We start from the raw sequence: 144,179 nt of genomic DNA on the forward strand, positions 1-144,179 counted from the left end.
ACCAGTACATGACATATCATGTGAATATATATATCTATATATCTATTATATATAGTTTAAGTAGTTTGATATACCATTGATATATATTTAATAGCAATAGCAATAATAATAATAATAAATTACAATAACTTTTACTAGTAGTAGTAGTGGTATAAATTTATATTTTATATAATATATATAATAATAATAAATTTTAAAGGAAAAGTTTTTTTTCAATCAATTATGTAGTAGTAGTAGTTGTTGTTGTATTTAATAATATTAAAGAAAAAAGGGAACATAAAAAAAATTATTTTAATTTTTTTTTCATTCAAAATCATATCATAATACTAATTTGGTATATCATATATACTGTATATATATATATTATATATATTATACAAGTAAAATACTATTGAAAAATTAATAGTGTCATTAAAAAATAATAATAATATAAACGTAAAAATAAAATAAAAATATATATAAAAAATGATAATTATTATGGAGTGTATATTTTAGTCGCCAGTTAGACGCCCTTCTAATAAAGCAATAGTTAGAGTTTGTATATTAATATATATATAAATTATTGTATATATATAAATATATATATATTGTAATAGTCTAATGACTGGCATTTTATATATACATGTATATATATGTATATTAATTATATATATATATATAAATATGTATATGTATATACATGTAAACATATATATATATATATATATATATTAAGCACTTGTTTATTAGCACTTAATTTTTTTTTTAAATAAGTTATTTCACTCTATTTCTCTGTATACGTAATAACATATTTATATACAGTATATATGAAATTATCAGAGAGTTTGTGTGATTTTCATATAAGTAACAAACAAAATAAAAACAAACAAAAAATTATGTATAAATAATATCATCTGAAAGTCTCCTTCAAATGAAAAGAGAAACAAAAATTTTTTATTTAGTTTTTTTTCACTAAATATTTTCTGTGATATCAGATGTTTTCTGGAGTCACGAGAATATCTCTCTCTCTCTCTCTCTCTCTCTCTCTCTCTCTCTCTCTCTCTCTCTCTCTCTCTCTCTATCTATCTATCTATCTATCTATCTATGTTTCTTAGTCCTTGAATATTGAAAAATTATTACTTAAAAAAATAATTATAATAATAATACGTTAAAATAATAATAATAATAATATAAAATTTATATATTTTAACCAAACACAATTGATATTTAATATTTATTATTATTATTATAATATGAATACGTCATTTATAAAGCATTTAACTAACAATATATTTATATATATTATGATATTATTATTTTATACAAAACTTTTTTAACGACTTTACTTACAATTTAATAATTATTTTTTTTCTGCTATTTATATATATATATATATATATATATATATATATATACAGTATATTATGTAGAAAAAAATAGTACATTAGTTACTACTAAATAATAATATAATATATTTTTTTATATTAATAGCATTTGTCCAATTATGTCATAGCATAATAATTGTGTTATTATTATTTTATTATTAATAGATAGATAGATAGATACTTAGTTAGTTATTTTTAACCATTTTATATTAAATTAGATTATATAAACTTTAACATAACTATTACTTTTATGTATACAGTTATATACAGTGTATACTGAATGTCATTAAATATCAATATCAATATATATATATAATATATATTAATAATAATATAAAACCTTATATAACAATAGTAAAAAATTTTTGTCATTTGTAATATAATTTTATTATTTGTATTATAACTTAGAATAAATGCAAAATAGAAAAAAACATCCATGATAATTTTATTTACCAGAATCGACACGTTTAGGTAATAAAATAAAATATATAAATAATTGGACCAATGATTCATTTATGATAATTATAGGTTAACTGACACATAAATAATAATTAATTAAACATAATAATAATAATATTTTGTTTGCTTAATACTTGGAAATTAATTTTATATCATCATAAATATTATGTATATTAATTCAGTACATATATAACAAATTAATTATTATATAATAAAATTATCAATTGTTTAATATGAATGTCGTTGTTGTTGTTATTAATCAAATAAAAATAACTCGTGGAGTAATAAAAAAAAAAATATTTTGAATATTATAAATACTTATTATTATTATTTCAAGTATATTATAAATACTTATTATTATTATTATTATTATTATTATTATTATTATTATTATTATTATTATTATTATTATTATTATTATTATTATTATTATTATTATTATTATTATTATTATTATATTTCTCATAAATAGATAAGAGATAAACACGTGTACTATACTTATACTGTATATATATACACTGTATCTTAATATATGTTTATCATTATATCATATGATATATATATATAAAATATTTATTAAGAAAAAAAAGTGTGAATAATTAGAGAGAGAGAGAGAGAGAGAGAGAGAGAGAGAGAGAGAGAGAGAGAGAGAGAGAGAGAGAGAGAGAGAGAGAGAGAGAGAGAGATTACTTAAATATTTTTTTGTTTTGCTAGTAAACAATGTAATGAATTGCATATTAATGATAGCAATAATTAGTTTGATATGATAACGCATGGTTGCAGATTTGTTTTTAAAAAAATTTGTTTTTAAGTTTTTTAATTTTAGTCATAAAAATAGATCATTTTAAAAAAAAACAGTTCAAAGAATTTTGTTTATATATATATATAATATAATTATTATTTATCTACTGCTAGAGACAGTATTAATTACCGGTAGTTTTTTTTATATATAACTGTTTTAACTAATAAGTTACTTAATTTTTTTTAAAAAACTAAATAACAAAAAATGCGATAAATATGATCTAACAGTTAATACAACAAAAAATACTGTATAAAAAAATATTGATATAATAATAATACAGTAAATGATGATTGTTTTTAATTAGCCTCAGAGAAAATGTATTAACACATTAATGTCGTTAAATAAAAATATTTTTTAAAAAATAATTATATAGTGAAACATATATGATATAGTAATACAGTTATATTTTAATATATTAAAAAGGGTTTACATTATTATTATTATTATTATTTAAAGGTCGGATAGATAGCCAAAAACGCCTGCTAATAATTATTAATTACATCACAACATTATGATATTATTATTATTATATATCATATATTATTTATATGATATTTAGCTAATATTTACTGTATTATTAATAAATATATATATATATACATAAATATATCTCCAATGAATTGATAAATTTTGTTTTATTATTATATTTATTTCTCTAAGCATTTCATATGTATTTCATTTATATGTATTCATTACATGTATATATCTAAAAAAACTGTATATTACTAACAAGTAATTCATAGCACACAGAAAAAAAACAAATAAATAAAAAACAATTATATAGAGGTTTTTTTTGGATGCATTTCAATTCAATAATAATAATAATAATACGATTATATTAGTAGACACTGACGTAAATTTGTGACAAAACAAATATTTGAACAAAAAAAAAACAATATTATTATTATTATTATTATTATTATTCAACAGAATAAACATACATATTTCTATTTTTATAATAAATTAAATATCAATTTTTTTTATAAATACGTTTAACCTATACCTGCTGTATATTATTAATATATATATATATCAAATAATAGATACCCTGGGTATTACATATTTATTAATATACATATAATTATAATTTTAAATGTAATTGATAATAATAATAATGTTTTTATTTTGTTGTTTTTAAATACGAGTAAATGTATTTTTTAACTAATTATATATTGATATATCTAATGCTGGAATTAATTATAAGTTAGATTTAGTTATTTTATTGTTTAATATATTATATTATATATATATATATATATTATTTTATAATTGTTTAGCATTAAAACTAATTACAATAATTGATTTACGATCATTTAGTTTTTTTTATATTATCATTATACTATTGATTTTTTTCATAATGACTTGAATAGTAAATTAAATTAAGCGACTAAACACTATACTATAAAATAAAAGATAAATTAATATTAATGATTACTTAAAAAAACAGAAAACAAAACAAAAAAATTAATTAATTATTCAATAATAATAATAATAATAATAATAATACTGTAATTATTTTTAATAGTTTAATGTGTTAGTAGTGCGACAACTATTCAAATGTCGCGACATTTTGTCGCTTAATATTAATTTATATTTAAATATATATATTTTTATTTTCTCTTAATTGAAATAAAAATAAAAGAGAGAGAGAGAGAGAAAAAAACAAATAAGAGATTCAATGTTTTAGATTACAAACTATTTCAAAATATTTATAATACGATAGTTAGTTAGTTAGGAAAATAAGTAATAATAATACTAATACTAATATAATATTTAATATTTAAATATACACTATTTTTGTTGTTATTTAACCTTTACCTTAATAATATTATCAAATATATTTATATTTTTGTTTTATTTTTTTTTTATATTCAATAATAAATAATTAATTAATTTATAATTTAAAACATTATTATTATCATTTAAAAAAAATTAAATTATTACTGTATATATTATAATAATAGAATTATATATATATATATCACTATTTTTACCAAGGGTATTTAATTTTTAAATTCATATTACAATAATTTCAATATATATATATATATATATATATATATAATTTATAATAAAATATAAACAAATATTATTAATTTTTTTTAATAACTTACAGTACAAGTATGATACTATTACTAGTAAAAAAATAAATTGTATAATAGGATGTATGATATTACACATGTATATTATTACTATTTTTAAAAAAATAAAATAAAAATTATATAGATTTTTTTTTTAAAAAAAAGTGTAATAATAGCATAGATACTGAATATAATTATTAAACTAATAATAACAATAACAATAAAGTAAACGATATAATTTTAATGTATACAATAAATTAAATTTGCACAATATATATACAATATAAAAGTATCAATAATTATATAAACAGTATAATAATGTACATAATTTAGTTATTAATTTAATACTGTATAAATATATAATACATTGTATTAATAATTTATGTTGAAATAAATAAATTATATTTTATAAATATATATTTATATAATAAAATATATTAAATTACAATTATTGCATAATTGAATTACAAGAATATTGTTTTACTAATAATTTTATATATTGTTTTATTTTTGTGATTTTCATTTAGAAATATAATAGATATATAATATAATACAGTATTTTTTAGTTTTTATAATAATTATTTGGAAATTAAAAAAAATTAATATAAAATACATTATATTGAATATTCAATAGTATTATTATTATTATTATTATTATTATTATTATTATTATTATTATTATTATTATTATTATTATTATTATTGGTACTGTATTTTGATATCCAACAAATATAATACTTTACTTTAAAAAACTAAGCAAATTATTATTTTTTTTTTTTAAAAACCCAATAATATTGTAAACAATTTATAAAAATTAATTACCAAAAAATAAATAAATTTAACTGTTTATTAATATCTAATACAACAGTATTCAAGAATTTAATTAAACATTTAGTAAATATGTATTTAAAAAAGTTTAAAGTAAAAATAATTTCAATCAATTTTCATTCAAAAATTTTTTTTATAGACAAATACCTAATTAATTATTAATAACTTAATTAATAACTAATTAAACTTAGTATTTATATATTAAATCAGAAATAATATGACATTTTAATAGTTTGCTACTAAAAATTTGTTTTTAATCATATAGTATATACCAAATACTTATCAAATGGTGAAACATCCAAACATTATATTATAATAAAGTAAATAATAAAGTACAAATATACTCATGTTTTATAAAAAAAATAAATAATATTAATTACAAAATATTAAGTATTAATAATTTTTTTTAAATATTTATATATATACAGTATATAAGTAATTAAAATAATTGATAAACTTTATATATCTATTAATTATATATATATCTGATAATCTATTAATTATACTACTAATTATTTGAAAGTAATAATCTTAAAACTTGTTGATTGGATTCCTAAATATTAATATAAAAATCAAAATCAATGATTAAGCCATATATACAAAAAATATAATAATAGCCTAAACTCGTGCTTAACAACAATTAATAATTATTTATTTATTAATATTATTAATAGATTACTATTCGTTTAAAATTATAGTTATCTAAAAAAATTTTCTAATTTTATAACTAATTTGTTGTTGTTTTGTGTCTTAAATATTTTGATTAAAAAAAATAAAATAAAAGACAAAACACTTTTTTAAGTGATTTATTATTATTTATTTATTTATTTAATTTTTTTTTTTGATTAAAAATGTTTGCAATTAATGACTACCAATTAGCTAATAATAATAGACAATTGACTAGTACTCCCATTAATAATAAATGTTACGATACCACTGATGACGATAATAATACTACTACTAATAATGTTGTTGTTGTCAATAATCAGTATCAGTTGGTCGATCAGTTATGGGATGGCCTAACCATAACCTTGATGTCTATCCATCAACAGCGACAGCAAACACATGATATCTATAGACAAAAACTGGTTCTTCGGCAGAAACTCTATCGGCTATTATCAACAAAATTGATGAAATCGGAAAAGATTGACTTATATCTAATTGGTTCATCCATTACGGGTATGGGTACCAAATCAAGTGATACGGATTTTTGTCTGATTTTATACGATTCGCGAAACCCGAACAAAATCGATGAAAACTATCTGCTAAAAGATCGGGCAGTCGTCAAACTGGATCAACTGAAACAGATAATCGATGACAGCGGCCTATCCAGACATACCCAAGTGATACCAGCACTGGTACCCATATTAAAGTTTGTCGACAGCAGTTCCGGACTCGAAGTCAATATCAATTTGAACCGAACGGTTACCATTAAGAACAGCCACTTGTTGTCGCTGTACAACCAAATGGACGGACGTGTCGGACCACTAATACTGGCACTGAAACTCTGGGCCCGCAGTCGTAACATAAACTCCGGTTTCAATAATACCCTAACATCCTATAGTATATCATTGATGGCCATATTTTTCATGCAATCGGTTTGCCGGCCGCCAGTCCTGCCGAGTCTTCAGCAAGACTTTCCCCATTTGTTTGTCGACGACGTAACCAAACTCCAGCTAAACGATTACCGACGGATAGTGTTTCGGTCGCAAAATTTGCAATCATTGGGCCAATTGTTTCATAACTTTTTCAAATACTATTGTCTGTTTGACTATCGGAAGGTTATCAGTGTCCGCAAGGCCCGACTCATCGATCGCGATTCACTGGTCACACCGGCCAATCTGTACGACAAGAAGCTGAGGAATGGCAAACATTGGCCACACATTTGTATTGAGGAACCGTTTGATAGGACCAACACATCCCATGCTGTCTACGATTGCCAAATGTTTCAGCAAATCTATGATACTCTGTGCCAAACCTATCAACAATTATTGGCCACTAATGTCTATACTATAGATATGTTTGTTTAATATAATATATATATATAAAGTATATTAATATATAATTTAATTCAATTTAATATTTTCAAATAAATAAATAATTAGATATAATAATATACAATATAGTAGTGATCTATATATAAATATAAATATAATATATAATTATAATTAGATTTAGATAAAAAATGATTGATTAGGGATTTAAAAATAAATTTATGTTTAATTGCATTAATTAATTCATTAGTTTTTTTTATATACTGTATATAAAAATGAGTATTTAATTCAATTAATGAATCTAATTGTCTAATCATTGGAAAAGAACTCCGTCTTTATATCGTTTGTAATAATGTCGGCAAATACGGCAAAAAGCTGTCCGAAACTGTTTGTTGGCCAACCCGTAGACCAGCGGATTGAGACCGGCCGACAGGCAAGACATGGTGTGCGCACAGTATTGCCATTCATAGATAGACTCGTAGATATGGGACATCGGTTTACCAGTAATTAGCAACAGTTTTTCAATCAATACCAGCAGCGGATACGGTAACCAAATGATGGTAAACGTAATGATAACAAACAGCGACCGTTTGGCTGTCTGTGCCTCAACGCGACGTCTGCCCAGCGATCGGTTTTTGCTATTCATTACACATATTTCCCCGTAAATCGATGGCATCATCATTGGCTGTTCAGATACCGGTGTCTGGCCGGTAGTGGACGACTGGTCGGCGATTGCTACCGCCGCCGCTGCCGGTGCCGTTGACGTTACAACCAGCGGCGGTCCGGCATTTCTTAGGATTGTATCAGCTGTTGTCTTGCAGTGTCGTCTAACTAACCAAACGATTCTTGTATAGAAAAATCCGATGATTACCAAACATAGGATACCGAACGGTGCTATTATAAAGGACATGGCCTCGTGTTTGGTATAATTAGTCGATAGCATACAAAACTCGTAGGTTATTGTGTCGGGTACTTCATATATAATCAAAATAATAATTTTAAAAAAAAAATTTAGTTAAAATATAGTTTAATGAAAAAAATAAACAATGAATGATATTTCAACAGCAAAAATATTTTTTATCATATAATACCTAATAATAGTATAATCAATGACATGAATAGCGAGATAAGCCACGAACAGGCTATGGATATACTTGTTATATGATTAGCCTTTTCCTTATCAAACGGTTTGCATATTGTATGATATCTTTCATAACCTAAGTGATGGTAGGGATTAGTATATGATATACACACACAAAAAAAACAATTTTTTAAAAAATATAATAAAATAAACTTTTTTTGTTGTAAATTTTTCACATTGCTAACAAAAAAATATGTATATCAAAAATATTTATTTATATATATATTAACAATAATTTTTATTACCGACGGTAACAAAAGCAACAGCCTGGCCACAAGTGGCCAATGAGTTGATAAATATTTGCCATTTGCACAGCCAATCCAATGGTGACGATGACGATGATTGATAACTACTAGTACTTCGGCCGTAATTTAGCTCCAGTATTGTCCACATAAGCGGTATGTCTATCCAAGTACTCAACAAATCATTGACACACAGATTAACAATCAATATATTGACAGCTTTCGATCGGAGGACAGGTGTTTTCATTACAACCAGTATGACCAGTATGTTGCCAGGTATGGCCAACAGTGAGGCCAAACTTAATATGACTGTCATAATCACGTATGTCAGCTCCGATATGTAAAACAAATTTTTAACACCATTATCACTATCATCATCATTAAGATGATGATCCATTATAATATTTGATATCATTATATATTTGATAAATATTTAAAAAAAAATTAATAAAAAATAATCTTTATTATTATTATTATTATTATTATAGATTAAAAATTAGATTAAAAAAATAAATATTTATTTTATTTATTAAATTCATAATTTAATAATATTACTTAATGACAACTTAGTGACACACAAAAATTATTTTTTAAAAAAATAAATATATATATATAAAATAAAACACTCATCAAAAAAAATAAATAAATAAAAAGTTTTCTGTAGTCAAGTGTGGTTTTAATATTTTTTTGGAGGACTAAACCAATTAATATAAAGTTTAAGTCCATACCAACCACACCAACCAACACACCTGTCAACTACTAAACTAACTCAAAGTCTATTATACAAAATGTTATGTTTGTTTTATAAATAAATATCACACACACACACACACACACACACACACACACACACACACACACACACACACACACACACACACACACACACACACACACACACACACACACATACACACACATTGTGTATTGTGTGTGCAATAATAATAATAATAGTTTATTAGTTTTTGTTTTACTCCTATAAATAATAATAATACGTTTAAATATTTAATGTATAATATTTTTATACAGTACAGGTATATATATATATATATATATATATATATATATAAGTTGATATTTATTTATCAACTATACTATAATATACAATCTATGAGTAAATTTAATATGTTTTAACGGTTTTGTATATATATATATATATGCCTCATAGTGTATGAGTTTTTAATCGATTATATACTGTACTCATATATATATGATATATGATCTTATATTTTAAATATCATATTTATCTAATAATATATATTTATTTGTTAGTGGGTTACCATCATAAACCATATATAGTATAATAAAAACATATTTATATATATATATATACTGTATAAAGTATATTATTAATAGTAAGTATTATTTCCTAATTATATTAGTGTTTTTAATATTATATAATAATTGCCAATTAATTCAATTACTTTATTATATATTTACTACTTGTACATCACCATAATATATAATTTATATATAATTTATATATAGATAAATAAAAAGTAATTATAGTTAATAAAAAACAAAGTTTTTATATAATTCTAAAATTAATCTATCAATTAATTAATTAATTAGTAAATTAGTTATAATTTGAAATATCATCTAAAATAAAATTTTCAAAAATATATATTTATATTATTATATTATCATTATTGATATGATATGAAATATATAGTATTTCAATTATACATTAAACTTAATATTAAAAAAATCTACAATAATATTATACATACATTATATTAATAAGATAATTAAAAAAAACTAATAAATAATAAAAATCAAACTTTTTTAAAAAATTAATTAATTTGATTTATATATCAATATATATATATATATATATATATATATAAATTATATGACAACTACACTTGTGTTGAGCCATAATTATTATTATTATTAGTATTAGAAGAAGTAGTTTGATTTGTGGCACCACTAGTATCATCGGCTGATGGTTTCGGTGATGATGTCGACTCATCGCCCGGTGCTGGTAAGTCCATCTGTAGACACTGAGGTACCAGATAGTTCCAGTAGGCAATGGCCTCCGATCGGAAATCCTTATTGAAATGACAATAGATAAAGGCATTGTAGAAACAGCTACTGATACCCAGCCAATAGCATAGCATATAAAATGTAGTTGAATTGCATTTGTTGTATGATTTTTGGACAGGTATGACACTGGTATAGAATTTAAGATAATGCATGAGTTGTGTGGGAAACCAGGCCAACCCAAACATGACCACAACCGTCATCAACATCTTAATCGTACGTTTTTTATTGGCATTAAACGACTTTTTCTTTGTCTGGTCGACACCTCCTACACCTCCGGTGGCGCCCACCCGTTCCCTTTGCCATACCGTATAGATGACCATACCGTAGAAATAGCCGGTTAGTGACAACGGGATCAAGTATTGGGTGATAATAACAAGCATTACTCGCCATTTTCTTAACAGCAGACTTATGTCCGACGGAAATATTACACGACAACCGATAAGTCCCTAATAAGATAGAGAGAGAGAGAGAGAGAGTTATAATTGATTTTTTAAAAAATGTTTGTCCCAATCGATTGATTACCTGAATCGGCGAAAAATATTCCGATACTCGCATCGAAAAAAATGTGGTCGCCGTAAATACGGCACCCAATATCCAGGTGCTTAGTATGGGTATCAACGGTTGCATACGCGGTGCCAGCGGTCTACATATAAGCCGATACCGGTCTATGGCTATTACGGTCATTGAATATGTTGATACATAGTAGGACAGTATCTGCAACGACTTGGACAGTCCGCATAGTCGATGATTGAAGGAACCGTTGTCCAGTAAATATGTCGAACAAAACAGCCACTGGCCGGGTATGACAATACCGCCGATAATGTCGGAAATGGCCATATTTACGATCAGCTTATAGGTGGTTGATCTTAATTTTTTCTTATTATAGATGACCAGACAGATGAAAATGTTGCCAATAAGTGCCAACAGAAATGTTAAGAAATACATCGACAATATAATCCAATCTCTGATCTCATCGGATGTCGTATATGTAAGTAAATCACTGGTGAGGACACCATTAGTCGTTGATGACGAAGAATTTAATGTCTCGTTTGATGCCATTATTACTATTAAGTAGTAGTAATAATAATAACTATTATTATTACTACTTAAAAACCTATTATTTATTTTTCAATAAATTATGATTATTACTATTCCGCATATTTAATATATATATAATAGAAAATTATATAAAAAAAAATTTTCAGAAAAAAAAACTTTAATATCATTTCCTTTTTTAAAAACACCGGAAAATCTAAACTAGGATTTTACGAAAATCCGATTGTTTTTTATTTATTTTAGTTAAAAACTATTTATTCATATATACATAGAGTAGTAAAATATAACTATTTTTAAATGTCATATAAATATATTCAAAAATAGATAAAACTAATCAATTATTTTTGGCAATAAAACAAAAATAATTATCATATTATATACTGTGTATATATACATAATATGATAATTATTTTAAAAATTTATATACATATGTACGTACAGTATATATTATTATTATTATATAATAAACTAAAAACTTTTAGTTTGGTAGTAAATATTGAATAAAAATTATTTATTTTATGTAATAATTTTGACAATAAGTATGTTTAGCCTTGAATACAATTATATATATATATATAAAAATATTGTTAACAAAATTTTTTTAAAAAAAAGTTGGGTTTTCACACATTTAGCAAATAAATGTTTAAAAAGTTATTGTTGTTAATTAAATGTAAATATTGTCTTATTATTATTATTATACTATATATAAATTTATATACATTATATTGAATGGATATGACAAACAAACTATCATATAAAAAAAAGTTAACAATTCAACAATAATACATAATAAAAAAAAATTTTAGTACTGAATATATTTGATAATACACTTGTGAATTGCTATTTAAAGTGTCAATAAATTAACAGAAAATAAACATACGTTTTCAAAACTTTAAGATAATTTTTTTTATTAAAAAAATCTCTAGTGAATTACATTACACTTTGTATAATACAGTTTTATTTTGATAATAATAATAATGTTATAAAATATAATATAATGTGTAATAAAATAAAATGTTTTTTGTTTGGTGTGATTAATTCATGTATAAAAAAATTTTTGATACAATTATAAAGATAAACATTTAATATTATTATAATAATAATAACTACTTATATATATAAATAGTAACATTACTTATTAATATTGTAATACAGTATTATTATTAATATAACATTGAACTTTTCATTTATATAAAATAAATAAAATAAATTAGTAATTAATTAATTTTTTTCATCAATGAAATTGTTAAAAAAATTATAAATAAACTGTTATTTGATGAATAATACCCCTTTATTGATATAAATATATATATATATGATATATACAGTATAAATACACCAAAAAAAATTATTAATCAATATTTACTCCCACAATACAAATTGTTGCTTTCAATATATTTTATTATATCTATTAATTGATGTCCAACACGATTATGGTTTCATATATATATAATATATAAGTGATTAATAATATAGAGTCAGATATTTATCATTTGATTTATCATTATTTAGACCAAATGTCATATACGAGTCAATAGATTTAAACTGTCAATAGATTGGACTATAAATATCCCGTTTTATTATAGATTGAGATAAAATTTTGTCTCATTTAAAAAAATATATTTTTTTATTATTTAATAGGATATCATCCAAAGTGATTATCTTTAATATATGTTAAAAAAAATTAATTTTAGTAATCATTATAATAATAATAATAGACTTTTTTTAACATAAGATTTTAAAGTTTATAGTTATTCTGAAAATTTTCTTATACTTTATTTTATTTAATATTATTATTATAAATCATTTATACTGTATTATAATATTAATAGTCAAAGAGTAAACTAAAAAAAATTAATCTATTATCAAAAAAAATTAAATCAATTAGCAATATATCAGAAAATAGTAAATTAAATAATAGTTTATTAATTTTCATATATTATTTTACAAGATTATTAATATTTCTTACTATAAATAACTATAAACAAAATTTTCATTCATATTTTTTTCTAAAAATAATTGATAATAATTACAATTAAAAGTAAAGTTTAAATATATCAAAACTAATTATGAGTTTTTTTAATCAATTATTTTTAATATGATATTTATATGATAGTACTTTGAGAGCTATCATAAACCATATAAACATTTATATATATATATCAAATAAATTAGTTTTATTGTATAATTTTTTAATAACTTTTTCTAATTATATTTTTTTGTAGTGGAAAACTATATATACATATAATATTTATATTTAATATAATAATTGCCAATTAATTCAATTACTTTATTATACACTTACATTATATGTTATACTTACAATATATACAGTATATATTGATATATATTTGGACAAATAAAATGTAATATATTGTTGTAAATCATATAAAACTAACTACTAATTCATTAAATTAAATTAATTTGAAATATTATATAAAATTAAATTATAGTTTTACTTAATAATTTTAGTATTAATAATTGTATTTTTTTATATTTATAAAAACAAATCCAATGTTTATATTATAATGTATTAGATATTGTAATATATTATTATAAAGTAACATATTTGTTAAACAATTTTGTTTTTTTTTGAATTGATATCTATTAATATAAATATAAATTAGTAGATAATTGATTGACACAAAAAAAATACTAATAATATCTGAATAAATTTAATATAAATATTAATAAAAACTGTTTTCAAGTACTATATATAATATATCACATTATTATTAAATATACATATTTTATTTAATGTACATGTACATGTAATAATTACACAAATAATTGAATAAATAATTAAATTTAGGAAAAATCCATACTTTTTTAAAAAATAAATAATAAATAAATAATAACTTAACTTTTATTTAATTAAATTGAAATGACAACACGGCTAGTGTTGAATCATAAGTATTATTATTATTATTATTATTATTATTATTATTATTATTATTATTACTATTACTATTATTATTATTATTATTATTATTATTATTATTATTATTATTATTATTATTATTATTATTATATACTAATAGTTGTCTTATTTATGACATCACTGGGTATTATCCGATGATGACTTTATATATAATAGTACCATGGTGCTATAAATATAATATATATAATAATTATAAAGAAAAACATTAATAAATTATAAAAAACACACAAACTTTTAATTTAATTTGGTTGTAGTTATTGGTATAATAATATGATATATATATACAGTTAGTATATATACTGTATATATGAAAACTACTGTATAGTTGATCCATAAGTTTTAGTAGTAGTAGTAGTAAAAGTTTGAATAGTTGAATGATTTATGGTACCACTGGTTTTGATGGTATCATCGGTTGATGGTTTGGATGTTGTAGACAATTCATCACCCGGTGCTGGCAAATACAACATTTGAAGACAACAACAACAACCTTGAGGTACCATACAGTTCCAGTAGCGGATGGCCTCCGATCGGAAATCATGATTAAAATGACAATAGATGAACACATTGTAGAAACAACTGCTAGATTTTAGCCAATAGCTAAACATATGAAATGTCGATGTATTGCATTGGTTGGTAGTGATGGTGGTGGTTGTCGTGGTGGTCGTCGACTTGTGGACAGGTATGACATTTAGGACAAACGTTAGAAAGTATTCGAGATGTGTGGGAAACCAGGACACAGCAAATACCACTACAACAGTCATCAACATCTTTATCGTACGTTTTTTATTGGCATTAAACAACTTTGTCTTTGTCTTGTCGACTAATCCGGCGGTGGCTGTGTTGGCTGCGCCCACCCGTTCCCTTTGCCATACCGTATACATGACCATACTGTAGTAGTAGCCGATTAGGGACAGTGGTATCAAGTACTGGGTAATAGTGACCAATACTATACGTATAGTAATCAATTGGAAACCTTTATCGGATACAAATAGCATACGACAGCCGATTAGTCCCTAATAAATGAGAGAAAGAGAGAGAGAGAGAGAGAGAGAGAGAGAGAGAGAGATTAAAAAGTATAATTGATTTGTTTTATTATATTTTTTATAATAATTTTTTTTAATTAATATATAATTTAATTGATTAATTGATTGATTACCTGAATCGGCGAAAAATATTCCGAGACACGTAACGAGTATAAGGTGGTCGCCGTGAATACAGTACCCGCTATCCAGATGGACACTATCGGTTTTAGAGGTTGCATACGCGGCAATAATGGCCTACATATAAGCCGATATCGGTCTATGGCTATGACTGTCATCGAAAATGTCGACACATAATAGGACAGTGTCTGCGATGACTTAACTAGACTGCAGACTCGTTGACTACCAGTGCCCATGTCTAGCATATATGTCGAACAAAATAGCCACTGACCGGGTATGACAATACCGCCGATAATGTCCGAAATGGCCATATTTACGATCAACGTATAGGTAGTTGATCTTAACTTTATCTTATTATAGACGACCAGACAGATGAAAATGTTGCCAATAAGTGCCAACAAAAATGTTAAGAAATACATCGACAATATAATCCAATCTCTGATCTCATCGGATGTCGTATATGTGATACTACTCGTGAGGACATCAATAGTCGCTGATGACGAAGAATTTAATGTCTCATTTGATGCCATTATTATTATTATTATTATTATTCAATAGTATTACTTAGAAATTAGTTTTTTTTCAACAAAAATAAAATATATTTTAGTTAAAAATTTATACACAATATTCACTATAATTATAATATAATTTATAATTATTATAAGATAAACAAAATTATAATAATAATTATAAATAATTTAAATTTAAAAACTTACTTTCAGTTTCAAACATTTATCGATATTAATCGTACACTACTTTTAACTGACTTTAATGATTATAAAATAAAATTTCAATTAAAGTAAGTTTTATGACTAAAAATTATTTAATATGTGTTCAAAACAACTGCAAAGTGCCTAATAGTTAAATAGTTAAAAGTTAATATACAGTAAAAATAATAATAATAATATAAATTATTGCTAGTAATAAAAATTTTATTTAAATATTTGTTTTTTGTTTGTTTTATATATTAAATTATTATTGAAATTTTAAAAAAAATTAATATTATATATATTTTTGTTGATATTTTAAATGTCAATTTCATTATTATCATTATTATTACACTAATTATATAATACTTTTATTAAATTATATTTTTTTATACATATACTAAATTATTAGTAAACTTATTAATAATTTAATATATTAGATATTTTATATTATTATTTTTTTAATTTTTGTTGATATGATCTACTTTTTAATTAATTAATGCAAAGTTTTTATTTGATTTTTTTAAAATTTGATTTTTTTTAGAAGTAAATACACGTGTTTTTATTATAAAAAAAATCATCAAAATTAGACATTTAAGTGTAATTCAATTTAAACAAATCTTTATTTATTGTTTTTTTATTACTGTATTTGTTTAGTATTGAAAAATTATATTATAAGTTAATTTATAACATACAATGTGTTAGTGTATTCATTTAAAAATAATAACATTATTATTAATCGATATCATTAATCAATAAAATAATTATAATACATAATTTGCTAAAATTTTTTATATAAATAAATAAGATTTTTAATTATTAAATAAAAACAAAAGTAATATTAATATAAGTCATGTATTAAATCTAATTTATTATATAAAAAAAATTTAATGTCAATTGTATATAGTTTTTTACAGTTAAATATTGTATTTGGAGTTATTTTAAAGACAAAATAGTCTTATTTATTGATGAGAGAGAAAGAAAGAAAGAAAGAAAGAAAGAGAGAGAGTATAATATAATTTATTTTTTGATTTCTATGATTTTTATTATACCTTTTATATTACAGTATTATGAATCATAATATATTATAATATGATATCTTGTATAATCTTAATATGATATTTTAGTTGGATAACTATACTTGTGTTGAACAATAAAAATTATTATTATTATTATTAGATGTAGTATTTGTGGCACCACTGTTGTTGGTATTATCCGATGATGACGACGACTCAGCACCCGGTGCTGGTAAAGCCATCTGAAGACAATAACAACCCTTAGGTATCATACAATTCCAGTATCGGATGGCTTCCGATCGGAAATCATGATTGAAATAACAATAGATGAACACATTATAGAAACAACTGCTAATTTCTAGCCAATTGAATATCATATAAAATATGGATTTGCATTCGTCGATAGTGGCGGTGGTTGTCATCGACTGGTTGTGGACAGGTATGTCATTAATGAAAACCGTTAGAAATAATTCGAGATGTGTGGGAAACCACGAGACAGCAAATACCACCACAACAGTCATCAACATCTTTATCGTACGTTTTTTATTCCGGTTAAACAACTTTTGTTTACTACTGTTTCTGTTCAACCCTTCCCGTCCACCATTGCTGCCCAACACCCGTTCCCTTTTCCATACTGTATACATGACCATACCGTAGAAATAGCCGATTAGGGACAGTGGTATCAAATATTGGCTGAAAGTGCTGACTACTGCCTGCAATCTAAGTAATTGATAGTTTATATTGGATGCAGATAGCATACGACAACCCATTAGTCCCTAACAGTGATTGAAATAAGTTTTAATTGATTTTTAAAAAAACATTTACTATTATATATTTTTAGTTCACATTTTAAATGTCAATTTCATTATTATTACTATTATAATAATTATATAATATTAATTATATTTAGTGTACATATACTAAATTATTAGTAAACTTATTAATTATTTTATATTATTATTATTTTAATTTTTGTTGATATTATCTACTTTTCAATTTATTAATACAAAGTTTTTATTAAATATTTTTTTTCTAAATTTTATTTTGTTTAAAGTAAATACACGTGTAGTTTTTATTATAAAAAAAATAAATCATCAAAATTAGACATTTAAGTGTAATTCAATTTAAATAGTTTTTTTAGTTATTTATTGTTTTTTATTACTGTATTTGTTTAGTATTGAAAATTATATTATAATATATAATGTGTTAGTGAATTAATTTTATAATAATAATATTATTAATCGATATTTTTATTCAATAAAATAATTATAATACATAATCTTGATTTGAAACATAAATTTAATTATATAAAAAAATTATATAAATAAATACGGTTTTTAATTAAATATAAACAAAAGTAATATTTACATAAGTCATGTATTAAATAAAATCTATTATTATTATTATTATAAAATTGTAATGTCAATTGGTATACAGTTTTTACAATTAAATATTGTATTTGGAGTTGAGAAAAAAAATAGTCTTATTTATTGATGAGAGAGAGAGAGAGAGAGAGAGAGAGAGAGAGAGAGAGAGAGAGAGAGAGAGAGAGAGAGAGAGAGAGAGAGAGAGAGATGACAATCCAGTAATAGATGTAATAAACTTTTATTTTTTAATATAATTTATTTTTCAATTGATTTTTTTTAGTGATTTATTTAATTTCTGCTGAATTTTATTATATACTGATTATTTTATATACAGTATTATAATAGTTGATAACTATGTTTGTGTTAAACAATTATTATTATTATTATTATTATTATTATTATTATTACTATTTAGTAGTATTTGTGGCACCACTGTTGGTATTATCCGATGATGACGACAAAGAATCAGCACCCGGTGCTGGTAAAGCCATCTGAAAACAATAACAACCCTTATGTATCATACAATTCCAGTATCGGATGGCTTCCGATCGGAAATCATGATTAAAATAACAATAGATGAACACATTGTAGAAACAACTGCTAATTTCTAGCCAATTGCATAGTATATAAACTATGGATACTTTGCATTGATTGGTTGTCATCGACATGTTGTGGACAGTTATGTCATTAATGACAAACGTTAGAAAGTATTCGAGATGTGTGGGAAACCACGAGACAGCAAATACCACCACAACAGTCATCAACATCTTTATCATACGTTTTTTATTCCGGTTAAACAACTTTTGTTTACCACTGTTTCTGTTTGTGTTCAACCCTTCCCGTCCACCATTGCTGCCCAACACCCGTTCCCTTTTCCATACTGTATACATGACCATACCGTAGAAATAGCCGATTAGGGACAGTGGTATCAAATATTGGCTGAAAGTTTATATTGGATGCAAATAATAGACGACAACCGATTGGCCCCTAACAGTGATTGAAATAATTTTTAATTTAAATTATTATTTTTGTGGCAATTGTTTGATTACCTGAATCGGCGAAAAATATTCCGAAACACGTATCGAGTATAAGGTGGTCGCCGTGAATATGGAGCCCAATATCCAAGTGATTAGTATCGGTATTAGCGGTTCCATACGCGCTACCGATGGCTTACATATAAGCCGATATCGGTCTATGGCTATGACTATCGACACATAATAGGATAGTATCTGCAATGACTTAACTAGAGTGCAGACTCTTTGACTACCAGTGCCCATGTCGAATAAAATAGCCACTGACTGGTTATGACAATACCGCCTATGAGATCCGAAATGGCTATATTTACTATCAATAGATAAGTGGTTGATCTTAACTTTATCTTATTATAGACGACCAGACAGATGAAAATGTTGCCAATAAGTGCCAACAAAAATGTTAAGAAAGACATCAATAATATAATCCAATCTCTGATCTCATCGGATGGCGTATATGTGAGGACATCACTCGTGAGTACAACAGTAGTCTTTGATGGCGAAGAATTTAATGTCTTATTTGATGCCATTATTATTATTATTCAATAGTATTACTTAGAAACTAGTTTTTTTCAACAATAAAAAAATATATTTTAGTTGAAATTTATACACAATATTCTAATTCTAATTTAAATTTATAATTTTTAAAAAATTTCTAATTATTATAAGATAAACATATTAATAATAATAATAATAATAATTATAAAATATATATTTATACACAATATTCACTATAATTCTAATATAAATTTATAATTTCTAAAATTTTCTAATTATTATAAGATAAACATAATAATAATTATAATTATAATAATAAATAATTTAAATTAATAAAACTTACTTTAATTGCAAACACTTATCGATATCAATAATTGTACACTAATTCACTAAACTTTAATAATTATAAAATAAAATTTCAATTAAAGAAAGTTTTATGACTAAAAATTATTTAATATGTTTTCAAAACAACTGCAAAGTGCCTAATAGTTAAACTTAAAAGTTAATATATAGTAAAATAATAATAATAATATAAATTATTGTTAGTAATAAAAATTGTATTTAAATATTTGTTTTTTGTTTGTTTTATATATTAAATTATTATTGAAATTATTTTTTTAAAAAAATTTAATATTATATATATATATTTGTTAATATTTTAAATATCAATTTCATTATCATTATTATTATTATTGTTACACTAATTATATAACACTTTTATTAAATTATATTTAATATACATATACTAAATTATTAGTAAACTAATTAATTTTTTAATATATTAGATATTTTTTTTTGATATCTACTTTTCAATTTATTAATGGAAAGTTTTTATTTGATTTTTTAAAAATTTTAATTTTGTTTAAACACGTGTTGTTTTTATTATAAAAAATAAATCATCAAAATTAGACATTTAAGTGTAATTCAATTTAAACAAATCTTTATTTATTGTTTTTTTATTACTATATTTTTTTAGTATTTAAAATTATATTATAACTATGTGTTAGTGAATTCATTTTAAAATACTAATATTATTATTCAATAAAATAATTATAATAAATAATTTGCTAAAAAAATTTTATATAAATAAATAAGTTTTTTAATTATTAAATAAAAACAAAAGTAATATTAACATAAGTCATGTATTAAATAAAATCTATTATAAAATCTAATATCAATTGTATATAGTTTTTATAGTTAAATATTTTATTTGGAGTTGAGATAGTTTTTTTAAAAAAAAACAAAATAGTCTTATTTATTGATGAGAGTGAGTGAGTGAGTGAGTGAGAGAAAGAGAAAGAAAGAAAGAGAGAGAGAGAGAGAGAGAGAGAGAGAGAGAGTAATTATAATATAATTTATTTGTCACTTGATTTTTTAGGGATAATTTAATTTCTATGATTTTTATTAATATTATACCGTGACTATGATATTACAGTAATATGAATCATAATATATTATAATACATTAGTTGGATAACTATGTTTGTGTTGTACAATAATTATTATTACTATTACTACTATTAGATGTATTATTTGTGACACCACTGTTGGTATTATCCGACGATGACGACGACGACTCAGGACCCGGTGCTGGTAAAGCCATCTGAAGACAATAACAACCCTTAGGTATCATACAATTCCAGTATCGGATGGCTTCCGATCGGAAATCATGATTGAAATAACAATAGATGAACACATTGTAGAAACAACTGCTAATTTCTAGCCAATTGAATATCATATAAAATATGGATTTGCATTCGTCGATAGTGTCGGTGGTTGTCATCGACTGGTTGTGGACAGGTATGTCATAAATGAAAGCCGTTAGAAATAATTCGAGATGTGTGGGAAACCACGAGACAGCAAATACCAACACAACAGTCATCAACATCTTTATCGTACGTTTTTTATTCCGGTTAAACAACTTTTGTTTACCACTGTTTGTGTTCAACCCTTCCCGTCCACCACTGCTGCCCAACACCCGTTCCCTTTTCCACACTGTATACATGACCATACCGTAGAAATAGCCGATTAGGGACAGTGGTATCAAATATTGGCTTAAAGTGCCGACTACTGCCTGCAATCTAAGTAATTGATAGTTTATATTGGATGCAGATAGCATACGACAACCCATTAGTCCCTAACAGTGATTGAAATAATTTTTAATTGATTTTTTAAATTTAAAAATTTTTGTGACAATTGATTGATTACCTGAATTGGCGAAAAATATTCCGAAACACGTATTGAGTATAAGGTGGTCGTCGAGAATATAGAGCCCAATATCCAAGTGATTAGTACCGGTATTAGTGGTTTCATACGCGCTACCGATGGCTTACATATAAGCCGATACCGGTCTATGGCTATGACTGTCATCGAAAATGTCGACACATAATAGGACAGTATCTGCAATGATCTGACCAGAATGCAGACTCGTTGACTACCAGTGCCCATGTCTAGCATATATGTCGAACAAAATAGCCACTGACTGGGTATGACAATACCGCCGATTAGGTCCGAAATGGCTATATTTACTATCAGTATATAAGTGGTTGATCTTAACTTTTTCTTATTATAGACGACCAGACAGATGAAAATGTTGCCAATAAATGCCAACAAAAATGTTAAGAAATCCAACGATAATCCAATCCAATCTTTGATCTCATCGGATGTCGTAAATGTGATATTACTCGTGAGGACATCAATAGTCGTTGATGACGAAGAATTTAATGTCTCATTTGATATCATTATTATTATTATTATACTGTAATTATTATTATTTTATTATTCAGTATTATTATTATTTTTACTTAGAAGTGATAATTTAATTTTGCAAATTAAAAATGATATTTTAGTCAGAATTTATACATAGATTAGTTATTATATATATATATACTATCTCTCTCTCTCTCTCTCTCTCTCTCTCTCTCTCTCTCTCTCTCTCTCTCTCTCTCTCTCTCTCTCTTTTAATCATATATTTAAAAAAAAAGTTTATTCATTTCCTTTTTTAAAACTTCATCACCAAAACAGCCGGAAAATCAATAATATATTAGGATTTACGACAATCCGATAGTTTTTCTTTTTAAAAGTAAAACTATTATTTTATATATATATATATTAAGATTATCATTTAAAAATTATTATAAGATAAACATAATTATAATAATAATAATAATGAATAATTTAAATTAAAAAACTTACTTTAATTGAAAACATTTATCGATATCAATCGTACACTAATTTTAACTGACTTTAATGATTATAAAATATAAATTCAATTAAAGTAAGTTTTATGACTAAAAATTATTTAATATGCGTTCAAAACAACTGCAAAGTGTTTAATAGTTAAATTCAAAATTAATATACAGTAGTAATAATACTAATATAAATTGTTAGTAATAAAAATGGTATATAAATTTTAGTTTTTATGTTTTATTTATTAAATTATTATTTAAATTATTTTTTAAAAAAATTTACTATTTATATTATATATTTTTAGTTCACATTTAAAATGTCAATTTCATTATTATTATTACTATTATACTAATTATATAATACTTTTATTAAATTATATTTAGTGTACATATACTAAATTATTAGTAAACTTATTAATTATTTTATATTATTATTATTTTAATTTTTGTTGATATTATCTACTTTTCAATTTATTAATATCAAAGTTTTTATTTAATTTTTTTCTAAATTTTATTTTGTTTAAAGTAAATACACGTGTTGTTTTTATTATAAAAAATAAATCATCAAAATTAGACATTTAAGTGTAATTCAATTTTAAAAATTTATTTTTATAGTTATTTATTGTTTTTATTACTGTATTTGTTTAGTATTGTGAATTATATTATAATATAACATAATTAATCGATATCATTATTTAATAAAAATTTGATTTTAAAAAATATATATATATAAATAAATACGATTTTTACAGTAAATAAAAACAAAAGTAATATTAACATAGGTCATGTATTAAATCAAATCTATTATTATTATTATTATTATAAAATGCAATGGCAATTGGTATACAATTTTAGCAAATAAATATTATATTTGGAGTTGAGATAGTTTTTTAAGAAAAAAATAGTCTTATTTATTGATGAGAGAGAGAGAGAGAGAGAGCTATACAATCCGGTAATAGATGTAATAAACTTTTATTTTTAATATAATTTATTTTTCACTTGATTTTCTTTAGTGCTTTATTTAATTTCTGCTGATTTTTATTATATCGATATTATTTGATAATACAGTAGTATTATAATAGTTGATAACTATGTTTGTGTTAAACAACTATTATTATTACTACTACTACTACTACTATTAGATGTAGTATTTGTGGCACCACTGTTGGTATTATCCGACGAAGACGACGACTCAGCACCCGGTGCTGGTAAAGCCATCTGAAAACAATAACAGCCCTTAGGTATCATACAATTCCAGTATCGGATGGCTTCCGATCGGAAATCATGATTGAAATAACAATAGATGAACACATTGTAGAAACAACTGCTAATTTCTAGCCAATTGCATAGTATATAAACTATGGATACTTTGCACTGGTTGGTAGTGGTGGTGGTTGTAATGGTGGTGGAGGTTGTCATCGGCTTGTTGTGGACAGTTATGTCATTAATGACAAATGTTAGAAAGTATTCGAGATGTGTGGGTAACCAGGACACAGCAAATACCACCACAACAGTCATCAACATCTTTATCGTACGTTTTTTATTCCGGTTAAACAACTTTTGTTTACCACTGTTTCTGTTCACCCGTTCACCTACACCATTGCTGCCCAACACCCGTTCCCTTTTCCACACTGTATACATGACCATACCGTAGAAATAGCCGATTAGGGACAGTGGTATCAAGTATTGGCTGAAAGTGATGACTATTACCCTTAACCTAATTAATTGATAGTTTATATTGGATGCAAATACTAGACGACAACCGATTAGTCCCTAACAGTGATTGAATGATAATTTTTAATTGATTTTTATTTTGTTTTTTTATAATAATTATTTAATTAATATATAATTTAATTGATTGATTGATTGATTACCTGAATCGGCGAAAAATATTCCGAAACACGTATCGAGTATAACGTGGTTGTCGTGAATATGGAGCCCAATATCCAAGTGATTAGTATCGGTATTAGAGGTGTCATACGCGCTACCGATGGCTTACATATAAGCCGATATCGGTCTATGGCTATGACTGTCATCGAAAATGTCGACACATAATAGGATAGTATCTGCGATGACTTAACTAGAGTGCAGACTCGTTGACTACCTGTGCCCATGTCTAGCATATATGTCGAACAAAATAGCCACTGACCGGGTATGACAATACCGCCGATGAGATCCGAAATGGCTATATTTACTATCAATATATAAGTGTTTGATCTTAACTTTTTCTTATTATAGACGACCAGACAGATGAAAATGTTGCCAATAAATGCCAACAAAAATGTTAACAAATGTATCGATAATACAATCCAATCCCTGATCTCATCGGATGTCGTATATGTGATACTACTCGTGAGGACAACAGTAGTCGTTGATGACGAAGAATTTAATGTCTCATTTGATGCCATTATTATTATTATTCAATAGTATTACTTAGAAATTAGTTTTTATTTATTATATTATTATTATAATTATACAGAAATTATTATTTTTTTAAATTTTATTATTCAATATTATTATTATTTTTACTTAGAAATGATAATTTAATTTTGCAAATAAAAATGATATTTTAGTCAGAATTTATACAAAGATTAGTTATTATATATATATAATATATATATACAATATGTATAATACTATATATATATATATATTCATATGTAAAGTTATATATAGTTTTTTTTTCGCAAACTTTAATAAACTATTTCCTTTCAAAACTATTATTTAAAAAAACAACGGAAAGTCAAAATTACTGAGATTTACAAGAATCCGATTATTTATTTTAAAAAAAAATATTTATCCTAATCTATGCTAAACAGACTAACAATGGCCTTCAATCTGATCTGGTCATCGTTGGTCATCACCGCCGCCGACGATATCGTCATCTACTGTATTTACGGCTATATTTACGGATCAACCATATAGATGGTAATTGATCTTAACTAATAAGTCCGTTATTATAGACAAACTAGATATTGATGATGAAAATGTTGGCTATCACTGAATGCTAACCAAAAAAAATAAATAAACAATAATATAATCCCATCCCTGACCTCATCGGATGGTCGTATATACTGTCAGTATATGATGTGTGACATTCATGAGGACACCAATAGATGACCGAAAAAAAATATAATGTTTGATATATTTGATAACATTATTTTTATTAAAAAAAATATTTAAGTTTTCGCAATTTTATACACTATTATGTAATTAATATTAAAATCATATATATTTTTGTTTTAAAAAAAAAGTTTATTAATTTCCTTTTTTTTTGAAAAAAACTTCATCACAAAAACAACCGGAAAATCAATAATATATTAGGATTTACGACAATCCGATTGTTTTTCTTATTAAAAGTAAAACTATTATTTTATCTATAAATTTCTATTTAAACAAAATATTTTTAGTATAAAAGATAAATATCTAAAGTTTTTTGCAAACATTTTTTCTATTTTAAAAAAATTCATAAAAATGTTTTTATTATGTTTTATATATATAATTATATTTACTATTACAACGATAATTCTATAATAATAATAATAACAATAATAGAATATTATTGAAATTAAATTGTATTAATATTTCATTTATAATAAATAGTAATCAATTAAAAAAAAAATATTTATTAATTGTAAAAAAAACTAAAAACGATTTTCTTTTTTTTTGATAATTTATTGATAATTAAATAATAAAAAAATATTTTTATTACACTTAATACCCTGTAATGGCTATATAAATTTGTCAATAGTTAATATACAGTATGTTATCTATTAATATATATATATATTAATTGATGACCAATACAATTATGGTTTCATCTATCTATGCTATTTAGATGTAATAGATATTTATTAATAGTTATTAATATAAGTGATAATTTATTATTATTAGATCCAATGTCAATAGTATAATACCAGTAGATATTATACTTAAATATCATACTGTTTATACAGTAGTTTTTATTTTTTAAAGCCCAAAATAGTCTCATTTATTGATGAGAGAGGACAGACATCCCAGTTGTTATTAAACGTAAGATATTTGTTATTAAATTTTTATTTATATATTTTTAAAAAATAATAATTTCACTTGATTTTAGTGATTATTTTTTTTAAAAAATACAATAATTTATTTTTATTAAATAGACTAACACTACTACTACTACTACTAGTTCACTATAAAACTAAAAACTAAAAAATTAAAAAAATACTAATTATATCACTAAATAATATCAGTATCTAATAGTTAATAATATAATAGTCAATCATTGATTTAAAAAATTAATAATAATAATACTGTATTTTTTCATAATTTAACTTTTAGATTTATTTTAAACTATTTCAATTTTTTTTTGCCAAATAAATGTGTTTTATAATTAATATTAGTAGTTATAATTAAAGTAAATTTAATAAATAAATATTAACTATACAACAGAATTTCTATTATATTTTTTTTAATATAACTTATTATTATTGTTATTATTAGAAACAGAAATTTAAAAAAAAACATTTGTAATTATAGTGTAAAATATTTTACAATTAATTAATTAATTAATAAAAAATTGTGTCTAAACATAAAAATATTTTAGTATAATTAATTAGTTTAAATAAATTACTATCAAAGTAGAAATCATATTTATATTAGATATTAAATTCATTTACAAAAAAACAATTAGTTTGTATTTTTTTTTAATAATCCAATTAATTAATTAATTAATAATCATATAATAATAACATTATATATAATATATATAATAGATAAAACAATAATATTTAACTAATAATTTTTTTTATACAATTAAAATTAAAATTGGTGAGCATTTTTGTTGGGCTCAATCAATCAAAAGTTATTTTTATAGTTTAATTTATTGTATATTTTTTAATTATGTATATTACGTGTATAATAATAATAAGTTATATATATATTTAATTAAATATTTTTATTATTATATGTTACTAAATTTTTTCTCTTATTATTAAATAATCCAAATAAACTCTCTAAATATATATATAAAACGATAATTTGGAATTAAAAGTGTGTAATAAATATTAAATATATCATAATATATATATATATATATTATTTTTTGGTTTGTTTTTTATTTTAAAATTTGTTTGTTTTAATTACTGGAAGACAAGTTTACATCATTTTTATTTTTGCATTTTTGTTTCAATGAAATGTTCAATTAATGTGTGTAACCATATGTGTAATGTGTTTGTGAACCACAAATGATTATATAATATAATAATAATAATAATATATTGTAAATGAGTTAACAATCAGGCATTAAAAGCTTTTTTTGTTTTAATTTCTTTATATAATCACAATTTGGTTTTTGTCTCAAATGTTTTATTTAGTTTATTGGGAAAACAGTATATATATATATAAGTAAAGATTTATTATTATTAGTATTTTTAAATATTATATTATTAGTGATCGTAAAAATTTAGTCAATAATAATAATAATAATAAAATTAAAATTGATTATAGAGTATGTAATATCTAATTAATATTTAAATTAAATAAAATTATTGACAAATATTGATAACTTATTTAAATTTCTAAATTTCTAAATTTCTATTAATAAATGTAAAAATAAATATTAATTAAAATAAAAATTAATTAATTTAATTGTAATTTTTATTTGATAAATAAAAACTTTAATCAATTTTTTTTTGGTAATAAATTCCTTATATAATAAACATTTTTTAAAAGTATATAAAGTTTGGCTTATAATACGATCACTAATAACTCAATAATTAAAATTTTTTAATAATAAAAACAATTGAATGAGCATTATATGTATTTTTTTTAATTTAAAAAAAATTATCTAAAACTAATAATAATAATTAAACATAGAAAAAAAAATTGTAATATATAATTGTTGTACAATATATGTTTTTTGGTAATGTTTTTTTTCTGTATTATCAATATTTATAATAATTAATTCAAAAATTATCATTTATTTTATTTTATTTATTTATTTATTTGGAAGCCCTATTCAATCAACAACTTTATTGTTTTAAAAACACTTTGTTTAGTCTCAATTAAAATTAATTAAAAATTAATAAATGGATTTTTTTTTAAAATTTAATAACTAATTTTTTTTGTTTGTTTTTAGCTTTTAGTTTAAAATGGTATATCAATGTTTTTTTAAGTTAAAAACTATAATTTTCAATTAGTAAATTGATAATTATTATCATTAATTAATTAATTAATATATATTATTCATATAATAATAATATTTATATTATTCATTATTATTATTATTATTTTTCTTACTAACTTATCCTCGAATTATTTAATTATTAATTTTTATTTTATAATTTATGTTTTTTTTGTAAGACTCAACTCCAGAAAAAGGCAATTATTATAATGATTTATATATAGTTATGTATATATATATATATATATATAATTTTTATGTATAATAATAACAATAGATAATAACTTAAATGATTAAAATAAAAAACAAAAAAAACAAAAAATATTTTGTTTTTTTTATATATAAGCTAATGATCTTTGTTTTTGGTATTGAATTATTAAATATGGAAGACATAGGTTTACATTATATATCTATATATATATATATATATATATATATATTGTGATATATAATATATATAACAATAGTTTCTCTCAAATAATATTAGTTTAGTAAATCAATTGCCACTTATTTTTTTTAAATAAAAAAACTGTTTTAAATATTTTCAAGTTTTTAGTTTATGGCCATATATTAAACAAATTTGTTTTGAACGACTCGTTTCACTTAATTATTATTTTATTTTTTTTTGATCGACAAGTGATTGTGATATAACTATTATATATGATATGTCCAATTGATTTGTCAAAACAAAAAAAATATCTAACCATAAAGTTAAGTGAGTTATTAATTATTATTATTATTAGTAGTAGTATTTTTTTTTGGTAACTAACCGATTGATGTGTTTTGTTGTTGTTATTGTCCCGAAAAAAACCAATTTAATTAATTAATTTTTTTTAAAATTATCAATTCATACCCCCATTGTTTGTGTTATCATTAATCGATGTTAATTTTGTTGTCCGAAAATAACACCCACCCCTCCTCCATAGTTAAGTAAATATCTAACTGGTGATATGTTATATGGTATGGTATATGTTTGTATATATATGTTTTTTTTACAATAATATACTGTATAATAATAATAATAATAAAAGGGGTTCAGTCATCGTTAAACTGGTGTTACAGTTGTCAAACCGGCATCTTTTAGTGCCCGCTGTCTGATCTCGGCCTCGATCTCACTGATATCGGGTCTGAATAATGCTTTCATTTTCTACGGTAATGTTAAACAAACAATTAATTAATTAATTAGTAAATTAGAAAATTATTATTAATATACTTCGGCAAAATCTCCCGGTGTATTGAAATAAATATAGACAGCATAGCCAGGTATACATAGCATAGAGGACAGGGCTAAAAACCACCCAATGAGCTCGCCCCACCATGGATAGTCGTAGTCCATGTAGGTTAACGGCTGATACTGGACCAGACTAAACATGAATACACCCTAAAAATAAACAAACAAATTGATTGATTGATATACTATACCGGTATATATATATAGATATATATTACTTTTTTCAACAAACAAAAATTGCAAACAAACAAAATCAAAAAATATTTCTAAATATATATATATATATATATCAATAATTATTTTATATGGTGATGGACGAGCCAATCATATATATTATCGTATATATATAATGTATAAAAATTTTTTTTTATTATTATTATTATTATTGATACATACAAAGCAAATGGTAGGCGTAAAGACAAACCAACAGCACTTCCACCATATACACAGATTCCCGCCTATCATGTCCTCAAGATTAGCATAATATCGATTAACGCCTTATTTTTGTTGTTGTTGTTGTTGTAACAAAAAATATGTATATAAAGAAAGAGAGAGAGAAAGAGAGACAACCATATGATAACATAAGCAAATATTAGTGAGAGAGAGAGAGATATGGTTTTTTTAATATATAAATAAATAATATATTATTTAGGAGCTAACCGTAAGACCAGGAAATGGCGATAACTTCAAAGAAGACCAGATATAACAGTGCAAAACCAGAAGCTGCATATGTATTGAATAACTCAAACCAATATATGCCGCCCTTTATATATATATATACATATATTGAATATACCGTATATATATGTGTGTATGTATAGAAAAAAGTATTAATATATTACATTATATAAATATGATATATATATATATGTATAACAAACAAATCATATATAACAACAAGTATTTACAAATAAAAAAATTATTTTCCTATTTATTTTTATAATTATTAGGGAAAGATAGAGAGATAGATAGATAGACAGACAGACACTTACGTCGACCACAAAGACCAGTCCAATCAAATAGGAGACAACACTGACAAACAAAATGAACAATTCTTTGTGCGGCCGAAGAAGTCGTGGAAACTCGTCGATGACGGCCGTGAAGAAGCCCTCCATTGTGCAGAACTGGATGGTTAATGGATAGACAGATAGATTGATAGATAGATAGATAAATAAAGAGAGAGAGAGAGAGAGAGAGATCAGTCATATGAAAATTAAGTTAAAAACATTATATAATTTTTTAGTTTATAATAATATTAATAATAATAATAATTTTGAATATAATATACACTAAACATAAGGATTTTATAATATCCATCAAAAAAAATATTTTTGTTTTTTATTTTTGTCAAAACTAAAACTAAATAATAACTATTAAGTATTATTTATATAACAATTTACTGAATAATATATATAGTGAGTGAAAGAATATTCTGTACAATATTTATATATATATATATATTACAGTAGTTTTATATATATAGAGAATATGTACAGAATATTCTTTCACTCACTCTTTACTCTATTGTTTTAAGACATTACTGATAACAGAGTTATCTTTATAAGATGTTTGTGTGTTTTTATTGTATTATTGATAACTGGGAGTAGTTTTTATGTTTAGTTGTGTTAGACATACTTTACTACTAATACAACTACATTACTATATATATATATATAGTGTCAAACCCAACAACAACAAAAAATAAATAAGAAAGTATATATATATACTTACTTGACTGTCCATACCTAACATTATAATCATTAGGAAAAACAGTATCGCCCAGAGAGGTGCTACGGGAAGCTGTAGTGTCGCTGAAGGATAGGCCAAAAAAACCAAACCAGAACCTATGTATGAATCATATGTATGAATGAATCAATGAATTGATTGAATGAATGAATGAATGAATGAATGAATGAATGAATGAATGAATGAATGAATGAATGAATGTATCAATCACTGAATGTATGTATCAATCAATGAATGTATGTATGTATGTATGTATGGATGATTGGATGACATATATAGTGTATATAAAATATTATATTGGATTACATGCTTAACAGTAAAATTTTTATTTTCTATTAAATCTAATTTTTGTTGAATATTTAGGGTATAAAAATATTTTTAACTTGTATATACTGTATGTGGTGCTTTTTAGTATTGTTTGATTTAGTTAGTTAGTTAGTTAGTTAGTTAGTTACATATTATTGCAGTACAGTACATTTATTTTTAAATAAAAACATATATTTTTCATAATTATAATGCATATTCATTTGCATTTAAAAGTAATTACTGTTTATATAGTCGTATATATAAAGTTACTTTAATTTAGATATACAATATATAGTACAGTGTTTAAAAACTAATTGGTTTAATGTTTATGACTATAAGAATTTTAGGAATATATATATATATATATATATATATATATATATATTATATGTATATATGTATATATGTATCTATATGTGTATGTATGCATGCATGTATGTATGTATATGTGTATGCATGTATGTAAGTATGTATATGTGTATGCATGCATGTATGTATGTATATGTGTATGCATGTATGTAAGTATGTATATGTGTATGCATGCATGTATGTATATATATGTATGTGTTGCACAGTATGTTTTTATGGCATAATATGGATATATATATAATTGTATGACATACCAGAGACAGCCACCTGGTCTATGGGTTTATTCTGCTCTTTAGCCATAAAACCAACAATACTGAAGACAACAAATCCGGCAAACATTGAGGTACCGCTGTTTATGCACGATATGATAAGCGCGTCTCTGATTTTTTTTTAATTAATAATAAAAAGACAATTAAATTTATAAAATTTATTTATATTTTTTTGTTGTTGACAAACAAAAAACCTGTGAACGTTGTTATTATATTTATTATAACTTCCTAAAGCAATCCAAGCGCCTAATCCCAAGCCATAGGAGAAAAATATTTGTGTGGCCGCATCACTCCATACCTGTCCCCCAATAATAATAACAATAATTAGTAGTAGTAGTAGTAGTATTAGTATTTTCAATTTATAAATAAAAAAAATGTTATATACTATTTACAGTAGAATTTTTTGTATAATATATATATATTGTTTTTTTTAAAAAATTATTATAATATACCTGTGAATCGCCTAAACGATCGAGTTTTGGTGTTATGTAATACATTATGCCATCCCAAGCACCGGGAAGTGTTATACCGCGAAATAATAATATAATCAGACAAACGTATGGAAATATTGCTGTAACATATACAATCTGTATAACAAAAATATATATTAAATTTTTTAAATTATTATTTTTTTTTAAATAAATAAATATTATTTATTGATTAATTTGTTTAGTTGGTATTAAATTATTATTATTTTTATTTTTTTTGAAAAAAATTATGTATAAAATTTTCTAAAAATTTTGTTGATAAATCTAATTTTCTGTATATCAATAATAAATAATGATATAGCATTTTTAAAAGATTGTTAAATAATAATTAAATTTGCATATTAGGAATATTCTGTAAATATGTAGTGTAAACATAAATATATATATTATAAAATATATTATATTATATATATAAATTGAAAAACATTGAAATATTTATGTATAATCTAAATCAATAACCTAGCCATGCAAATATCAAAAATTGCAATATATATATATTTAATTTGTCAGTAATTATTTTTTTTTTTAAAATGTTTAAACTTTAACTTAATATATAATATATATATGATTATATAATATGGTTATATAATAATAATTACTAATAGGAAAACTAAATAACTATAAAGAAAACTAAACTATAATTATACCCATAATTTTTTTAAAAAAAAATAAAATTTTAACATACATAAATTAGTGTTATTTAAAAAAAAATAAAATTATAATTTCTAAAAATAACAAATATTATTGATAAGTAATAGTATAATATAATTGTTATTGTTGTTGTTGTTATAATAATATCAATAATAAATGACTACTAACTTTGCCAGTCCATTTGACCCCTTTCCAAATGGCAAAATAACAGGCCACCCAAGCAATCAACAGTGTAAAGGCCAGTGGCCAACGTATACTACCAAAATCGCCCATTGATTGAGTGGACTGGAGGACATTTCGCCTGAAAATAAAATATAATAATTAATAAATAAATTTTTGTTTCAATGCAATCATCATTTCAATGCAATATTAAGATATGTTATTTATTTATTTATTATGATATAATTTTTTTAATATGTTTATTATCACTATTACTACTACTACAACAACAACTACTACTACAACAACAACTACTACTATACTATATCTAATATTATTACAAATTATTATTTTCAAATTATTTAAAAAATTAATATAATTAATAATTTTTTTAAATATGTTTATTATCACTATTACTACTACTACTATATCTAATATTATTAAAAATTATTATTTTCAAATTAATTATTTTATTAAATAACAAACAAACAGAAAACAAAACAATTTTTTTTTTAATAATCAGAATCAGACACTTACTCCCAGAACTCTTTGACAGGACTGGTAAAGTATGACGAGTTGGCCTTACAGACGGCCGCATTGACGCCGATTCTGGCCAGACATTCGCGTTCCGATTTGGCCAAATCGTATTCGGACTTGCATTTGACCGAATTCCACCAGTTATCACAGCCCCTCCACGGTACGTCCGAGGCCAGCGAATAGTACAGATAGTACAGTGTCCAGGCCAGTACTACTATGTAGTAGACGTTCAGCCAAAATGCCATCACCGCTGCTGCATAGCCCACACCTGTATATGTGTAGGTGTAGGTGTAGGTGTAGGTGTAGGTGTAGGTGTGATCGGACACGACAAATGTATAGGAAATAGATTTTTATATTATATATAAGATATATATTTATAATTAGGTTTTTTGTTGTCTAATTAATATGATTAATAATTGGTGTTATTATTATTAGGATTATATACAGATAATGCCAATTAAAAGTTCAAATTTGAGTAATATCATGTATACAGTTAACTTTACGCTTAGCAAGATAACTTAGTATAAAGTTACCTTATATTAGGTAAGTTATATAAAGTACCCTGGCTAAAGCATTACATAATATTACTCAAATTTAAACTTTTAAGTGACATAAACTGTATATATATAATTATCAATTGATATATAATTAGTTATTTAAAAAATAATACTATATATATATATATATATACTGTGATATATATGACTGTGACACAGTATATACAGTATTTATTGTTTATATACTGTATACACAGTAAATATATATATATAGTATTTTTTAATAACTAAATAACAATTTTATTTACTGTACTGTATATATATACAGTACATATATATAAGGAATTGATTCACTACTACTACTACTACTACTACTACTACTACTAGGAAATGACATATAACCGAAACACACTGTTATAACAGTGAGAGTGGTATTACAGGAGAGGAAATTGCTGTCTTATCTATCGATATGTCTTTGTAGTCACAATATGTCGCTTTTTGAAGATTAGTTTCTCTCTCTCTCTCTCTCTCTCTCAGATATATTACAATAAGTCATTGAATAATAAGAGAGAGAGAGAGAGAGAGAGAGAGAGAGAGAGAGAGAGAGAGAGAGAGAGAAAGAGAGTTATAAGGAGTCATACCTTTGAAAATTGGACAGATTTTCCAAACACTGACGCCTCCGATGCCGAGCCATTGGCCCAGAGATGCCTCCAAAAAGAATGTGGGAATTCCAGCAAATAATAGACACAAAATATATGGCACTAGGAATGCACCTGGATCATTTTTTTGGGAGGGGGGGGGTAGATAGAAAAAACAAATCAAAAATTATATTCAATTATTATTGTAATTTTTATTAATTTATTTTTATTCTGAGTGTTTAAATAATATAAATAATTCATATATTTTTCTATTATTATTTTTTTTTGATAGTAATAATAATTATGTATATTATTGTTTGTCTCTACTGTTACTTAAAAAAAAATTTGTTACAATAATTTAAAGGTTCATTTAATATGATTATGCATTTGTGTGGTTTACTACTGATAAAAACCTAATGAATGTATTTTATTATTATAAAAAATAATGTATGTGTGTGTGTGTGTGTGTACAGTATGTATGTATGTATGCATGCGTGTATGTATGTGTGTGTATGTATATATGTATGTGTATGTTGGTGTGTATGTATGTATGTGTATGTATGTATGTTTGTGTGTGTATGAGTGTGTATGTGTACCTAAATAATTGGAGAGAGAGAGAGAGAGAGAGAGAGAGAGAGAGAGATCCTAATGATATGAGAAAAACAAGTGTCTGTGATATGATAAGTACTGTATTAATATATAATAATAATAATAATACTAATAATATGAAACACCAAATGACATAAAATGTTGATTCTTTGCCACTGAAAGGCTATCATATCTCTTAATATCAATTGTTTGGGCGTTTTTATGGCAAAAGCCAAATATATTACCGGGAAATATATATATATATATGGCATATAAAAAACCCCTCAATATATATATATATATATATATATATATGAGATATCATATTAAAAGCAATAAGAAACCTATTACTGGAGGAGAGAAATCAGAGCTCATAATTCATATCCAAACAGCCAGAAAAAAATATATAACTAACGGTTCACACAAATTATTTTCATCCCATATCTCTGGACAACACATATAATATATATATATTATTATATATATGATATAATAGTGTGTATATATTAGTGTCTCTGTCTGTCTGTTTGTCTATCAGTCTCTCTCTCTCTCTCTCTCTCTATATATATATATATATATATATATATATATATATATATATAAAGAATATTCTGGTATATTGTGTTGTTGTATAGTATGTATACAGATATATCATATTTTAAAAAAAAATAAAATAAAAATATTGAGGTTTTGTGTGCAACTATAATACTAAAATACTACTACTACTACTACTACTACTACTAATAATAATAATATAAGCAAGCAACAAAATTATATATGATATATACTGTATTCATGCAATTGTTTTCTAATATTTTTAGTAAATCATTATATGAAAAAAAAATAAATTTCATAATAAATTTAATTTATTAGATTATTACCTAAAAAATTAATGTTTCAATTTTAACAGTATTTTATATATACAACTATACTAAATATTTTCAACAACAACAACAAAATAACTTTAATAATCATCTATTATCGTCTAATAATAAATTATGTATTATTATTATTTTCTATTAAGTATTGTCTAAAAAAATATTAATTTGTATCTATAATACAGTATATAAATTTATATATTGTATAATACTTGACCTACTTATTATATATTATGAAAAATCAACTATATACTTTATTTTTATACAAAATTTTTAAATATATATATATAGCCAAACAAAATATTGAGTAAAATATATTTGGTTCATAAAATTTAATATATTTAAAAATTCATCGCTTGATTTGTTTTATTATATATATATAAAATAAAAATAATAATAAAAACATATTAAAAATATGTTTTAATATCTAATAATATTTGGCTTAAATATAATAATAATAATAATAATAATAATAATAATAAGCAAAAGTAAAAGTAATATAATATTTCCACAAAATGACCGCATCATATATAAAATGGACAAATCAATTGTTTTAAAATATATATAATACAGTATATATATATATATATATATATTATATATTTTATTATAAATATTTATTTTTCAAAAACATATATATATATATATATATATACTATATATATAATCTATTATCCAATTAATATGTTTTGCAAAATTAATTTCAATTAAATTACTCAATCAATGATTAATTTGGAATTTAAGCAGTTTATAGTAATATAAAAAACATTAAATATAAATTATTTAAATATAATTATTATTACTAAAAAATATTTAATGTATTTTTTATAATAATAATGTAAATACTGTAAATTCATAGTGAATAACAATAATTAATAGAAATAATAATAATAATTAATACTATTATTATTAATAATATTAAATAAAAAAAATTGTTTCACAAATAAATACAAATAAAAACCACACAATTAAATGAAAATAATATTTTTTTAAGTAATTTTTTTAATGACATAAATTTTCCATTTTCTTTGTGTAACTTTATTTTGAGAGATATATATATATGATATAAAACGGAGAAAATATTTTTGGATTCAATTCAATTCAATGGCAATGTTTTTACAAATTTCTCTACAAATTGCTATATATTTTATATATATATATATTGAGAGTTGAAAGTAAAGGAAATATTTGAAATCAATAAAAGGCTTAAAAATGAGAGAATATATTGAGAGAGAAAAAAACACTGAATGGCTCTTATGTTACGGCAAATCAATTACAGACTGGCTTTTCATTTGCATTCAAAATATATTACATTAAAATTCAATTTTATTATTATATATAATATATATATATATATATATATTTTACTTTTTAAATTATTCTTTAAAAATCTGGCTTTTCATTGACTTTATATAGTTTTTACAATTTTTTTTCTCTCAGTATATATATATATATATATATATATATATATAGTATATATTACTTTATATATATAAAAAAAATATTATTTATGTTATACAATATAAATATTATATCTCTCTCTCTCCCTATTTATGTTATAGTTAAAGTAAACTATCATTGAATAATAAAAAAATAAATAAATACTGGTAGTAATAGTATCAATATATATATATACTGTATATAAAGTCATTTTTTATAGTGTGTAATATATATTTACATTTATAAAAATTTGTAGTCATTGTATTATTATTATTATTATATTTATGTAAAAATGTTAAAATATTATTTTTTAATAATCTTGTTTTTTGTTGGTGTTATATAACAACAACAACAACAACAATAACAAAATCTGACTAAACAAGCAAATATTTACAATAATAATAATAATATACAATAAATATTATAGTAGTGTGCATGTGCATGTTCAATTTTTATATTATATAATTTATATATATATATATTATTCTTTAACTTTATATTGAATTCAAACATCAAACAGCAAAGCATTGAGAAACACATTGAAAGAGAGAGAGAGAGAGAGAGAGAAATATGATGTGAATTATTGATTTTTGTTGTGTGCGATGTGTGCTGTTTTGGATATGAAAGAGAGAAGAGAGAGAGAGAGAGAGAGAGAGAGAGAGAGAGAGAGAGAGAGAAGCTATAAGTTCACAGTCTTAACGGTTGAATTATTTGCAAAACTATACCCCAAAAACACTACTGTTTACTATACCAACGATATTATATACAATATTCTGTATATATCTATCTATATATATACAGTACATATATATATATACCACTACAGAAAACCACTTTTTGCCCGAATAAGTGTCAAACAATTCCGTTTGTATTGTTGTAGTGTTTGGCTAAGTAGTAGTAAATGTTTAATACTTTAACACAAACTTTGATTTTGTTATTTTATGTTATTATTGTCGATCTCTCTCTCTCTCTCTCTCTCTCTCTCTCTCTCTCTCTCTCTCTCTCTCTCTCTTTCACTCACTCTTTCAAAACATAACTGTTATCTAAAGGGATTAACGCCTTATATAAAACATTAAATGCAAGATTTATTTTGAATATTTTGAACCCCAAATACATTTGTAATGTGAACTCATCTCTCAAATTTTATTTCCACTATATATATAAATTTATATATATATATATAGTAATCACTAATATACTGCATATATATATATATATATATATATTTATATATAGCATTATTTGTAGAGACATTGTTTTTGTTCATACATTAACTCATTTAAAACTCATTAACAAACACACAAAAAAAACAAACCAACAAAAAAATGTTTACTAATTAAATGATTTGCTTGAAAAACAAAAATGTTATTTTTTTAATAAAAAAAACAAACAACAATAACAACAAATAAATTTGTGTATATTTTTATTTTATTTATTTTAATAATAATAATATTTATAAAATATATTTATGAATATTTTTTAGATGCTGATGAATGCAAATATAAATATATAATATATTCTATAAAATATTAATATATTCTATAAATTTATTATTTATATAATAGGGAATATCATATATACTATATATAATATTCTATCAGCACTAGTAGTAAGTAGAGTAAGTTAAGCTGAGCTCCTGGAGTATGCGGAAGGGTAGACCCTAACTCCTGTCACATACACACACACACATTGTTTACTATAAACCCGGTGCATACACACACACACGGTTTTATCTTTCAATCTATCAGTTCAGGGGGTAATGTGGGGTTACCCACCCACCCCCACATTTACCGTCAAAATTATTTTATTGGGGACATAATATATATATATATAATGAGTTTATTTACACACATATACACATATACACACATTTGTTTAACCCATAAATAAATACACCCACCACTACCACCATCATCAGACAAATTGAGGTAAATTGATTGCACTATTAACTAACTGGCAATCATTACATAAAAAACACACCAACACCACCATCACCACCACCAACAACAACAAGAAAATAGATATGCATTGCCCTATTGGGAGATCAGGTACTACCAAATATACGGTAGTACCCATATAATCGTAATTGATGTGTACTACTACTGGTAGTAGTAGTAGTAGTAGTAGTAGTATAATAGTAGTAGTCTTTAAACACACTGAGATTCTTGATTCTGTATGAAATACATATATATTCTGTATTCTGTATATATATATATATATATATATATAGTGTGTGTGTGTGTGTTATGCATACACATATCAGTACTACCGTTCCCCCGATGCCATACACACATACATACACACACACAGCAGCATCCAGTGAATTGTGGTGATGGCATCCATAAGCGTAAGCATCATCTGATGATGGCCTTCAACTATGGCAACGTTGTGTGTAATGCCAGTTGTGTGCCAATCGATTTTGAATGGCATCAAAAAAGGCACACAAATATATATATATATGTTATAAAGCATAGCAAATACATTGCAATACTCTCTCTCTCTCTCTCTCTCTCTCTCTCTCTCTCTCTCTCTCTCTCTCTCTCTCTCTCTCCATCCTCTCATTGCTTCATTAAAAGCGTTTTGGATACAGGTTTTCATAGTAGTAGTAGTTTTTTGAAAAGCATATCAATTGAATTGAATGCTCACATTTTGATTGATTTTCACTCATCATTTAGTCAAATATACTGTATATACTATTATATATATCATATATCATACACTGTATATATATATATATGTTTTGAATGATAGAGCAAATAGCCTACACTTTCCTTCTCTATTGACTACACTTTATATATATATATATTTTTATTGCCAACAAATTGCTATTAATTTATCGAATTTTTCAAATATATATACAATATATATATAGTATATAAAGAATTTACTGAATAGTTTGCATTTAGATAAGAGAGACTCAATTCAAATGAATTGATAGAAAATGCTATTATAAGCAAAAATAAAAACTATTTTGTTTATATTATATAACCAGTATATATATATATATATATATATATATAGATAACGGTATATATATATTATTATAATAACCACTATTTGTTATTTTAGCTAAAAATAAATTATTAGTATTATTGTTATTTCTATTTTTACAATTTAATTATATGATAATAGCCTGTAAATACATAAAATATATGAATAATAAATTGAATTTAAATTAAAATTGAATTTATTTATTTATTTTTATAGACTATTCACGAATAAGGCTAATATATATAATAAATAATAATTTTTCAAAACAAAAAATTTATTATTTTTAATTGCAATCAATAAATTTACTATAATTTACAGGAATAAAAATTTCAAAAACAAAAAAATTGTTTTTAAATTTAATTTGTTTAATCAATTTCTATTTGCTATTGAATTTTTCATTTGTGTGTTTTTATGCTTTTATAGAAAATAATAATTAATTAGATAAATATATATATATATATATATATATATTATATTAAACATTATATTATTAAACTAAACTAATTTGTATTAATTAAATAAAATGTTGTTTTAATGTCTCTCTCTCTCTCTCTCTCTCTCTCTCTATTAGCTTTGTTTTTTTTAAAAAATAGAAAATCTATTAACTAATAAATTTTGTGTTTAAAAATTTGTTAGAAAACTAAAAAATTTATAACCTAAAAATTTGCTTAATAGTAGCTAATATATCACTAAATAATGTTTAGGCATTTTTATTTTGATGTTAAAAAGATTTAAGAAACACTATATTAAACCCCATAAATACAGTGTATATACAATATATATATATACAGTATTAATATATATATATAACATATATATATAATAGCATTTACTATATGTTAAAATTAATTGCATAGAATCGGATTTCCTCGTAAAATACTATACAATACTGTATATATATATACTGTATATACAAATAATAGCAAATAATATTATATGAAAAATATGATTTATAATTATTAAATAAGAAAAAAAACTGATTTTTATATATAAAAAATGTTTTACAAAAAAAATTATTGAATGCTTGGTTTGATTTTTCTAGAAACGTGTTTTTTATATATCATACTAAAAAACAGTTTAAATAAATTAAATGGACAAAAAATATTGCCCCAAAAATTTAATAATATATATATATATATATAAAATAATAATTGATTTTTGGTTTATCATTGTGTGTGTGGTTTACATAAAACAGAAAACATAACATAAGAAACACCATTTTATAAAATTAAATTTTCAAACAAACAATTTTTTTTTAATAAAAATAAAATCATAAACTGATGATAGTTTTAATCATTAGTAATTTTTTTTATTATATTATATACAATATAAGTTGCAAGAAAATTTATTATTTAGAAAAAATAAATAAATGATAAATAATATCAAATAAATGTAATTTTTGTTTTGTTTTTATCGAAATATATATATTTATCATTATTTTATTTTTTTTTAAATAATATAAACTATAAATTTGTTTTAGTAGAATATATATCTTAATTTTTTTTATGAATATATAAATTTAATATGTTTTTAAATAAATTTATAACAAATTATTAATAAAATTATTTATAACAATAATAATATCAATGAATTATAATTATTATATTATTAATAATTTTTTTTTAAATTTTCAGCTAGCTAATATTTGAAAACTACTATTATTTTAATAATAATAATAATTTTTATTAAAAAATTAAATATCAAAATAATTTTGCAAACCTCCACCATTTTTATAGCAAAGATAAGGAAACCTCCAGACATTGCCTAAGCCGATGGCGTAGCCGACACACGACATCAGAAAGTCCATCTTTCCCGACCACTGTCCTCTATCAGGTATATCTCCATCGACTAGTTTCACTTCAGTAGGCACAGCACCGCCACCGACACCGCCAACACCGCCTGAATTGGCTGAGGAGGCAGTATTGTTGGCATTTGGCTGATACCGTTCCCCAGCAGAAGCACCAGTTCCACCGAAACTATTTAATTCTAATTTATTTTTTTCGGACATTTTTTTTTGGTTGTTTGGTTGTTAATAATCGGTTAATAATTATTTATTTTCTGGTTATTATTATTATTATAATTTTTTTGTTTAAAATTTGAGAGAAAATTCCACAACAACAAAAAATATGCAAAAAAACAATTATTTTTAAAAATCCAAGAATCAGATGATAATGATATGATGATTATGTATTGGTGATGATGACGATGATGATGATGATAGAGGATCAGTTGCAGCAGCAGCAGCGATGATGATGACTATGATGAATGATTGGCACCAAAAAAAAACAAACAATCAAAACTAATAACAAACAAAAAATCAACAATTTTTTTTAATTTTTATTTAGGCGGGGGGCTTAATAATTTTTTGGTTTAATATATATTTTTGCAGCACTGGTAGTATTAGATATATGTGTGTATACTGTATATATTTGGGTAGTACTGGCCTCTCAACCCGTTGTCTCTTCTTCTCACTCTTTACTCAACAACAACAACGACAACAAACAACAACATTCACAGGAGAGTATCGACCGAAAAAAAAATGAACTGTTCTGTTGAAAGAGAGAGAGAGAGAGAGAGAGAGAGAGAGAGAGAGAGAGAGAGAGAGAGAGAGAGAGAGAGAGAGAGAGAGAGAGAGAGAGAGAGAGAGAGATATTGATGTAGTTTTAGTTTTTCGGGCCAAAAATCACATGACTATGACTATACCAATGGTAAAGTGTTGGTTAGAGTTTTCAGAAAAGTATAGATGAAATGACTGTTTCAGTAGTTCAGAGCCAGAAATGTCTTCACCGCGCAGTCACACCTCCAGAAGCTCTCTCTCTCTCTTTCAGCTCTCTCTCTCTCTCTCTCTCTCTCTCTCTAAGTTTCAAATTAGGTTAATCAATTTCAATTTCTCTCAGCAATGGTTACTATTATCTATTAATTAATTGATAATTTGTTATATTAGATAATATATCAATATATATATATCCTATATATACTGTATTTAACTAACAATTTGTTTGTTTATACAAATAAATTTCATATCAAATCTGAGAATTTGATTTTGAAATGTTTAGTCTCAAAAAAAAAATCAGTATATATTATTGGTATACTGTATATACAGTACAATATATATATATATAATAATATTATATAGTAATTCCTAAATAATTGATTATATAATGTTATGATACAGTTATGATACACTGCACAGTGCACTATATATAATGTTTTTAAACGTTACTTTCCAGGTATATATATATATATATGTGTGTGTGTGTGTGTGTTAATGTGTGTTAGTGTGTAATTTTAAAATCGCATCAATTTTGAGTAAAGTTATGCAAAAATATTAATACTATAATAACTAAAAATATTTTTCATGTAAAAATTAATTTACCATAAATTTAAAAAACAATTACATACATAATATATATATATATAGTATATATAAATCAATATACAGTAGATTATAATTTTTATAAAAAATTAATATTATAAATAATTTTTATTTTTCAGATTTTAATATTTTAAATAATAAATGTTTTTTTTATACAAATCAAAAAAATATTAGCATTTAGTAATTATTCATCAATTTTTTTTAATAAAAAAATTAGACTACAAATCATAAAAATTATTAAAACTAATTATCATTTTAATTGTTTTCGTTTTTTTTTTAAATAATAATAGTTAAATCCAAATTAAATATACATATAAATTGAGAAAAAAAAGTATTATTATTATACACAGTATCTCTCTCTTTCGTAATAATTATTAATTAATTTTTGATTAATTAATAATATAATTATTTATATATCGAAATTATTATTATTTATTATTATTATTATTATTAATTATTATTATTAATTATTAATAATTATTATTCAATTTGAAAAATATAAAATTTTTTTTTGTTTGTTTTACTATTTAAATCACAGGCTTTTTAAGACGTTTAATATATATATATAATAACATATAATAATAAATATTAATTAATTAATTAATTAATTAATTAATATTTTTGTTTTTTTTTAATTAAACAAAACATGAATAAGTTATCGGTTTTTGTGATCAATTGTTTTCTTTAGGCAAAACCGAATCCTTCAGAGCACTCTTGAATCGCTTTGAGTAACATTAGTCTTAGTTTGTCGTATGTCTCATAGGCTGGCAGATCCAGTTGGTTAAAGCTAACGGTGCAACAAACAAAACAATCAATCAATTAATACCACAATCACTAACTATATATATGAATACATACCACGTATGTGCAGATGGCAGCCGATCGGTGGACCGGTCGTCCCGGTGTATCTGAAACTTTTGCGAACCGTTCATACCTTCCAGCGCACCGAAACCCTGGAGCGGTACTTTCGACGTGCCGGTAACAAACTGTAGAAACTTGGCCCGATCGGCCTGGTCAAAGCTGCGCAACGCCCGCCAAAACCATTGAATTTGTAGCGAATTTTGCTGATATTTATGATATTCGCTGTTCGCTTTCAGATCGTCAATGTCGACATTAGGCAAACCAGATATCAGTAGTTCCAGTTCTTGTTCGTTGAATATCGATATAAAACGTTTCGGTATAATTTCGTAGAAACCTTCGAGAAAGGCGTTCAACTGTTTCTTAATAGATCCGGTCATCTTTTCCTGGCAAACCAGATGAACGTATTCGTGTTTGACTTCTTCGGTAACCGGTATGTTGCGACCATTTGGTTTCAGATCGCGTACTTCGGTAACACCGAACTCTTGGATTTCGATACTGTAGGTCAGTTCGTAGCCGAGATCTTGGACTTCGTGTTCCAATAGAAAGACCAAACCCTGATAGAAGGCATAGTCTTCGCTTTCCATATCAGTGTATCTGTTAATCAGTGATTAAACAATAGATTATTAAAAAACAATTGTCACCAATAATATTGGATCAATTGATTGATCGATGACTACAATACATACTTAACAAGTTTTCCCAGTATATGCTTATAGAAGGAACGGGTGAAATAGCATTCGAGTAGTTTGTTGTCGTAGATGGCCTTAGCAATGACTCGGCCGACAAATTTAAAATAACTCAAATGATTTGAATTACAATGACTGGCACTGTTGATCATATAGGTTACCCGATCGCCCGGCGATGTGGTAAACAAGGCGTACATCGGATTGAATATTTCGCGCGATATAATGGTATACCATTCCCGTAGTAGACCGCCAGCGTCCTGGCCTTCTTCGCCTTCGAACACAATATAGAAACGATTTTTCCATTCTTCGGCACCGCGACGATGCAGTTCGCGAAACGAATCTTCGAAAACGTGTTCCCGTCGGACATGAACGGCAAGATCTTCACGTCGGGCGCCGTCATCGGTTCGTTCCAATTCTTGGCGAAAATAGCGCCGCTTGACATCGAAATCAAGTACACGGGTGTGATCGACCAGTACGGCAAACGGTCCTTCGGCCAGCGGTGTAGACGATTGGCGTAGAATTTGATTCAAAACAACGCGATGCGTTTCGGCAAATGTCAAAAATTTTTGTGTATCCGGCGGCAAATTGGTAACCGTCGAGTTCGGATCGCCAGTCAACGAATCGCCTGGCGCTGCCGGCGACAGTGGTGCCACTTCCCGATTAATGTGAGCCAATTGTTGGTCACGAGTTTCGTGTTTGTTGTCGCGGCGTTTGGTCGGATCTTTTTCGGTCGCGTGAACCAAAAAGAATGCCTCGACGGCCGGCTGCAGTACAAGTACGGCGTGATGATCGGGTGTGTCGGCCAATTCGAGCAAACAGGCACTCAGTGCTGCCCACAGATCTTCCAGATGTAGTTCACCACTGAGACTGTCGTCCTGACCGTCCACTTCCATAGCAATGTTGTTATCTGTTGTTGTTGTTGTCGGTGGTGTTGTCTTCTTAGTCTTTTGATGTCTAATAGTTTCCCGCAATTGGATTATCACTTTCAGTATTCTTAGAAAAAACGATTGACTCGAGGCTTTCGATGTCAGGGCGGACATCGACGGTAGCTGTACCTCACGGGCCGTTATATTATGTTTGACATTAGACGGCGCCGTAATGACAACCAAAGTGTTGGTAAAGCGGTCCTGAAACAGACCTTTGCCCATCTTTTCGGGACTCTGACTGTCCGGGTCGTTGGCAATCGATTCGGAAATGTTGGCATTCAGTGCCTTCAGTTCTTGTACTAGACTGTCGATGTGTTGGCAGACAACTGAACCCAGTTCTTGTGCGCCACGAAGTAATAGGCGAAGTACTGCACCCCGAGTGGTACCGCAGCTGCGCGACAGTCGCAACAGTAGAGCAGTGGCATCTTCGAGGCCTTCTTCCGAACACGACTTAGATGTCAGTACATCGACGGCCAGTTTGAGTTGTTCTTCAGACGCTATAATCTTTTCGATTTTCGTTTCCAGTGATGACGTGGACGAAGATGTGTCGCCGATAGAAATGTTGCTCTTTTTATCGTTTAATACATTATCGCTATTCGTATCGTTGGACAGTTCGTTAGTATCGGCAGCGGCATTGGCGGCGACTCTCGAATCAACTGTCATCTCAGTGTTAGCTGTGGTCACTACTACTGGTGCTGAAGCAGCAGCTGTTGATGTAGAGGTAGATGGTATCAATGGCTGCGATTGGCGTAAAGTAGTTTCATTTGCCGGCAATGCCAACGATATTAGTGCCAACAGACGCAACAACCGATCGGTAAGCATTGAACTTCGTTTGATTACCGAATGCGATAGCAAACAGATTATGTTAGACATTGGAGACGGTTCGACATTGCATTGGCTCGCGTCCGGATCGGTGGTCTGGGATGTGTTTAGACCGGACATACCTATAATAAGCAAATAATTAATTAATTATTATTATTATTATGATTACCATAATATACATACACATACTTTGACTTTTCAATACACTCTTTCCTTTACGACTATTACTACTGGAATCCAGTTTAACCAATACGTCCCAGAAATCGGTAACACCTTTTGATGATGAAGAAGAAGACGAGGAAGGAGTAGTCGGAACAGCAGCAGCAGAAGCAGCAGAGGAGTCGTCAGTCTTGGCAGTGACGACGCCGGCAGACATTTGATGAGCGTCGGGCAGAAAATGATTGGGAAACGATTTGGCCAAAGCTATCAGTGTGTCCAATACGTGCCGGCAGACCAACGGCGCTGCCTGCGGATGAATGGTAATAGTGCTTACACTTGGGCCGCAAGAACTGCCACTCTTTTTAGCGCTGGATGACGACGACGACGAGGCCGACGACGAACCGCCGGTTCTCTGGACTTGAAATACGTTTGTTCGACAGCCGAGTGCGGCGTCTAAGCTGATGGACAGCCACGAAGAGTTCGAATGAATGGCACTTCTGGTGTGATGTTAAACAAACAAACAAACAAATAGATAAAATTAAAAATTAGAAATCAATTATCAGATCCAATAGATTTAGTTTCAACTATAGATTCTTAATGGCCCTCATCTCTCATAATCTACATCCAGAAGAGCCATAAGTTCTCTCAGAAAACTATTGGATATTATTAATTAAAGTCGAAGTTTTTCGATGAAAAAAAACAACGACTCTAACAAACAACACCAACACTGTTCTCCTACAGAACCCCTCTCTCAGTGTTTGCTTCTAATCATTGGGCCGTTTAGTTTAGTAATCAATCAATCAATCAATAAAAAACATCAAAGACTTATTTGATCCCATACTTATGGTTCTGTGTCGACGAACTGGCATTACTTCCTTTGCGCGGACGAGTCGATTCGCTGGTCAGCTCTTTGAGCTCTTTTGTCTTCTCCATAATGGCCAACAGCGAATGTATGACCCACTGTCGAGTGGGTATATGATAGCATAGATTACGTAGAACACGATGCAGACGAATGGTATTGAGTTTGGGTTCTTCGACAAACAATAGGATCAGCAGACAGGATAGGGCTTCGTTATCGAGCAATTGTCGGCCTTTGAAACGACTGCTTGTAAATGTCGGCCGATGAGCGTTAACACTGGAACTGGCATTCAGATTACTACCGCCGGCACCCGATCGGCCAATATTCCATGGCCACTGGCCAGGCGGTACTGTATGTATAGTATATCGGGTACCACCCATTCGACCTGTAGCTAACCAAAAATCAAGTTCATTAGTTTTATCGGGTAATTACGGTATATTTTTTTAAAAATATCGGTAATTATTGTTATTAAATGTCGTTACCTGCTGTACGAAGAATACGAGACAAAGCAGTTCCGGCGTGACTCGAGAAGAAGCGCTCCTGCATTTGCCTGTGTCTGGCCTCCAACTCCTGGCGCAGTGCTTGAGCTTCGGTGGCCACATCGGGCGGCAACAGTGCCAGTTGACTGTCGTCCATATCGGCCAAAACTTGGCGCCGCAAACTCGGCGGCAATGTACCAATAAAACTACCGGCGTCTACCGGTGTGTCCGGATTGGCCGTTTGTTGAGCAATACGCTGTTGTTCGGCCCGCTGCTGGGCCAACACCTCTTCCTGTATATTGGGCGGCAAAGCGGCTAAAAATTCGGGATTAACTTCGGTAAATGTGTTGCTACTCTGGGCACTGCTCGAGGCCTGAGTGGTTGTAATGTTGGCGGCAGTGGTCCGCTGTTGTTGCAGACGCTGGAGACGCAAATGTTCGGCAATAACTTCTTGGCGAATATTTTCGGGCAAAGCTGCCAAAAATGATGGATCAACACCTTCGGGAATATCTGGTTCTGGGGGGTGGGGGAGGCGAGACAAAAATAAAAAATCAATTACCGATACATTTACGGTTATGTAATTTTAAATTACACAATCAATTACCTGTATTTATATTGTTTGGCGCATTAATTGTTGCACTCAATAGATCGTCAACAGGTTGTTGTAGTTGTTGGGCAAGTAGTGCTTCGCCAATAGTCTGGATTTGTTGGGGTGGCGGCTGCGTCGGTGCTATTATAGTCGGTGTCAGCGATGGTACAATCGATTCGATAGAAGTAGTCGATGTAGTATGTGTTTGGCTCTCATCGCCGATGGCTACCATATTGTTGTTCAAACCTTCGCTACTTGTATTGGTCATCGTTGATAGATCTTCAGGTGTAATAGCATTGCCGACATCGCTGTCCTGTTCGTAGTGGACAGGCGGCGGCGGTCTATCGGGTGGGTTAGTCGTATTAGTGTGTTGTTGTTGTGTATCAATTGGTTGCAATAATGGATTCAGTGATGGCATAATTGGCTGCTGATGTTGTTGTTCACTAAGTGACGATTGATTTGTTTCGTCGTCATCATCATCATCAACACCATCGTCGACATCATCGTCGTCGTCATCGACATCATTATCGTTATTGATATCCATTTCGATTCGGTCGTTGATAACCATTTGGATTCGTTGGTCAAAAGCGTTCATCTCAGGCATATCGGGTATTACTTGAGTTTCAGTGCACACCATTTCGGTAACTTCGTTGTCATTTTGAATGCTACTAAAGTCTCCGTTTGTCGACGCAGTTTCGGTTACTTCCATTGAAACGGCTGGCGAAACTTCGGCAACATCGTCGTCGGCCAGACCAGCCGTTCGGTTATTGGCGGCGGCGGCAGACGAACTCTGGTAAGCCGGTCCGAGTACTTGTTCGACCAGCGAAGCGGCCAACTTCTCGGTACTCATGTTTACCTGTTCGCTATCAGGTTTCACCGATTCATTTGATTTGGACTTTTCTTCGGCTAATCGTTTTTCTTCGTCTTCTTTCTTCTTCTTTTCTCTTCTATCATTGAGTTCGTCGTCGCGATGTTTCTCCAGACAGTCGATGATTTCTTTCTTAATCAACGAAACACAATCATGCAATGAATCGCCGTCTAAGACACGCGATTCTTCTGTCCACCGGAGCATTGCCGACGGCACAGAGCCTAATGTCGAACTCGAATTTCCCGAAACAAATGAATTAGGATTTTGCAATTCAAACAGTTCGTCATCGGTGGCCAATATATGCAGATCATTGCTCGTTAGGATTACTTGAGCCGATGTCGAACCGGCACCCAAACCCGACGAACTGGTCAACTGTAGTATATCTTGAGCCGTATTTGGACCCAACAGACGTTGGAGTATTGCTGGCGGATTCGGATGTCTGGTGGTAGGCAAATGCCAACTATGATGATTGGCAGCACTGGTACCCAACGATGGTCTATAGATTCGCTGACGATTGGCTCTATGCGATCGGTTGGTCAGTATTCCGGCAGTGCCGGCATTGGTATTGGCGCTGTGAGACAGTACGGAAGCCCCGGCATTGTCGCCGTGGCGGACAAGAAGCGGATGAGATATGGATACGTTTCCCGGTGCCGGCGGTACTGTTGGCTGTGTTGCATCGGTTCCATTGGTTTGTTCGTCACCAATGATCGGCAGAAGTGTCGATAGACGATCGCCAACGTGTAGTACCGAAGCCGGAAACATTTCTTCCAAATCAAACACCAGACCATCGTCTCGATCGTGATAACGGAATACATGTTCGCCAATATCGTCGGGTTCGACATAAGCCGATACTTCATCATCTTCCTCGGGATCTTCATCGTCGTCGTCGTCATCAATGTGTTCATCATCTTCGTCGTCATCGTCATCATCATCGTCGTCACGTTCTTCATCGGCAGCGCTGCCATCTTCATCATCGTCGTCGTCATCACTTTGCGAGTCGTCTCCACTTTCGCTTTCGGCACCATTCGAATTGATTACATTGTCGTGATGTTCGGAGTGGTGTTCGGCATTGTCTTCGTGTTCAATATCGTCGTTATGTTGATCTTCTTCATCGTCATCCGTACGAATACCGTCCGAAGTAAAGGTTCCGCTACGCGGATGAACTGAATCATTAAATTCGCAAAGACTGTCCAGAACATAGGCTTCTTGTTCCTGTTCGACAGTATCGTCGACTTCAGCCACTTCGGTGGCCACAAAATTGCCGCCAATATCGTCGCCGACATTATTCGATTCATTTTGATTATCGGCAAACGAGTTACCGTTCGGTAGTAGTACACCAGTAGTTTCATTGTTGTTCGGTTGATGATTGACTTCCGACGATAATGTCTGTGTGGAAAATGTAGCCGTTTGTGAATTGTTCAGATTGGTGGCCACAACAACATCTTCTTCCATGGCCTCAGCGTTTGTATTGTTTTGTTCTGATTTGAACATAGATTTGCCACCGCTTTTCAGTGCAATTTGTGGCGGAATGTTGACAATCCGTGACAGTGTTTCCAACGGTTTCAGAGTTGCATTCACTGTTTGGGCCATATTCGGTGATGACAAGTCCAGTGAATGGGTAACGCGGGCCAAATCGGTAACCAGTCCGCGGCGTAATAGATTTTTGACGATACCGTTCATCAGACTGGTCTGACTGCGCAACGAATTCTGGATATTCTGTTGCGACGATGACGACGAAGCAGTTGTCGGTGCCGGACACGACTCGATCATTGTACTGATCAGCGAAGTCAGCGCCTGAATCTTAGCGTGTTTTTCGTTGGATTCGTTCAGAATAAGAGTCCGATGTAGTGCCGACTTGACTTCGTTGACTAAACTTTGCTGAACTTCGGGTGTATGAGTGGCCGATGCCAGGGCAGCAAATAGTACACGTGATAGTGCGGAACAATCGCGATCGCCGATTGTCTGTGTCGGCGGTAACAGATGATCCAATATGAACGACAGTGCAGTGCATTCTTCGGTTATGAGCTCTGATTGACCTTAAAAACAAAAGAAGTAGAAAAACAATTAATCAATCAATAAATTAACAATCAATTCAAACAACAATAAACTTCGGATGAAAATACAAACCACTTGTATAGATGTGATCGCAGATAGCTTTGGCAACAATATTGTAAGATCGGGTCAATTCGGCTAATAGTCTCAATATCAGCGACTGTGTCAACAGTATACGACTTTTCTTATTGTTAGCCTCTTCATCGGCAGTCAGAACATTGAGAACTGTAGCAGTTTTCAACTGTTGTTCCGCTGGCGGAGTGGTCGTAGTGGACGAGGCGACATCGTTATCGTTGGATATTTCGTCCGTATCGTCGGCTTGTATCATATCGGCACTGGCGTCACGATTGATAATCTGGCTGACAGTGGTACTGACGGCACTGTTTATTTGAGTGTTAACAACCGCTGTTTCGTTGTCGGCTGAATTGTTGGCCGATTTTACGGTCAGTGCATTCAATAGATCGCATATAACTTCGCGACTAATGTTTGATGTGTTGGTGACTGAGGATGAAGTGCTGGTATTCATCTGTTCGTTAACTGACAGTTTTCCCGGTAATACTTTGAGAAATTGTGTCGAATTAGAGTTCAATGCTCGGGGATCTTCTTCTTCACGTTTGGTCAGTGGTATCAGATTGATTCGCAGTACAGATTTGGCCATTTCGATGAACAGTTTGTCGTCACGACAGGCGGCCGGACCCAACACACGCATAATGTAATGCATTTCACGGCAAGCGAGCGGCGAATGATGTGTTTGCATACGAATCACTTTTTCCATTGTCTGTCGTAAAGTATAGGGGTCTTCGAGTACGTGTCTGATTATGAGTGTGGCCAGTGATGTAAAACCGGTGAAAGCCGACGCCTGAGTCAACTGTAGGACAGCCCGAACGCCTCCCTGTTCGGCAAACAAGGCCGCAGTTTCGTTATTACGTGTTAGACGAAGACACAGTCGCATAACGGCGTGCAAAGTATCGGCTTCGACAGGTATGTTGATAAAGCCGACCAAAGTCGTAATCAACGACTGACAGTGTCTGGATTCGATAACTGGTGTCAGTTTTTCGGTATCCGATTGTTGGCCACCACTTTTTGTGAGGTCACTACTGTTATTATCATCATTTGATTGTTTAGCTGACTCGTCCACAACAAACATAATCGGTCGCCAATTGCCAGTTTCTTCGTTAATCTGAACCATTGTCGACAATTGAACAGTATATCGACGACGACCGGCCGAAAATCGGATAACTTGTTCGCCATTTTTATAGGCTTCGTCAATAGCTTTGTTATTTGCGGCTACATAGGCTGACCAGCGACCAGTACGGTCGTCAAACCATTTCCACAATCGTTTCGTAGCCTTCAATAAGGGTGTCCTCCGGGACGAGGCAATGGCCGCTTTATCATACAAATCAATTAACAGTATCAACGGTGCCAACCATTTAGGTGTTATCACATTGTTTTTGTTATTGTTGGCCACCAGACTCATCAAATGGTGAGCCTTTTCGAGTAGTATTACCATATCGTCGATGATATTGGCTTTGGAAAAGTTGAACGCACATTGATGTCGTAGTTCTTCAAATAACAGGGTAAACAAATGGATCCGTGCGGCCGCTTTCGACGCTTCGGGTATCTGAGCCACTTGTGAGGCCCATTCGGTAACCGATCGTTTATCGGCGTCGCGCATATAACCGGTACTTTCGATTAGTTTCGTTACATTCAGACTGATTTCGCTCAACAAATGCGATATCATTTGCGAACACCATTTATCACCGTTGCGTTGGGCAACAGCCAGTAACAGATCGCATATTCGGTAAACAGTATCGGGCAGTGTATCCAACAATCGTAGACAACCGGATAGTATATCACCGGTAAACGAATCCAGTAGTTCTTTGTTTATCGGTTCTTCGTTAACCAATTTGATTTCGACGGACTGGTCGCCGCTAGTCGTTGCAGTGTCACCTTCTTCGTCGTTGACGGTAATGTTTTCGCCCAACGACATGGCAATGGCTCTCATCATCTGATCCTCTTCGGACATATCCCAGTCAGTTGGCAATCCCTTTAAAAATAATTATTTATTTTTTTATAGATTAAATGTGTGATAAATTTTAACAATCGATTAAACAAAAAAATTCAATTAATTGATTCTCAATATCTTTATATAATTTTACACATTTTTGGATCTCAACTATCGTATGGATAATTAATGGCAGATAATTGGCCTCTGATATGTGTAGAGTAGTGGGGAAATTACACAATTGGGTGAAAAAATTACATACCGGTGTCGATCTAAGCGGTCCCGGATGACTGAGCAGATAATCGGTTGCCTGTTCCAGACTATTGGTTTGCATCAGTGCATCGATTGCCAATTCCCGGGCGAAACCCATATCGACCAGTTGTTGAAGATTTTCGGAATTAATACCCTGATCGTCGATTTCATTGATACGACCTGTCGGGCGATTGGGGGCACCGGTACCAACAGGTGCCAGATTAGGAGCTGCTGCTGCTGCAGCTACAGGATTGGCAGCGGCGGCCGCAGCAGCCGCTGCGGCTGCATTAGCACTGGTAGTTGTTGTCGTATTGGTTGAACTAGTAGTGGTAGCATTATTAGCACTGCTGGTGGTAGTAGTGGTAACAGTAGGTGTCGTAGTCGATGATGATGTCGTTGTCGTCTCCTTTTCTTTGGCCAATTTTTCTTGAATAATAGCCTCTCCTTTAAGAATATGACACAGAATTGCTAGAATCGATTCGGACATTCGTTCGCCGTGTACTTTCAGCGGCTTTTTGTCCCATAGATGACATATACATTCAAAGGCCCGCTAGAAATATCGTAACAAATGATAATAAAAAAAAGTTTTAATATTATAGCTAACCCTACCATATAAATATCCGGCATTAGCTACCGGTACTACTATTACTACTACTAACCCGATGGGTTCGTATAAGATACTGAACGGCATTGAACGGTTCAAAATCGCCCGACTGTGGCGTTTTGGTGGCCGGCATTGTATGGGGAGATTCCAATACCATACGCGGATTGACCATCTTTTCCAATAGCATTAGCCACGAGTCGAGAAACTCGCCGGCACCTTCCGGTAGGTCCGGGTGCTCGAGACCCTGGACCGGAGGCACTAGACCGTCTTGGGTGATGGCCCATTTAAATGTACTAAAATAAATATATATAATTATTATTAATAGCCGGTAATTAATTACCCGTTCAATTGTTTGTTAATAATTACTTAAAAAAGGCGTCCTGACCGCCACACATAACAAACTTCTGGAGCATCAGATGATAGGGATGTTTTCGATCGTCAAACAACATGGGAGACGTAAAACCAACCGAACATATATAAAATGTTAATCTAATTAATTGATTAAAATAATAAAAAATTAATTAATAATTAAATTTATAAGTAATATATATATATATAATTAATTAAATTAATTATAATTAAAAAAAAATTATCGCATTATACGAATTCCAGCTTAAGTTTCAATTAAAATATTAAAAAACTTAAGCAACGATGCTATGAATGCTATTTATTATAGGCATTGATTACGACCACCAAAACAATTAGGTTTGTAATTGGGGAGATACCTAATGCCAAAAATATATGGGGGTAATTTTACCACCCAACCCCCCCTCCTACACACACCCACCACTAAAAAAACTCACCTAAACTTTGGAATAGGTGACGTTGAGGGAGGTTGCCATGAAAGACCACTAGCAAGAAGTTTTGTTAACGATTTAGCGACATTGCGGGCCGAAACCGAAGGCACTGACGGCTGATTTTGAACGTTATGATGACTACGACGATGTCTTATAGGAGATCCAACACATAGCTATCCACGACAACAACAACAAAAATGATATAATTTAAATACAAACACTTTTACCTCTCAAAAAAAACTATCTATAAATAACATACTTTGACGAGAAGGCCAAATAGTTCGGCCAATGCCCGGCCAAGTCGCGAGGCACTGGTCAACAATGGTTTAATCTGTTTTTGTTGAGCTGTCATTTTTGATGATTGAGTACTACTACTACTGTTCGGACTCTTAGTCTTATTTTTCTTAATTGCTTCGGCAGCGGCAGCCGAGGAGGCGGTGGTGGGCGTCATGTCATTGGTATCGTCGACTTCCATGTTAGTAGCGGTCGAAGTGGTGGCCGATGAAAGGGCAGCACCGGCGCCGCCATTCGCATCCGTATCACTGATTTCGACGGCAACAATAACATCTGTATCGTTCAGATTCAGAGCACTGGTAAGCCGTTCCAGTTGGTGTCGACCAAACTGCCAGTTAGCATTGGCCGAAGATTCGGAACAGAGAGCCAACAGTACAGTACTTTCCCAAACGAGTGACGTGTAGAGTCGGCTGAGTCCTTGGAGGACAGTTAGGCCCAGTTTGGAGCCCCAGTGGGTAATCGATAGATTACGTATATCACTTTGGCCGGTACGGCATACGTGCACAAACATCAGTATGTAGGCGTGGGCGGCCGACATGGCGTGCAATAGCGGTGTTAGCGATGATGTCTGAAAAGGATCGCTATTGATGTTACCCGAAGCCAGAACCAGTTCTTCTAGTAGTACACTACCGCCGGGTGGATCGAGTGGCCGATGTAGTAGATCTAACTTTTCGAGCACTTGATTGAGTGCGTTTAAGCCAAGGGTTAGTACTTGTCGTTCGTGTGCCAAATTCAATATGGATTTGCAAACACTGGCCACCGATAGACAGGCCGGTGACATTGAAAAATCAATGGGAAGATTAGGTAATTGAAGAATATTCAGCAACGGTGTCAATCCGTTTTGTTTGACAAATTCCCGGCAATGATCGTCAGTTGAATTATTGCTTAGAATGGCGTCAACAAAACGCATCTGAAGATTGAGAACAATTGAAAACAATAATTAAATTCAAAAGCAATTAACAATTAAATAATTTTCAATTAAAATTCAAACATTACTACTACTACTACTACTAACCACATTCAATATATAGTCAACGAGTGGAACTGGCGTTTTGGCGTCACTACTAGTGCCGCCGTTGCCATTGGTTTTCAATGTCAAAGCAGTGGCAGCATTGGTCGCGTCGTCGTCTTCCTCTTCTTCTTCATCTGAAGAACCGACTTCGTTACCGACTGGTGTGTTATTATTACGTACGACATCGTTGTTGTTGGCGCCGCCGACGCCACTGCCGTTCGTATCGTTTGATTTTGCTGTCGGCTTAGAGCAGACATAATTGGGATCAGTTCCCAATAGGCAGAGCTCTTCGAGTAACTAATTTTTTTTGAATCAATACAATAATTAAATACAAATTATAACATTAAATATATCAGACAAACAATACTTTGATTATAGCAGACGTTGCATCTGTCCTCAGACTTGGCTGATGTCTCATCAGTTCGTCCATAGCATTGCCTAAGTTTGAAGCGGTATCACCCATTGGATCACTACTTCTGCGGCGACGCATTGCTGGCAAATAATCGGCCGACAGAAGCACTTTGAATAGACGCTCGAATGGCTTGCAGGCGACAAACGCCTCGAGACCGCGACTGTTCAGACATAGGGCACTGAATACGTTCGGTAAAGAGGCCAACACTTCGCGAGTCGCGGGAACTTCTTTGACAAGTAATGCGTGTAGGACTACATCGGTTAGACCGTTCTCCTGAAGCGATGACAGCAGTGATGGTTCTTGAAAGACATAGACAGTGACGACATCGGTGGCTAAAAGGAATAGCGACGGACCGTAGTATTCGGCGTTACTGATGATGTGTCGCAAAGATCGCGGAAGATTGCCGTACATTACTAATAATGAAATAAATAACGAAATTAATTATCGGTAAATATTTTTCAAACAATTTACTAATTAATTAAGTAATTACAGTGTCGTATAGTATCAGCAAATGCCGGATCCTGAATGGCTTTCTTCAAAAAGTTGAGCATCGATTTCAGTAATGCCGCTCTTTGTGGATAACATTGTATATCTTTGATGGGCTGATCTATTACTATTGATGTCGTTCCAGAAGTACTTGGATTACCGCTAATATCATCGACATTATGACTACTACTACTACCACCACCAGCACCAGTCGAATCGACTTCCATGGGTATATCACCGCAATTGGTGGACATTAGCGATTCATTTAGTAGGGCTTCGGTTGATTCGCGTCTAGTGGCGGCCACTTCAATGACAAACGGTTGTTCAATTCGGCAAATGTCAACCTCGTACTGAAAATTAATAAATAAATAAATAGATATTTATTTTACCGATAATTTAACTAAAAAAATTTTTTAATCCAAACCTCCAATCGTTGAACAAACGCATTGAGACCAGAATGAGACTGAAAGGCAGTCATATCGAGGTTTGTTATGAGATCTATAACTCTGACGGCTCGAGTCACGAACTATCGGTAAATAATAAACACAACAAAAAAACCCGTTATTATAGAAGTCAAACAATTTTAGATAAAAAAAACAAATCGGTAAACATTTTTTTTCGTTTCTCTCTCTCTCTCTCTTTCTATCGGTAATTATGGTAACAAATAATTACCGTAATGTGTTCCGATTCGGTACCCTTCCAGTTGATCACTTTAAGCAATGACTCCATCATTCCGCACTGGACTAAAGCTTCGCCTCCTAAAAATACAATAAATTTTTTTAATGACAACCCGATTCAAACCACCAGTGCTTATATACACATACCGTTTTCATAACTGGCCAAATGATATAGAAATGAAAATAATGCCGTTGCAAATGGCAGTGGAAATAGATCGGTGTTACCATCGATGAGCGCCTGAATACAACTGCGTACCAGTGCCGGCAAAAAGCCGTGATAAGAGGCGGCTCCCGTTACGTCAATAATCGTATTTAATCTATAATTGTTGGGACAATAATTTGAATCAATTATTATTCAAAATTTACTAATAAACTCAACAACAATAAAATCTATACAAACTTTGAATTTCTATCTAAATGTATAATAGATGTTAACGTCCTTAAAGAGGCGGCTTTTATCTCCTAATAGATTCACAAACAAAATATAAATTTAATTATTGAGTTAAAAAAACTATAATTAAACAATTAATATAATATAATTAAAAAAAAAATACAATTAAATTGTTGTCTTTTAATTCCAATACGTCTACTAATTCTTCAATTAGTCCATTATAGAGAAGTGATGCCGCATTGTCTTGTAATGACATCGCTTGACAGTAAACTATATACAGAAAAAAATATATACAAATATGAAAATATCATCAAAAAAATAAATAATGGATCAAATCAGGTGAACAACAACAACAACAATAACATACCAATTATGGATAAGGCCTGTAGTCTCGCCTGAACGCACTGAAGACGTTGCTTATAATTTGAAAAACTTTTCGCTAGTCTTAGATGTGTAAACAATAGCATCTGTTTGTCGACAGGAATCTTATACGAGTCGTCCATCTCTTCCATAATCTGTGCCAATGTTTTGTCCAATTGATCGATACTATCAATATGAATGACATTCAATGATGAAGTATTTTTCTTCGTATTTGTCGGATCCGAATCACTAAAGTATTCAAAATGAAGTGTCGTAGCACTGGATGGAAATGCAGACATCGGTAGGTTTTGACAGCATTCGGCTAAACCGAAACCGTTTTCTTTTCCGCCCCAATTCTGGTATATTTAAAAAAAACAAACAAATCATATGTTAGAGTAAGTTTCAGTCGGAAATAAAGACATTCAAATGATCTCTACATCTGTGCCAAACTCTATAGACAACTACTAATTTACGGCACTGTTTTAAACAATTGAATTAATGGTTTTAATTTCATTAATCAACTAACTCTTATAGTGCCGCCGAAAAAAAGTGATCAGTTAAGTGATAGACAATAGACAATAACAAACAAACAAAAAATAAGACAAACCTCTGCCAGATATGTCAATCGTATGAGTAATGCCTGTCGTTTTTCGGTACTTATTCGTGATATAAAATTAGATCTCTTGCTGAAGACATAGAGTAGATTTAATACGGCTAAGACTATTTGCATGTCTCGCGATGACAATAGTGTTATTAAATGCTATTTTTAAAAATTTCAAAAAACAAACAAACAATACATCAACAACAAAAAAATCAATTGATCCAATTGGTATTAAAACAAATCAAAAATTTTAGTCCATTTAGTCATCCAAACAATCAAACAAACCTCCATTGAATTGTACAGATGTCTCGAAAATGAGTGTTCAATTAGTAGAGCCGTAAACATAATTATGTTCATTAGGAGCTCTTTCTTCTAGTAGATGAAAAAACAAACAAATTGAAAGATAATTATCATCAGTTCAATGGGTTATATTGACTATTGAATTGATATTTACAGTTTCATTGTTGGCCTCATCGACCGGCAGTGACCATTGGCTTTCGTTTTGACGAAAACAACACGACTCGAGTATCGAGTCAAAGATGTCGAGTACATCAATCCAATGGTAGAGTTCACACTAAAAGTGACAAAAAAAAAATAAGATAATATATAACCGATTAAAAGACAACCATTGCTTATAAGATATCATTACTTTTCCACAATTCCATGACTTAATATTCTTCAGTTCGACCAATAACTCGGTTTCTGTACACGCCTTCAGCCTATCGATGAGTGCCTTACAGTCGGCCGGCTTTGAAAAACAATTAATGAATTAATTAATTAAATGAATCAATTGATTGACGACAACAACAATAACAATACTAATCATTACCACTTCGGACGAACTCTTCTTTGATTTGCTTCTGTCGATCTTCATGTCGGTTGTTGTCGTGGTCGTCGTGACTGACGATTTGTTAAACGACTTTTTTTTTAATGATTATGATGACAACAACGATAATCTGTTTGAATAATAATTCAAGACATTGGGGATCAGTTATCATCCATATTGTCACATCAATTGATATCATAAAATACATACAATGAAATCATGGCTTTTCTTCTTCTTCTACTTGTTCTTCAATAACCAGTCGGTTGTTGTTGTCATCAAAATGTGCTGATAGTAGTCGTCGTTAAGATATGATGTGTCCACACATACACACCTCACGAGTGATTGATTTTTTTGTATTATTTATTATCTTATTTTCAATTAACAACTATTGAATTCAATTCAATTGATTGCTATTTAAATTGCAATTAAAAAAAACTACTAAAACTATTGTGTGTTTCAATGTTTTCAATCCATTTATAATATTAATATTAATATAAAAAACCATTCATTCATTCAATTGAATGATACATACATTTCATTTGTGTGTTGAGATTGTAATACAACAAAATGACTTCGCATTTTAAAAACAACGTTTAATATACAGTATATATATATAAATACATTATATATATATATATAGTTGTATTGGAAATACATTGGAAAATGTGTTTTCTCTCTCTCTCTCTCTCTCTTTCTATACCCCTAGTAATAGTGTAGTAAAATACCAGTTATTTATTAATACATTATTTAACATCAATGACGGCAATCCTATATCAATGATGATAAAGCATTTAAATCAACAAAAAAGCATTGTTTGATTGAATACCACAGTAGAGACCCTCTAAAAAAAAAAACAATACAATTAATATACTGTATATATAGTATATTAAACTTTAGGTATGGACACCCACTTACCCGCCCACTCTCAACTAACCTCCCTATCTGTATATAGTGACAATGATTTTTTTTTTGTGTTAAATATGTGGCTATAATGTTGCCTATAGATAACATTAGGTGGCGTACCCCACCCCCCCCCCACCAGTCAATTTAAAAGTTAGCTATAGTCACAAAATTAGCATGCTTAAAATTTTTTAATAATAATAATTTTTTTGATAATTATATGGATTTAATAGTTATTAAAAAATTTTATGTTTTTGTTTTTTTTTATAATTTTTTCTTTATTGGAAAAAATTTATATTTATACTATTTTTATTATTTTAATAGCAAATAATTTTTCTATGTTTTAATATTTATGGTTAATATTTTATTTATATTATAATTATAAAAAAAAATTATGTTTATATTATTATTAAATATTTGCAATTTATATATGTTATAGTATTTAGTATTTTAAAATAGCTTTTTAAAATCCCCAGATTATCATTTAAATATATATATGATATACTAAATATATTTATAAATATTTATTTTTATATTATTATAATGTATGTGTAATTTATTTTATTTATAAAAATGTTATCAAATTATTATTATTATTGACTACTAGTTATTTTCCAATGTTTTTACTACAATTGGTAGATAATGTTTCAAAAAGTTTTTTTTCTTTAAAAATCTAATATTAATATAAGTTATAATTTATAACTAACTATAAATGTTTTAATAAAATTGTTTTTAAATTTTTATTTTTTATCGCTAGTACTATCATATATCATGATATACTTAGAAAATATTTAATTAATTAAAATCTACATAAAATTCATTTACAATCAATTAATTATAATAATCTAATAAAGCTATAATTAATTATTAAATATATATTAAATATATAAAAGTTTTATATTTAAGTAATTGTTTGACGATTTTTGTTGTTGTTGTTAATTGTTGTTAATTATGTAATTATTAATTTGTTTAAATTAAACCCTAATTTTTATTGTTCAATGTTTTATTAAAATATTATATAAACTTTTAAAAAAAACTTGAATTTAATTTTTTTTTATATATAAAATGATTTTAAAGGTGAAGGGCTTCTCATCTAAACATTGACTTTAGTCGACAAAAGAGAGCTATTTTTATAACCAAAAACTGGTTTACTCTCTCTCTCTCTCTCTCTCTCTCTCTCTCTCTCTCTCTCTCTCTCTCTCTCTTTCTTTCTTTCTGTATATATCATCACATTTGTTGTTATTATTATTATTAAAATACCAGACATTTCACATAATAAGAGATTAGTAAAAACATATTATGGATACTTAAAAAATAAATAAATAAAGTACAGGTATTCATGTAATTTTGTTTTTTTTTAAATATTTGACAGTATATTATTGTCAACATTTTTTTCATGTTGTTGTTGAACTCACAATTATTTAATACAATTTAATACAATAATAAATACTGAATTTTCAAATATATATATATATATTATTAAATAAGTTTAATACATAAAAATTTTTATCAAATCAATAAAAAACATATATATCTGTTATCATCAAAAAAAAAGTTTTTTGATTTATTGCTAACGCATTTCGTTTATTAATTTTGCGATATATTGAATATATATAAATATATATATAAATTGTGTTAATAAAAAAATTAATAATTTCTAAAATATGTGATATTACGATAAATATATATAAAAATTTATTTATATATAATAATAATATTATTGATAATATTAATAATAAAAATTTTATTTGTGTATATTTAATTAAATAATTATAAGTATATATAAAGTTAAAATTGTTATAATTAACAACAACAACAAAAATGTTATTAAAATTAAAAGTATTAAATATTTTGGACAACAATTATCTAAATATTAGTTGTAGTAAAAAAATTGATGAAAAGAAAAAACAAAAAATTTCTAATAAATTAAAACAATTACAACAATTGATGATCAATTGGCGTTTAATAACTATTGAATGGTTTGATAATAATAATTGTCTGGTAATTGTCTTCAGCAATGGCATCATTGGGACCATCTATTTTGATCAGCAATCCTATTGTATAATCAATATAGTAATCGATAAATATTTAACAAATAAATTATTATTATTAACTAGCGATAACCATATGGTTAATATAATTTTAAATGAAAATTATATGGTTATATCGTATACACAATCCAAGTTGACATTAGTAGCTATTAATAGATCATCGGTTGGCGGCGGCGGCGGCATCGGTAGCGGTAGCCGTGGCGGCAACGATAAGACCAAGAAGTCAAAGCAAAAGTCGAAGATGAAGATGAAGACCGCGACAGCGACAACAACAACAAAGTTTAGACTAACCAACAAAAACACTGAGATATCGACCATTGATCTCGAGTGTGGCGTTGGTGGTGGTAGTAGTAATGGTGGTGCCAACAGTCGGCGTGTCGACCGTAATCTAATAGTCAGCCAAAGTGGCCATCAGTTAATTGTTTGGTGGCAATCGGCCATCAATTGTGTTGGTCCATGGTCGGCACCCAGAGCCAATACCCGCCAATTGGCTAACGTACTCGTCTATAGTGTATCATTGGATACAACTACTACCCGTAAACTTAATTACATATCCTATGCTTATATTTCTGGTCATATATTTCAGGTATTTAATTATTTTTTGTTTAAATGAAAATTTTAACTAAATTTATAATTAATATATATATATATAACTTATATATCATAATACTGTTTATATGTTAAATATCATTCAAATATATATATAATACTTAATATTTTCTATATATTATTGACCACAAAGTATTAAATTATATTTAGATAAAGAGTTAAATTAAAATTATGATAAATAATTTATTTATTTATATAATTATGTGAACTTATTTAATTTTTATAATTGATCGAAAACAATTACACTAAATGATAATTTATTGTATTTTATGAAATAAATACAATATATTATCATATATTAATTTTCTATCGTATATTCAATAATATATAGAAAATATTAAGTATTGTATATATTTGAATGATATTTAACATATAAACAGTATTATTATGATATATAAGTTATAGTAAATAGTTATATTTTAATTGACATTTGATATATACTGTATTTATATATATTGTGATATTTTAATATATCAAATAATATACATAATATTATATATTAATATATATATATAGCCATATAAGTGACATATATGTAACTTATAATAGATATAAAAAAATTAATGTATTGTTTGTGTATTTTTTTATCTCTCTCTCTCTCTCTTTCTCTCTATAATTAGATATTGTTGTCGACAATGGATGAAAATCAAGTGATACTTCTACAGCAATCATCTCATAGCCAAACAGTTGTCAATTACAGTCTATACGAAATAAATGAATCGATTGAATGTCTTCAGCAAATCTATTCAATACGTATACCACTATTGAAATGTTGCCTAAAAGCTCAACTAACCCAAGCATTAGATAAGGTAGTGATGCTTTTGGATGACGAGTCGATAGCTGTTTTCAATATACAACACAATGCTCTCTATTCAATGCATTCATCCCAGAAATCATTTGATTATACATTGAATCCATTGGATGCCATATTTACAGTTACCGATCAATTAGGAAAAATATCTGTCTATGACTATGCCTTTAATACAATTGCCATCAATTATGATAATCAACATCATCATCAGCAAACAATTAATGATAATAATATCCATAGTTTAACTTATATTAAATATATCAATCATTCACTATTATCGATGGTATTTCTAGATGAAAATAGTTTACCAAATATACGATTAATTAGATTTCCAATACTAATGGATAGTAAAGGACTAACTAATTACTATCTAAAAGATTCAGATAAATCAGATGAAGCAATTGCCAGCTTACAGACAATACCCTGGAACCGATACAGTGATATTGCCTACTATTGCCTAAACTATATATTCAATTATCTAATCAAACAGCCGTTTAATGGTAAACGTGAAGCACAATTGGAGACAACATTGGCTACATTTTTATCGCCAATTGTATCAATTGATGATAACGTATTGAAACAATATAACTATGAAATACATTTGTTAGCCAAACGATATTTTTATCATTTAGTACGCAATGATAGCTTAGATAAGGCCTATCTGTTAGCTGTTGATTTAGATATTAAATATTTGTATCATTTATTATATAAAATTGCCGATAAACGTAATAATCAACGTATAGCTAGTGCGGCACTTAATAAAACCCATAGTTTTGATACTTTTAACAATGAATTTCATAAAGTGCAGACAGCTTTTATGCTACAAATTTGAATATATATATATAATATTTATATATTGAATAATATATATATATTTTTTTTTAAAAGTCAAAACTATTTATAATTTTTATTATCATATAATTTTTTTTGTGGTTCAATTGCAATATCATATTATAAGTTTAATATCATAATATAATAATAATAATAATTGTCATTATATTAATAAATATAAATATATATACAAAATAAATATATATACTGTGTTTGTAATTTTTTTCTATTGTTGGTATATTAATTTATTTTTTTCAATTTTTCAGGCTGTATATTTTATATACATATATATTATATTTAATTAATTATTAATATTTTATAAATCATATTTATATAGCTTAGATTATAATAAAATAGATATACTGTAATAGTAAATATATACAGTAAAAAAAAGTTTATGTAAATTATATTATAAATTTTTATATACATTAATACTCTATTATAATTGTAAGAATTTAGACAACAATTATTAAATTATATATAATTATATTATATATATATATATAATGTATTTTATTATTATTATTGATAAAATTAAGTCAAAAAAAAAATCATAATTAGAGTAAAGTATTATCAAACAAACAGTATAGTTATCCAATTGTTCAACAGGTTTACTACCCATACACTGTATAATACTCTATTGGATGCACTGTTAGCCCAGTGTTGCGCTACTGCACTGCACAACACATAATATGACTATACATATACAATACTACTGACACCTATTACTAATTGTAAATTTCTATATATGTCTGATATAAATACAGAGTACTGTATAATAAACACATAGCCCATTAAAGCATACGCACAGTTAGGTGTCGCTCATGTAGTCTCTCTCTCTCTCTCTCTCTCTCTCTAAGTTTATACTAGAGAGCGAAAAGTTTCGGACCCGTACCTGACCCGTACCTGATCTGATACCTAAAATCTCGGACTCGGACCTGACCTAACATAGGGTACAAATTTACCGGACCTGACCTGACCTGACTATGTCTGTCCGAAAATAATTTTATCAAAAAACAATTTTATTCATACTATACCCGCAACACATTTGTCTAAATTAACTTTAATTATTCGGTATTAACGATAACTGATTGTAGATCTAACTTAGATTCTAATAAAGTTAATATGTTATTATTTATTAGATCAAAACCATCATCTTTTGTAATATTTTATCTTTAATTTATACAAATATTTCATAAATAATAATTTAATAAATTTTGTGTTTGATTGTCATATTTTGTAATAATTGTCGTTTAAATAATGAATAAAAAATTTTCGGACCTGACCTGACCTGACCAAAAAATTTTGGTGTTCGGACCCGTACCTGACCTGACCTGAGCCCTAACTTTTACCTGACCTGACCTGACCTGAAAAATCAGGTCAGTTTTCATTCTCTAGTTTATACAGTGTAATAAAGACCACAAAACTATATATAAATTGATTGAATGCCTGTATAAGCTGTTGACTGTCCCTTTTGGTTCGCTTTTTCTGTACTATTACTGTGCAGTGCTGTTAAAGGGCTTAAAGTACAGTAGTATTACTTATAGTGAAAGAGAGAGAGAGAGAGTTTGAGGATTCAATTGATTCAATTAGTTATCGATATATTATTATTATATATAATAAATGAATAGTCAGTTATAATTATATTATATTAATAACAGTGATATTAAAAAAACGTTTGTATAATTTTTTTGTTGGTTATATATATTAAATAAATAAAACTTTTAGTTAGTATTTTTGTGTGTGTTATAACAAATTATTTAAAAAAAAATAATAATTGTGTATTTTATTTATTGTTATATTTTATTGTTGGTGTAATTTTTTCCACTAATATATCTACAATTTAATCATATTTTACTAAAATAAACAAACAAACAAAAAGGTATGTATAAATTTATCTAAATATTTTTATTTATAAATTAAAATTAATATATTATTTTTCCAAAAAAAAAATAAATAAACTTGGTTAAATTTTTAACTATATAAAAATCAGTTATGAATATGTAATATATAACTTAAAAATGTTTATTATACTGTATTTTTAAAAATTATTATATATTTTTAAAAAATTTTATTTATAATGATGATCTAAATAGTTTATAATTAAAAAATAAATCTAGATTTTTAAAAATTTTATATTTATTATTATTAATTTTTTATAGAAAATTATTAGAAAACAATTTTGTATAATTTTTATTGTTGTTGAAAATCATGTTTAAAACGAAAATTTAATAATTATGTAAAAATCGGTATTTATAATTTTTTTCAAAAAATTAAATAAAAAATAAAACACAACTATTTTTACTACTAAATAAAACAACAAAAACATATATAATTATACAAAACATTGTATATTAAAATTAATATTATCATATATCATAAACTAAATAGAAAAATCGTGTTCAAAAATATATTATTTATTTATTTCTATATTAATTACTAAGTAAATAATGTTATTGTTATTAAATTATATATATATAAATGTTTTACATTGTTTTTTTTGAAAAATAAATTATTTTTATGTGCTTATGTATAAACAGAGTAATATAAAACTATTTGATAATTTACTAACAATTATTATTTTATTACTTTGTTAACTGTTAATTATATATATATATATATAGTACAGTATATACCGTATATATATAACTTAAATATACAGTACATTGAGAATCGCATTAATCATATACTGTATAATATGTATTAGTTTACAACTAAATTCAACAGATTGTTGTAACAGTATATTATAGTATATAATTATATTCAATACATTTAATTATAAAGTCTAAACTTTTTCAAATATTTATGATCTATCAATATATATACATAATATATACCATATTTATATCTAATTTAATATATTAATACTAATAAATGTATTATTTTTTTCTCTAAATAAGTTTTATTAAAAAATAAATAAATAACAAAGTTTTTATATAATTCTACTAATACTATATATTTATATATATATTTATAGAATCGTTTAGTAATATAAACTTTATTTATAGAATTTATTTATTAAATTTATATATATATATATTATATATAGTATATTATTGAATATTAGATGGAAAAAATAGTTGATTACTTGTTGTAACCTTATATATATAATACAATATATACAGTATATATATATATATGTATATACAGTATATCACATGTAAATACATATGTGTGTTAAGTATCTAACTATTGATGGATTTTTATAGACGAATAATTTAATGGCACAAAAGTCTTATCTCATGTTTGAAAATTGACTTCATTTTTGCTTCAAATTATTGATTTTATTTGTCGTGATTTTCTCTCTCTCTCTCTCTCTCTCTCTCTCTCTCTCTCTCTCTCTCTCTCTCTCTCTCTCTCTCTCTCTCTCTCTCTCTCTCTCTCTCTCTCTCTCTCTCTCTATTATTCTCATCGCTCATATATTAAAGTCGTTTATTATTATTATTATTATGAATTTTTATCGTATATATTAAGTTGTGTTCAGAATTCCCTACAACTTTGACTCTCATTTACGACATCGACGACGACTACTACGACAACAACACCAACAACAACGGAATGTCATCTCTCTCTCTCTCTCTCTCTCTCTCTCTCTCTCTCTCTCTCTCTCTCTCTCTCTTATTTTTACCTCCAAAACCTATAGTCTACACACACACACACATTATAACTACTGGTTTCCCTTGACTTTTTGCTTCATAGAGATCAAGAGAGGCATTTGACTTAAAAATATAGGCATATATTTAATATATATACATAAATATATATATATATATATATATATCATCTAATATATTCTGTATGGTATATCATGATATACTAACCATATATTCTATATATATATATATACAGAATATATACATATACTTAAAATGTCAGCATCTCGTTGTCGTTGTTGTTGTCTCTCTCTCTCTCTCTCTCTCATAAACACTACATCCAAGAGCTTATGTACCACTATAGCGGTTGGTTGACTATACTGTATATATATATATATATAATAAGAGCAATACTACACAACTATTATTATTATTATTATTATCATTATTATCATTATATAGTTCTTCTTTATGTCGACGTCTTTACGTCTTTTCAGTCAATAGATTGCTTTCATTTTTATATATCCGAGACCTCATTAACTTCCAGAAAATACCAGTCCTTTTTTGGTGACATTATATATATGTGTGTTAGCATTCATTTTTCATCCTCTTTTTATATATATATCACATATACTCTGTATATATCATATAATATATATATATAGACTACACTCAACTTTATTATAACACAAAACATATATATATTATGCACTTATATAATAGTCTACTATTATTATTATCACCCATTGATATACCGGTATATATATACCCATCAAATTATTAGATATATATATTTTTTACATTGATTATTATTATTATTATTATTATTTAATAAATACCGCACTTATTTATTGTATGTGTCACCCATTGTTGAGGCCATTTGGCAATTAAATATGGTATATATATATATATATATAAAGTTTTTTTTAAATCTAAACTTTTTTTTTCATTGATAACTTCAATCAATATAATCAATACAGTAGATTAAGTTTACTACTATTGAAAATTTTTTAAAAAATAGTAATAATTTATCCAAAAAAATCAACAGGTTATGTATATATATATATATATATATATATATATATATATATATATATATATATTTTTTAAATTACTGTATAGTTATGTGAATATTGAGATAATATGTTTGTTTTATTTGTACAGTATATTGAATTTTTGATTTAATTTTTAACAATATTGAAATTTAAAAAAAACAAATTAATTAATATACATAAATCAAATTATTGAAATTATTTGATTATTTATTTATTTTAAAAAATATAATTTAACATAAAAATATATATAGATATACAATATATATTCAATATTTTTATTTATCAAAAATAACAATAATAATAATAATAATAATCAAACAAAATTGTTTAGTTTGTAAATCTTTATCTTTTATAAATATTTTTTTTAAATATAAAAAAAATTCTAATTTTTACTAAAAGCTTACATTTATGATTGCAATCTAAAAAAAATAAAATCTAAAAAATCTAAAATACTGTATTATATACCGTTTTTTTTAATAAAAAAAGTATTATTTATGGATTTAGCTAAATACATAGGGGGCACACAAAATAAATAAATAAAACTAAAAATACTTTTTTAAGTTAAAGTTTAAGATTAAAATAATATATAATTATCAACAAAAAAACTTATGTTTTATTTAAATGGATGATAAAATATGTGGTTTTATTAATAGTAATAATTACGATTAAAATAAAAAATTATGTCAATATTACACATATAGATATCTAATATGTGTAAATATATGTTTACTCATCTATGACTTATTAAATGTTTAAAATATACTAATAGTATTTGAATACATATAAAATAACTAACTATTTATTTATTTATTTGTTGTTTTAATTAATTGCTTAGTTAGGTTGTTTTTGGATAGTACTCTTGTGGCCAATAGATAAACAATATGACTACCACATCAAATTTGGCCGCGGATGTCGAAAAAAAGGTATACGACCTGATGCTGTCATGTAAGGGCTCCCGGCGCTTGGTTTTACTGATTGTGGCCATCGGTCTACTACTGGATAATATGTTGCTCACCTCAGTTGGTAATATTAATAATAAAATTTATATATTATTTATATATATATAAAAAAAACCAAATTAACATAATATGATGATATTATACTATTACAAAAAAAATTATTATTATTAATATTTTCAGCAAAAAGTTGATGACTTTTGACATAAATGCCACTTAAAAAAATATAATAAAAATAAAAGAAAAAGATTCACTAATTTTTTTTTTCGTTGAAATTTATTATTTGTGTTTTTAATTTCTGTTATATAACTCTTTGTTTTGTTAATTATTATCTGATTTAGTCGTTAAATATCTCACACACACACACACACACAATAAATAGCATCAAAAAATAATATTATTTTTGTTGTTGTTTTAAACTACAAGTATTATTATTATTAATAGATGTGTGTATTTTTTCAATTATTTTAATTATAATTTAATTTTTTTTAAGGTCACAATTTTTCACGCATTTAGCACACATACATATACAGTACATATACAACAATATTAACAGTACATATGATATAACAACCTGTAATACATAATAACTTTCCAAAAAAAAAATAAATTAAATATAATTAAGCATAATAAATGAGTTTTAATAATAATACTAATAACTTAATAATAATAAATTTAATAAATTAAGTGTCTCTTTTGTCTAAATGAAAATGTTTTTTTTTCAAATTAATATTTTTTTTAAGAAAAACTAACACTTAGATATATATTAAAAACAAATATTTATTTTATAAGGTTTTTAACTTTTTTTTTAAAAAAAACAAATAGTAATCAACAAAATTTTTCAAAATCAAAAAATAGACAAAATATAATTTATTTTATTATTATTATTTTAAAGCTTGATTTATATATATATACTGTATATATATATATACGGTATTGTATTTTTTTTAAGGGAATAAAAGTGAAAGAAAAAAAATAAAGATTAGTTTTATTGTCTAAATACTTATATATATATGTGATTAACTCCAGTAGACAATAACTACCTGAGCGCTGTGCTTCTCCTATTGTTGTTTTATATAAACGCTTTTATATCTATTAATGCGTTAAACTTCATCAATTACACACATGAATGAACTTATAGTTAATGCTATTTATATATACGGTATATATATATATATATCAAAAAATATATATACAGTAAGTGAAAACATAAGTGGATTAATTATATCCACTATATATATATATATATATATATATATATATATATATATACAGTGGATATAAATAGCAATTTTTTTATTAATTATTTTAATTATATAATCTCTAATAATAACTGGGATAGAAAAAGCAATGACATTTAAAATAATTTTTATTTAATTTAAATACAGTGTTGTTTTTTTTTTTGGTTAATTAACTTACTCTCACTATGAAAAAAACAAATAAATTAAAAAAATAATTTATTTGAAAAAATTGACATTAAGTATTATTTATTTTATTTTTTTTAAAAAAATTAAGTAATTTTAAAATGTATTTGGTTGGGCTAGAAATAAATTTAAATATTTTATATACACTCAAAAAATATTATTATTATTATTTAAATACACAATAGGTTTTATTGACTTAAAATTGTTTCAATATTATAACAAAATCTTAAATTATTATTATTAGTAATAATATTTAATAATCATAATCAGCAATAAAACTATAAAAAAAAATTATAAGATTATTTTGTTTTTTTTTAAAGTAAATATATATACACAATATTTTATGGTATTATTATAGCATTATTGCATACAATGTTTTATTTTTAATATGCTTGTAGTACCCCATTGTTTGCATAAATAATTTATTCAATAATAATAATAATAATAATAATAATAATATGTATATGTAATAAATGGATAAATAAATAGAAAAATAAATTTATGTCACAAAAAAATTTTAGATAAATTAATGTCATATTTACCGTAATATTTACCGTAATATTATATTTAATTTCAGTGCCAATAATACCAGCGTTTCTCTATGAACTTCACCATCAAAAAGATATGGTTGTATTGAACGAAACGTTGAGGACATCGAGTCCATCGCCGGCCCAACAATACAATAGACAACTGGATCAGCGTCTTAAGGAAACAGCAAACCTGTTGCCACATATTTTATCGGCAAAAAGTAGACAACAATCGGCAACAAACAGTCGGACTGATTGCAATCAAAATGATGAAGTAATAGTTAAAAAGTTTTTATTTAGTATTAATACTTAATATATATACATATATATATCATATATACGACAACAAAACATATAGGAAATGATGTCTACGACAACCCAGCAGATGATTACCGAACCAATGACCACACCGGAGACATCGGCCGAGGATCAGCTCAGGCATGAAGAGTTGGTCAACGAGAATGTCGAGGTCGGCATAATGTTTGCCTCGAAACCTATAGTCCAGGCCATTACCAATCCGTTTATCGGCCCACTCACCAACAAGTATTGTTGTTATCATTATTATAATTATTATTATTATCACTATTATTTAAATTTAAATATATATATTTTTTGTGTGAATAAATTTAATAGTATATAATTATATTATACTATACTTTTATACAAAAAATATAAATACTATAATATTATATATAGCTTAATATTCATCATTTGACATTTTATTATGCGCTAAATTACATATATTTTATGCTAGATTTTTTTGTTTTGTTTTGTTGTTATAATATGATAATAATAGCTATTTTTAAAATAAAGTTTATTTTATGCCTATTGTATTATATATATATAAATTTGTTTGCTTTTTTCATTTCTCGACTTAAATCTATTGCTAAACAGATTTTTATTTTATTTTATTTATTACTGTATTATTATTATTATTATCATTACTTACCGTAACATTAACTCATACATCAAACAAAACAAAACTTTTTATAGTTAAAAGCAATTTTGATAACTGAATCAAAAATATTGAGGCAATACATCAACAAAAAAAATTTTTTTTTGTTAAATTTAATTTTTTTACAATCCATGAAAGTGTGAAAATAATAGTAATAATAATAATAAAATTTATTTTTTTTAATATTGTTTTGTTTGATGTTTTAGTTTTTTCCCAAAGATAACTGTAATCTGTTTTATTTAAACGTAAATGGATTGACTTTTATTATTATTATTATTATTATTAACTGAAATAGATTTAGTATATATATATATATATAGAGTTTACTAAAATAAATAAATTTAATGATTGTTTATATATATATAATATTTTTACTAAATTAATTTTTTATATATACTCTATATAAACTTGAAAGTTTAAAACAAAATTTATTATAATATAATTTTGTTTGTTTGACATTGAAATCTGATTATTAAAATTAAAATGTTTTTTCTTGTTTTTGTTGTTTTTGTTGTTAATTATTATTATCTACTTTTTTTTAGGATAGGCTATAGTTGGCCACTATTTTTTGGATTAATACTACTTTTCTTTTCCACAATGAGTATGGGTTTTAATTTTTAAATTTTTTGTTGTTATTTTGTTTAGCTATCAAATTTGAAATTTTTTTAAAAAAAAACTTCAAATTATTATTTTATTATATAATTAATTAATTAATTTAATTAAACAGTATTTGCAATTGGATCCACTTTTCCGACACTATTTCTGGCCCGATCTATGCAGGGCATTGGCTCGGCGTTTACAAGTGTGGCCGGTATGGGAATGTTGGCCGAAAAATATCCGGACGATCGGGAAAGAGGTTTTATATTAAAATAAAAAACTAAAAAAATTAGTTACTTTTTAATTTTTTTTTCTTAAAAAAATAGTGATATATTTTTTTAATACTTGAATAAACTTATTATTTAATAGTAATTCTCTATTATTATGTAAATATAATTAAATAATATATTGATCATCTAATTTGATAAAACATGTTTGTTTGTCTGTTTTTTTTATTTAAAAAAAAAATAATAATAAAGGCAATAGTATGGCCATAGCACTGGGTGGTCTGGCACTGGGCGTCCTTATAGGACCACCGTTTGGCGGCATTATGTATGAATTTGTTGGCAAAAGTTCACCATTCGTAGTACTGGCAATGCTAGCACTGTTAGATGGATGTAATAATAATAATAATACTGATAATTCAATTGATATGATAATAATAATACCAATTGTTATATTTTATGATTATCTAGGCTTACAATTGCTAGTATTGCAGCCACAGGTTACCAAAGAGGAACAGGAGGGCGCATCCTTGATGACACTGATCAAAGATCCTTATATACTAGTAGCTGCCGGTGCCATAACGTTTGCCAATCTGGGCATAGCCGTACTGGAGCCATCGCTACCATTGTTTATGATGGACACCATGAAGTCATCAAATTGGGAACAGGGAGCCGCTTTCCTACCAGCTAGCATATCATATCTAGTGGGGACAAACATATTTGGACCATTGGGACACCGTATGGGCCGGTTAGTTAAAAATTTTTGTATAATAACTTAATTATATGATCATATAATTATTTTTGTTTTTCATATATAATATGCCAATTAATTAATAGGTGGTTGGCATCAATGCTTGGCTTAGTTTTAATTGGATTGGCATTACTATATGTATGTAAATATATATAATAAATATAGTATATATGTGTGTGTATATATATATATACTATATTTATGGATGTATTAGAAATACATATATTTTAATTCATAAATTAAATAATTCATCAATTTTTATTCAAGTGTTATTGACTTACTTTTGATTTATTTATTTATTTTAATTATTTCATATATATATTTTTTTTGCATTTCACAGATACCTATGATATCGAGTTTAAACCAATTAATTATTCCCAATGCAATGATTGGATTTGCAATTGGTATTTATAAAAAAATTATTTAAAATATACTATTTAATTAATTAATTAAAAATGAAATTAAAAAAATTAATTTACATTATATTAAATATATATAGATAATTATATACAGTGAAATTATAAGAAAATTTTAAATTTAAAATTGTTTTCCTAATTTATATATATGAAATATTCATTATGTTATAAATATAGTATGCTTTTAATATTAATATAAAATTAAATAATATTTAAATTGATTTTTATTTATATATTTATATATAATTTTTTATTTTATCTAAAGGAATGGTAGATAGTTCAATGATGCCAATGCTCGGTAGGTTTGGTTTTTATTTTATTTTTTTTTTAAATAATAATATTTATTTGAATGATTAAATTAGAAATAAAATTACGATAAATATTGAACTCAAAAAATTTTTAAAACAAAAATATATACTGATATAAGTTAGCCATATATATACACTATACTGTATATGACTTTTTAAATTTTTTTTAATTATTTACATGTTTAGGTTACTTAGTTGATATACGGCACACATCAATATATGGTAAATATATTATGATAATAATAATAATAAAATAAATAAATAATTTATTTAATTTAATTTACATAAAAATTTGTGTTAATATCAATAAATGCAAAACAATAATAATAATAATAATACTGTAAATAATAGGCAGTGTCTATGCCATCGGAGACGTTGCCTTTTGTCTAGGCTTTGCCATAGGACCGGCACTATCGGGAACGTTAGGTATGTGTGTGTGTGTGTGTGTGTGTGTGTGTGTGTGTGTGTGTTTATATACCTGTATATGCCATATATATATCTACCTCTATATATACTGTATTATACAATAGTATTAACAACTATAGATATTAACACTGTTTGGTTTTTTTAGTTATTAACATTGTTTTAGATGTGATAATGATTTTTTTGTTAAATATACATATAGTATATTAACTTAAATATATTTAAAATAACCCCGTCACCCCCTCCTACTCACCCACACCCCCCATACTCTCACACACCAATTTAGTTCGTTGGTTTGGTTTTAGTGGTCTGTGTACTACAACAGCACTGGTATGCTTTATGTTTGCACCGTTTATGTATATATTGAAAAAACCGCCGGGTCGTCTGGAAAATCAGACACTACTTAATAACGAATCTGCGGTCAGGTATGTGAACTATACTAATGACGACTCGCCCGACGATGACACCACCGCCACCACCACAACCAATGTCTGTATGAAAACCAAGCCTATCCATCAACAGCCACCACCAGCTATTCATTATCAGCAACAACAACAACAACAGTGGGTTCCCTAATTAGGTGTTACCATAACATATCAATTAACTTATTCAAAAAAAAACTGTATTTTATTTAAATGCAAAAATAAAAAATAATTTTATTAAATGTCTTATAACTGTTATAAATGTATTGAATAAAAATAAGTCATTTAATGTAATAATCTATATCTCTAATTGTTTGCTCATTGTTTATAATTAATAATTAATAATATTTATTGTAATTATGTTATTATTATTATTATAAAAAACTAAATTATTAAATATATTATATGATGTTATTTTGTGGTAGTTTTAGAGAAAAAAATACATTATATATATCACATATTGTTAAACAAAACAAAACAAAAACAAGTATATATAATATATAATATTAACCATATTATCTGTCATACAATAATAATAATAATAATACTAATAATAAAACTTATTATTAATGCAAAAAATTTTATTATTAAATATTTATAAGAAATGTCATCGAATTTTACGTTTAACTAAAATTATATAAATAAATAATGTATTTATTTGTTGAAATAAAAATAGTTTATCAATTTTAAATAGTTAGTTGCTATTTTTATTAATAATTTGAATAAATATATTAATAATAATAATAATATTTGAAATTCAAATATTCTTTATGTATGGAATCTAAACTAATAAATGATAAACTAATAAATGTTAATAAATTATTAAAAAAAATAGTTGAAGAATATTTGAATATTAGCGCAATCTAAACACATATATACCGTATATATATTGAATAAGTTATATATAGGTTATATAATATGAAAATTACAGTTAAATATATAAGACAACGAACTACAGGTGCTCTCTCTCTCTCTCTCTCTCTCTCTCTCTCTCTCTTCCAATGAACAGAAAAAAACTTCTATTAGTTTTATAAATAGTTTCATAAGTTTTTTTGTACAGAAGAAACAAAAAAAAATACTTTCTGTATATTGAGTGGAAAAAGTGTGTGAAAAATGTTGTTTTGAATATTGAAAACGACTTCTCTCTCTCTCTCTTCACTATTGGTGCCGAAAACCTAAACAAAACCTGTTGTCTCTCAGTCCTGATCCTCTCTCTCTCTCTCTCTCTCTCTCTCTCTCTCTCTCTCTCTCTCTCTCTCTCTCTCTCCTAAATAAGACTACCTTTCCTCTCGTATGTGTGTCTGTTTCCCTTAATATGTATGTGCCTTCAATGATGCTTCTCTATTACAGTTATACGGCATCTCTCAATGTGTTCACACATATGCTATAGATATTGAATGAGTGCTTAGTTTTTAGTTTTGTTTGTTTGTTTGAAAAATCACTTTTTTATTTATTTAATTTTGTTAAACGCGATCAATGTGTCAAAAATGACTTAAAACACATTATAATAATAAGTTAAATATAATAATAATTTTAAAGACTTTTCTTCAATTAATTTGATATGAATTTTTAAAATAATAATTAATTTTTAAATCGCTTAAAACAACTTATATATGATTATTTGTTTAAAGTTTTTTTTGTGTGTGTGTTATTAATTTGTTAATAATTATTATTTTTTTTTACCAATGGATTCATTAATAATAAAGGTAAGCAAAAAATAAATAAAGAGATTTATATATTTGATTTTAATATATATATAACATTTAAAATATTAATTGTTTAAAAAATATATATAAATATTTTAAATGTATAACAAATAGCATAACATATTTTTTTTTAAAAAAGTTATTTAGTTATATAAATATTAAAGTTATATATATTATGTATATTTATCTAACAAGTAATATATTTCCCAAAAATTTTTTAATATTTGTATCGTTTAATTGTTTATTTGTGTTTTTTTTGTTTGAAATATTATTTTTGTCGTCTGAACTTAAAAAATTTTTTTTTCAAAGTGTCTGTAAATTAACTGGAAATATTTATTTTATTTTTTTTTTCGGTAAATTTGCTTATAATTTATTTTCAAACAAAAAATTTGCTTATTTTTTAAGGCAGAGGTTAACAAATCACTGGTTAACCATTTTTTGACAAAATACTTGAATTATTTTTTATTTTTTTTTTGTTTTTGTTTGTTGGATGTGCTTGAAAATTTAATTGCTTCAAAATTTTATTGAAATTAATTTTTTATTATAGCAACTATTAAATATATATATATTTATCTATATATTGTTTTTTTATTATATATATATTTTTCTAAAGATCCTTAATTTGTTTTTTTTCATTTTCTCAAAAAACCGGTCAATAAAAAAAATTCAATCCGTTTTTTTAGAGCAATGTATTCATCGATTTGCACTACAAATAGCCAGTAATATAAATGAGATGCTATTATATATATTAAATATAATGTATATATATATATATATTATAAAAATAGATAGTAACTTAAATAATCATCATTTAATAATTATATATATATTTTTATTTTTTATCATTTGATTCACTTTTTTGACATTTTAAAAAAAATTATTATAAATCTATTTTTATTTTTCCAAATCAATTAAAGTGTAATTTAGGAGAAAATTTTTAGAAATTGATATTTTAAAAATTTTCGATATTATTTATTAATTTAATCCAATCATTAAATTTATAGTTTAATGTATCGAAATATTTATGATATTTATATTTTTTATTTTTAAAAATATGACATATATTTAAATATATTATATTAATATAAAGTATACTAGAGTTTTAAATATTATTATTATTAAAAATATGAATAAATTTTAAATAATTGAATCTCATATAAATAAAATTGTTAATTTATAAATAAATTTACACATAAAAAAGTCATGTAAAATATTATATTATTTTTAAATATGAGTTTAAAGTTTAATATTAATCCAAATATTTTTTTTTAGGTTTATAGTTATATAGAAATTTATCAATAAACGGATATATATTGACATTCAATATATATATATATATACTTACCAATTAAAACATAAAAAAATTATACTAATTGTAATGTTAGGTAAATTAAAAATTGAATAATTGACAACAAAAATTTATACTAATTGTTATATTATGTAAAATACCATTTGAGTCAAAAACGTTTATCATTTTTATATATAATAAACATCTCATTTATTAATATGTTTTGAACATTATGTACACTCACAGTATAATATTAATTATTTAATAATAACAACAAAAATAATATGTTTTATATATATATATAGGTTATTTAATTTTTTTTTCTATATCCATAGGATCTAATTATGAGAGAACGAGTTTAAATAAATTAAATCAGACACAAAAAAAATAACTAATAATAATACAGACATACCTAAGCTGTTTAAGTATTATTATTAATAATAATAATAATATTATATAACAGCTACTCCTTAATATGATATATACTTATTTAGTATATACACTGTATATATATATCTATATAAAAAAAATAAATGTTTGAATCATTGCCTCGAAACCTATCATAACCTCCAAAAAAAAAACTAATAACTAAATACTATTAACTGATTTTATTTATTTAGTATTTTATCAGATATTTTAAATATATATATATATATATATATATAAAATTCCGATATAATGACAGACACAAAATAAGCGATGATTAGACAGACATGAATTGTGCTAGATAATTTTTTTTAAATATAAATTATATTTAACAATATTACAATGATATATATATATATATATATATATATATATATAATTTTTTTTATTAATAGTATATATCGTTTATATATATATAGTTATATTTAGACATTTTTTTTGTTGGATGTCAAGGATCTAATAAATAGCAAAATTAGTAATAATGACATAATTTTTGATGGATTACACATGAAGTTTAATTAAAACCGTTTGAAATTAGACATTAATATATATATATATATATAAATTTATATAATATCATAATTTTCACGTCATATTAACTCATTCAGAAACTATAAATATATATAAAAATAAATTTAATTAAATTTAGGTATTTATAAATAATAATAATGATAATAATAATAATTAATTGCTAAGTGCTATCAACAACAAAAAAATATTATGTTATCAAATAAAACATAAAGTAGTCATATAATAATTTATCAATTATGAATGTATTATTATTATTATTATTTAATATTATTATTGAATTAAATGGATTTATAAAAATAACTTTCAATAAAATAATTGCTGTCAATAAACAAACAAACAAAAAATCTAAAAACAAAAAATCTAAAATTAAAAACAATTATTGTCATTATTATTAGCCATAAAACAATTATCACTTTTATTTTAACCCATCTAATAGTTTAGAGTCTACTATTGTGTGTCTATTAATTGTACAGTAAAAGTCAGTGACAAAGTTCAATGATTTCAATTGAAATAAATTTTTTTTTTAAAAATGTTTTTAAGAAATTAATGTCATTTTTAATAAAAATGATTTATATATTCAACAATTAATATACAGTACAGTAAATATATTATGTATATATGAATATATAAATTATATAATATATTTAATTTTGTTTTTTATATATAAATAATTTGTTATTTATAATATATAAACAAATAAAATATTTAATTTAGTAAATTAATGTCATAAGTTATATATATATATATAAAAGTATAGATAAATATTAATAAATAAATTATAATATATTAAATTTTATTATATATATATAAATTTACATTAAACCCATTTATTTATCCTATTTATTATTTTATTTGCAAAATCATATATATATATAAAAAATTTATTTTATTTATTTATATTTATTTACTAATATTTGAATATGTTAATAATATTTAATACAGTAATAATCCTTATAATCATAATAATACAATATTATTATTAATACTACAATATATTAATAATAATAATACAATACAATAAAGATTACCCCAAAAAATTAATTATTTATGTTTACATCACTTCAACAACAAAAAAATGTTAAAAATAAAATTTTATTGTATTAACATTTCTTTTCTGATTTTTTTTTTAATAAAAATAAAATAAAATAACAAATTAATAAAAACGTTTGTATGCATAATGAGTAAAGTAATAAAAAATGCATATAAATATATTATAATAAAACAACTTATGAGCAAAAACAACAAATTATCACTAAAATATACAGCAATACTATTAATATATATATATATATATATATACCTGTATATATATACACAATATATTATATAATATATACAGTATATATATATAATATGATAAATAAATAAAAGTGTGTTTCTTGTTTGCAGTTTCATTGTTGCGTAAAATACAAAAAACATTTATAGCTATTACTTAATATTATATTCACTTTAGTTATAACTGTATTTACAATCTATTCGTCTCTCTCTCTCTCTCTCTCTCTCTCTCTCTCTCTCTCTCTCTCTCTTTCTATATATATATATATATATTACTGTCTCTCTCTGTCTCTCTTTCTTTCTGTACGATAGTGTCTGCGAGAGTATAGAGAGTACAGCGAGTATTGACCCAAAAAATAAAAAGTTTATTTATTTACCCAAAAAAAAAAATCCTACAATTGTCTACAACAAGTATAGAAAAAAATGAGAAATTTTTGTTGTTGTTGTTATCTCCAAACAATATGTTTAAATATATAAATATCATTACTATATATTTACTATAAATTTTTTGTTGTGTTGTTGTTGTTGTTGAGATATTAGATAATCATTTATTATTATTATTTTGTTGATGACTTTGACAGTATATTCAAAATTATATTATAGCATCAGTTTTTTGTTGTTGTAAAAAATAAGTTATGATATATTTATATCATATTAGTTTTTATTACAATAGCAATAAAAAAATTTAGGATTATATCTTTATAGTTTATATATTTTTAAAATATGCAATTTTCATAACTATTTATATCAAAAAACAATTAGTTTTTTTATAGTTTTCATTAATGTTATACTTTTAATGGTATTTAAAAACTATTAAATAATTTATCTACCATTATGATTATTATTAAAGTAATATTTTATTTTTATTATTAATAGTATTATTAGTATTATTACAATTGTTATATATTTTCAAATATATATTTATAACATATTATAATTCAATATATATGTTACAAAAAAAATATCGATGTACTAAATTTTTTGTTTTATCATTTTTAATAGGCAAATAATATTATTATAATAGATAAATTGAAAGAAAAATTTTATTATAATGCAATCAATCTATTAATATATACAGTAGATACTAAATATATCATAAAATTTTATTTTTATTTTCAAACCAATTGATATGTGAATAAAAATTGATTAACAATTTTTTTTGTTGTCGATTCATATTTTTTCAATTGTGTTTTAGTTGTATTATATAATTTGTTACTATTACTACTACTACTACTACTATTACTACTACTACTAGCGTCACGCATATATTATTAAATTATATTATATTATTAAATATTAATAAACAATCATAAGAGAGAGAGAGAGAGAGAAAATGTAAAATTTAAAACTAATATAAATAATAAATAGTGATTGAAATGTTTTTTATTTTTTTGAATAAAGGCATACCGTTAAAAATCACAGTTATATGTTATACGGTATTACTGTATATACAATATACCTGTATATAACAGTATATATATATATATATATATATATATATATATATAGTAAATGTATTGATAGTGATCTCAAATGTGGATCAGGTCTTTGCCTGAAGCGATAATAATTTCAAGTTTTTATTATTATTATTATTATTATTTGTAGTTATATTTTTCCAAACAGGGGTTAAGTAAACTTGAAATTTTTTTCAAAACAATTTTTCAATCACTATTACTAACTACTACTACTACTAACTGCTATTTATAAATTTGTTTATTATCATCATTATTATTATTAGTATTATTATTATTATTATGACATTTTTACGTTCACTGAACTTACACTTGTCTTTCACTGACATTAAAATAAAACTTAGCATTTTTTTTGTATACACTTTAAAAAATTATTAAACTTTTTTTTTTGAACGATTTATTATTAGTTTTTTTCTCTGCTACTAATATTATAAAAATAGTATACCTGTATATACCGGTATAGATATAACATTGAATATACTAAATATATGATATGATATTTGTTTTGTTTTATTATTTGTTTTACTTGTTATCAATTATTTGCATGAGTTCATCAAATAATAATATATATTATTTAGTATACATATATTATATATATATATATATATATATATATTAATATTTAGTTTAATTTATTATTTTGAAAATATTAGGCGAAAAAAAATTAGAGGAAAAAACCACAAATAAATGATTTCATTTGATTTCATTAAACAAAAATTGAATAATTATTATTATATTACTTAAAAATTTGAATAATTATTTTTTTTAAATTTTACATCTAATTTGAATAAATTTTTTTTATTTCAATTTTTTAAAAAAACAATTCAAACAAACAAACAAAATAAAACAAAAAATAGATTATCCATTGGTTGCCATCATTTAAGACATTTAAGACATCACCAACTCATCAACAATTGCCACAACAATTATTTTACATACTATTACTAATACAATCGCTATTATTAGTGACCACCAATTGTGCCGAAACAATAACCAATGACCAGATTATTATTAGCAATAATAATAATAATAATCATCAATTAGTTGCCAAATCAATCAATGAATCAATTATAGAGAGGCGATCATCATCTAGTAGTGGTGGTGGTGGTGGTAATGATGTCGCTGCCGGTGCCGGTGCTAACAGTCAAACACTACCAGTGCTTGAAAAACGATCAGATGATGGTGACGATGATAATGATGGTCCTATCAAAAGGTCACTTCTACCACTGGATCAAGGTTTTCTAGGATCAAGGACACCGATTAGGTCGTCGCCGATTAAGAAACTATTTAAGACACTATTCAAAAGTCCATTATCATCGTCATTATCATCAGCTGATGAAGACGATGATAACTATAGGGCCACCTATTTTGTATCCCCGAAAAAGAGTCGCAATATCATCAACGATGTTACATCGGGTCTTCAAATGGCCGGATCTATTGCTCAACCATCGTATGTTCAAAGTATTGCCCCAAAGTCACTACCACCGCCAGCATCAGGCTATGATCCGCAATACAATTCATATGATACTAATTATCCGAAAACCTATGTAAACGGTTATTCGCAACAAAAATCAGTTGCCCCGAAACCGTCATCATCATCATCATCAGGTGGTTGGGCACCAAAGTATCAAAGCTATCAACAGTCAAATGATAATTATAATCATCAGCCAAACAGTTATCACTCATCGCAAAGTAGTAGTCATTATCAACAGCCGCCACAACAACAACAACAACCGTTAGGTTTCAGTTTTGGTGATCCGGATAATGGCAGAGGAGTGACAATGAATGTCGAAGATAATACCAATGAATACTATTCATCGCAAAATTCACAACAAAATAATAACGGTTACTATCAGAGTAGTGGTAATAGTGGTTACGATAATTCTGGAGGAGGTGGAGATAGTGGTGGTTATGGAGGAGGAGGTTCCGGGTTTACAATTGGCGGCGGGAATGGCGGCAGCGGTATGTCCTTCTCGTTTGGTAGTAACGGCATGAATGTTAACTTAGGCGGCGGTGGTGGCGGCGGCGGCGGCGGTTATCAACAGTCCAGTGGTAGCGGTTCCGATGGCGGTTACAGTAATTATGATACTGGTTCTAGTAATTACAACAAACAACAAGGTTATGGAGGTGGAGGAGGAGGATATGGTTATGATAATAAAAACTATTATTACGAAGAAAAACCTCAACTGAGTCTATCATTGCCGTCGATGGGCAAAATGGTAGCCGAAATGAACGTACGGCCGCCGACTTTGAAAATGAAAATCAATGCCAGTCCCAAAATGAAGGTCATTACCGGCACTACTGATCCATTGGAAAAGCCGTCGCTAGAAGAGGAGCCAATTCTGGACGATATATTTGGACCGCCGCAACCATTTGAACGGCCGCCGCCACGAATGAACGATACGGCTACTGCCGGTGCCGGTGGTGTCAATGGTACTGCCAATGGTACACACCCGTATCCTTACCCATATCCGTATCCGTACCCCTATCCATATCCGTATCCCAATCAAAACTATGGTGGCTATCAATATCCATATTCATACTATCAGTATCCTTACCATCAATATTATGCACAATACTATCAACAATACCAACAACAACAACAACAACAGGGCAGCAAACCCTATACACCTCAATCATCACCAACCTATTCCTCTTATCCATCATCGTATGCAGCACCAGCACCACAACCCTATTATCCTCAAACTAGTAGTAGTAGTGGTAGTAGTAGTAGTAGTTATAATCAACAACAATATCCGCAACACAACTACCAGGCAAGCGGTTCCCATCAAATTAAAAGTTATCATCAAAATAGTGTCGCCGGTGGTTATCAACAACAGTCGCCGCCGTCATCGCCACACAAATCAGGTGTCGCTGAATCGCGCAGACAAAACGTTTACGTTAGGCCATCATCAGTGGCGGGCAGTTTGCCGCACATACCTACCCGACGAAATCAATATGTGGTGCCACCAGTTGCTCAAGATATCGGTTCCTATGGTGGAAAGGGCGCCGCTGCCAATAATTATTACAACTATTATCAAACGGTACAGCCAGCGGCGGCAGCAGTGCCGGTGCCGGGAGCAGCAGCAGCTGCGGCAGCTTATAACCCAAACTACTATCAGTATCAATACTATCCATACAACGCTAGTGCCGGCGCTTATCCTAATTACTACAATCATCAGTCACACTATGGCCAGGCCTACGATTATAAACCGGATCAAAATCAGGGTACAGGTGCCGGTTATCGTTACTATAATACGACAATGTTTAGCAATCCAAACAATACTCAACAACAAAACTATGAAAACTATCGCAAATACTACTATAACTACTATAAAAACTATTATAAAAACTATTATAACGATTACTATAATTACTATAAAAATAAAAGCAAATACAGTATCAGTGGCTACCATGAAGATCACTTAGACTATGAACAAAGCAAAACTTTCGGTAAATCATTGGACAAATACCCGGGCGGTAGTACTAAGGAGGAGAAATCACAGGTAGTACTGGATATCCGGCCGCGGGTAACCTTCAAAATGCATAACCGATCCCTGCCGATGGACAAACACCATAAGGATCCGTTTTTCAAGACCAAGTTTATGGTCATAATGGAAACAACGACAACCAAAGCACCCGATTATTATGGCTACGGCTACGGTTACGGTGTGGATGACGACGACGACCATACGACAACTACTGCACGACCGCCGACATCGACAACAACCAGACGTACGACAACTACTGAGGCTCCCGAAGATGATGATAATGGTAATGGTGGCGATGATGATGACAATGGCGACGATAATGGAAATGGCGATGACAATGGCAATGGTGATGATGAGGATAATAATGATGAAGTTGTCTCAACTCCCAGTACTACAACATCAACGACCACTACCACTACAACAACCACTACTACAGAAGCTCCGACTGATCAAGAAGTAGAAGATATTGCCTCATCAGAAGCTCCGGAAGACAATGATCAGGAAAATAATGATGACGAAGAAGGAGAAGAACAACAACAAAATGGATCCACTAATGGTGATGAAGACGACGCACAACAGGACAATGATAGTGATTCCGGGGTGAAAACTGATGGCGAAAACGGTAGCGATTTTGACAGCAGCAGCAATCTTGACTCAAATATTAAAGATAATATTGGATCCAATGATAAAAGCAATTGTCGAAAGAAAAGAATTTGTGGTAAAAAACCGAATAATAATAATAACGATTCAGAGGATACAGATAATGACGACAACGATAAGGCAAAACCAGATAACGAAACACCAAATCAGGTAACAGTTCCGCCAGAACTGGTGTCAGCTATGGTCAGAGCACTTCAGGAAGCATTAGGCAAAGTGAGTCCTCCGGCGGCGGCGGCAGTGAACGATGGTGTCGGCGATAGTAATGATAATACTAATAATAATGATTTTGATGACGAAGAAGATGAAGATGAAGTAAGTACACCATCAACTACTACGAGGACGACAACAACAATACCTGTACGACCACCAAAACCATCATCAGTTGATAACAAAGGTAACAAATCAAGTAAGACATCCAACAACAACAACAACAAGGACTCGCCGGCGGACTCATTGAACACAATTAATAACAATAGGAGGCGTAAACTCATACCAACTATCATATCGACATTTGTTACAAATACTACTTCACTGAGACTAAAGTCTCCAGTTTTGAGTGTATTGTCGCGAACCACACCCATGGCATCGCTGTCGCCGACGACAACCACTTTGCGACCGCCAACTAAAGGTGGTGTCGGCACTAAAATTCAACAAAAAAATATTGTTCAACAAAAACTAGATGAAGAAGAAGCAGACGTTGATGAAGACAATGATAATATCAACGACGAAGATGTTGACGACAATGTCAGTGATAGGTCGCCTTCTTCTTCGGCGGTACTGAAAAGTGCTAAACTAATTGGTTCAACATTGAAGCCGTTTGTCGATAGAAATCAGTTCAAAGAAATTAGTTTCAAATTTAGCAAAACTAATATAACAAATAGCGATCGGAAATTGTCGTCATTTACGTCGCTGAAGACGTCGTCGTCGAATAGCAAGAATAGCAACGGTTTCGATATCAACGACTTGACCGACGATGAACGCAAAGATATGCTAATGAATATATTCAATGCAATCAAAACCAAAAACGACAATAAATTAGATCAGACAACAGTGACAAACAGTTCAGCTGCTGCTGATGATGTCGGTGGTGTAGAAGATAATGGTGAAGAAGTAGAGGATGGAGACAATGCTGAAGATTTAGAAGAAGAAGAAGAAGAAGAATTATTAGATGACAAAGAATCGACAAAAACTAATGAAAAAGAAGTGAATGGTTCGGAAAGTGCGCCAAATTTACGATTTGTTTCATCAATAGATGAACTACCGAAAGGACCAGTCGATGGATCCAAGAATCAACCTATTTATGTGGTCCTATTGCCCGATAATAAAACTAATAATAAGACTAATAATAAAACTAATAATAATAAAAATAATAATAATAATAATAATAAACAATTAACGAAAAAACAACAATAACCTAGGTTATATATATATATATATATATATAACTCAATTAGCAATCTATCTATTTTTTATGTAACTTTATTTTTATTATTTAATTGTTATTATTATTGTAAAGTAGTAATTGTAGTTAAGGAAAAAAAATTAATAATTTAATTAATTTTTTAGTAAATTGTAGTCAAATTTTTTTTATATAAATATAAATTATATATATTTTTTAATTATATATATAATTTTTATACACATATACTAAGTGCCAGTCGACTGAATCAATCAACTCATCATTAAAAATCATTTTCTCATTTTTTGTTTGTTTTTTTTTGTTTTGTTTCATCAAATCATTAATTAAATAATTAATTAATTAATTAATTAAAAACATTGTTTTTTATTGCTTTTATTTTTTTTATTGTGAAATTATAAACTATATATATTGATATCTAGTTATAATAATTGGTTTTTTAAATATTTTTATTTTATTTTTATTAATATAATATTTTGTGATTTATTTTTTTTCTTATATATTATTAATTTGTTGTTGTAATGTAATAATTGTTTTAGTGAAATAATATTAATATTGATTATTATTATTATTAATTATTAATTATTGTACATTTAGAGAACCAAAAAATATATATATATTAATTGTTTGCAATAAAAATCAATATTATTTTTCTATAAAAAAAATATTATTTTAATTATATTAATACTGGTATAACATTTACATAAAAAAAGTTTTATCCTATTTGTTATTAGTAGTTAAAAATCTACTGTAATTTAATTTTTACTAAATTTATTTTTTAAAAAAATATGTGTTTAAATTTTTCGCATAATAATGTGTGCAGTATAATATTCAATATAATAATAATTAATAAATATAATACTTATTAATTTAATTTTTATATTTACTATTAATATCTAGTAATGTATAGTAAATCCTAATCAAAAAATATTTTAAGGTATGATTTAAAATATTATTATTATTACCGATAATTGTTTTATATATTTTACGGTATATAAGCTGAGACCTGATTAAAAGATTTCCATAAACAGTAATATTAAGTTAATTTATAATATTAAATGATTATAATTAAATAAATTGATTCATCAATAATTTTATTCAAATGGTTTTTAATTCATATTTTAATTCATTTTTATATTACATTTAAAAATTTTCTGATTTTTGTCAATAGATTTAGAAAATTTATTAAATCATATATATATATATATATTTAAATTAAATTATTATATATACAGTATTTTTTTAATATATATATATAAAATAAAATTATAAATAATAATAATAATAATAATATAAATATATAGTATTTTATGTTTGGTTTGTTTTGTTCACTTCATGAGAAATGTGTATTCAATACAAGAAGTTTATCCAAACTATTCATATCCAGCGACTGACGTCTTTTGGATAATTGTTCGCCATTTGGACAATAATGACAACATCTGGTCACTACCGGCGGTATTGTTAGTATGGTTTGGGCCAACAGCCGCAGTCGCGGCAATCGCGACGAATGGTCAGTCGTCCAGAATTCTAGCGGCTGTGTCTGTTGGCCGACATCTAAGTCCAGATATCTTTGTAATTCATCTTTTTCTTCTTCGTTTGTCTCATCCAGATATTCGGTAAACGTTTCGTGAAATGCTTTCAACTTTTTTCTATTATTATTACGACTACTTCTTTCCTGATCTTCTTCTTGATCTTCTTGATCTTCCTCTTCAGTATCGCCACCAGAAGTACAACAGCTGTCATCATATGTTGATTGTCTTAATAATTGTTGCGATAATAATAACTTTTGCTTCGCCGACGATGATAATGACGACGAAGAAAACTGCTGCTGAAGTTGTTTGCGAATCATTGTATAAGTTCGGTCTCTTTGATCCTGTGATAGCATTTTCAGTTTCTTGAATCGCGGATCAAAACATACGGCCATCAAATAGCGGCAATGATTTAGTCGACTCCGACGGATGGCTTCGCCGAGCTTTTGTTTCATCGATTTGATGACCACACCGTCCGATTGATGACATTTACAATGATTTTCCAGTTTGACTTTCCAGAGTACTATCAAATTGATGGATGTAGTGGTGGTAGTGATGATGGTATCAACAACAGACTTGTCATTATTTGTTGTCGTAGTTGTTTCGCTATGAAAATAGTTGAGCGCTTCCATGAATGGCGACAAAAAGTCGACTATTTCTCCGAACAATTGTTTACCGATATATTGAAATTCGTGTCCATTATTATTATTATTACCGTTAAATAGATTGTTAATATTTGGCAATTCTTTCAATAGTTTCATTAAATTCAATATTTGAAACCAATTATCAAAACCGGAAATACTTTGTGCAATAAATTTCAGACAAAACGATGATTCAACAGATGATGACTGTATTATTAGATTATTGACAACAACTTTGATTTCGTTCAGTAGTTCCCGAAACTCTTCGATTGAATGTAATTCGTCTAATATTGTACTTAATTGATGGCTAACGCAAAACATTATATTATTATTATGATTATTATTATCATTGACTTCGTCATCATTATCATTATCATCATCATCGGCGACGACAACATTATAATCGCTAAACTGATTGTCAAACAGATAGACATAATCGGCATTCGGATCGCAAACTTCTTTGCGTATTGAATCCAATTGTTTAATCAATTGCTGGCCATTTGTTGTCGATGTTGTTGTTGTCGATGTTGGCGTCAGATGTGTTATATCTTTGGTAACATATATTCTACAATGATTTTGTTGTGTCCAATGAATCCATACAGTCATAAACCTACGATTGGTAACCTCTTGTGTCCACAAGTCGACAACAAACGTTACAAACGATAACTGTTTGATTAGACTTTTGAAATCAAATTGTAAGGTATCGTAGGTTTTCGCGAATAAACTTTTAATCGGAAATCTTTTAAAACTAAGCGAACCATTGATTGCACCGAAACTAATCAATTGTTCGGCTAATCGGATAAACGATGGCTTTTCTAATACATCCAGAGGTATCAGTTCTGTTGAAAACAATTTGATTATATTCAGTGCAATCAGTTCTTCATTGGTACCATTGATTGTCATCGTTGTCATTGTCTTGTTGTTGTTATTGTTGTCTTCGTTGTCTAATTGATGATTATTATCGGTAATTGAAGTTTTCAATTGTTGGCTACGATTTGTTTGATTTATACTATTATTATTATTATTCTTCGACGAAGACTTTATGGATAAATCTTCAGCTATAAGACAGTTGTTTTGTGTTAAATTCTGGACCAACTCTAAGGCGGCCAACGAGTTGAGCGGCGGTAACGGCTTTAAGTCTTGACTAATGTTGTTTGAAAACAACGACAACGCCGACGATGTCGAAGCAATAGTAAAATCGGTAATATTTTTTGTCGAAATAAATGCCGATTGACTGGAAAAGGACGACGAGTTTTGCGAAGACGGACGAGCTTTTGACGACCGATTGGTTAGCGTACTGAACGGTATGCCGGCAGCGATAGCCGCGGCAATGGCGTGCTTTGAACACGGATGACGGTGTAGGCCACCGGTACCTTCGCGGGCCTTATAGCTGACCGGTTTCATACATCGGATGCATACGGCGTACGGCAGTGTTATGCCGTCCAAACAGACCAGCCGAAAGAAGTGCCAGATGTCGGCCCGGGCGTCGGCAAACTCTATTAGCCGAACTCTGGGCGAGTTTTCCCGAATCAATTGGGCAATCATTGTCTTGTCGTCCACTATTGTCGACAGTTTTGTGATACGACTGTCCATTATTTTCCTATGAATTTTTTCACCGCTGATGAAAACTTTTTTCTTCTTCTAAAAAATAAAAATAAAAAACTTTTTTTTTTAGTTAAAAAACTTTTTTTAATTTCTTCGAAGAAAAGTCCGTCGATTTTAATGATAATAAAATAATGGCAAACAATAAACACATAATCACTGGTTGTCTCTATCTCTATATGCTATGAAAAAGGGAATGGCTTTTCACACACACTGTATTACCATTGCCTACCAGTGCTCACTCACACACACACTCACTCACTCACTCACACACAATCACACATACATATAGACATATAGACAAACATACAGAGCACTCACGTACGTCACGCACAACATAACACACACACACACACACACACACACACACACACACACACACACACACACTCACACAACTAGACTTTATGTGGTAAACCGTTACCCGTTTTTTCCAACTTTTTAATTTTTCTACCCGGACATTTATTTATTTCTTTATTTATTAATTATTATTAATAATTTTTTATTTGTTTTAATTACAATTAATTTTTTTAATTAATTAATTATTTTCGTTATTATTATTATTAATAATTTTTAAAAATTTATTTTAATTACAATTAATTTTTTAATTAATTATATTTAAATTTAATAAATTTAATTATTTATTTATGTTATTATTATTATTAATAATTTTTTATTTTTAATTAATTAATTAATTATTATTATTATTATAAATTAAAAAAAAAAATTTAATACAATATTAGTTATAAATTATAACTTATAATAATAGTTAATGGGTTTAACCCCCCCCCCTACACACACACAAAATCATATTAATATAATATACGGTATATATATATATATATATATAGAGAGAGAGAGAGAGAGAGAGAGAGAGAGAGTACTATCTATTGCATTACAAAATTATTGTTGCCTAACAACTATTAATACTACACTGTATTTACATTGTGTTTACAATACTTGAAATTAATGTAAATTTATTATTTGATATCAAAAAAATAAAAAGTTTGTATACAAATAACAAACAGTAATAAAATAATATTAAAAAAAAAAAATAAAATAATATAATTTAATATTACTGTTAAATACTGTAAATATTCAGTCATTAAAACAAAACACATGTTTTTGTTATTAAATTAATAGTTGTCTTAATTTAATAGTTAATATATGATGTGTTAAACTTGTTTATAAACTGTTTGATCATTTCTATACAGTATATCATAGTCACCATTTGGATCAATTAAATAATGGAGGTAAGAGTTTGATCCATTGAAGTTTTTTTTGTTAATTATTAAAAAATTAAATCCAATTGAATGACCAAATCATTATATAATGATTAACAACAACCAGAAAACACCGATTAGTCGACTACAAGAAATCTGTGCCCACAATGGCCTCCAACCCGAGTATCAACTGTTATCAGTCGAGGGTGTAGTTCATGCGCCGACTTTCATCTATCGGGTTCAGGCCGGAGGTAATTATCATATCACATATATATATATATATATGATATATCAACTAATAATTGTCCATCAATTGTCTTATTATGGTTATAACCACACTAATGGTTATCCATTATCATCAATACCCGCGAACACATGCGTATACAGAGGTGACGGCAACGGCCACCGGTCAGAGCAAGAAAAAGGCTAAACACGCGGTCGCCCGAAGAGCTATCGAAATGATTATTACCGAAAGTGACTATCAGGTGGAAGAAGCGGATACTATACTGGAGATAATGAAAGAACTGAGTCTTAAGTAAAAAAAAAGTGTTTTTTGTTATAATAATAATTATTTTGATCACTAAAAAAATCTAATCGTTTTTTTAGTGATAGCAATGAGACAGATCCCGATGCCGGTGTAGTTGGCGGCGGTGGCAGCAGCAGTGGCGACGGCAACGGCGGTTGTGGTGGTGGTGGTGGTGGTGATGATAGTACCGGTAGTTATAGTCTCGATAATGACACCACTGACGATAGCAATCCGGTCGGTAAACTGCAGGAAATATGTATGAAAAGACATTGGCGGCCACCGCTGTACGAAACGATCAGCGAAGAAGGACTGCCACACGAAAGAGTGTTCAAAATGAAGTGCATTATCGAGAATATGGACTTCAGTGAGACAGGAGTGGCCAAATCGAAACGGCTGGCCAAACGAAAAGCAGCACTACTTATGATCAAACGATTGAAAGACGAAAATTTAGCCGACGATGACATTAACGTATGTATTGGTGGTTTGGCTTTTTTGATCCATTACTTAATCAAACAATTATTTGTTTTTCAGGACAAAAATGGTCAACAATTTGAATCAACATTTATAGATAATTTTATTGAATCGAAAACAAGTGGTCAAGTAATACCAGCCAAAGTCAAATTGGATAACTTTTTGAAGTTGGATCAGTTCACCGAAGACGTACACGAAAATATTAACAAATTGATTGCCGACTGTCTGGATGACGACAATAATATAACAACTATGGGTCTACAATACGATACCGACTATTTGACTAAACTGTTAGAATTGACCAAACAATTGGACTGTCAGTTCAAAGTGCTAACTGTGCCTCAGCTAAGCTACTCGAATACCTACCAGTGTATGATTCATGTCATACCCAATGATATTACCTACACTGACCTACCGGTACTGACTTCCTGGGGTACATCCGAACAACTAGAAGATGCCAAACAAACGGCTGCCGGCAATGCCATCAAATTGTTTAGTTTGTTAAAAGAAAAGCATGTGATCAACAAACTATCGGTTAACAAAAATACCGTAAAATCCGTCCAATTGGCCGAAATTGTTGCCTAAATATTTAAAGCGGTAATACTGTAGTTAAGCGATGAGTTTGAGTTTCATCTACAACAACAACAATTAGGATCTAATTAATTAATTTATTCATTTTGATGATTGCATCTTTTTTTTAAAAAAATTTATAATCATTTAAATACCGGTAATAATAATTTTTTTTATGCTTAAGTTTCATATCATTATAAAAAACATATACATAATGTTTGAGAAAAATAATAGTCACATAAAAATGTATTAATAATTTTTTTTGTTGATAATTGATTACAAAAGAGAAAAAACAATAATAATAAATATATCAATGATTTTCAAGTATACAAACAGGATTGTCGTAAACCATTTGTAGATCAACTTTATGACCGCATAGATCACGGATGTTATCGATACCGTACTTAATCATTGTCGGCCGTTCCAGACCCAGACCCCAACCCAATACGTTGACATTGGGCGGCAAACCCATTGGCAGCAGCATTTCGGGTCGGAAAACACCCGAATTACCGATTTCTACCCATTTTTTCAGTCCGTCGTGATAGCTGTACACTTCCATCGATGGTTCAGTGTACGGATTATAGGTCGGTTTGAAACGTAACCGTTTGATACCCAACTTAAGAAAAAACTCCTGAATCAGACCCATGAGGTCGCCTAACGTAACGCCAACATCGGCAACAACACCTTCGATCTGATGAAATTCGGCCAAATGTGTGGCGTCTAGTGTTTCGTTACGAAAAACCCGATCAATGCTAAACAATTTGGCCGCTTTGAACGGCTTTCCGTCCCGTTGGCATTCCTGAGCCAATTGGTAGAGCATTCGGGCGCTAACAGCGGTCGTATGCGTACGCAATACATTCTTCTGGGTTTCTTCGGTCTTCCAGTCGTACTGATAGCCTTGGGAACCAAAATCGCCCGAACTATGAACTGATCTAACTTTTTCCATATATTCGACGGGTAATTGTGTACAGTTTGCCGGATCTGCCAGAAAAAAGGTGTCCTGAAGATCGCGAGCCGGATGTTTTTGCGGTACAAACAGGGCGTCAAAGTTCCAGAAAGAACTTTCGACAAACCGATTGGTCGGCATCTCCGAGAAGCCCATCTCCAAGAATATCTGTCGAAATTGTTCCCTAACTTTTAACAATGGATGCAAGTGTCCCCTATCGGGTGCTATACCCATGGCGTCGAAGTTATAATCTTTGAATTGTTTGTCTTTCCATGTATTCTTCGAAATCATTTCAGCCGTCAAATCTGTTTCTTGTTTGACAATATTCAGCGTAAAGTTATCTCCTTTTTCGATGTCATAGCTTTTGACCACTACTTCCTGAATCAGTTTTCGTTTCTTTAGATCTTGTTTTTGCTGATCACTAACCTGTAATTGATAATCAAAACAAATTATTTGGTCAAAAGTCTTGGGACAGTAGTATTGGATAGTTTAGGGACAACAAACCTCATCGATAGTCAAAGAACCGATCTTTTTCAACAACACTTGTACTTCATCTTCAATCGACTGGACATTTCGTTTGACAATCGATTTGTTGGAACTCTTGTCGATAGCGATCCACTTCTGCGACATGGCTTTACTGAAGCCAAGTTTGGCCACTGACGGGTTGCCGATTATCTTCATCAGCAGCGACTGTTCAATGCCGCCATCATCGCCGGCTGGAACAGCATTGAAAACAATAGCTTCGTGGCTGCCATTGTCGGCAATATGTCGGCCTTCTTGAGTCAGATCCAGACGTTTGGTTTCTGTTTGCTGACATCGGATCAGTTCGCCTATGGATTGTAACGACTTGATAGCGCCGACCAACCGCTGATGATCAATAGACAGCTCATTCGATAGACTCAGTGAATTCAATTTCTGTCTTTTGTCCAACAGTTTCAATATGTCTTCGGCTAAACTGTTGTCTGCAGACATCACTAGTACTGTAATAACGCGGTTATAATAATTAAGTATCTCTTTGGACACGGATTTAGATGGAGAAGGAGGCAAACAAAACCCAAAAAATCAAGTTCTTATTATAAATTATTATTATTGTCTTCCAACCAATTGATCCAATGGTATAATGGTTTTTAAAATGATGTCATCGATGGTCACAAAAATATTACATCACTCAACGTGTTGTTCACAACAATATGTGTATAACTTTTATATACATTGAATTGTATTATTAAATACTGTATTATAAAAGTATTGTAAACAATGTGTGTATGTGTTTGACATACAATACAAGTGTTGCCATCAATGAGTTAGTTATACGTTATATTAGATTTAAATTTAAAAAAAAAAAAAAGTTTTTATTAATTATGAAAATATTTTCGTTAATATACTTTTAATAGTAATTATTAATTATTTTAAAGTTTTTTTTTGTTTTAGTTATTATATAGATATATATTTAGATTACAAATAATACTAATACTACTAATAATAATTAAAACTATAAATATCTTGTATAACTAAAAAACTAATTTAGATTTATTTTTGAAAAGTTTTTATTAATTAAGAAAATTTACTTTTTTAATATACTTTTAATTAATTATTTTTAAATTTTTCTGTTTTAGTTATTATATAGATATATATTTAGATTACAGATATTACTAATAATAATTAAAACTATAAATATCTTGTGTAACTAAAAAAAACTTAATTTACATTTAATTTTTGAAAAGTTTTTATTATTAAGTAATTATATAAATGAAATACACAATCATTTTTTAAATATGAATTATAAATTAATTATTAATTATCAAAAAAAAAAATGTTTTTTAAAGGTCTAGTTTGTGCTGTTCTTGTTGTTGTTGTCTCAGCTGTTGAGTCGTAAATCTCCGATTAGGTCTTAGCTGATGAAGTCGATTATCATCGGGATCTTCGTCACTGTCTTGGGCTACAAATCCGCGACAATAGCTGACTGTCTTATAGATGGCCAAAATTGCATACAATAGGGCCAACAATAGTGTTATGAAGCCAACAATACCGACGGACAGGTCGAAAAAGGTGATGGCAATGGTTAGGCCAACAAACTGGACGGACCAGACAATTGTTTTGATTGATTCAAACGTTAGCCATTTGAACGATGGAAATGCTTCGACAATATGAAATGAATAGCAAATCAATAGCAAAGTTTCGGCTATTATGGACACCAAACAAACGAATAGTAGATAATATTTGCCACAAGTTTCTGATTTCGTTGTCAACGGATGTCGGCGTTTGACAACTGTTTCGTTGTAAGCAATTTCACTGATAGTCAATCCGTGATGTGATGATGACTGCTGTTGTTGTGGATGATTGTGTTGTTCATCGGAAATCAAATCAAACACTATAATGATAACAATCAGTAGACATAGGGTTAGGATCATAAACCTCAGGTATGATAGACAACCATTGAGTTCATTGAAATCAAATCGGATTTGTTTGCACCGATTCGTTGATCGTCTATTGTTTTTCGGTAAATTTTGGCGAAAATTTTTCGGTACATATTCGGCAACCACTTTCGTCGGTGACGACGATGATGACGATGCCATAGATTTTTCTTCCTCATCATTGTTCTGTCCATCCAATTGTCTGTTAGGTTGTTGTTGTCGATGATCACCAAATGGACTGTTAATAGTTATATAAGATTTTTGTAGACATTTATCAGATTTTTTATCATCAATTATGGTTTCATTGATCTTAGTATTCATATTCATATTATTATTATCATTACAATTATGATTACAATTATTTTTAATATTCATTATCCAAACAAACAAACAATTTCTAATAAATTATAATGGCCTATACGGAGTTTACGCACATTAGAAAAAATTGATTTTTTTCAACAGGAATTAGTTAATTGGTAACTAATAAACATATATCCTTCAAAATTATTGCGCGGAAACACCTAAAACCCAACTAAAATCTAATTTAAATACCTGAACTCTCATAACATAATTATAAATTAATTATAAAAAAGTTAATATTAGTCTATTGTTAAGCGCGAGAACTATATAAACATTTATAATAACTCTTAAAAAATAATATTGTTGTCAATGACTATCAAGATAATACTTTAAGATAATATTCTCTGGATTTTTGTATATATGTCTGACACATTTTCCCAAAAACAATATTTTAATTCAAACCCAAAAAAATTATTGATATATTTTCAATTTTAATTTATAGCAATGTTATTTTTATTTTCAACCTAACCTAACCTAACCTAACCTAACCTAACCTAACCTAACCTAACCTAACCTAACCTAACCTAACCTAACCTAACCTAACCTAACCTAACCTAACCTAACCTAACCTAACCTAACCTAACCTAACCTAACCTAACCTAACCTAACCTAACCTAACCTAACCTAACCTAACCTAACCTAACCTAACCTAACCTAACCTAACCTAACCTAACCTAACCTAACCTAACCTAACCTAACCTAACCTAACCTAACCTAACCTAACTTAACCTAACCTAACCTAACCTAACCTAACCTAACCTAACCTAACCTAACCTATACAGTACTGGGGTTACCGAATCAGTGTTTGTCGCGTTACCTAACCTGGTGTTCGATCCGCAACCTAACCTAATTTTCAATAGTAACCTAACCTAATATATGCAGTACTTGGGTTACCGAATCAGTGTTTGTCGCGTTACCTAACCTGGAGTTCGATCCGCAACCTAACCTAATTTTAATAGTAACCTAACCTAATCTATGCAGTACTGGGGTTACTGAATCAATGTTTGTTCGTTACTTAACCTAACCTAACCTATATTTATAATAATAAATAAGTATTTAATTTTGATTTATAATTATTAATAAATAAATAATTATCTATAATACTGTTTAATACAATAAATATATTTTGTTTACTAATAAATTACAAATAAATTTACTATAATATATAGATATTTATTAGTATTAAAAATAAACTAGAAAACAAATGCCTCCTCTTCCGGCTCATGGATGTAATGTTAATTTTCCAATCAAATTGATAGCTATAATATTATTGTTAAGTATTAACAACAATATATTTATATTAAAGTTGTTATAAATGTTTATTATTATCACGCTCTTAATGATTGTTTAATATTAATTTTTTATATTATTTAATAATAAGTGTATAATTATGTTATGAGAGCTCAGGTATTTAAATTAGATTTTAGTTTGGTTTTAGGTGTTTCCGCGCAATAATTTTGATGGATATATGTTTTTTAGATCATAATTAACTATTCTCTGTTAAAAAAAATCAATTTTTTCTAATGTGCGTAAAGTCCGAATTAGCCATTATAATTAATTAATTAATTAGTTTGACATTTAAAATTTATTTAAATACAGTATTTTAAAACACTTATTATTATTTTTTTTAATAAAAATATTTTTATAATAGTTTAAATGTATGTTTTTTTTATTTGTCTCAAACAGTTTATATTTAATATAATTTTTTATTTATAATATTACCGACAAAAAATTGATATTCAAATTTAAAAAAAACAAAAATACTTATTCGCAAGATATCTAAAATATATTTATTTTTTTTTAAATTGTTGGAAAAGAATTATTATTATTATATTATTATAATTTTATACAACTATGAGATACTATTATACTTTATTGATACACTAGTATATCAATTAATTTATAACCAAAAAATTAAATTAAATTAAATTAAATTAACTTCAAATCAAATATCATATTAATATATTTGGAAAAAAAAATTTACAATAAATTTGTAGTATTGAATCAATAAATTTATATTAAAGTTTTTTTGGCCAATAATTTTTTTTTGGTGTTCAAATCATACCGTGTAGTTATAGAAATAAATAATTAAATTCAAAAAATAATAATGAATAATTTATTGATTTTTAATAATAATAATAATTATTGGATATTTGTTTTTTTTAAAAAAGATTGAATTGATTGACCCCCAAAAAAACTGAACGATTGAAGACAACTACTACTACCACTTGGGTGTTGCTGTGGTGGTGATGGTATGAATGAAGATAAAACAGTTTGCGGTTGTTTAGGCGGGGGTTGGGGTGGAGTGGGGGCGCCGTCCGTCCGTTTTTTTTAAGGCCCGCCGGCAGCGCCGGCCTGTTGTGCCTGTTGTGCCTGAGTGGCAGCCCTGCGGGCGGCCTCTGTTCGGAGCAAATCTTTTTTCAACTGTTTGCGGGCAATGTATTGCTTGAGGACATTGGTTTTTGGCGGATGTGTCAGCGCTTGGTGTCTGCCTCTTATATACATTGGCAATGCCACAATTTGTTGATAATTGAACCGATTTTGTAAGGCAGCTATCATAACATTGATCATCTGTTTGGGCTCATCCATGTTGGACCTGTATTTATATAGTTTTTTAAATACAGTAACAAACAAACAATTGGTTGATATTTTATAATATAATAATATGTGTTATTAATGGGTTAGGGATCCCTTACCATTCGGGATTTGCATACTCAAAGTCAACGGCACTGATCTTTGCAAGCATATCCGGATTGGAGGTCTCCCAGAACGGTGCATAACCGGCCAACATTTGGTATAGTATGACACCACAACTACAGTATATATATATATATATATATCAATAATTTTCAATAAGTTTAACAACAACTACAACAACTAACTAACTAACTAACAAACCTCCAGATATCAAAATCGGTATCATAGGGATTATGATTGATAGCTTCGGGCGGCTGATACATAACAGTACCGGCACGGCCATGATTGTGCCGTACATAGGCCAGGCCTTGCAGTAGTCGGCGACAGCTGAGACCAAAGTCGGCAATCTTGTAGATCTGTACGCCCTTGTACTGGACGAGTACGTTGTGCGGCTTGAGATCCCGATGCAAATAGCCTCTATCGTGCATATGATTGACACCATCGAGTATCTGGCAGATAGCAATGGCCGCCTCATCGATATTCAGATACTCTTTACGAGTAATCTCTTGCATCAGATCGCCGCCAGTGGCCAATTCGTACATATTGTAGACAACATCGCCTTCGGTAATCGAATCGAACAGATTGACCAGATTTAGATGGCCGTGAGCCGACAATGCCATACAGATATCGCGTTCGTCCTCCTGGGCACGCTTTTTGTCGGCCGCGTTGTTGATCTTAGCGGCCAATTCCAGATTCCTTCCCTTATGTATACAACGGGTGACTATACCGAACCCGCCTTTGCCTAACTCTTCTTTCTGTGTGTATTCGTTCTGATATTTTCGGGTATCGTCTCCCGGATTAGCCACCGAAAAGTTTGGATTCATTTCCCAAAGATAATTCTGCTGATAGTTACTACTACTACTACTGGACGACATGTTTTGTTTATCTTCTTCTTCTTATTCTTCTTATTCTTCTAAGTCTATAATTTTTTGATGATTTTTATTGTTGTTTGATTTAATAACTGATTTTTTTAATTTGTTGATTTGTTTTAATTAATTTAAATATTTTATTCATTTGTTTTTTTTAATTATAATTAATTATTATTATGTATTAATTCACGCGCTGTCGCGTATCGCGCGTCGCGCGCGCGACTTATTATTACTATTATTGTCTACTAATTTAGTATTAATTATTATATATGTTATTATTATATTAATATATTATTAATAGAAATTGCAATTCAATAGAATTTTTTTCCATTGAATACTATATTAGAGAAACTATAGATTTATTTATTTTATTTTTTTGTTATGAAAGTTAATAATAATAATAACACAATTTATTGAATTTAAATTAATTAATTTGTTTTATTGAATTGTGTGTCAACTGTTGTATCAATAGTATCACTAATATATATATCAATTGTATATATATATTTAAAAAAAAAGTTTGTCCACAAAAATAATACTAAATCAACAAAAAATAAATAATAAAATTTTAAAAAATGTTGGAAACATTTGCCGCTTTAAGCAAACTTTTGCGTTACCGTAGACTACATATTGACGGTACGGTATTTCGTCTACATTGTACACTAACAGTGATAATATTGATGACATTTTGTCTAATAAATTCAACAAAACTATTGGTTGGCGAACCCATTGATTGCGAATCTAGTGGCGAAACAGTAGATAAATCTACGCTAAATATGTACTGTTTTATTGGTTCAACCTATTCAATAGATCCCGATCTCTACGCCGCCGATACCGATGTCGGTATCTACAGAGGACTGGGTACACATCAATCACGGCAACTGATCTACCATTACTACTATCAATGGGTTTGGTTTATGTTGTTTATGCAATCAATCTTTTTCTACTTTCCTCGTTGGCTATGGAAGTGCTTCGAACAGAATAAGATGTCGGCACTGGTATCTGATTTGAATTATTTTTCATCCGATAGTCAAGCAATCGATAGGAAAGTCGACCTAATTGTCGAATATCTATATAAAACCAATGGTATTAACGATTGGTATGCCATGAAGTACTGGTTCTGTGAGATCCTATCCCTATTGAATGTAATCCTTCAGATTGTTGTCAACGATATGTTTTTGTGCCATCAGTTCAACGATTATGGTTTCCGTTTGTTTCGCCATTTGACTGGCGATCCTACTGTCAAAGTGGATCCCATGACTAAAGTTAGTAAATAATTATTAAAATTGTTTTATAATTTATAAATTATTTTTTTTTAAAACTAAATAATTATATTTATTTATAACAGATATTTCCGATTCTAAGCAAATGTGAATTCAAACGATTCGGGGCTACGGGTAGTGTGGAAACCATTGATGCCTTATGTGTCCTATCCGTCAATATATTCAACCAAAAGATCTATCTGTTCCTATGGTTTTGGTACTACTTCTTGGCGATTGTAACCAGTTTTGTGGTAGCATTTCGTCTGGTAATCATTTGTTGTCCACAATTTCGTTATTATGTTTGTCGCCATCGGTTCGAGTTATGTCTGGATAATAGTGACAATCAAATCAATCTTCTGATTTCACGTCTATATCTCGGAAATTGGTTTATATTATATCTGGTATTTAAAAAAAAACTTTTTTTTTGTTTGAATTTATATATATATTTTTAAAAAAATATTTAAATTATTTTTTTAATTAATTTATTTTTTTAGTTAACTCACAATATTGAACCCATAGTTTCGGCTAAACTTCTGGAAAAGTTATGTCGAAAATTTCAATTAAATGTCGATTCAAATAGCAGTATAGTTGATATCGATAATAATAATAATAATAATAATAACAAAATAGTAGTTGATATCAATAACAATCAAACATCCGTTTAAACAATTTTCATAATTAATTAATAATATTTTTTTTTTAATGTATAATATTATTCAATTGAATTGTACTGTACATGTATTTAATATTTATTATATAATATTGAATTAATTATTATTATTAATATATATTTTTATATTTACTGTATATAACATTTACAGTATTATAACTTTATATTATAGTTTATTTATTTTATGTGTGTATAAAAAATTAAATATATTTATAATAACTAATTAAAAATTAATTTAATTTTTATGTAAATGTTTATCAATGATATCTTTAGCGATAATGACTTTCATTATTTCATTGGTTCCCTCAAGAATCCGATGAACTCTTGTATCTCTTAATAACTGTTCAATTGGATAGTCTTTCAAATAGCCATAACCTATTGAAATAAAAAAAAAAGTTAATTAATTTTTGTATAATTAGTCAATTATGACAAACAAAACAAAAACCAAACCTCCAAACAATTGAAGACATCTATCGATAATATTGTGACACTTTTCGGTGGCCAACAGTTTAGACATTGCGCACAAAGTGCTGACCGGTATTTGTGTTGAATTTTCATCGGAAATATCACTTGTATTTGTTGTCAATTGTTTATCATCGATAGCTTTGGCAGCCATTCGGACGGATAGCCTGGAGGCCAACAATTCGGCTGACATCGAGGCTAACTCGAAACGACTATTTTGAAAGTCGGCAATCGCCTGGCCAAACTGTTTACGATCGCACGTATACTTCAATGTATCTTCCAGTGCCCACTGGGCGCCTCCCAGCGAACACGATGCTATATTAACTCGGCCGCCATTGATGCCGCTCATGGCTATATTAAAACCGTAACCTTCTTTGCCTAACAGATTGCTAGCCGAAACCCGACAGTCCTCGAGTATTACTTGACGAGTCGGTTGACTATTCCAACCGAGTTTCGACTCTTTAATACCGAAACTCAATCCGGGACTACCTTTTTCAACAATAAAACACGATATACCCTTAGAACCGGTACCGCCGGTTCGGGCCATTACTAGAAATATATCACTTTCGCCGCCACCGCTTATAAAACTTTTAGTGCCGTTTACTAAACAAAACAAAAAATAATAATATAATTATTATTATTATAAAAATTATTGTATTAATTAAATAATTATAAAAAATTTTTTAGTACATATATAGTAGTCGTTTGATTTATCGGCTTTTGTTTGCAGATTTGCCGCATCGGAACCGGCATTTGGTTCGGTTAGACAATACGAACCCAATTTGTTCATTGAGACCAAATCGGGTACATATGACCCGACTTGACGGTCGTCACCAAATTGGGCTATCATTGCGCAGACCATATTGTGTATGGATAACAAAGCCGTTGTCGACACACATCCCTGGGCCAGTGCCTCGATAACGATTGATGTGTCCAATCGTGTCAGTCCTGTACCTCCTTTTTCGGCCGGCGTATAGATTCCGCCGAAACCCAATCGGGCAGCTTTACGTAGCTTATCGATGGCCAGATATTCATTTTGATCCCATTCCTTCATATGCGGCCGAAACTCGTTGACAGCAAACTGATAGGCCATCGACTGTAGTTCCCTTTGTTCTTCATTCAGACCGATTGACGGATCAATTAACGAATTGTGTGAATATTCATTGAATTCTCTGCTAATTATTATTTTAATGTTTTTACTTAAATGTTTCACAGAATTTGGTTTGAATTTTATTAATACTGAAAACATATTTATTTATTATTATTTTTTTGTTAATTTATTTATTCACTATTACTACTAATATAGTCTATTAGTAATAAAATAATAATAATAATAATAATAATTTGCTTATAAGTTATTAGTAAGTATAATACACTAATCAAAACAATTAGTTAACACATTTTTTTTTATAAGTTTAAACTATAATATTAATTTTATTAGATAAACATTGTGTTTGTAAATACACAGTTAAATAAAATTATTTAATAAACTACAATATGTTTAATGAAATATGAAATTTTAATAATAATAATAAATTAATTTTTTAAAAAACAAATTAATTGTAGCAAAAAAATATACTGTACGTGTGTATGTATGAAAAATTGTCAATTATATTATTATTATTATTATTATTATTATTTGTTAAATGAGTATTATATACCAGTAAATATCCTTGACAATTTTTCAATTTATTTTTTTGTTGAAAAATACCTCACAGTTAGTCTATAGTCGATACTATCATAACCTTGATTATTATATATATATATGATTAAACTTGTTTGCCATAATTTATTTAGTGTATTATCTTTGAATTGTAGATTTTCATCTTATATATATATGATACAAAAATTGTTCAAGGTGATTTTAGACTTTAAATTTGGTCATTTAATAATTAAACTATATAAATTAGTTATTTATTTATAAAAAAAAATTAATTTATTGACTATGAATTAAGTTAAGTGAATGAACTTAATAACAATAAAAATTTATTAATTAAAAATTTTTTATTTTAATAGTTTTCCATATGTTTTGTATTATGTAAATGCAAATTTTGATTGATAAATAATATATGTAATAAAATTATTTGATTTTTTAAAATTCAAAATATATCAAATACTTATAAAATATATATATATAATTGTGATATATATATTTTTTAATAATTAGTACCAAAAAAAGTTAACAAAAATATTAAATCATAACTAATTTGTGATTTTTGTTTGTTTGTTATCAATGATTTTTTTTAATAAATATTATATGATAATTAATTATAAAAATATATCATAATTTGAGTTCAATATTACATAACTGTATAACCATTTTAAGTGTTACTACTCTAACTAATATACAGTATATATTGTATTTATAAATATTAATAAACATTAATTATAGAAATACCAAACAATTTCAAAATATTTAAATTAAATAAAATCAATAAATAATTTTTATTATTTACTAATTTTTTTTAAATTGTATATTTAAATATAAAAGTTGCAAAATTAAAAAAATAATAATAATACTTAATTATACTGCAATTAATTATATTATTTAGAAAATAATAATAAATAAGATATTTTTTATACTTTTAATTATTATTATTTGTATAATTTAAAATAAAACTCGTAAAATAAAATTTTTTAAAATTGATAATAAAGATACTTTTAATAAAATACTTGAAAATAATTTATATTTAGATATATACTGTATTTCACTTAAATAAGTAATAATTTAATTATCAAAAAATAGACTTAAATTCTTAAACATTTTTTTGGTGCCATTTTATACAAAAAATATTCTCACTTTCTATAAGTTTTTAATTTACTTATCAATTAATTGCCGACTATTTTATGGGTCAATATTTTATTGACTTAAATCCCTATACAGTATAGATAGCACTGACCATAGCTTTAATGCCTATTACAGTACAACATATAAACTCTAATATTAATTTACAAATGTATAATAAAAATCTCAATAATTAAAAATAAAATATTTTTGAAAAATTACAATAATTTTTTGTTGTTGATGTATTGGTACGCCTAATAAATAATTAGGCCGTAAAAAAACTCAAACTTATATTTATTACATAATATTTAATAATAAATAATTTTTTTTAATAACTTATTAATTAATATATCAAAACTTATTACACATATTAAGAAAACTTTTTTTTTTTAAACAAAAATACCAATACATGTATTATAAATACATTGTACAAGCATTTTGATTGGCTATTCGATTGTGCGACTCTAAGCCAATCAGCGATTGAATTGGAAAATCAATTTTTATTTTGAAATCACATTTTATTTTTATATACAAACAAAAAACATTGCAATACGTTATGAGATATTTATTATGTTTGTGTGTGTTATCACCGATTGTCACCATTTAGTTGATCCCAAACACTTTAAACACGTATAACTAAGACACACACACACACATTGATAACAATGCAAAATAATGGCCAAATGCGGTCACGACTACCGCTACCAAAGTCGACATTCAAGGCTTGTTCGTCGTCGTCATCGGCATCTGTTTTGGTGTCCACTTCATCGTCAGTACATCCGCTAAGACCACATCCCTATGTATGTACACCAATGAGACCGACACTTATGAAATTGGATCCGATGGGATCAGCTCTGCGACCGACGCTAATGCAATTGGATCCGATGGGATCAGTTCCGCGACCTCTCACGACAACAACTCACACCCTAAACGATTCACAACTGGAAGAATATAGACTTCGTTGTCAACAACTAGAGGCCGAAAACCAAAGACTTAAGACTACACTAAATGATGACAACAACAACAACAACAAACTTGTAGATGAATATCGACAACAAATTAGACAACTAGAGGATCAATTGGCACACCAGAAGACTGTGAAGGCATCGCTGGAGGAGAAGACATTGAAAGACAGCCAAAAGTCGAAAATCACATCAAAACCTGATGACAATGACATCAATAACTATCGTATCATACATTTGAAACAAAATCCATTGTCGATGACAATCGCTGAACGTAACGAAGAGTTCAGACGATTGGTCGACGAAAATGAAAGACTTGAACAACGATTGCAACTGTTAGAGTCGGGATCCGATGCCGACATTACTCGACAGATAGACGAAGGTATCAAATATAGTCAAGAGTTGGACAAACTGAAGAAACAGTTGACAAGCGCTGAGAAACGTCAGCAGAATATTATCGATGCGTTCAAGAAAACTAGTAAAGAGTTTCGTGAGGTTTGCTATCGGCTGACGGGATTCAAGATCGGTATTATTATTATTTTGTTGTCTTTTAATATTCAACTAATTTCGGGATCTATTTCTTTATCTCTCTCTCTCTCTTTTATTTTTGATGATAATTTGAAGATATGTTGAAACAAAATAAATACCGATTGACACATATGTACGCCGACTCGCCCGATGATGAACTACTGTTCGAGTGCGATACCGATCGTACCATTAAAATCATGGAAAATCAATACTCGGATAAACTACAGGAATCGGTTAATACCTATTTGACGGCTCACGACAGTTATCCGGCATTTTTGGCTTCACTGACACTCGACTTGTTTCATAAACAAACTATTGTTTGATTTTTATACAAAAAAAAAATAATTTCATTAATTCATTCAATTTATTCAAATATATAGATTAGATATTTATTTATAAAAAATGAAAGATTTAGTAATTAAAAACAATTTATTTCCAAATTATATTATTATTATTATTAGTAGTATTGTTGGGATCAATTGGTAGTGATCTCCGATGATTTTTGCAATCCTTTTTGCAATAGTTCTATAAGAATAGGATAAACGGATGCAAACGATTTGCCATCTGATTGACGGATAGTCTTGATGTACGACTCCAATGAATTCCTTAATTAATTGAAATAATAATAATAATAATCATTAAAACTATATTATCGATCAAAAAATCCTATTATTATTACTTAATTAATGTCAATCTTTCCATATCATCCGTGTGCTGATCCAACCATTTGTTATATCTGGTTAGTGACCAATTCATATAATGATGGGCACTCTTGATCTCATTGGGCGCATAGTTAGAGATCAGAAACTGTATGATCAGCGGATAGGCTATCAGATCGCCGATAGCGCACGATTTGGCTATTGATTCGGGTGTCTGAATCAACAACGGTTTGAACGACCGGAGGACACGATATTGGCGTCCGAGTCGTGATATCGGCTGACAAAGCGGTGTCAGAGCCATCTCTAACTGTGCAAAATCGGCAGCTATTATCATACGACCTCTACGGGACAGTGGCCTAACCAATGAGATATGTCTGAGAAATAGTTCGATCGTACGATTGGCCACTCGTTCGACGCTACGGTAATCACCCGCAAAAAAATACCGATAATTAAAAAATAAAATAATATTAATGACAATATTGTTGATTGTTTTTTACCATTTGTTAGTGACATCGCAATCGGGAAATTGGGACAAATAATCACTGGAAATACGGGCAATAAATGTCTGCAATTCTTTCATGTATTGCGAAGGTTTGACTTCATTATCATTGATGCCTGAATTGTCATCACTTTGTTGTTGTTTTTTTTTGTCCAAATAATTACCGGTAAATTACAAACAAACAAAAAATTAATTAATTAATTGTAATTAAATTATAATTTTAATTTTAAAAAACTTTTTTATCATTACTCGCTATAGTTTTCCGAATGCATTGTCAATAGAATAGCTTCGATGGCATCGCTTATACTATCAAACATCGGATTCAATGTATTGTACATTAGATTATCGATTGATGTCAACGATTGTTCAATTAATTTCAGATAATCGGGTGGACAGTTGGTTGTGGCCAATAGATTGGTAATTTTCAAGCGAAACATTTGCAATCTGTCGACAATTGTCGAGTTTAGCCGCTGACTGGCCGTAAACGAACCGATTACTTGTGTAGAATTACCGTCGGTCGATGACAATTGTTCCGATTTCAATACAAATAAGTTGATAGTTTTCGATACATTTTTGGCCACCGATTGACACAGTAGACTATCGCCACTGCTGGCCAGGAGTTCACCGCTAATATGTCGGACAATAAGTTTGATGTCTTTATCCGAGGGAACCGTTTGCAAGTATGCAGTGTTTGAGTCACTTGAAGTAGTAGTAGTGTTTGATCCGCTGTTGCCGTAAGACGATTCTTTGGCGTCGGCAAACACTTTGTTTACCGAATCAAATAGCAGTGACAGCGATCGTGATAGGTATGCACTTTCGAAAGCCTGAACCGATGACCGTAATATTCGTTCGGCATTTATTTCCCGATTCTCACGACCAATACGTTGCCATAGATTGCCGAGCGATTGGAGATAATTAGGAAATTCAGTTTCCAGTGCCTGACGTACTGCTTGCGATTCGTTAGCCGCTTTGCATAACTGTTCCGACAATGATTTTGTTGCGTATGTCCAGAAACTGTTCAGTCCATCAATGTTTCTATCAGTCAACTGATCCACAAGACTACTGTTGGTTAGCGAATCTCTTCCATCGTTAAGCAATTTGTATACCAAATTGATTTGACAAAACATATCAAATATCTTATCGATAAGTGTATCCAAGTTTTGTCTCAAAGTCGACCGCAATGTACTGCTCTGAGCGATGGTCATCGGTATGAAAACCCGGCCCGGCGTCGAACTCTTTGATTGGCTCAGTGCCGACGTATCCATTGCAGTGGCAATTGCTTTGCGTATTTGATTTTGTTTTTGATCGACAAGTTGTCCAACTTTTTCGTCCAAAACATTCAGATTATAGTATACTTGTAGTGCAGCAGCCAATTGCCCGTTCTCTCGATCGTCCAATGATTTGCTCATCAACTGATCCGTACGATCAATGAGTCTTAGCTTAAGTCCTCCAATAGATTTCAAATCCTGTTTGATAACATCAATCCTATGGAGACATCCATTGGTGTCTTGAGCTACAATATCTTCAATTTGACACAAATACTGACCAGCTTTGGTCAACTGTCGGGCCAATAGCGACGGTTCGGTTTCGACATCGAATGGACAATCGCGAAGACTTTTCAACAAATGTATAATACGTATCGATTGTCTTAACAGATCGCAGGTAACCTGCAGTCTATTCAGTACAGCAATCTGTCGGCAAATTGTATCGTACGGATCAACCAGTTTCGATCGGATCTTCTGGATCTGTGTCAATAGTAACTGGATTTTCATTTGCATCTGTTTGAGTACATCTTGCAATGTATCGACTTTGCACGACTGTACCAATAGATCGTCGTATTTGTTGGCAACTAACTGCTGAACACATTTGTTAAGGACATCTATGCCCGCCATTATCTTAATTATCTGTTCATTGATGGACATTGAATGAGCCGCACCTGTGGTGATAGTCTTTGAACTATCGTCAAAGCTATCGTCTAAAAACTGTTTATATAAGTCATCGCTAATCAATTGTCTGACCAATGGATCAGTTGTACTCAATGTCTGTACAATTGTCTTAACACTAGTAGTAGTAGTAGTAGTAGTAGTAGTGGTTTCGGCACTCATTTTTCACACACAAAAAATGTCTTATTTTTTTTAATGATAAATCACTTTATAGTTTAATATTAGTTTCAAATGATTAATTCAATTACACTCACAAATGATAATTAATTTTTTTTTTTTAAATAGTACAAGAAATACAAGAGTTTTTGGATCAACAAATCAATGAACACTTTTAATTAGTGGATCTGATGGGCGGTGAGACCAGAATGATGGCATCGCCTCTGACGAAGAGCATCGAAATGTGTCGTTTGTCAGTCTTATATACTTCTTCATAGGTTTCTTCATCGATTTCAACAGTGGTAACACTTTCTTCCACATCACTCAATACCATATTCAAGTGCTGATCGTAGGCGTGAAGACGACCGCGAAGTTCCCGTTCGTTTCGCATCTTAACGTAAATCCTTTCATCTAGACTCAGACGAATCAAATCCAACGGTTCTTCAACTGTTGCCGGAACTGACTGTTTGGTTGGTTGGTTGAAGACAGACCGGGTGTTCCCAAAACAAAATAAGAAGTGAAGACAAATAGTTATTATCACTTATTAATGAAGTCTTTTAAATGAATGAAAAACCAATCAATCGTCAAAATACCGGTTCATTTTCATCGGCCATCACGTGTGTTGAGATCAAACCAATTGAAGAAAGTTGACGATGACTTCAGGTGGTGACAATCAATGGACGTATAATCTTCGTGTATATATATCTTTCAATGAAATTAATTAATTTAAATCCAGATTTGTTTGAATCAATTGAATCAGATATGACAGACACACCAGTGATGTGGCGAACAATGCATTCAAAAACTAAATAAACATTTTATTGCATTTGTATTAACATTACGTACAAAATAATATTGTACTGTATTTTCATATATCATAAACACTATAGACATCTATAGGTTAAACAATAATAATAATTATATTAAAATACTGTAATTAAATAAGTATTTGAATGTAATTAATATTAAAGTTAATATTAATTTATATTAATTATAATTAAGTCAACAAAAAATTTAATAATATATATAGTTTTTTTTAAATATAAATTTTTATTTATTATATTACGATTATATACCGGTATATATGGGTGTAATGTAAACTTTAAAAATTTATTTATCATATAATTACGGTAATTGAAAGGCACTAAATAGTATTATAAAGTATTGTAAATTACGGGTAATTTAATTACCGGTAAATAATATATAATTAGCTAATCAATCGATGTCTATAAACATCTATAAATTAAATTGAATTAAATTGAAAAAAAAATTAATGATTATATATATATATATATATGAATGGTTTGGTTGGTGATGGCCACCAATTGGTTCATCAAATCGGCTTTTATTTTGATGGCCTGTCTTTGTCTGTATGTCTGGTGACCTAACTGTGACCCGTAGTCACTGACGACGCATAGCCACCCAATTGGCTCTTTTTTTCCAAGTCTTTGATTTCGATGATATCGCTTTTGAGTTTCAATTTCAAAATAATACGCTGAATATCGTCCCGATGGCCATTGTCGGCGATACCCATACGTTCGAGTGTCGAATCAGTCATACGGACCAACGATCGGCCAGTAATTTCGTTCTCGAGAAAGGCATTACCGTAGAGACCGTAGTACTGTTCGCAGTGACGTTTCATCCATTTCATAACGTCGGCATTGTTCCAGAAGAATACCGGTTTTGGTCGCTTTTCAGCCGAATTGGTGCCACAATTAGACCAATTGGTGATTGTTGTCGGCCGGCTAAGACTATTGGTATTGTTGTTGTTGTTCATTGTTGTCGCCGCTGCCGCCGTCGTCGGTCTATTAAGACTATTGGTCATTGAATTGGCCGCCGACGACTGCCGGCTAAGACTATTGGTCATCGAGTTAGCCGATGCCGCCGACAATTGTCTGTTACGGCTATTGGCCATTGCGTTTGTCGGAATGCCCGTCGGCTTCTTGTTTATCATTGATTTGTTGTTGTTGTTTAGCTGTCGCCAATTGTTTGACCAGTTTTTCCCGTTCCGATTCAATTAGCCGATCGATACTCTGATAGACCATCAAAACAAACAAAATCATGAATTAATTAAATGTCTTAAAAAATATATCAATCAATCAAACTAGTGGTACATCTAATGGTTTGTAAAAGTGATGAACAGTTTGCGATCCCAATAACATGGATAGCATAGCGCTAGTCATGTATGCTATATATTGAGACCATCGCAGACCATATGGCATATCCTATATGATAATCAATTGGGGGGATTGGATCTGATTGGGTGATCACTAATAACACACTATATTATATAAGATTTTATCAAAAAAGACTTGGATGAGAAACAAGACATGAAGACAACAACAACAACTATATTATAAAAGCCTATAAAAAAAACGATAACAAAAACTACAGTAATATTTAAGGCCTAATAATAACACAAAAAAGTGGCGACACTTGTCGATCACTTGTATAGATCTACTTATTCAAAGATGTCTATACTATAGGGTAGTAGAGGGTCTTAAGTGGTGAAGAGGAGGTCAAATTGTAATATCATTTAAAACATTACCACTTCAATGTCGACGGCCTGTTTGGCCACTGTCTGGGCGTACTTCTTGGTATAGACTTTATAAAAGTTAACTGAATTGAACTCCCAGTTGATCATCAAATACTCGATGAGAGCACCGCTGGCGAAGAATAGCGGCAAAAATGCATAGAAACCCAATTGTTTTCTTAACGGCCAGTTTCTTAAGATATAAGTGATTACCGCCGATGACGATCTGTTTAGGCGACCAATCATTTAAAGAGTAACTGATGACTGAGTCTCTCAAACAAACAACTGGTTTCTCCTCTCAAATGGCTAACACTGACAGACAAAGCGATTGTCATATTCATCAAAGAGTGGCACCACATGACAGATGTAACCATCAAACAGAAAACCAAACTTTAGGATCAACTCTTTAGGGATTTTTGTTTCGTTTTTTTGTTTGTTGGGATAAACTATTTATTTATTTAATTTTTTTAAAAACAAAAATTTAATAATCAATTATTGCAATTCATTGTAAATAATTATAAAATAATATAAATATAAAAAAACATCCAATTTATGAGTTATTATTAGTTTTAATAAAGAGTTTCAGTTTAGTTAATCGTGTTGTTCATCGAGTAGTTGGTCATCAAATTCGCCCTCATCTTCGGCCGACGCCTCCTGATATTGTTGATACTCGGAGACCAAGTCGCTCATATTGGACTCGGCTTCGGTAAACTCCATCTCATCCATACCTTCCCCGGTATACCAGTGAAGGAAAGCCTTTCGCCGGAACATAGCTATTGAATTGAAGAAGAGACAGAAAATAAAGTTATTATCTAAAGTTTTGGACATCATTTGTCAAATGATAAACCAATATATTACCATTAAATTGATCCGAAACTCGTTTGAACAGTTCCTGAATGGCAGTCGAATTGCCGATAAAAGTCGAGGCCATCTTAAGACCTTTTGGCGCAATGTCGCAGACGGCAGTCTTGACATTATTGGGTATCCATTCGACAAAATAACTGCTATTCTTGTTCTGGACGTTCAGCATCTGTTCGTCCACTTCTTTCATCGACATCCGTCCTCTGAATATAGTGGCCACAGTTAGATAGCGTCCGTGTCGTGGATCGCATGCGGCCATCATGTTCTTGGCGTCGAACATCTGTTGTGTCAGCTCGGGAACAGTCAACGCCCGATACATTTGTGAGCCACGAGATGTCAACGGAGCAAAACCAGTCATAAAAAAGTGCAATCGTGGAAAAGGAACCATATTTACGGCCAATTTACGCAAATCGGCATTCAATTGGCCGGGAAATCTCAGACAAGTCGTAACACCGGACATTGTAACCGAAACTAAATGATTGAGATCACCATAGGTTGGATTCGGTAGCTTAAGAGTACGGAAACAAATATCATAGAGAGCTTCGTTATCAATACAATAGGTTTCGTCTGTATTTTCGACCAATTGGTGGACAGATAGTGTGGCATTGTATGGTTCGACCACTGTATCGGATACTTTAGGTGACGGCATAACACTGAATGTATTCATTATACGATCGGGATATTCCTCACGAATCTTCGATATCAATAGAGTACCCATTCCTGAACCGGTTCCGCCACCGAGCGAATGGGCCAATTGAAAGCCTTGAAGACAGTCGCAACCTTCGGCCTCTTTGCGGACAACGTCCAGCACAGTGTCGACCAGTTCGGCGCCTTCCGTATAGTGACCTTTGGCCCAGTTATTGCCGGCACCGCTTTGGCCGAAAATATAGTTATCGGGACGGAACAGTTGGCCGAACGAACCCGATCTGACCGCGTCCATTGTTCCCGGTTCCAGATCCAGTAGTATAGCTCGCGGTACATACACACCCACTGTACATATCATATCATATATGTAATGATTAATATATATTTAATAAAACTGTCTCTTTTAAAAACAACCGGTAGAGCCGTGACATGTCGTATGTCATCGACACTACACGACTGTCCACTTACTCGACGCCTCGTTATAGTAGACATTGATTCTCTCCAATTGTAGATCACTGTCGCCATTGTATCGGCCGGTCGGGTCGATGCCGTGTTCATCGCTGATTACTTCCCAAAACTGATTGATTGATTGATTGGTTGGTTTATAAATATTAATATCAAATAACTTATGATAAAAAAAACTTTTTTAATTTTTATGGTCACAAACCTTAGCGCCGATCTGATTGCCGCACTGTCCGGCCTGAATGTGGACGATCTCACGCATCGTGTTTTTTACCGATTAATTTGTTGGTCAAAAAAAATATATCAAATATTAGCAGAGATGATGAACTCCTCAGTAGTAGACGTTTGGATCAGTTTTATGGACTTAAGAGGAGAGAGAGAGAGACTGAGAGACTAAAAGAGAGACAACGTCTTCAAACTTAACGTTGATTTTCAAGTTTGAAAGTTTCCAATAGTTATAGATTGATAGACAACCCGTTTGACTATTAGTTTTTAGTATTAAGTTTTTCATACATACAAACACATACACAATGAATGAGAGATCCGGTAGTTATTTGAGGCACAAAAATATTTTTCAAAAATATCATATTATATATTCAATATAATTATAAACTTAGAGTCAAAAAACTGGTTAAACGCTTATACAGTACACTGTGTATTATATACAGTATATAACTGACACCTATTAGAAATTATTTGTAGTTTTAGTTTTAAAATATTTAATTTTTTTTTTGTTTTTTTTTTGAAGTTTAATATTGCAATTAGTTTTTGCAGTTTATATATAGCCTTTAGGGGCTTATCTATCAATAATTTTGTTGTTGTTGTTGTTGTTGAAGACATACTAATAATTATTAGTATATATTTTTTTTTTGTTTGATGTTATATTACTCTAAATGTATAGAAAAACTTTATATAAAATAAAATTTTATAAATTTATGTTTATATAACATAAATAAAAACCAATTAAAGTAATTATTTAAATAGTTTTATATATATGCTGTCAATAATGCATATTATAATAATTATATAAATGTATTCAAATGTGTATAATAAATAAATTATATATAACAGACTAACAAATAATGATAATAATCAAAAAATAAAGTTTTTACTGTATTTTCTTGCAAATCATGGTTTAGTAGCAATAAACTTATTTTTCAATATATTTGTTGTTTTTATTTATTTATTTTTTTTTATATAGCATTTAAATATAATATAATACTATACCCTAATTGTTTGTTACAAATTAAGTGATACATATATTCAAGTTATTTATAAATTATAATATACTGTATATATAAATAATATCTAACTAAATATGTTATCAGATTTTTATGTATGTTTTTATTTTGTTTGTTTGTCTGGGGTTTTAAATTTTTTTTATATTTAATTTGTTAGAAATTTTTATTTTAAACTATTTTATTTTTGTGTGCATTTTTAAAAAATGCTACTAAACTTTTATAACTAACTGTATTATGATATATATATATATATATATATATCATAATATATATATATATATATATATATATATAATGATAATATACTGTAAAAATTATTAATGTTGTAAAAAAATCTAACATTTAAATTGTCTAATATTTATTAGAATATATAAATAAATGTTTTTTTTTATAAAAAATTAAAAATTCATATAAAAATTTGTTTGAAAATTATTGAATAAATTGTGTTCAAAGTTTACTATTAATAATAATACTAATAATTGTTTTAAACAATTATTATATCTGTCTGTCTGTATATAAGTTATATTTTTAAAGGAAAAATATTGTATATTTTTTGTTGAGGTAATAAATGCTATAATTATTTTTTTTGGATTTTTTTTGGTTTAAATATAAAATTTATATAATATTTTTATCAAAAAAAAAAATATCGTAAATACTGTTTAATACAGTATATATATATATAGTGTATATAAACTGGTATTACATAAATAAAATACCGGTATATATATGAAATCAAATGTGATTTATATTAGTTTTTTTTCAATCCCTTTAAGCAGTTTCTGGCTCTTCCTGATCGTCAAACTCGCCCTCATCTTCAGCGGTCGCTTCTTGATATTGTTGATACTCGGAGACCAAGTCGTTCATATTGGACTCGGCTTCGGTAAACTCCATCTCATCCATACCTTCACCGGTATACCAGTGAAGGAAAGCCTTTCGCCGGAACATAGCTATTGAATTATTTACAGAAAAAATAAAATTAATAAATAAAATAAACGACAAATTGTTTTAAATACAATATAATAGGAAATTATATATAAATCAGGATTGCTAAGGGGGGGGGGTAGGGTAAGACCTCTTACCCCACTGAGAATTTATAGGGAATTTAATGGGAATCTAGTAGGAATTTAGTGGGAATTTAGTGGGAATTTAGAGGGAATTTAGTAGGAATTTAGTGGAAATTTAGTGGGAATTTAGTGGGAAGTTATTGGCAAGTTATTAGGAATTTAGTGGGAATTTACTCAAATTTGGCAAAAATTGTCGTTTAAAAATGCACCCTAATGTTCACCCCCTATACCCCCACCAAACTTTTTCGAGTTTTTTGCCATTTTATCGCACCCTATACCCCCTCTGAAATCGAAAATCTTTAGCAACCCTTATATAAATAATATATTAAACATAATATACAGTATATGAAACAAACCGGTAAACTGTTCCGATATTCGTTTGAATAGCTCCTGAATGGCCGTCGAGTTACCGATAAAAGTGGCCGACATTTTCAGACCACGGGGTGGTATATCACAGACGGCTGTCTTGACATTATTGGGTATCCATTCGACAAAATAACTGCTATTCTTGTTCTGGACGTTCAACATCTGTTCATCGACTTCTTTCATCGACATCCGTCCTCTGAATATAGTGGCCACAGTTAGATAGCGTCCGTGTCGTGGATCGCATGCGGCCATCATGTTCTTGGCGTCGAACATCTGTTGTGTCAGTTCGGGAACAGTTAGGGCCCGATATTGTTGCGATCCTCTGGCTGTTAGCGGTGCAAAACCGGGCATAAAAAAGTGCAATCGCGGAAACGGAACCATATTTACGGCCAATTTACGCAAATCGGCATTCAATTGGCCGGGAAATCTCAGACAAGTGGTCACACCGGACATTGTTACCGAAACTAAATGATTGAGATCACCGTAGGTCGGTGTTGTCAGTTTCAATGTACGGAAACAGATGTCATACAAGGCTTCGTTATCAATACAATAGGTTTCGTCGGTATTTTCGACCAATTGGTGGACAGATAGTGTGGCATTGTATGGTTCGACCACTGTATCGGATACTTTCGGCGACGGCATAACACTGAATGTATTCATTATACGATCGGGATATTCTTCGCGAATCTTCGATATCAATAGAGTACCCATTCCTGAACCGGTTCCGCCACCGAGCGAATGGGCCAATTGAAAGCCTTGAAGACAGTCGCAACCTTCGGCCTCTTTGCGGACAACGTCCAGCACAGTGTCGACCAGTTCGGCGCCTTCCGTATAGTGACCTTTGGCCCAATTGTTGCCGGCACCGCTTTGGCCGAAAATAAAGTTATCCGGACGGAACAGTGCACCGAAAGTACCCGATCTAACCGAATCCATAGTTCCCGGTTCCAGATCCAGTAGTATAGCTCGCGGCACATATTTTCCCACTAAATATTGTTTGATTTTTTTTTATAAAATATAATAATTGAATAATTATTTTTAAAAAAATTATTAGTATTCCTATTATTATTTTAAATGGTTTAATAGTAATTATTTTATATAAACACTTATATATTATATAATATGATTTTTTTTGTTTAGTATTTTTTCTAATTTATATAAAAAAAAAATTTAAATCATAGTATAATTTATAAACAAAATTATTTAATTATACTGTATCTTATTATTTGGTTATATCTAATGTATTTAAATATGACTTTATATGGTTATGACTTATATAAAGTTTATACAGTATTATAAACTGTATATTGATTTGTGTATTGTAGACATGATATCAAAAAAATTTTTTGTATAATATTATAATATTCATTAAAATCATATTATTATTATTATTATTATTATTTTGTTGCAAATTATATCTTTATTTTTTTCCAAACAAAAAAATAATTCAATATTAGTTTTTAAAATTATAATAATTTTTTTAAATTGTAAGATTTTTTAATTACAGATATTGTATAATGTATTTTGAATTTTAAAGTTAATTATTATTTAACTTTAAAATTTATTAATTTTTTCAAATATATAATATTTTTTTTAGGTATATATATATACTATCTATCTAGAATAAACTAATCAAGCGTATATAATAATATTCATATACCTATTAATTAATTAATTATTAATTATTATAATAGATATAATACTATATTATCATTAGAAATAATGAGGTAAATCACCTCAAACTTTAAGTTAAACTTTTTTTTTGTTTTTTTTGTTTTTTTTAAATGAATAAATTGAATTCAATTGAATCACTCCCTTATATGGGTAGGAATTAGTATAGAGTATAGTATAGTATAGATAAACAACATTTGTATAAATAAAATTTCAACGCCTAATACTTAAATAATATTTTTTTATTATTATTAAATAATAAAAGATTAAATGAAGCAAATGTTAATCTAAAAACCATTTAATATATTAAAAAAACTTGAAAAACAAGTATTTCATTAACCAAACAAACTATTAGTTATTTTGTTATTTTTTTGAAAAAAATCAATTTTAATGAATGAAAACTTTTTATTTTTTTTTTAATTTTTAAATCACGTAAAGTCTATAGACTATAGAGTAATACCTTATATGGAGAAGTCATTGCATTTTTTTTCTCTCTCTCTCTCTCTTTCTCTCTCTCTCTCTCTCTCTCTCTCTCTCTCTATCTATCTATCTATCTATCTATCTCTTACTTCACTCACCCACTCATTAAACATTGACTTAAATGTGAGATTTTTTTTTTAAAATAAAATAATTTTCTCAATTTGGCCACAAAACTGACACATCATTATGTAATATATTTAAGCATTTCGGTCGACTTTCGGCCAATTTTTTCTGTTTTTTTTGTGGATCACTTACCCGAAGCTTCGTTATAGTAGACATTGATTCTCTCCAATTGATTACGACTGTCGCCGTGATAGGTGCCGGTCGGGTCTATGCCGTGTTCATCGCTGATGACTTCCCAAAACTACATACAAATTATATTTAAATTTTATATTTAAAAAAATCAATAAAAACAATGGTATTATCAAATTGATGGTAATATCGGGTATAACCTTAGCGCCGATCTGATTGCCGCACTGTCCGGCCTGGATGTGGACTATCTCACGCATTGTTAGTTAGTTTTTTTTTTTAAAGATAACAATAAACTGATTTAAATAAACTTTAAATTATATAACAGGTGTTACCAAACTATAAAACACACAAACAGTTAGTGATAGTTAAGAGTTTAGTTCAGATGAAAGACAACAAACAGATATCTTTGGGAAAAAAAAGTTTTGTCTAAAAAACTTTTTTTCCCCCCTAAAGGACTGGTATTTAATATATAACCAGTGCTGATGTCATAGCACTCGGCCAACCAATGATTTAAAATGAATGAAACAAATTGTTAGTTAGTTTTAATATTATTATTATTATTATATGAGAACTAATTTATATATCCATAATAAGTAGTCTATGTGTGTGTGTACTAGTTTAGCACAAACAACACGGAGGACAGGTAGGTGTGTGGGGGGGTTTGGCTAAGACACCCACCCGTTCCCAGTTTCGGACAATTAAAAGTAATAAAAAAAAAGCATAACATTATTATACAGTTTATTTTAGTCACGTTATGTATGTTAGAGTTATTATACTGTGTAATAATAAATAGCATTGACTAATTACTGTTGAAATATTATCCTGGACATTGTCTATATCTAATGCTAATTAAAAGTTTAAATTTTTAGTAATATAGTTACACAGTTAACTTTACGCTAAGCAAGGTAACTTTAAAGTATACAGTTACCTAATACTAGGTAAGTTATATTTAAAGTACCCTGGCTAAAGCATTACATAATATTACTCAAATTAAAACTTTTTAAGTGGCGTAAACTGTATATATATATATATATATATATATATATATATATATATATATATTACAAATATGTAAAACAATTTTAGTAAAACAAAAATTAAAGTTAATTAATACAATAGATATAGATTTTTGAAATAAATAATCTAGGTAAAAAAACATTTTGTTTAATAAATAAAAAATGATTATTTATTTATTATTTTTATATACAATATAAATAATTTTCTACAATATATTACTAATAATAGCTAATATACTGTAGAGAAAATGTAGTAATAATTTTCAGGGGAGGGGAGGGGAGGGGGGAGTTATATACAGTATAGACCCAATGTATTTGGTAAGCATAGACAATGACAACAACAACAACATTGCATTTACATTAACAACAATAACAATACAAATATTATTAATAATAAAAACTTCAATTGAATTGTCATTTAAATAGTAATTACTTTTAAAAAATAAAAAAGTTTTTATTTGTGTTGAATTAACCAAACATTTTGAATACATTTCATATACACGCATATGTGATGACCAGTTTCAGGTGATAATACCATTGACATCAATCTCAACACTATAGTGTCCACACAGATATATCTTCATCATCACCAATCAATCAGATCAGCTGAAGATATATGGCTGGCTATCATCAGAACGAACGGCTGAAGAAGTTGGACGTAATTGAACAGCAATTATGTCAGTCGATACAGTCGGCTTCGGCCGCATTGGCCGAACTGGGCAAAGACAAGCCAAGTATCAAACAAGTGGAGACACAGAGTACACAGTTTCTGAAAGCCCTGGAATCGATTGACAACGATATTAGCAAACAGATCCAGTACTTGACACGGGTTAGTACTGGTCAGGCGCACGAAGGATCCAGTTATGCGTCGATGAAAGTCAATCATATGGCTTGGCATCGGTTGGAACATTCGAGGACACGGCTGAACGATTTGGACAGACTTCGGGTCCAGCATCAGCTACAACATCAACATCATCAGCAACAGCAACAACAACCACCACCACAACAACAACCACAACAATAGTCTTTCAAAAACATTTAACTAAACATTTTTATTGGTCACTAAAAAAATTTGATAATTAATAAAAAAAAAACAAAAGATATTTTTAATTCGTCGTCTTCTTGGTCGTCGTCGTCCGTCTATCTGTTCTTCTTTTTCATCTGTTTATTGTTGTCCAACTCCTGGTTGTATTGATCGATCAGCTGTTGTACGACATCGGCTCTGGCCGGCGAATATCGGCAATACTCCATCGAGTATTCGCCTTTGCCTTGAGTTGCCGATCGTAGTTCAGTAGCGAAACCAAACATATCGTTCAATGGTATCTGTGGCGGTGGTAATCAAATCAAAAGAGATAATCAAAGAGTTTGGTTAAAGATTAGACATTAATAAAAACAAGACCTCAGCGTTGATTGTAAACCAATTGTTGTTGTCGTCAGTGGACAACAGTACTCCCGATCGTCGCGATACGTGGCCAATGATGTCGCCTTGAAATTCGGACGGACAGCTAACTTCGACATTCATAATCGGTTCCAATATCTGCCATTTGCCCATTTCGTACGTCTGGCGCATAGCTCCCTGAGCCGCCGACATGAATGCAATATCGTTGGAGTCGACACAATGATGTTTGCCGTCCTGCAGCCGAAACTTGATGCCGACCACCTTATGGCCAGTCAGCGGCCCATTCAGACACATCTGTTCGAAACCTTTGCGAATCGATGGTACAAAATGTTTCGGTATTCCCGTTCCAGTTGTCTCATCGGAGAATACATTGTTTGTATTGTTATCGGTTGGCAACGGTTCGACCACTCCTTGAACGCAACCGTATTGACCGGCGCCGCCGCTTTGTTTTTTATGCAGATAATCAAACTGACACGACCTCTGTATAGTCTCTCTGAAGGCTACTTTAGGTTTGCCCAACTGTACCGGACAATTGTACTCCCGTTCCATACGTTGGCCATAGATTTCCAGATGCAGTTCACCCATACCCGACACAATCGTCTCTTTACTTTCGTCGTCCCATTGCGTATGAAATGTTGGATCTTCTTTACAGAATCGGGTTAAAGCTTTCATAAAGTTATCCATTGTATCTTTGCTGACGGCTTTCATCGACATCGATATGACCGGTTCGGGTACATAGATCGACTCCATCGATAGACGGGAATCTTTGTCGATTACAAACGTATCACCGCTGGCACAGTCGACACCGAACAGTGCGCATATATCGCCGGCCAACGCTTCGTCAATCTCTTGCATTTCGCTTGAATGCATTCGCACCAAACGGGATACCTTAACCTTTCGGCCGGTTCGGGTATTGTAGATATAGGTACCCTTTCGCAACATTCCCTGATAGACGCGCATATAGGTTAGCTGACCAAAACGGCCGGCTTCCAGTTTGAAGGCCAGACCGACAAACTGATTACGATCGCTGCGTTCGGGATTCATCAACACTTTGGCCGGCGGCGCCGTTTCGCTAGTCTGGAGCAATGCATAGTTGCTGACTTCGGCCGGATTCGGCAGATACTGGACAACAGCGTCGAGTAAGTGTTGGACGCCTTTGTTTTTCAGAGCGCTTCCAGTAAATACCGGTATAAACTTCTGGGCTAAACACGACCGACGAATTGCTTCCTAATTTCATAATAATAATAATTATTATTACGATATAAATGTCTTTTAAAACAAACAAAAAAACCTCAATCTGTTGTTCATTCGGTTGTTTTTCTTCGAGAAACATATCACCCAAAATGTCATCACAATTGGTTACACATTCAATCAACTCTTGTCTCTTGGATTCCACTTCATCGGCCATATCTTTGGGTACATCTGCTTGACGTATGGTTTGACTTTTGAGATAACAAACAAAACAAAAAAAAGACAATAAGTTTTGATAAGATATGGTATCAATCAATCAATTCAAATCAAGACAAACCCGTTGTCGCCTTCAAAATAATAGGCCTTTCGATGGATAAGATCGACAATACCGGTATGTTTGGACTCGAGACCAATGGGTATATTGACAAACGCAGCGTTCAGACCGAGTTTCTGGCGAATCTGATGGATAACCCGATTATGATTGGCTGCCAATCGGTCCAATTTATTGATGAATGCAATACAGGGTACGTCGTAGCGTTTCATTTGGCGGGTAACGGTCATTGTCTGCGATTGGACACCGCCGACACCGCACAATACTAGTACAGCACCGTCGAGTACGCGCAAAGCTCGTTCAACTTCGACCGTGAAATCGACGTGACCGGGCGTATCGATAATGTTGATGGCCGTCGATCGCCAATTAACGTGAGTGGCCGCCGATTTGATTGTAATCCCTCGCTGGCGCTCCAACTCCATCGAGTCCATTGTGGCCCCGATCTGATCCTTACCGCGGACTTCGTGCATCTCATGTATCCGACCCGTATAGTAGAGTACACGTTCGGTCAGCGTTGTCTTACCGCTGTCGATGTGCGCCGATATACCAATATTGCGGATATTTTCCACTTGTTTGTGTACCGATTGATCGCCACCGCCGCCGGGGCCGCCATTGCCACCACCACTACCACCGACAACACTAGCGTAGTGTCTCTTCAAGACATTTCTCTGTCAATTAATTAATTAGTTATTTTTTTTTTGATGATAATATCCATAAACTTCATCGTCATTGACAATACCTTTAAGATCTTATGGTAGTCTTTGTGATGAATCAATTGTCGGTATAGTCTTAAAGTCGTATAAGAAGTTTCAAGAAGTTTCATCCTCTCTCTCTCTCTCTCATCAATCAATCCAATGGTGTGTTTCAATGGATGGATAAAATTGGATCCAATTGGTGACTATATGACTGTCATTAAAACATAATTTAATATTTTTTTTAATAAAAAGCATCTAGTTAATATATATTATTATTATTATTACCGGTAAATGATAATTGCAAATATATTTATTAAATAATCATCATGCACACTTTTTTTTTTAATTTAAAAAATAATAAACATGTATAAAATAATATTAATAATAATAATCATAAACAACGTTACAGTTATGTTAATGTTAAAATAATTTGTGCGGGATAATTTATTTTATTTTATTTTTAAAAAAAATTATTATATTATTTGTTAAATTGATTGAATTGAAAACAAACAATAAAAATAATAATTAATAATTGATTTAATTTGTAAAATCAATTAACTTTTTATTTTTTTGGTAATAATAATAATATAATTAATTTATTAATAAATGTTTTTATTTAATAACAATTATTTTGTTTTATTTTATTTTATTTTAAGTACACCTTTTAAATCGCTAATTATTTTTTATTTTTAAAAATTATATTTTTGTCTATAATTTTTGATATTATTATAAATAAACATTAGATTTCAAAACAAAAAAAATTAATGATTAGATAAATTTGAAAAAAAAATTATATATATTTTTAAAAAAAATTATTATTATATATCATATATTGGTATTTAATTAATGATGACTACAATGATCGGTATGTGTTGTTGTTGTTGTCGTCGCTGATGATGATAACTGCTTTGGCGTATAATAGTCGCCGTAATCGTAGGTCCGGAGCGGCATCTCAAAGGTCAACAGTCCGTAATCTTTGGCCAAAGTTACGGCCACCAGAAGCTGTTCGTATTGATGGCTACACAGACAGACAACGGTATTGGGTATGACATAACCGGAGTATGGATTAATAAATTGCTTCATCAGATCCAAGTTCTGCAACAAACAAACAAACAAACAATAAGAAGTAATTTGTGGTCAAATCAATTCGGGTGATTGTCTACTACTACTACTACTACCGTATAATGCAAGACCAGATACTGGTCGCGACAAATACAACACGGATTGGATGTATAGACATAGTTATCGATAATACAGTTGCCCCGGGATTTGTACGGCGATTGCTGGCCACTAAAGTTACGTCGAAACAGATGCCAAACCAAATGATGACCGTAGGTCTGCTTATAGCCTATCGGGTCGGCGGAAGAGAGAGAGAGAGAGAGAGAGAGAGAGAGAGAGGAAGGATTGGATCAATTGATGATATGATTGAATAGTCCTGAAGACCTGATCCCAATGGATACCTACCGTTACTCTTCAAGTACTCTATGCTTGTTTCCGGTGATATTACTTGATATCTTTCGCGTTGTATTTGTCGTAAGTTATGGTCAAAATCGGGGATAAAATTTCGTGAAGAAGAAGACGACGGTGTCTGTTGTGAAGTCAATTGTTTGCTAACCGATTGGTTGCCGACGGCTGCTGTTGTTGCTGTTGATGATGATGGCCTGCCTTTACCGATACCACCGATCATTAGCGATGACAATCTTCCTGTTGTTGTTGTTGTTATTGTCTTTAATTTAATCATTATTTTTAATGATTTATTTAATTTATATATATTTTTTTAAAAATTAAATAAATTAATAATAAATGAATCAAAAAATATATGAATGAAATAATTATTTTTTTTTTACGTTTAAGTATATAATACTTGTATTATAACTAAACACATGTGTTATTATAATAGTGTTTATATTACTATTTTATTTTCAATACTATAGATGTCAACAATAATTGTGTGTAAAAATCAGTAATTTTTTGTTTTGTTTAATTTAATACTAAACAGTATATCCAATAAGTTATTGGATTTTATTATCATTTTATTAAAAAAAAAATTTAAAGTTAATATTAGTTATGATAACTATATATAGTTTCAAATTAATTAATATATATATTAATATATTATGTTTTAACTAATATTAAAAAATTTGTTTTTTTATCAAAAAAAAGTTTATTACTATATAATTAGTTATTTTTAAAAAAATCGCTTTTAGATTATTAATAATAAACGTTATAACTATTTTTAAAAAAATAATTTTTTAAAACTAAAATAACCACCCAACATTTTTGATTTTTTTTTTTTAAAATAATAAACAATTTTTAAAACAATTTCACAATCAAAAAATATTCAACAACAAATTATTTATAAAAATTTAATCAACAAAAAAAAAACATCATCAAAATACTATAATTATTTATGTTGTGATGATGATGATGATGATATCAATTTGACCCTCATAAATTTAACAAAACTTAAATAAACATATTATTTACATATATATAAATAAACAGTTTATAAAACAGTTATTGCATGATTCATAAATAACTATTTATATTATATATATATATAGTTTAATGGGATGTTTAGCAATAATTGTCTTATTTATAAACTTTATTATTATTATTATTATTTTTATGGGTATAAACAATATATTTCAAGTTTAGGGTGTAATATCATTTCAAAATTACCGTATATTTTCATTCAGCAACAAACAAAAAATGCTAAAATTTTTTTTGTGTTGAAGTAAACAAACTTTTTATTTCTCACTGTATGTGTCATAGCAATGGTATTTATGATCAAAAAATTTGTGTATTATATTATATAATTGAAATAAATAAGTAAACAATTTTGTTTAGTTTTTTTATATTGAAATACATATTTTTTTATTAATTCATCAATTCAAATTTATTATTATTATAAATTATAATATATATATATGAAACTTTCATTATCAATAAAATTATATATTTATAAAAATATTGTTATTGTCTTCACTAAAAAATGTTTTGTTATTATTTAATAATAATTTATTATTATTACAATCATTATATGATTATAAAAGTGTGTTTGTATGTGTGTGATGTGAAAAATGTTTTCTTTTTAAATACATATAAATAAACATATATATAGATATAAATAATATATATCATAAATACATATATATTTAAATATACATATATATATATATATACTGTATAACTATTTACAAAATGCATTTACTTTCAAGTATCAAGTTTTTCTCATTTAAATAAGTGATATAAATAATAATAATAGATATAATTTTTCGCTAATTACTATTTACACTATATTACACAATTAGTTAATATATATAATATATATATATAAAAAAACAATGTTTAGATGAATGGATAGATAGATAAAGAGAGAAAAACAAACAAACAAACAAATAATTAAAAAATATAAATAAAATGAAAGTATGAAATTACTATTATTATAATAATATAATAATTATTAATTAATTAATTGAATTATTTAATTAGTTATTATTTTTCTTTAAATAAATGAGACCTAAACAGTAAATTCAGGTCAAATAGATTGATGACTGTTTTGACTGCTGGTCGAAGACTGATCCGAGATAGTACCCGAATCCATGGGTGATGTTCGCCGCGTACACTGTACAGGTATACCAGTGGATACGCCGCTTTCAAGTTTAGCGGACATCCACGGATGTATTAGTATATCTTCAAGCGATGGTCGATCGCTCGGTGAGATTGATAGGCACTTTCGGATCAGATCCTGACATTCAGTGGATAATTTTCGCCTGAATCTAACGTCAGCGGATAGTATGTCGGCATCTTTTTCAAATGGTATATCGCCGCATACCATATCGTATAGTAGGACACCCAACGACCAGACAGTAGCCGTACGGCCGTGATATCGGTTATGACGGATCCATTCGGGTGGCGAATAGACACGGGTTCCTATAATTTTATAAAAATAGATAAAAATAAATTAATAAAATATTTATAAATTTTTTTTTTGAAAAAATAAAGTTATGTATAAAACGCATCACACTATATGTCAACAACAACACTACATTGCCTTCACAACAATAATAACAACAACAACAACTAAATTATTTTTGAAGCTCTGCACCAATTGTTATTCAAGGCTTACCCCCTAAACTAAACTATACATTCAAATACATATATAAACTAAATATTTTTGAACTGTTGTTTAGCTAACTATCTAACTACTACTACTACTAACAAAAACTAGTCAATGAGATAATGGGCACAACATTTCAAATTTTTATTTATTTTTTTTAATTTTATTATTTATTCATTATTATTGCTACAACTAATATATAAATAATATTATATAAAAAAATTATAAATCTTGTTATATACATATGTGTCTATATAAATATATATATATATATGCATGTAATGTGACCCAATTATCATCTCTCAATACATACCTACCAGTGCTAATTACTACCACCACTACGACTACTACTACTACTATTAACTACAACTACATATCATTGGCATATCATATGATAGACTGATTTGGTTTAAAATTTCAATATATATATATATTAATTAAAAAAAACTTTTCTATCAATTTCTCTCTCTCTCTCTCTTAACTGTATATTATATTATATTAACAGACAAACTAATCAAACAAACAAACAAAACAAAAACGGTATTTATTCTCTCAATAGTGAACCTGAAGGACGTGTAATAATACTGTATTAAAAAAAAAACTTTTATATAAACTTAATAATAATATTTAGAAATAAATATATGAATGTATATAAAAATTTAAAATAAAAACTTTTTTCTATCCAACCATTTTGTGTTAAATGTTTGGGTAAAACCAGTTCATACACACACACACATAGCTTAAAACCAACCATTGCTACCAAACAATTGTTGCATTGCTGGCATTCCTACCATTAAAAAAGCAATCAACTTATATATATAAATATATATATTTATAAATACATTACTAAATACTGTATATATATATATATATATATATATATATATATATATATATATATCTATCTATGCCTTTAGGGTGTGTCCACCATATTTATAGTTTAACATTAAAAATTTTGCTGTCATTTAAATCACATATACAAACACAAACATACACCACACACCTGTTCCCTATTAACTATTAATTTAATAATTAATTTTCATATATCACTCTCAAGTACTACAATATGCCATTATCATCATCCAAGTGTGTGTTAGTGTCTGTTAACTACAATAATAATAATAATAACAATATTATTATCAATAATCAAAAAGACACGTATATTATCTCGATATATATATTTTCTTTCCTCTCTCTCTCTCTCAATATATTTAAAAAATTCAATTCATGTCTAAACTAAACTAAGAAGTTATAGTAAAAAAAATAATAAATATATATACAAACAATAGTTGTTTTATGAAAATAAATAAATAAATAATAATAAAAAAGTTTTTTTTTCAGTTAAAAAGTAACATTATTTGGGTCACAACGCATGCTATAAACTAAATAAATAAATACTACAACTAAGACACACTACAATGTCGTTACTTTTTTTTTAAAAATGCTATCAAAATAAATATATATTTTCAAAAAAAAGTATTTAAAAACAATTATCAAAGTTATGTGTGTGTATATGTTTGGAGGAAAACCCACTTTTCAATTCATACATACAAACAAAATAAATAAAAATATTGTACTAATTATAGCTCAATGAGAGAGAGAGAGAGAGATAGACTATTGTTAAGGCAATTAGCGGTTTTTGAGGACACATATACATACACATAGACAACAACAACAACCAACCAAATCAAACAAATGGACGGTTAGGTAGAAGAAAAAAAACAAACAGATATTCTCCTAATAATAATAATAATCTAATAATTTTTTTTCTTAATACAAATCATTTCGTGATAATAATAGTCAAAGACGTCAACTAATATATAAAATAATTATAAGAAAAAAAAAATTATTAGACAATCAATTGGTCTTTTAAAATACTAAATGACGTAAAAGGAAATATTGTTTGCATCAGAGGAGAGTTGGTTTTACTGAGTGTATGTGTGTGTGTGACGTATGTTTGTGTTGTTATTATTATTATACAGTATTTTCATCAACAAAACCAAACCAAACCAACAGAAGAAGAAAAAACTCGAAGATATACATAATTAACCAAAAAAAAAAAAATAAAATAAAAACATACCATCAAAATCACTATAATGAGTATCCTTTAAGTAGGCACCGGAACCAAAGTCGACAATCTTCAGTGTATAGGTTTTCATGTCGACCAATATGTTTTCGTCTTTGATATCCCGATGTATAACTCCGGCCTTATGACAGGCACTAACCGTTTCCACCACTTGCCTGAAGAACAGACGGGACAGCTTTTCCTCCAGTACGGCTTTTTCGGTAATAAAGTCGAACAAATCTTTCGACGATTCCGGCCTTTCCATGATTATGATAAACGAATCGTTACGTTCGTACCAATCGATCAGTTTGATTACACCCGTGATGTGATCGACTTTACGCAACAGACTGATCTCCAATGGTAATCGATGGCCAGATGACTGATCAAATCAAAGATCAAATTCAAACAAAAATGTTAGTATAAAACACAAACAAACAAACGGATTGGTGTCATGTAGTCAGTTAGCCTACCTGTTCCCAAGCGGTCACCTTATCTTTGCTGATGTGTTTGATGGCCACCTGTTTCGTTTAAAAATTAACAAAATTAATTATATATTAATTAATTTTTTATTAATAAAAATTAATATATGATATTAGTATACATAATGTATAGATAGATATATATCCCATAGCCTCAACATTGAGAGCAGCGACTATTTTTATATTATATATATATATATATATATATGGTTTGAAAAGCCCTAAGCGAGAGGAAAGGGAGCCAACATTTTTTGGCGCCTCTCTCTCTCTATACTATACACTATTGAGAGCGCACTGGGATTTTTTGGCAAATGGCGCTATAATATGACTGAGTTTTATATATATTTTTAAAAAATAATAAAATAAAATACAATATCTAAACAATTTAGGTGACGGTTATATCCAATATACTAAATCATATATCAATTCATATATAGATAGATAGAGATAAACACTTACGGCCAGTGAATCGCGAATCCTGGTGCCGGCATAAACAGTACCGAAGCCACCCTTACCGAGCACTGGGCCGACCCGATAGCAACGTTCAAACGGTTCCTTACTATTATTATTATTATCTTTCATTGTCTTCATATTAATGGACATCATTTAATCACTTGGATCAGTCATTAATACACACAACAACAACAACAACAAAAATCCGATTTAAATGGTCACACAGGAGGGAAAGTTGGTTTTTAGTTTGGTTGGGTTGGCCGGTGTGTTGTAGTTGTAGTAGTAGTAGTAGTAGTACTGTATATTTGGCGGCGTTGTTATGTATGTGTGTGTGTGTGTTGATGGTTGAGTTGGTTCACAGATACTTCGCTGAGCACTAGTAGTCTGTATGGTTAGTACTGTAGTATATATAACCAATTATAGGGCACTGGTATGCTATATGAACTCCACTTTATATGAAAAAAATTTATATCCAACCGAACACTAGCGCAGCAAATGTCTGACTGCCAGTCACTGCCTGTTATGGCTCTCTATCTATCTATAAGTTTGAGTTTGAATTTTATTTTATTTTTTCTGTTAATATACACTACGTGTATACGTATGTACAGTATGTATGTGTATGTGTACAGTGTATGTATGGCTATATAGTGTGTGTGTGTGTGTGTGTGTAGTGTATAGTGACGGGGAATAGCATTGCCTTTTCCTAACCAATCAATGGCTACCAATTGACCCAAACGTCACAGACATCTACACACACATTGAAACTTTTTTTTCGTCGACATCGACCAACCCGTTCACATACACTGTTACACTGCGTTCTATTTTTTATGCGCGCACTGTATGTATGTGTGTAGACCTAAATTTATTGGGTAATAGTGTGGGGGAAGTGATGGGGGGGGGGGGGGGATTTAGTGTGTGTGTGTGTGTGTGTGGGTTAGTTAAGTAGAAGTTATGGTGTGGGGGGTGAGGTGAATGTCTCCACTAACAATTTGGTTACGTTATATATGGATTTTTTTTAAAAAACATTTTCGCACACTGTACAATATAATAATAATATTATTATTATACAGACTCTATTCAGTGTCAATGAAACTATAATTAATTAAATTCTATTAATTAGTTAATAATAGTTAATAAAACTTTAATAAAACTATAGATAATCAATGATTTATTAGAAAATTTTCTAAAAAATTTTTTACTTAATCGAATTCAAATCGAATTTTTCGATATAGACATCCAGAACTATATTCTCAAGTGTTTTTAATGTGTGGTGTTCTAGTAGTAGTAGTAGTAGTAGTAATAATACTCTCTGTATATATACAGTATAAACGGGTAGTTATTAGGCCTATGTCTGGGAGTAGTCGTGTATCGGCGCGAAAAATATCGGTGCCATTACTCTCTACGGTGTGTATACTGTATATAATATTATATATATATATATGTATGTATGGGCTATAGTATAGTCTCTTAACTAGTGTTACTAACTATATGTATATATGATAGTAGTAGTAGTAGTAGTAATAGTAATATTTAAGTGAATATACTGTATATAGCATTGTATTACAATTTATTACTATTAGTTTTTTTTATATAGTTTGTAGGCTCAATGTACTGTATTTATTATTATTATTATTATTATTAGTAGTAGTAGTAGTAGTCTAACTTTTTTTAAATTGACCATGCTGCATTATATTAATATATATACTGTATATATATACAGTACACACTATGTATAGGGCTATTATGTGTGTCTACAATGTGTGTGTGTGTGTGTTAAGTAGTCTACGATATGTGCGATAATATCTTTTTACAGTATATTAAATTAAATTGAAAATAATAATGTGTTAACAATTGCAACATTTTATATATAATATATATAAAACTTTATATTATTATTATATTAAATTTCATTTTGATTTATTTTTATATCATTATTTTATTTTATTTTTAGAAAATAAAATCTATTATATATATATACTAAATAAAATTTTAATTTCCAATATTGCAATTTAAATTTTTATCTCTAGTATTGCAATTATTTATTTTAATATAATTTTTTTAATTATTACAATGATTCTAGTATTTTATTTTAATTAAAATTAATAAATTATTAAATATCTAATTAATAGAAAATTAATAAATTACTGATTTATTTGATATTTTGAAATAAATATTTGCCAATATATATCATATATCGTATATATATATATTTAATGGAAAATTTTTTAATAATTACTACTATTAATAATAATAATAATAATAACCCAATAAGTTATTTTGACAATTAGTTAGCTATTTGCTAATAAAAACAATTTATTATTATTTAAAAAAAAAAAATAGTTTATTTATAAATTAGCTAACACATATACTAAAAAAAAAAACTGCTTACACATTGATTAACACTGGTAGTAAATAACTAAAAAGTGGCTAGACAGTTTATATATATATATTAATATATTAATAATATAGTATATAAATTAAGATTAATATATACTAGCATTTATAGAGTATTATATATATATATAGTGTATATTAAGATATAGATATTTGTGGAATTTATTAATAGAAATTTAATATTAAAATATTTTTATAATAATAATAATAAAAATTTACAAGGTAAACTTATCATTTAAAAAATTAACATTTACATGTACAGTGTGCATTATAATTTAATTAATACTTTAATAATACTAATTGTGCATGTACAAATTTACATTGTTGGACAATTGTCCAAAATATTTCCATTTATATACTGTATATACCATATTATATATATATATATATATATACAGTATATATAATATAATAATGACATTGAAATACATAATTAGTTTTAAAAAAATATTTTTTGATTTTTAAAAAATGTTTATAACTAAATATATTAATAATCGATAAAACAGATTACATTTGGAAATACTTTTTATATAAATTTATATATAAATATTCAGTATATATATATTGAATAGGAGGGAGAAATGGGTGTCTAAATTGTGTATTATATATATATATACAGTATATTTTAAAAGTTTTTTTTGTAAATTTTGTTGTTGAATGCAATTAACACTTTTTTGGCGCACTTTTTATTTTTCTCAGCAATTTTTTTTCTGGTCTCAAAAAATGTTTTAAAAAGTTTGTTGTGTTTAAGTATTACACTATATATATATATATATATATATATATTTGTATATTGACTTATGTATTGAATATAATATAATAAAAGAGCGCTGGAATGTCGTCTAACCGGACATTCAATATTTTAGTAGTACTGTATATATCTATGCAGTGTTTTTAGTACACATACCAGACATTGCATACCACATACCAGTGCTTAATAATAATAATAATAATAATAATACTTATATTCAGTACACTTTGTGAGAGTTCAAACTACATATATTATATACATGTATGTATTGGCGCGCGGATTCACATTCACACACACATACATACATACATACAGTACATACATATACAGTCACTAAACAACACTGACATAACTTAACCTAAAACACTAAACATATTTTTATATATACAGTGCCTATGTTTGGTGGGGTGTTTGCGCCAAACAAAAAAAAATATATTACAGTATATTCAATGACCATTCAATACATTTCATTACTACTACTACTAGTAGTAATAGTAGTATAAGTAGTACTGTATATACGATACGATTTGTATTAAAAAAAAAAACTTTTAGTTTCTCTCTCTCTCTCTCTCTCTCTCTTCTTGTTTGGATATTTCCGATTAAATTACCAAACATTTTAGGCTTTCATTTACATTTCATTTATAGTTTATTTACTGTATATTTCATATCTATTTTCTCTCTCTCTTTCTCTCACTAAAAGCACTCATAAATCTTTTTTTTTTTTTTTAAATCTTATTTATTAGTAATACTGTATAACTTAGTAGTGTATTATTCATTAAGTGTGTATATATTATAAGTGTGTATACATAAGTGTGTATGTATATATAATATAAATATAAACACTATATGTTAATTCCCAGAAAAATTTATTATTGTTATTATTATTAGTAATACTAACTATTTCCCAAACCTAATGAAATAAGCCATGAATACATGATAATAATAATAATATTTATATTTAATATCGCAACTAAAACTTAACAAACAAACAAATAAATATTATTTTATTTAGAAAAAAAAATCATTTCATTGCTTAATGTTTTATTTATAGACTATATCACTACTACAGTACTTAACTAACTATTAATAACTAATACATAGTTTTATTTTCATAAATAATAAAAGAGTAAACAACAAGTAAATACATATACAAAAAAATATTTGTGAGTTTGTTGTGCATTATTGTTACCTAAAAAAATATATAATTATAATACTAATAATATACACACAGATTATTACTATTATACTATTGCTTAATAATTGATTATTTTTCAAAATTACCAAGAACATTATAACTAAATCTAATCTAGATCTAGAAGCTAATAATATATTGAATTTTTTTTGTATTATTATTATTAGTAATATTATATATTATTACTATATATATAAAATAATAATAATAATTATTATTATTTTTAATATAATTATTTTCGCAATAAATTGTAATTTGCATGTCGCGGTTTAATGCATTTTGGCAACACTATATATATAATATCATATATGTATATATATATTTAACATATATTATATATACTGTATATACTGTATATAAGTGTGGGTTATGAATTTATAAATACCAGTACAGTATATATATATATATATATATATATATTAGTATACATATATAAAATTAAATACTAATAGCCAAAAAAATGTTGCTTATTTCGCAAACATACACAAACATATACACAACATAAATGAGATGCACTTATTTTAGATATAGATATATATATTTATATACTAATTGGTGCCACCAGTAGATCCCATATATTATATACCATACCCGGTATGTATTCATGTATATAGTATGACAGATATCATAATATCATAATAATAATAATAATAATAATAATAATAATAATAACAAAAAACAAGTCGTCGTCACTGTTTCGCAACTTTAAACTTAATGTTCAGAATTAATTTATATATATATATAACAAAATTAATTTTTCCCCTTAAAAACAAAATTAAAAATTAAATTTGGCAACACTTGTCTAATTTTAGATTACATATTAGTATATACAGTATATATATACTGTATATATAATTTTTTCGCATTATAAACGCTTTACTAATTAATTCATTTATTATTAATGTATTTTTTTCCCTATACAATGTCGCAATATTTTTTTGTTATTTTTTTGTTAGTATTAATTTGTTTGCTAGTTGTCTAACAATCTGATTATAAATTATAGTTTTTATTATTTATAATATATATTTTTTTAAAATTAACATTTTAATATTTTTTATCTTATTTTTTTTATTATATATTATTATTTTTAAAAAATATATATATTGTATATAATATTTATTTGTAGACTAATGTAAATTAATATAATATTTCTAATTATTAAATATATAAAGTTTTTTATTTAATAAATTAATACTATGTTATTAAGTATTTTAATATTTAATATTTAGTATTATTATATTAGTCAATTATCATTAGGAAATTTCCATAAAAAAATATTTAAAATTACTGAAAAAATTAAATTACTATATTATTATATACAGTATAAAACAAAATAATTATTGTTATAATTAATTAATTATCGCTAATATATAACATTAATAATAATAAATTACTACTAAATGCGTAAGCTTGATTTTTGTTTAATAGTTTTTTTTATAATATAAAATAAAACTACTACTAGTAGTTAATTAAAGCTATTTAATAAAATAAATAATAATAATAATACCGTAAAAAAAATGACAATGATAAAATTTGTCGCCTATTAGTTGACGACAATAAAAAAAAATATATAATATTATTGACGATAAAAAGTACACATTAATGATGATAAGTACGTATTTCGGTATACGTATTGTAATAATAATAATAATATTTTAAAAAAAAATAATAAATGATTACATGTTTTTTCTCTCTTCAATAGATTAGGCAAAATAAAAAATAAGAGACAATTATTGCTTATGTGATGGCAAACCACCACAAGATTTATACACAAAACACCTGAACACCTGACGACTCTCTCTCTCTCTCTCTCTCTCTCTCTCTCTCTCTCTCTCTCTCTCTCTCTGATTATACTGTAATAAACGGAACTTTGATTTAACTGCTTTAAACTGATTGCAAACACACACACACACACACACACACAAAGTTATACATAATTTTTTTTATCTATCCTATTATAACTGTATGTCAATACACACACACACACATGTTTATTATAAAATTTATTATTATGTAATTAATTAATATATAGCGACAAAAAACCAACAAAAAAAAAGTTTGTATATTGATGAACATACCAACCAACAACAACAAAAAATGTGTGCACACACTAACAGTGTGTACATAAACTAACTGTAAACATATTTTTTTATATAAATTTGTCAATTTATCATTTTATTATTATTATTATTACTTTTTTTTCATTACTAAATTAATGTCGTTTAGTTAATACTGTATATACAATAAAATAAATTATATTTAATTCATAAATAGGAACTACGTTTGAAATAGTACTCTCTCTCTCTCTCTCTTAAATTTCTAATTGTATGTCCTATTATAATATAATTTAGTATTAT

At 28.0% G+C, this 144,179-nt stretch overlaps 26 protein-coding genes across 30 annotated transcripts in view; 7 read left to right on the forward strand and 19 right to left on the reverse strand.

The window, feature by feature from the left end:
- The first annotated feature begins 6,385 nt into the window (after nucleotides 1-6,385).
- Nucleotides 6,386-7,564, forward strand: LOC128966129 (poly(A) RNA polymerase gld-2 homolog A-like). Its single transcript, XM_054312943.1, has one exon. It carries the CDS (start codon nucleotides 6,386-6,388, stop codon nucleotides 7,562-7,564), a length of 1,179 nt encoding a protein of 392 aa, XP_054168918.1.
- A 277-nt stretch (nucleotides 7,565-7,841) lies between these two features.
- LOC128966130 (probable G-protein coupled receptor No18) lies at nucleotides 7,842-9,308 on the reverse strand. Its single transcript, XM_054312944.1, has 3 exons — nucleotides 8,915-9,308; nucleotides 8,620-8,745; nucleotides 7,842-8,500 (listed from the first exon to the last, which is right to left on the reverse strand). The coding sequence occupies exons 1-3, from the start codon at nucleotides 9,306-9,308 to the stop codon at nucleotides 7,842-7,844; spliced, it is 1,179 nt and encodes a 392-aa protein (XP_054168919.1).
- Nucleotides 9,309-10,770: 1,462 nt separating this feature from the next.
- Nucleotides 10,771-12,030, reverse strand: LOC128966132 (G-protein coupled receptor 83-like). The gene is made up of 2 exons (XM_054312945.1): nucleotides 11,480-12,030; nucleotides 10,771-11,403 (listed from the first exon to the last, which is right to left on the reverse strand). Exons 1-2 carry the CDS (start codon nucleotides 12,014-12,016, stop codon nucleotides 10,771-10,773), a joined length of 1,170 nt encoding a protein of 389 aa, XP_054168920.1. The 5' UTR covers nucleotides 12,017-12,030.
- Nucleotides 12,031-15,268: 3,238 nt separating this feature from the next.
- Nucleotides 15,269-16,644, reverse strand: LOC128966133 (RYamide receptor-like). The gene is made up of 2 exons (XM_054312946.1): nucleotides 16,111-16,644; nucleotides 15,269-15,967 (listed from the first exon to the last, which is right to left on the reverse strand). Exons 1-2 carry the CDS (start codon nucleotides 16,642-16,644, stop codon nucleotides 15,269-15,271), a joined length of 1,233 nt encoding a protein of 410 aa, XP_054168921.1.
- A 1,312-nt stretch (nucleotides 16,645-17,956) lies between these two features.
- LOC128966134 (G-protein coupled receptor 83-like) lies at nucleotides 17,957-18,607 on the reverse strand. The gene has a single exon (XM_054312947.1). It carries the CDS (start codon nucleotides 18,605-18,607, stop codon nucleotides 17,957-17,959), a length of 651 nt encoding a protein of 216 aa, XP_054168922.1.
- Nucleotides 18,608-22,178: 3,571 nt separating this feature from the next.
- Nucleotides 22,179-23,474, reverse strand: LOC128966135 (G-protein coupled receptor 83-like). The gene is made up of 2 exons (XM_054312950.1): nucleotides 22,941-23,474; nucleotides 22,179-22,869 (listed from the first exon to the last, which is right to left on the reverse strand). The coding sequence occupies exons 1-2, from the start codon at nucleotides 23,472-23,474 to the stop codon at nucleotides 22,210-22,212; spliced, it is 1,194 nt and encodes a 397-aa protein (XP_054168925.1). The 3' UTR covers nucleotides 22,179-22,209.
- A 1,535-nt stretch (nucleotides 23,475-25,009) lies between these two features.
- Nucleotides 25,010-26,328, reverse strand: LOC128966136 (RYamide receptor-like). Its single transcript, XM_054312951.1, has 2 exons — nucleotides 25,795-26,328; nucleotides 25,010-25,693 (listed from the first exon to the last, which is right to left on the reverse strand). Exons 1-2 carry the CDS (start codon nucleotides 26,326-26,328, stop codon nucleotides 25,010-25,012), a joined length of 1,218 nt encoding a protein of 405 aa, XP_054168926.1.
- A 4,479-nt stretch (nucleotides 26,329-30,807) lies between these two features.
- On the reverse strand, nucleotides 30,808-45,447 carry LOC128966065 (sodium- and chloride-dependent GABA transporter 1-like). The gene is made up of 13 exons (XM_054312871.1): nucleotides 44,594-45,447; nucleotides 36,981-37,112; nucleotides 35,843-36,110; nucleotides 35,315-35,447; nucleotides 34,460-34,594; nucleotides 34,202-34,305; nucleotides 33,993-34,117; nucleotides 33,049-33,161; nucleotides 32,310-32,441; nucleotides 31,978-32,080; nucleotides 31,714-31,814; nucleotides 31,300-31,467; nucleotides 30,808-31,233 (listed from the first exon to the last, which is right to left on the reverse strand). Exons 1-13 carry the CDS (start codon nucleotides 44,880-44,882, stop codon nucleotides 31,132-31,134), a joined length of 1,905 nt encoding a protein of 634 aa, XP_054168846.1. The 5' UTR covers nucleotides 44,883-45,447; the 3' UTR covers nucleotides 30,808-31,131.
- A 1,380-nt stretch (nucleotides 45,448-46,827) lies between these two features.
- LOC128966064 (E3 ubiquitin-protein ligase HUWE1-like) lies at nucleotides 46,828-63,834 on the reverse strand. 3 transcript variants are annotated; one of them, XM_054312869.1, is made up of 28 exons: nucleotides 63,479-63,834; nucleotides 63,272-63,398; nucleotides 63,092-63,190; nucleotides 62,897-63,016; nucleotides 62,728-62,814; nucleotides 62,449-62,601; nucleotides 61,849-62,197; nucleotides 61,645-61,751; nucleotides 61,491-61,552; nucleotides 61,238-61,407; nucleotides 61,086-61,171; nucleotides 60,838-60,939; nucleotides 60,418-60,763; nucleotides 59,883-60,340; nucleotides 59,519-59,812; nucleotides 58,469-59,413; nucleotides 58,216-58,382; nucleotides 57,779-57,901; nucleotides 57,468-57,705; nucleotides 56,819-57,358; nucleotides 54,627-56,598; nucleotides 51,647-54,535; nucleotides 51,046-51,558; nucleotides 50,546-50,948; nucleotides 49,729-50,201; nucleotides 47,798-49,667; nucleotides 47,109-47,705; nucleotides 46,828-47,037 (listed from the first exon to the last, which is right to left on the reverse strand). In XM_054312869.1, the coding sequence occupies exons 2-28, from the start codon at nucleotides 63,314-63,316 to the stop codon at nucleotides 46,935-46,937; spliced, it is 13,311 nt and encodes a 4,436-aa protein (XP_054168844.1). In that variant the 5' UTR covers nucleotides 63,317-63,398; nucleotides 63,479-63,834; the 3' UTR covers nucleotides 46,828-46,934. The 3 variants fall into 3 exon arrangements, with proteins under 3 accessions (XP_054168844.1, XP_054168845.1, XP_054168843.1); XM_054312870.1 differs by having other exon boundaries at nucleotides 49,735-50,201; nucleotides 50,546-50,954; XM_054312868.1 differs by having other exon boundaries at nucleotides 50,546-50,954.
- Nucleotides 63,835-66,295: 2,461 nt separating this feature from the next.
- LOC128966137 (WD repeat-containing and planar cell polarity effector protein fritz homolog) lies at nucleotides 66,296-68,471 on the forward strand. Its single transcript, XM_054312952.1, has 3 exons — nucleotides 66,296-66,805; nucleotides 67,449-67,849; nucleotides 67,943-68,471. Exons 1-3 carry the CDS (start codon nucleotides 66,296-66,298, stop codon nucleotides 68,469-68,471), a joined length of 1,440 nt encoding a protein of 479 aa, XP_054168927.1.
- A 20,261-nt stretch (nucleotides 68,472-88,732) lies between these two features.
- Nucleotides 88,733-144,179, forward strand: part of LOC128966094 (protein BRICK1-like) — a 67,373-nt gene continuing 11,926 nt past the window's right edge. Inside the window, exon 1 of the mRNA XM_054312906.1 lies at nucleotides 88,733-88,742. The gene's annotated coding sequence lies outside the window, so the exon portion shown is untranslated. The remainder of the gene's footprint in view (nucleotides 88,743-144,179) is intronic.
- LOC128966085 (RISC-loading complex subunit tarbp2-like) lies at nucleotides 97,269-99,182 on the forward strand. Its single transcript, XM_054312896.1, has 5 exons — nucleotides 97,269-97,412; nucleotides 97,510-97,633; nucleotides 97,770-97,917; nucleotides 97,989-98,376; nucleotides 98,440-99,182. The coding sequence occupies exons 1-5, from the start codon at nucleotides 97,407-97,409 to the stop codon at nucleotides 98,962-98,964; spliced, it is 1,191 nt and encodes a 396-aa protein (XP_054168871.1). The 5' UTR covers nucleotides 97,269-97,406; the 3' UTR covers nucleotides 98,965-99,182.
- On the reverse strand, nucleotides 99,192-101,111 carry LOC128966081 (phenylalanine--tRNA ligase alpha subunit-like). The gene is made up of 2 exons (XM_054312891.1): nucleotides 100,400-101,111; nucleotides 99,192-100,321 (listed from the first exon to the last, which is right to left on the reverse strand). Exons 1-2 carry the CDS (start codon nucleotides 100,865-100,867, stop codon nucleotides 99,260-99,262), a joined length of 1,530 nt encoding a protein of 509 aa, XP_054168866.1. The 5' UTR covers nucleotides 100,868-101,111; the 3' UTR covers nucleotides 99,192-99,259.
- Nucleotides 104,784-106,353, reverse strand: LOC128966086 (calcium/calmodulin-dependent protein kinase type II alpha chain-like). Its single transcript, XM_054312898.1, has 3 exons — nucleotides 105,568-106,353; nucleotides 105,366-105,482; nucleotides 104,784-105,265 (listed from the first exon to the last, which is right to left on the reverse strand). Exons 1-3 carry the CDS (start codon nucleotides 106,239-106,241, stop codon nucleotides 105,001-105,003), a joined length of 1,056 nt encoding a protein of 351 aa, XP_054168873.1. The 5' UTR covers nucleotides 106,242-106,353; the 3' UTR covers nucleotides 104,784-105,000.
- On the forward strand, nucleotides 106,811-108,162 carry LOC128966138 (innexin inx2-like). Its single transcript, XM_054312953.1, has 3 exons — nucleotides 106,811-107,500; nucleotides 107,584-107,898; nucleotides 107,992-108,162. The coding sequence occupies exons 1-3, from the start codon at nucleotides 106,811-106,813 to the stop codon at nucleotides 108,160-108,162; spliced, it is 1,176 nt and encodes a 391-aa protein (XP_054168928.1).
- On the reverse strand, nucleotides 108,370-111,851 carry LOC128966139 (isobutyryl-CoA dehydrogenase, mitochondrial-like). The gene is made up of 4 exons (XM_054312954.1): nucleotides 111,839-111,851; nucleotides 109,320-109,868; nucleotides 108,618-109,232; nucleotides 108,370-108,542 (listed from the first exon to the last, which is right to left on the reverse strand). The coding sequence occupies exons 1-4, from the start codon at nucleotides 111,849-111,851 to the stop codon at nucleotides 108,403-108,405; spliced, it is 1,317 nt and encodes a 438-aa protein (XP_054168929.1). The 3' UTR covers nucleotides 108,370-108,402.
- LOC128966140 (mitotic spindle assembly checkpoint protein MAD1-like) lies at nucleotides 111,923-113,227 on the forward strand. The gene is made up of 2 exons (XM_054312955.1): nucleotides 111,923-112,902; nucleotides 113,001-113,227. The coding sequence occupies exons 1-2, from the start codon at nucleotides 112,080-112,082 to the stop codon at nucleotides 113,225-113,227; spliced, it is 1,050 nt and encodes a 349-aa protein (XP_054168930.1). The 5' UTR covers nucleotides 111,923-112,079.
- Nucleotides 113,367-116,182, reverse strand: LOC128966079 (conserved oligomeric Golgi complex subunit 5-like). Its single transcript, XM_054312889.1, has 4 exons — nucleotides 114,312-116,182; nucleotides 114,061-114,192; nucleotides 113,584-113,979; nucleotides 113,367-113,509 (listed from the first exon to the last, which is right to left on the reverse strand). Exons 1-4 carry the CDS (start codon nucleotides 116,165-116,167, stop codon nucleotides 113,380-113,382), a joined length of 2,514 nt encoding a protein of 837 aa, XP_054168864.1. The 5' UTR covers nucleotides 116,168-116,182; the 3' UTR covers nucleotides 113,367-113,379.
- LOC128966092 (U6 snRNA-associated Sm-like protein LSm3) lies at nucleotides 116,252-116,975 on the reverse strand. The gene is made up of 2 exons (XM_054312904.1): nucleotides 116,755-116,975; nucleotides 116,252-116,624 (listed from the first exon to the last, which is right to left on the reverse strand). The coding sequence occupies exons 1-2, from the start codon at nucleotides 116,773-116,775 to the stop codon at nucleotides 116,337-116,339; spliced, it is 309 nt and encodes a 102-aa protein (XP_054168879.1). The 5' UTR covers nucleotides 116,776-116,975; the 3' UTR covers nucleotides 116,252-116,336.
- LOC128966089 (protein aveugle-like) lies at nucleotides 117,442-118,057 on the reverse strand. Its single transcript, XM_054312901.1, has one exon. The coding sequence runs from the start codon at nucleotides 118,026-118,028 to the stop codon at nucleotides 117,546-117,548; it is 483 nt and encodes a 160-aa protein (XP_054168876.1). The 5' UTR covers nucleotides 118,029-118,057; the 3' UTR covers nucleotides 117,442-117,545.
- Nucleotides 117,999-119,040, reverse strand: LOC128966091 (small integral membrane protein 4-like). Its single transcript, XM_054312903.1, has 2 exons — nucleotides 118,710-119,040; nucleotides 117,999-118,194 (listed from the first exon to the last, which is right to left on the reverse strand). Exons 1-2 carry the CDS (start codon nucleotides 118,938-118,940, stop codon nucleotides 118,066-118,068), a joined length of 360 nt encoding a protein of 119 aa, XP_054168878.1. The 5' UTR covers nucleotides 118,941-119,040; the 3' UTR covers nucleotides 117,999-118,065.
- LOC128966084 (tubulin beta chain-like) lies at nucleotides 119,200-126,079 on the reverse strand. Of its 3 annotated transcripts, none has more exons than XM_054312894.1 (4): nucleotides 125,934-126,061; nucleotides 120,669-120,777; nucleotides 119,553-120,545; nucleotides 119,200-119,467 (listed from the first exon to the last, which is right to left on the reverse strand). In XM_054312894.1, the coding sequence occupies exons 1-4, from the start codon at nucleotides 125,988-125,990 to the stop codon at nucleotides 119,286-119,288; spliced, it is 1,341 nt and encodes a 446-aa protein (XP_054168869.1). In that variant the 5' UTR covers nucleotides 125,991-126,061; the 3' UTR covers nucleotides 119,200-119,285. The 3 variants fall into 3 exon arrangements, with proteins under 3 accessions (XP_054168869.1, XP_054168868.1, XP_054168870.1); XM_054312893.1 differs by lacking the exon at nucleotides 125,934-126,061 and adding an exon at nucleotides 120,868-121,232; XM_054312895.1 differs by lacking the exons at nucleotides 119,200-119,467; nucleotides 119,553-120,545; nucleotides 120,669-120,777 and adding exons at nucleotides 122,672-122,850; nucleotides 123,324-124,316; nucleotides 125,737-125,845 and having other exon boundaries at nucleotides 125,934-126,079.
- Nucleotides 127,145-127,805, forward strand: LOC128966090 (mediator of RNA polymerase II transcription subunit 11-like). The gene has a single exon (XM_054312902.1). The coding sequence runs from the start codon at nucleotides 127,366-127,368 to the stop codon at nucleotides 127,771-127,773; it is 408 nt and encodes a 135-aa protein (XP_054168877.1). The 5' UTR covers nucleotides 127,145-127,365; the 3' UTR covers nucleotides 127,774-127,805.
- Nucleotides 127,810-130,709, reverse strand: LOC128966080 (elongation factor G, mitochondrial-like). The gene is made up of 6 exons (XM_054312890.1): nucleotides 130,651-130,709; nucleotides 130,410-130,576; nucleotides 129,677-130,338; nucleotides 129,440-129,590; nucleotides 128,149-129,375; nucleotides 127,810-128,072 (listed from the first exon to the last, which is right to left on the reverse strand). Exons 2-6 carry the CDS (start codon nucleotides 130,491-130,493, stop codon nucleotides 127,890-127,892), a joined length of 2,307 nt encoding a protein of 768 aa, XP_054168865.1. The 5' UTR covers nucleotides 130,494-130,576; nucleotides 130,651-130,709; the 3' UTR covers nucleotides 127,810-127,889.
- Nucleotides 131,209-132,097, reverse strand: LOC128966088 (28S ribosomal protein S18b, mitochondrial-like). Its single transcript, XM_054312900.1, has 3 exons — nucleotides 131,830-132,097; nucleotides 131,544-131,713; nucleotides 131,209-131,460 (listed from the first exon to the last, which is right to left on the reverse strand). The coding sequence occupies exons 1-3, from the start codon at nucleotides 132,050-132,052 to the stop codon at nucleotides 131,209-131,211; spliced, it is 645 nt and encodes a 214-aa protein (XP_054168875.1). The 5' UTR covers nucleotides 132,053-132,097.
- On the reverse strand, nucleotides 133,807-138,051 carry LOC128966087 (serine/threonine-protein kinase pim-3-like). Its single transcript, XM_054312899.1, has 4 exons — nucleotides 137,492-138,051; nucleotides 137,024-137,071; nucleotides 136,569-136,932; nucleotides 133,807-134,301 (listed from the first exon to the last, which is right to left on the reverse strand). The coding sequence occupies exons 1-4, from the start codon at nucleotides 137,636-137,638 to the stop codon at nucleotides 133,907-133,909; spliced, it is 954 nt and encodes a 317-aa protein (XP_054168874.1). The 5' UTR covers nucleotides 137,639-138,051; the 3' UTR covers nucleotides 133,807-133,906.

This window comes from Oppia nitens, unplaced genomic scaffold (assembly GCF_028296485.1).
Source record: "Oppia nitens isolate AA-2021 unplaced genomic scaffold, nextdenovo-longstitch-racon4-pilon3 scaffold19_pilon_pilon_pilon, whole genome shotgun sequence".
Lineage (NCBI taxonomy): Eukaryota > Metazoa > Arthropoda > Arachnida > Sarcoptiformes > Oppiidae > Oppia > Oppia nitens.

Coding starts and splice junctions, on each gene's coding strand:
- LOC128966129 (XM_054312943.1), top strand. CDS start 6,386: ATGTTTGCAATTAATGACTACCAATTAGCTAATAATAATAGACAATTG.
- LOC128966130 (XM_054312944.1), bottom strand. CDS start 9,308: ATGGATCATCATCTTAATGATGATGATAGTGATAATGGTGTTAAAAAT. Junction 8,746..8,914: donor TGTTGCTTTTGTTACCGTCG/GTAATAAAAATT, acceptor ACCATCACTTAG/GTTATGAAAGATATCATACA. Junction 8,501..8,619: donor ATTGATTATACTATTATTAG/GTATTATATGAT, acceptor TTATATATGAAG/TACCCGACACAATAACCTAC.
- LOC128966132 (XM_054312945.1), bottom strand. CDS start 12,016: ATGGCATCAAACGAGACATTAAATTCTTCGTCATCAACGACTAATGGT. Junction 11,404..11,479: donor AATATTTTTCGCCGATTCAG/GTAATCAATCGA, acceptor CTATCTTATTAG/GGACTTATCGGTTGTCGTGT.
- LOC128966133 (XM_054312946.1), bottom strand. CDS start 16,644: ATGGCATCAAATGAGACATTAAATTCTTCGTCATCAGCGACTATTGAT. Junction 15,968..16,110: donor AATATTTTTCGCCGATTCAG/GTAATCAATCAA, acceptor CTCATTTATTAG/GGACTAATCGGCTGTCGTAT.
- LOC128966134 (XM_054312947.1), bottom strand. CDS start 18,607: ATGGGTTGTCGTATGCTATCTGCATCCAATATAAACTATCAATTACTT.
- LOC128966135 (XM_054312950.1), bottom strand. CDS start 23,474: ATGATATCAAATGAGACATTAAATTCTTCGTCATCAACGACTATTGAT. Junction 22,870..22,940: donor AATATTTTTCGCCAATTCAG/GTAATCAATCAA, acceptor AATCACTGTTAG/GGACTAATGGGTTGTCGTAT.
- LOC128966136 (XM_054312951.1), bottom strand. CDS start 26,328: ATGGCATCAAATGAGACATTAAATTCTTCGTCATCAACGACTACTGTT. Junction 25,694..25,794: donor AATATTTTTCGCCGATTCAG/GTAATCAATCAA, acceptor AATCACTGTTAG/GGACTAATCGGTTGTCGTCT.
- LOC128966065 (XM_054312871.1), bottom strand. CDS start 44,882: ATGTCCGAAAAAAATAAATTAGAATTAAATAGTTTCGGTGGAACTGGT. Junction 34,118..34,201: donor TATAATAACAACGTTCACAG/GTTTTTTGTTTG, acceptor AAAAAAAATCAG/AGACGCGCTTATCATATCGT. Junction 33,162..33,992: donor AGACCAGGTGGCTGTCTCTG/GTATGTCATACA, acceptor ATTCATACATAG/GTTCTGGTTTGGTTTTTTTG.
- LOC128966064 (XM_054312868.1), bottom strand. CDS start 63,316: ATGAAGATCGACAGAAGCAAATCAAAGAAGAGTTCGTCCGAAGTG. Junction 56,599..56,818: donor GACCGCTTAGATCGACACCG/GTATGTAATTTT, acceptor TTATTTTTAAAG/GGATTGCCAACTGACTGGGA. Junction 50,202..50,545: donor TCGTCGACACAGAACCATAA/GTATGGGATCAA, acceptor ACATCACACCAG/AAGTGCCATTCATTCGAACT.
- LOC128966137 (XM_054312952.1), top strand. CDS start 66,296: ATGGTTAATATAATTTTAAATGAAAATTATATGGTTATATCGTATACA. Junction 66,806..67,448: donor TTTCTGGTCATATATTTCAG/GTATTTAATTAT, acceptor CTCTATAATTAG/ATATTGTTGTCGACAATGGA. Junction 67,850..67,942: donor GATAATCAACATCATCATCA/GCAAACAATTAA, acceptor AGATGAAAATAG/TTTACCAAATATACGATTAA.
- LOC128966085 (XM_054312896.1), top strand. Junction 97,634..97,769: donor CTATCGGGTTCAGGCCGGAG/GTAATTATCATA, acceptor ATGCGTATACAG/AGGTGACGGCAACGGCCACC. Junction 97,918..97,988: donor ATGAAAGAACTGAGTCTTAA/GTAAAAAAAAAG, acceptor TCGTTTTTTTAG/TGATAGCAATGAGACAGATC.
- LOC128966081 (XM_054312891.1), bottom strand. CDS start 100,867: ATGTCTGCAGACAACAGTTTAGCCGAAGACATATTGAAACTGTTGGAC. Junction 100,322..100,399: donor GTTCTTTGACTATCGATGAG/GTTTGTTGTCCC, acceptor TATCAATTACAG/GTTAGTGATCAGCAAAAACA.
- LOC128966086 (XM_054312898.1), bottom strand. CDS start 106,241: ATGTCGTCCAGTAGTAGTAGTAGTAACTATCAGCAGAATTATCTTTGG. Junction 105,483..105,567: donor ACCGATTTTGATATCTGGAG/GTTTGTTAGTTA, acceptor TATATACTGTAG/TTGTGGTGTCATACTATACC. Junction 105,266..105,365: donor GAGTATGCAAATCCCGAATG/GTAAGGGATCCC, acceptor ATATAAATACAG/GTCCAACATGGATGAGCCCA.
- LOC128966138 (XM_054312953.1), top strand. CDS start 106,811: ATGTTGGAAACATTTGCCGCTTTAAGCAAACTTTTGCGTTACCGTAGA. Junction 107,501..107,583: donor AAGTGGATCCCATGACTAAA/GTTAGTAAATAA, acceptor TATTTATAACAG/ATATTTCCGATTCTAAGCAA. Junction 107,899..107,991: donor ATTGGTTTATATTATATCTG/GTATTTAAAAAA, acceptor TTATTTTTTTAG/TTAACTCACAATATTGAACC.
- LOC128966139 (XM_054312954.1), bottom strand. Junction 109,233..109,319: donor ATCAAACGACTACTATATAT/GTACTAAAAAAT, acceptor TGTTTTGTTTAG/TAAACGGCACTAAAAGTTTT. Junction 108,543..108,617: donor ATGTCTTCAATTGTTTGGAG/GTTTGGTTTTTG, acceptor TTATTTCAATAG/GTTATGGCTATTTGAAAGAC.
- LOC128966140 (XM_054312955.1), top strand. CDS start 112,080: ATGCAAAATAATGGCCAAATGCGGTCACGACTACCGCTACCAAAGTCG. Junction 112,903..113,000: donor GCTGACGGGATTCAAGATCG/GTATTATTATTA, acceptor GATAATTTGAAG/ATATGTTGAAACAAAATAAA.
- LOC128966079 (XM_054312889.1), bottom strand. CDS start 116,167: ATGAGTGCCGAAACCACTACTACTACTACTACTACTACTACTAGTGTT. Junction 114,193..114,311: donor CATTCGGAAAACTATAGCGA/GTAATGATAAAA, acceptor ACAACAACAAAG/TGATGACAATTCAGGCATCA. Junction 113,510..113,583: donor GAAAGATTGACATTAATTAA/GTAATAATAATA, acceptor CAATTAATTAAG/GAATTCATTGGAGTCGTACA.
- LOC128966092 (XM_054312904.1), bottom strand. CDS start 116,775: ATGGCCGATGAAAATGAACCG. Junction 116,625..116,754: donor TGGCCGATGAAAATGAACCG/GTATTTTGACGA, acceptor CCAACCAAACAG/TCAGTTCCGGCAACAGTTGA.
- LOC128966089 (XM_054312901.1), bottom strand. CDS start 118,028: ATGACCAATAGTCTTAGCCGGCAGTCGTCGGCGGCCAATTCAATGACC.
- LOC128966091 (XM_054312903.1), bottom strand. CDS start 118,940: ATGATTGGTCGCCTAAACAGATCGTCATCGGCGGTAATCACTTATATC. Junction 118,195..118,709: donor AGGCCGTCGACATTGAAGTG/GTAATGTTTTAA, acceptor ATGGTCTATCAG/AGTATCGATCGGCTAATTGA.
- LOC128966084 (XM_054312894.1), bottom strand. CDS start 125,990: ATGCGTGAGATAGTCCACATCCAGGCCGGACAGTGCGGCAATCAGATC. Junction 120,546..120,668: donor CTACTATAACGAGGCGTCGA/GTAAGTGGACAG, acceptor TGATATGTACAG/TGGGTGTGTATGTACCGCGA. Junction 119,468..119,552: donor AGTTTCGGATCAATTTAATG/GTAATATATTGG, acceptor TCAATTCAATAG/CTATGTTCCGGCGAAAGGCT.
- LOC128966090 (XM_054312902.1), top strand. CDS start 127,366: ATGGCTGGCTATCATCAGAACGAACGGCTGAAGAAGTTGGACGTAATT.
- LOC128966080 (XM_054312890.1), bottom strand. CDS start 130,493: ATGAAACTTCTTGAAACTTCTTATACGACTTTAAGACTATACCGACAA. Junction 129,591..129,676: donor TATTTTGAAGGCGACAACGG/GTTTGTCTTGAT, acceptor TTATCTCAAAAG/TCAAACCATACGTCAAGCAG. Junction 129,376..129,439: donor CGAATGAACAACAGATTGAG/GTTTTTTTGTTT, acceptor TTATGAAATTAG/GAAGCAATTCGTCGGTCGTG.
- LOC128966088 (XM_054312900.1), bottom strand. CDS start 132,052: ATGATCGGTGGTATCGGTAAAGGCAGGCCATCATCATCAACAGCAACA. Junction 131,714..131,829: donor AGAGTACTTGAAGAGTAACG/GTAGGTATCCAT, acceptor CCGACCCGATAG/GCTATAAGCAGACCTACGGT. Junction 131,461..131,543: donor ATCTGGTCTTGCATTATACG/GTAGTAGTAGTA, acceptor TGTTTGTTGCAG/AACTTGGATCTGATGAAGCA.
- LOC128966087 (XM_054312899.1), bottom strand. CDS start 137,638: ATGATGTCCATTAATATGAAGACAATGAAAGATAATAATAATAATAGT. Junction 137,072..137,491: donor GGATTCGCGATTCACTGGCC/GTAAGTGTTTAT, acceptor TAAACGAAACAG/GTGGCCATCAAACACATCAG. Junction 134,302..136,568: donor TCATTATAGTGATTTTGATG/GTATGTTTTTAT, acceptor ATAAAATTATAG/GAACCCGTGTCTATTCGCCA.